Raw genomic sequence first — 144,179 nt, 5'->3', positions numbered from 1 at the left:
GGGGGAATTCTACCAAACATTTAAAGAAGAACTAATTCCTATTCTCCTGAAACTGTTCCAAAAAATAGAAATGGAAGGAAAACTTCCAAACTCATTTTATGAGGCCAGCATCACCTTGATCCCAAAACCAGACAAGGATCCCACCAAAAAAGAGAGCTATAGACCAATATCCTTGATGAACACAGATGCGAAAATACTCAACAAAATACTAGCCAATAGGATTCAACAGTACATTAAAAGGATTATTCCCCACGACCAAGTGGGATTTATTCCAGGGCTGCAAGGTTGGTTCAACATCCGCAAATCAGTCAATGTGATACAACACATCAATAAAAGAAAGAACAAGAACCATATGATACTCTCAATAGATGCTGAAAAAGCATTTGACAAAGTACAGCATCCCTTCCTGATCAAAACTCTTCAAAGTGTAGGGATAGAGGGCACATACCTCAATATTAATAAAGTGTCAAAATATTTTTAAAACTTGATATTGCCATTGAACATCCAGCTATTCTGATCTTTTTCATCCAAAACTTTGATATGCTTTTTACACTTTTTACCCCTTCAATAATAAAAATATTGACCAAATCAGGGTGAATTATAGAATCTTCTTAATATGATTATCATTAACAAATAGTTTGGGGGGACAAGTTATGACTCTATTTAAGGGGAAATGAACTCTCCCACATTTGTTTTAAGTAATTTCTACACCCAAGGTGGGGCTTGAACTCACAGCTCTGCTGGCTGAGCAAGCCAGGTACCCTCAGTTTTAAAATGTAGGTTTAATTATTTTTCAGACCAACAGGTCAGAAGATAAAACATTTATTTGTTATACACACAGTTCCTAAGAGAAGGGAGCAACCAGGGTCAGTCAGGTGGCACAGGTGTTGGGGGAAAATGTGGGCAAATGCGTTTATTATGGGTTTTGCTTCAAGGATTGAATAAAGCAAGGTAAGGGGCTCAGCAGGGTTAGGAGTGCACTGTTTGAATAATTTCAGCAGGTTCTGGGCTACAGATGGAGTGGTCCCTAAATCACCCGGCCTTCAGGTGATTTAGGGCAGGAGGATAGTGTCCAGTACCAGAGGGGTTTCATAAAAGGAAGTGGATAACTGTATAGATTCGGGATTGGTTGGTTTGGTTATCAAGTAGTTTGTTTGCTAGCTCTAGGAATTAGCTAGCCCTGGGAGGGGCAGTCTCTCTGTGCTGCCACTGAGAGACAGGCACCAAAACACCAAGAAAACAGAAAAAAAGGCATACAACACAGTTAATATAATGTCCCCAGCCATCTGTAAGGACAGTGCCCTGCTCTGATCTAACTACATCCTACCTCTGGCACTTAGCCATCCATCTGAGCCTTCTCTGCATATTGAAAATGCAGATTTCTAAGACAGATTTCTAAATGCAGATTTCTAGACCTTCTGAGGCTGAGAATTCACCGGGAAGCAGTGAAGGGACAGGGTGTGTGCAGGGGCAAGCTGCTCTCATGGAGGAACCCTTCACATGAAGAACAGCCAGCGAGGCCAAGGCAGGACAGGAGCCCCCTGCAGAAAGCCTCCTCCCTGGCACAGATTGTCTAGGCCTCTGGGGAAGAGAATTTGACTTTCAGTTCCCTAGATTTTCTTATCAAAATCTTTCCTGACAAGTCAGAATATTGCACTTTCAAGCCATAGCCCTGGCATCAGCTTTCTGGATTTCCAGAAGGGTGGACACTCTGAATATTGGTCTGTGCTCTCGGAGCACCGAAACTCTGCCACAGGGTTACCACTGGGACTATTTTGCCTTAAGAATAAGCCTGATGGGTTCACCTTGATGGCTTAGAGAGTCGAGTGTCTGCCTCTAGCTCAGGTCATGATCCCAGGGTCCTGGGATCGGGTCCCATGTCAGGGTCCATGCTCTGTGGGATTCTGCTTCTCCCTGCCTTCCTCCTACCATTCTCGCAACCTCTCTCTCAAATAAATAAATAAAATCTTTAAAAAAAGAAAAAAAGAAAAGAAAAGAAAGAAAAGAATAAGCCTGATGGAGTCTGAAAGGACTAGGGCTGTTTGGTACCCCTGAAGAGACTCTCGAATTTCTCTTCTCACTGACCCTCTCAACAATGCCCACATCTCTGCAAACACACACCCACAGGCAATAAAGGGGGGAGGGGAGAGATAATTCTCTCTTTCCCATCTCTTTCGAGTAACTTCCCTAAAAAATCTGAAAACAACAGCCAGCATAGACTCTGTGATCATCCTCACTTACTTTAGACCCGCCCCCCTGATTTACTGATCAGCATCAGACTGAAGGGAAGGTCTGGACCATATGCAAGTTGACACCCTTAGGCTCCCTTCCCGGGTAGTCTGCTTGGTGTTCCCTGCCTGATTCTGTCACCTCCCACCTAAAATCCTGGTGGTGTTGAGGATCTAGGGAATATGATGTCAAACTTTCTTTTCCTTCCTAAGTTCATAAACAGAGATCTGGAGTGACGAATTGGAAAGCCTTCATAAGATTTCCCTTTACTCTCCACTATCCCAAGCCCATAAGTCAAATGGGCAGCAGGATGCTCCCAATTGTAAGATACTGAAAAGCTGTCCAGTGGTTTCCCAGAGGGGCAGGGTGGAGAAGAAAAGGTGTAAAGCCATTTAGTAAGTTAGTGTCTTTGCCTTGCCAGAGCCCAGGTAGCTGTTACACCCAGAAATGACATTACATCTTTGCACAGCAGCCCAGCATAGAGCTTTGCCCTCACACAAGCTGGATTCAAATTCCATCCAATCCACTAGTTGTATGACCTCTGGCAAGTTATTCTTCTCGTGGTGTCCACATTTCCACATCTGAGGAGCTGGAACAAATAGAAAAACCACCTCAGAAGCTGAAGTGAGGGTCCCATGAAAGCAGGTATATTAAAGCACCTAGCAATGTGCCTGGCACACACACGATCCCCTGGCCTCAGATGGAGCAAAGACCCACATGGCCTGCCCTGCGTTGGGGGGTGGGGGGCAAGGCTACAGAGTGTCCTCTGCGCAGGTACACTGTGGGCCTGGAAACCACAAGGAAATAATATCACTTCTCTTTCACTCACTGATCCCCAAAAAACTCTTGTAAAGATTGTAGAGATTTTGAGATCTGTAGGAAAAGAATCGCAAGGGCTTGAGGTGCTCTGCCATCCCCACTTGACAAGAGCATGCATGGCTCTTGCCATGTGTGCTCAGCATTGTGGCCCAGTGTTTCAGTACAGGAGATGCCCACAATGTCATTAGTCAGTGAGCGTAACTTTGTAGTGGTGTATCAGCTGGGTCCTTTATTTTCTGTTTCTGAGGTTTGGGGCCTTTGCTGACCCTGGAGGGACTGTCCATCCCAAATCTACCCAGTTCCTAGTGATTCCTTGCCTTCCAGTGTACTTTTCAAATGCAAACCAGCCGATTCAGAACCCATACTTCAGCTGCCTCCTTTTTGGGGCTCTCAGACTCTGAACATTCTCCCTGTTCTCCAGTCTCCCAGGCCTAAGAACCAGGGGCAGCCCCTGTGCCCCAGAGCCCACTGAAAGGATTCAAATTAGCCAATCCTAAACCCACTTGCCCTGTCTGCCCCTTTCCTCCCCATAGAAACCACAATAAAGTCTCTTGCCTACAGGTGCCCCCCCCCCACTCCTCGCTTCCTGACCCATCACTGGTGCTTCTCCAGGTAGTCCTGCACAGAACAGTGTGCTTCCCTGTCTTGGGACTTGTGAGCCACAAACTGTCTTTCCAATGGACCATCCGATCTGTTGACCTCACCCTACCTAAATACAAAAGCCTATATTAAGACAGCTGGGCACTGAGGATTTGAATGAGAAAAAGATAGCTCCCTGGGACGTTTTAAATCACAGTCACATTAAGTTTCCCTGAGCTCATTTCTAGAGAGCACAACAACATCACTAGACTAACTCAGAACTGTAGTCTGAGTGATCTCGGGATCCCTAGATGGCAGAATAGAAACTTGCCCCACTTCCTGCAAGATAGACAGAGCCCTGGAGTAGAGCTGAGAGCCCTGGTCCATCCTCACTGAGGCTCACTGCCATGTGCATATATGCTCAACAATCAGGGCACCAACGTTGTGAGGAGCCCCTGAGGCCGACCAACTGGGAGAGGCCAAAAGTCAGCAAAGACCTCACCAATGCCGTCATCAGTCATGGTACTTCCAACAGGGACCAGTGATTTCTTTTCTATATAAATTTAAATCCTTTCACATGATGATTGAGAAGGCTTCTCATTCAAAAAGTCCAAAAAGGAGAGACAGGGAGAGGAGAAGAAGGAGGAGGAGGAAGAGCAACAGGAGGAGGAGGAGGAGAGAAAGGAGAAGAGAGCGAGGAAGGCAGGCAGGAGGGAGGGACAATAAATGATAAAGGAAATATGGAGGAAAGAACTTTAAAATTGCTTTGAGCAAGATGAATGTGTTAGCTTGGCAGTTCTTGCCATAACAAAACATGGTAGATGCAGTGGTTTAAACAACAGAATGTACTTTCCCGCATTCTAGAGGCTTCAGGTCCAAGATTAGGGTGCTGGCAGAGCTGGCATCTCTCGAGGCATCCCTCTCAGGCTTGTGGACGAACTCCTTCCTGTGTGTCCTCAGGCCATCTCTCTGTGTGGGCTCAGACTTGGTGTTCCTCATACCAGGACCCCGGGCACGTTGGGTTAGGACCCACTTGAATGGCCTCATCTTAACTCAGTCACCCCTTTAAAGGCCCTATCTCCAAATACAGTCACTTTCTGAGGTTCTGGGGGTTAGAGAGCAACACACGAATTTTGAGGAGACTCAATTTAGCCCATAACGGTTCATAATTTTAACCAATAGGCAGTTCAGTGTATTTGAGTCCAGTGCCAGCCATTTACGAGGCGACCTGAGGCCAATCTCCTACTTTCTCAGCGCCTCACTTCCTTATCCATTAAAATGAAGATAACAGTCTCTACCTGATTTCTGAGACTACAAAAAGACATATAGAGCAGTGACAGGCATCTTGAGCTCAGAAAATGTTACCAGCACTGTCAGTATCATAATTTGAGGAGTGGAACTTACTTCCACTTCCAGTGACTTGGGTCACTTGGGCTGTCCAGCTGTGAATGCAAGCAGCACAGTGGAATGAAAGAGAACTCCAAATAAGCTGAACTGTCAGCTTATATCAGAAATTCATTATCTTACTCTGGACATAAAAAGGACACAATTTGGGGCTCCTGGGTGGCTCAGTCGGTTAAGCGTCTGCCTTTGGTTCACGTCATGATCCCGGGGTCCTGAGGGAGTCCCTCTTCAGGCTTTTCCCTCTGCTTCTCCCTATACCCTCCCCCCACTAGTGATCTCTCTCTCTCTCTCTCACGCACGCGCACACACACACACACACACAACTTTTTCTCAAATAAATCAATAAAATCTTTAAATGAGAATAAAGGACACAATTTTAAGTAATAGAAAACCAGTTTCTCTTGCACCTTATGTTGGATAAGATGTGAAGAATAACAGCTTGAGGGGAACATCATTCTTACCTGCATAGGCAGAGCTCATGGTCTCAGCCCAGGGAATGTATGTGCCCCTTTTACCCAAGAGTCTTGGGTACATGCATTGATCCAACCAAGCAAGGTTTGGCATAATATCCAGGAGGTTGGAATAGGATATGAGTAGAACATATTAATTGTACTGATCATAATCAGGAAAGCAACAGGATATAAAAGAGGGACAGTGAGCATGGAGCTTTGGTAATGAGAATTTGAGAATGAGAATTTGTAGGTCTTTATCTAGGACCATCAAATATCCAGACATTGAATCTGTGGGAAAAAATAGCCTTATCACTAGAGCTATGTTTTTTCCTTCTAGGGCCAAGATGGTTCATCTGATCTCACCCCAACTGGAAAAGTGACTCCCATACTTCCTGAATTTGACCTTACAAACATTTAAATTCTCTCAGTTTTAGTGTCTTCAAAACTGAAAAATGGAAATTATAAAATCTTATTTGCAAGGTTGTAAAAATAACAAAAAAGAATCTAAAGCCCTCAGCATTGGCAGATGTTTTTGTTGTTACTGTAGTTTTTACTGACGTCTCTTTGCCTCGGCTGTAACAAGAAACAACCTGGTGGTTTATTCATTTACTTTAGAAAAACACCCACACCGTGAAGCAGAGCGCACCCCACATCGGACACAAGTGTTCTAGTCTCTGCCAGATTAGCAAGTTAGCTTTCTGGTGTGCATGCTAGGCTTCTGTGAGTTTGGTCAAATGAATCATTCTGATCGGTTCTGGAACACCAGGAAGACTAAACTTAAATGCATGTGAGGTTGAGGGTCAGACTCTGGCACACCATCGTACAATCCTGCCATCTGGGGAGGCCTGGCCTAAGTGGCTGACCACCAGATCTCCCTAATAGAACCACTCTATCCCACTCTGCTAATTGCAACATAAGAAGAATGGGAGGTAAGGGGTTTGAGCTAAAGCTGTAATGTCCTCATTCTCCGCCCTAAGCAATCACTATAATTGCTTTCATTCTAAAATACTTTTAAGTGTAGCATATCCCTTGATTATAATATCAGCTTTGCGGATAGAGAGAGAACAGTGAATCACAATCTTTCTTTGATAAAAAGAAAAACAAGCCTTGAGATGTTAAAAATCTTACTCCAACCTTGCAGTTGCTATCAGGTGGAATCAGAATCTGCATAGATCCATCATAAACTCCTGCAAAATAATATAGGATTGCTTTTATACAGGAGTTAGCCAACCTTTTCAGTACTCCCAGTTTAAAGGAAATATTTCCCTTGTAATCATTTCTGTGATTCAGTGAAACATTCAGTGGATGACAAGACTTCATACTGTGTTAAAAAAAAAAAAAAAAAAAAAAAAAAAAAAAACAAAGAGTAAGGAGAGCAACATATATTATGGTAGGAAATCTAGGCTGAACCCTTGACCTTAAAAAGATGTTCTGGCAATGGCTGGGTAGTTCTTGTTGGATCAATCTTCCCACAAACAGCAATTATAAACTCTGGATGAAATATTAAAACAACCACCTAAAGATACTAAAGAACAAACAAAAGCAGGAAGATATTAGAAGAAGATGGACATAAGGAACAAGAGAAGACATGGATGAGTTGTCCATTTTGGAGGGTGTTGTTGTTGTTGTTGTTTAACGTGAGGGGAGGTCCCAGTCTATACCATGTGGCTAAACCTGTTTTGTTTTTTTTTTTTTTTTTAAGTCTTACTGGCTTGAAGAATAAGAGAACTGAGATTACACAGAACTAGGAGTTAGAAAATAAGGAGAAGGGGGCGCCTGGGTGCCTCAGTCAGTTGGGTATCTGCCTTCAGCTCTGGTCATGATCTCAGGGTCTTGTGATAGGGCCCCGGGCTTTCTGCTCAAGAGGGAGCCTGCTTCTCTCTCTCTCTCTCCACCTGCTGCTCTGCTTGCTTGTGCTAACTCCCATCAGATAAACAGATAAATAAATGAATAAAATCTTTTAAAAAGAAAGAAAGAAGAGAGGAAGGAAGGAAGGAAGGAAGGAAGGAAGAAAGGAAGGAAGGAAGGAAGGAAGGAAAATAATCTCAGAAACGAGAGGGCCAGAGAGCCAAGCTCTGTGTATAAACACAGTCCAGACCCCTCACCAACCGCTGAATCACATGCACAGTTCAGCTCCATGCCAGAATGAAACAGGGAAAACAGAATTTGCAGTTTGAGTTCAGCAAGTTATCACCCTGCCCAAATAAAACATAAATTTTTTGTGTGATAGCAGAGTCCAGATTTATATAGCAGATCACTCACAATATCCAGGACACATTCCAAAATTATGTGACATACAAAGAAACAGGGAAACATGATCTATCTTTATTTTTGTATTTAAGTTCAATTAACCAAGGTATAGTACATCATTAGTTTTTGATATAATGTTCAAAGATTCCTTAGTTGTGTCTATCTCCCAGAGCTGATCACATCACATACTCTCTTTAATGCCCATCACCCAGCTACCTCATCCCCAGCTGAGTTACCACCCAGCTCCCTTTCTGCAACCTTCAGTTTGTTTCCTGGAGTCAAGAGTCACATATGATTTGTCTCCCTCTCTGATTTCTTCCCATTCAGTTTCCTCCCCACCCCTACTGTCCTTTCCCTATTCCTTATGTTCCACATATGAGTGGAAATATATGATAATTGTGTTTCTCTAATTGACTTTTTTCACTTAACATAATGCCCTCCAGTTCCATCCATGTAAATGTAAATGGTAGATATTCATCCTTTCTGGTGGCTGAGTAATATTCCATTGTGTCTATATGAACCACATCTTCTTTATCCATTCACCCACTGAAAAACATCTCAGATCCTTCCACAGTTTGGCTACTGTGGATATTGCTGCTATGAACATTGGGGTATGGCCCTTGATTTCACTACATCTGTATCTTTGGGGTAAATACTTGGTAGTGCAATTGCTGGGTGATAGAGTAGCTCTATATTTAAAGTCCTGAGGAACCTTTATACTGTTTTCCAGAGTGACTATACCAGCTTGCGTTCCCACCAACAGTGTAAGAGGGTTCCCCTTTCTCCACATCCTCTCCAATATCTGTCATTTCCTGACTGTTAATTTTAGCCATTCTGACTGATGTGAGGTGGTATCTCATTGTGGTTTTCATTTATATTTCTCGGATGGCAAGTGATATGGAGCATTTTTTCATGTGCCTATTAGCCTTTTGTATGTCTTTTTTGGATAAGAGTCTGTTCATGTCTTCTGCCCACTTCTTGATTGGATTATTTGTCTTTTGGGTGTTGAGTTTAATAAGTTCTTTATAGATCTTGGATACCAGCCCTTTATCTGATATGTCATTTGCAAATATTTTCCCCCATTCCGTGGGTTGCCTCTTTGTTTTGTTGACTGTTTCCTTTGCTGTACATAAGCTTTTGATCTTGATGAAGTCCCAAAAGTTCATTTTTGCTTTTGTTTCCTTTGCTTTTAGAAGCTTGCAAGAAGTTTGTTTCATCAGATGTCGAAGAGGTTGCTGCCTACGTTCTCCTCTAGGATTTTAATGTATTCCTGTCTCACATTTAGATCTTTCATCCATTTTGAGTTTACCTTTGTATGTGGTATAAGAGAATGGCCCAGTTTCATTCTTCTGAACTTGGTTGTCAGATTTTCCCAGCACCATTTATTGAAGAGACTGTCTTTTTCCTATTGGACATTCTTTCCTTCTTTGTTGAAGATTAGGTGACCATAGAGTTGAGAGACTATTTCTGGGTTCTCTATTCTGATGCATTGATCTATGTATCTGTTTTTGTGCCAGTACCATGCTGTCTTGATGATCACAGCTTTTTAATAGAGCTTGAAGTCAGATATTGTGATGCCCCCAGCTTTGTTTTTCTTTTTCAACATTACACTGGTGATTCAGGGTCTTTTCTGGTTCCAAACAAACTTTAGGATTATTTGTTCCAACTTTTGTGAAAAATATTGGTGGTATTTTGATAGGGATTGCATTGAATGTATAGATTGCTCTGGGCAACAAACATTTCAACAATGTTTATTCTTCCAATCCATGAGCATGGAATGTTTTTCCATCTCATTGTGTCTTCCTCAATTTCTCTCATAAATGTTCTGTGGCTTCTGAAGTACAGATCCTTTACCTTAGGTTTATTACTAGGCATCTTATGGGTTTGGGTGCAATTGTAAATGGGCTTGATTCCTTAATTTCTATTTCTTCAGTCATGAATGTAACTGATTCCTGTGCATTTATTTTGTATCCTGCCACGTTGCTGAATTGCTGTATGAGTTCTAGTAATTTGGGGGTGGAATCTTTGGGTTTACCTTATGAAGTATCGTGTCATCTGCAAGAAGAGAGAGTTTGACTTCTTTTTTGCCAATTTAAATGTCTTTTATTTCTTTTTGTTGTCTGATTGCTGAGGCTAGGATTTCTATTACTATGTTGAACATGAGTGGTAAGAGTGGGCATCCCTGTTGTGTGCCTGACTTTAAGGGAAAAGTTCTCAGTTTTTCCCCTTTGAGAATCATAACCTATCTTTAGAAGACAAACAGCAGATACTAACTCTGAGGTGATCTAGAGGCTGGAATTAGTAGACAAAGATTTTTAAGCAGCTACTATGACTATGCCTCTAGACATAAAAGAAAATATGCTCCCAATTAATGCAAAGAGAGAAAAATCTCAGCAGAGAAAGACACCATAAAAAAAGAACCAAATGGAAATTCTATGACTGAAAAGAATAATACTCAAAATTAAAAATTCACTGACTGAACTTAAGAGCAAATTGAGGACATCAGACTTTTTTAAAAGATAAGAATAGAAATTATCCAATATAAAAAACAAAGAGGAGAAAAGATATTTTAATAAGTGAATAGAATCTCAGAGAACTGTGAGATCCATCAGGTCATCAATACCAGTAGTTTTATGTAACTGTTCCCAGATGATCAATTAGCCAAATGTCCCAAAGATGAAATGATCCCTCATTCACCTGTAGACAAAAACTCTGAATGACCTTATTAAATATAATGCATACAACCCTTCAATTTCTAGCAATACTAATAAATCCAGCCTTAATGGCAAGATAAGCTTGGTAATTCAGACCATGTGAAAGTTAAAGAATGTATCATTTCCTAGAAATACACGAAACTTGAAAAACTAAAAGCCTCCTGAAAGACATGGGTTTAAAATTCTCACAGATGTTCAGGAGAAAGTGAAATGTAAAAAATGACTCAGTCTTTTTATAATGGCTCATGTTTAAAAGTCTTAAACAGCACAACGGATGCTGGATCTTGACCAGGAATCAGATGCTTGACAACCAGATCCTGCAACCTCAGCAAGTCTGGGAAGGTGTCCTTTTTCCTCTCAGCACTGATAAAACTCTCTGCAACTCTAGAAAGGCAGCACCAGAAAAAAGATATAAAAAATCAATTGGTCATCAATCAATCAATCCATGGCATTAGCATATTGTAACTTGTACTAGTAAGTGCAATTCATTTAGTAATGGTCACTATGTTTCTGTGCATTCTTTCCTGCTGGTTACCTGAAGCATTTGATAGAGGAGATTCATGATTTTATTTAATGTTGAGAAGAGTTTGATTAAGTAAGTTTACAATCAGTGCTTAAGCATTTGGGTAATTTAATTTGTTAAATGTGTAAATTTTGACATAGTCATCTTAGGTAGCATGTAAATACTTAGAGGAACATCAATCATTTATTTTTAATGTTTGAAGAAATGTTTAAATAAGTTATAATACTAGTAAAATGGACATTAAGTAAAATATGAATAGCTGCTAATGTTATCTACTGCTTGACATATCTTGGTCCATGGAGAAGAATCTGGTTAACAATTTTTTTTAAAGAAAGAAAGAGAAAGAGAGAGGGTACATACGTGTGTGCATACATGCAAGTAGAGGGGAGGGGTAGAGAGAAAGAGAGAATCTCAAGCAAGCTCCATGCCCAGTGAGGAGCCTGATGCTCTGAGATCATGACCTTAGCAGAAATCAAGAGTCAGTTGTTTAACCAACTGGGCACCTAGATGCCCCCTATTTAACATTTTTTATAAAGTTCTATAGCAAATGCAGACAAAACCTAGAAAGAAAAAGATATTTTATGCATGTCTTCATAATACTATATTGCACACTACTCAAATTCCAACTTAAGAGATTTCTAACTTCAGTGTCCTAACTGCCATTTTCAACAGATCAGATTTAATCCAGTTCTGATGGAGAATAATTTAATATTGCCTCCACAACTAGAGGTAGAGATAGTGGAAAAAAGGGCAATTTTGCATTTCTGACAGATACATGCCCCACAAGAAACACGTTTGATATTTGATCATTTTTCTTTTGAATGTCCATACCCAAACTCATCTTTCAAGGTGCAAGAGGTAATAACCAGTTTTAAGTGAACATAGATACCAACACAAGAGGGCCAAAAAGAAAGATCCTTCAAACTGGCTGTAAATGTTATTTCTCTCCACACATATCTTTTTTTTTTTTCAGAATTTTTTTTACCTTTATTTATTTACCAGTTTTCAGAGTAATGAGTTAATTGGTGCCCTAGCAGTATCCAAAAGGGGTTAAAAAAATTTTTTTTAGTATCAGAAAGGCACAGATTTTTAGATGACATATATATATTCATTTCCTGTAACCATTATTCTTTTTTAAAAAATTATTTATCTAGAGAGAGAGTGTGAGCATGTGCACACAAGGAGGGAAGAGACAGAGGGAAAAGGAGAGAGGAAATCTCAAGGAGACGCCATGCCACGCTGAGTATGGAGCCCAACACAGGACTTGATCTCTCAACTCTGAGATCATGATCTGAGCCAAAATCAAGAGTCGGACACTTAACCACCTGAGCCACCCAGGTGCCCCTCATTATTCTTTCTGATGATCAAATTGCCTTCTGTTGATGCCTCCTGTGTCCTTTGAAGATGACCCCAGTAATTTTTTTAATTGTAGTAAATTATATATAATTTTTGTCATTTTCACCATTTTATGTGTACAGTTCAGCATTAGTAAGAACATTCACACTGTTGTATAACCACCACCACCCTTCTCCAGAATTTCTCATTTTCCCAAATTGAAACCCTCTACCCATTAAACAATAACTCTCTACACTCTCCTCCCCACCAGCCCCTGACAGCCACCATTTTTTCTGTCTCTGAATTTGACTACTCACTCTAGGCACTTCCTATAAGTCAAATTACATGGTATTTGTCTGTGACTGACTTATTTTACTCAGCATGTCTTCAAGGTGCATTCATGTTGCATCGTGTGTCCAAATTTCATTGATTTTTTTTTAGGACTGAATAAGATACATTTTAGGTGTGTATCACATTTTGTTTGTCTGTGCATGGATGGTCCCTTGGGTTGCTTCTACCTTTTGGCAATTATGAATGATGAACATGGGCGTACAAGTATCTGTTCAAGTCCCTACCTCCAATTCTTTGAAGCTTATACCACACATGGAGTTGCTGGTTATGGTAATTCCGTGTTTAGTTTTTTTAAGGAACTACCCCCACTGTTTCCCAGAGCAGCCGCACCACTTTACATTCCTACCAGGAGTGCCCAAGCATTCTGATTTTTCCACATCTCCATCAGCACTTCTATTCTGTTTGTCTTTTTTTTTTTTTTAATGATATCCATCATAAGAGGTGATTTTTGTCTTCCTGGCTGTGATGTATGCCCCACAAGAAATGTGTTTGATGTTCGATCGTTTCTTTTGACTGTGTATACCTAAGTTCATTGGCCAGGGTGGCCAAAGAACCACACATATGAGAATGGGGAGTGATGAAATACGGGTATTCCTCTTGGAGTGATGAGTGGGTCTTGGAACTGACTAGATGGGATGGGTGAACACCACCATGAATGTACTGAAAGCCACTTAATTGTAAACTTTAAAATAGCTAAAGGTAAAATTTGTGGTATGTGAATATTACCTCAATTAAAACAAAATGAACAAACCAACAAAAAACAGTGGAATGAGGTGGGATAAAGGAATAAAACCACTGCTGGATAAGCAAGGGAACATTTCTGAGGAGCTCCTGAGTGGTTTGGTTGGTTAAGCGACTGTCTTCGGCTCAGGCCCTGATCCTAGGGTCCTGGGATCTAGCCCCAGGTAGGGCTCCCTGATCAGCAAGGGGTCTGCTTCTCCCTCTCCCGCTATCCCTACCCCCAACCCCTACTCATGCTCTCTCTCGCTCGCTCTCACTATCTCAAATAAACAAATAAAATCTTTTTTTAAAAAAAGTACGTTTTTGAGAAAAAAAAAATATTTGAAGCTGGAAGTGTGAGGACCAAAGTTAAGTGACACAGTGACATAGGAAACTGAAGAGACTATTTCAAACTGAAATGAGGGGAATGGGAGGGCAGTGAGGAAGTGCTTCAAGATTGTTCCAGATTCTTTGCAGGCTAATTCAGGTATTTGGGACCGAAAGGGAAACTGAAAATCAAAACAGCCAATAATTTCACTGTAGAGACCTCAAAAACAGACACCTAAAAAATAATAATAAGCGGGATGTCATCTTAAGCTTTGTCAGACTCTGTCACTTGTTATTTCCCCAATATGGGACTGAGCCCTAGTGGCTTCCATGGTCAAGGGAAGTTTCCTCTCTGAAAATTTGATCAGGGCTTTCCCTATCAAGTAATCTAAGTAATTAAATGATAAAAAGTATAATTTTTGCCTAACAGTTCAGCAAAATTTTAAGATTGGTAATGCTAGTATTGGTAATGTGTGGAACAGGGCACTCTCAGGCTCCGATGGCAGCAGTGGAAGATCAGCAGCTCTAGGGGGTAATTTGGTAATATGTAATCAGTTTTTTAATATGCATACCCTTTACCCAACAATCTTACTTCTGTAAATTTATCCTAAGGAAATAACTGGAAAGGCATATAAAGTTTAATGTACAAATATGTTCATCATGGCATTATTTATAATGAAGAAATTCTCAATTCTCAGCAGAGAATTCATTAAATATCTTATGGTAAAGCCATGCAGTGAAATGCTGCTATATGGATTTAAAAATAATCATGAAGATCCGTATTTGTTTTAAAGAAAAATGCCCATGATATTGTTACATTTGATAAAAAAAGATTACAAAATCATATGTGTATTATCACATTTTTTAATATATGCATAGAAAAAATGTGGAAGGGCACTCATCCAAATGTTAGTAGGTTTTCTCTCTGGACAGAGGTGATTTTCATTTTTGCTTTACACTGTTTATATTGCCTAGATTTATTTCTATTAATGCATTATTTTCGTTATAAGAAAAAAAATATATGAAGTGGTGTTTATTTTGAGAAACTCTCTAGTAAAGAAAAAATAAAAATGAAAAAAACTTAAGAACATAAAATACTTCCAAGACAAAGATACTGATGAGCTCAGCTTAGGTTGATGTCTCAGCTGGATCAATGGCGTCCGGCCGCTGGATTCCTCCACTGTGAATCAAGGTTCCTGGAGAAGAGGAATTCACCATGAGCCGAGCAGTCACTCCAGTTTTTGTATATTATGCCATTTCAGCGAATTTATGGACAAATATCCTGACGGCAAGTCTTAAACCTCTAGGTTTAGATCAGAAATTGTAATTGCAGCTATAAATAGGAAACTCTTAAAAGCTAAAAAAAAAAATAATCCTTATCTGCACTACCACACCTCTAACAAGATTCTGTTGTTGGTGAGTAAGGCCCACACATGTTATATTTTAAACACTCCAGGGGATTCTAATATACAACCTAGGTTGAGAAATAATGGTCTAGGCCAGACTGAGGATTTTTTGTTCTGGAATTAGCATCTATGTGATTTAGAACCAAGGTTCTCAAACATGGGGAACAAGTTAGAAATGCAGATTCCTTGGCTTCAACTCAGACATTCTAATTCAGTAGGTTTGGGTGGGGCCCAGGAATCTGAATTTTTTACAAGTACATCCCAGGTGATTCCAGCAAAAGTAATAGAAAAGCTTCTGGAAATAAATACATACATACGTACATACATACATACTAAACAAACAAAAAGAACATTTTACAAGATACGTAGAGTAAAAAGTTTAGCATGGTTCTAGTCAGACCTTAAAAGCAGATGGCCATCAGAAATATTTCTGCTGCTGGGGCGCCTGGGTGGCTCAGCGGGTTAAAGCCTCTGCCTTCAGCTCAGGTCATGATCCCAGGGCCCTGGGATCAAGCCCCACGTCAGGCTCTCTGCTCAGCAGGGAGCCTGCTTCCTCCTCTCTCTCTGCCTCCCTCTCTGTCTACTTGTGCTCTCTGTCTGTCAAATAAATAAAATCTTTAAAAACAAACAAACAAACAAAAGAAATATTTCTGCCAAGAAATCTAGTATCGAAAAGTATGTAGATTTCAAGGAGTTACTTCTATGGAGGTTAAACAACACTGACAGAGAGTGGCATAGGATGGAAAATTTTTACTATTTTTTTTTATTTTATTGTATTGTATTTACTATTCAAGTGCATCATTTAGGGCTACTAGAGCAAGTTGTCCCCAGAGCAGCAGTGTGACAAGGAAAGAGTCACTACTCGCCACAGTACTGTCCTCTGGCATGAAAAAGATGACTTCCTTCCTGCTGCTACTCAGGGGACACTGGGTTTTCCTTTTTCAGACTTTCTTCCCTCAACTTCAGAAATCTGAGGAGTAAGATAGAAAACAACATTCCTGTGATCGAATGGGACAATTTTTTAAAAAATGCTTTCAAATAGATGAGGAATAAGTTAGAAATACAATTCTTGGGAAAGTCTTCTTTCAGAATCTCTTAATGCTCTCCAAGTCCTTTCAAGGAAAAACAATTCAAAGAAAAATTATGAAATAATGGCTCCCAGGTGGCACAACCAGAGTGGTTTTTGTACAAAGAACACAATAGTTGTTCTCTCGGAGAACTTTCCTGATGTTTCTGGTATCACTCCATCCCTCAAAAAGAAAGCACTGCACTGAAGGGCCATGAAAGTTTTCCATGGCAGGTTGGAGCAGAGCTTAATCTAAAAGTCAGTCTCCAGTGGCATACAAGTCCTCCTTTCCTTGACAGAATGAGGAACAAGAAGGCTGTGTTTAGACTTATTGTCCACGTGTGGTCCTCCCCCTCATCCCTGCTCACTGCCACAAACGTTTTGCCCCCACTGCACTCCAGCTCTGCAAGATGACGCTGATGGAATAAGTTACAGCTCCAGAGCTGCTTGCTTGTCATAATTCATAAACCAAGGGATGCAAACACCAAATGTAAACCCTCAAAATAGTAACATCAGTTAGCCACTGTGAACCGTGTTGAACTTTTTCCTGGTCTCCTCTTTGCTTTTAGGAAGTCATGACAACACATCTGGACAGATTGCAAGGGAGTCCTTGTGGTTAGATGTCTAACTGGTGAGTCCCTTACAGTCTTGGGTTCAAATTCCAACCCTACTACTCTAATGTGTGATCTTGAGAAAGTCATCTATCCTCTGTCAACCTCATTTTCCCTATCTGTAAAACACACAGATCAATGGAACAGAATAGAGAGCCCAGAAATAGACCCTCAACTCTATGGTCAACTAATCTTCGACAAAGCAGGAAAGAATGTCCAATGGAAAAAAGACAGCCTCTTCAATAAATGGTGTTGGGAAAATTGGACAGCCACATGCAGAAAAATGATATTGGACTATTTCCTTACACCACACATGAAAATAGACTCAAAATGGATGAAGGACCTCAATGTGAGAAAGGCATCCATCAAAATCCTTGAGGAGAACACAGGCAGCAACCTCTTTGACCTCAGCCGCAGCAACATCTTCCTAGGTACATCACCGAAGGCAAGGGAAGCAAGGACAAAAATGAACTACTGGGATTTCATCAAGATCAAAAGCTTTTGCACAGCAAAGGAAACAGTTAACAAAACCAAAAGACAACTGACAGAATGGGAGAAGATATTTGCAAACGACATATCAGATAAAGGGCTAGTGTCCAAAATCTATAAAGAACTTAGCAAACTCAACACCCAAAGAACAAATAATCCAATCAACAAATGGGCAGAAGACATGAACAGACATTTCTGCAAAGAAGACATCCAGATAGCCAACAGACACATGAAAAAGTACTCCTTATCACTCGGCATCAGGGAAATACAAATCAAAACCACAATGAGATACCACCTCACACCAGTCAGAATGGCTAAAATTAACTAGTCAGGAAATGACAGATGCTGGCTAGGATGCGGAGAAAGGGGAACCCTCCTACACTGTTGGTGGGAATGCAAGCTGGTGCAACCACTCTGAAAAAAACATGGAGGTTCCTCAAAATGTTGAAAATAGAACTACCCTATGAGCCAGCAATAGCACTACTGGGTATTTACCCTAAAGATTCAAACGTAGTGATCCAAAGGGGCATGTGCACCTGAATGTTTATAGCAGCAATGTCCACAATAGCCAAACTATGGAAAGAACCTAGATGTCCATCAACAGACGAATGGATCAAGAAGATGTGGCATATATACACAATGGAATACTATGCAGCCATCAAAAGAAATGAAATCTTGCCATTTGTGATGACGTGGATGGAACTAGAGGGCATCAGGCTTAGCGAAATAAGTCAAGCGAAGAAAGACAACTATCATATGATCTCCCTGATATGAGGAAGTGGAGATGCAACATGGGGGGTTAAGGGGGTAGGAGAAGAATAAATGAAACAAGATGGGATTGGGAGGGAGACAAACCATAAGTGACTCTTAATCTCACAAAACAAACTGAGGGTTGCTGGAGGGGGGGTGTTGGGAGAAGGGGGGTGGGGTTATGGACATTGGGGAGGGTATGTGCTATGGCGAGTGCTGTGAAGTGTGTAAACCTGGCGATTCACAGACCTGTACCCCTGGGGATAAAAATATATTTTTATTAAAAAATAATAAAAAAATTTTTAAAAATGTAAATAATTATTGGCAAGGGTATAGAGAAATTGGAACCTTTGGATATTGCTGGGAGGAAAGTAAAATAGTACAGGCACCAAGAAAAAAATATGGTAGCTCCTCAAAAAATTAAACATTTATATCATATATATAATCCACCAATTACACTTCTAGGTATATACCCAAAAGTAGTGAAAGCAGGAACTTGAACAGGTAATTGTACATCAGTGTTCATAGCAGCTTTTCATAGCAGCTTCTCATAATAGCCAAAAGAAGGAAACAACCCAAATGTCCATAGCCTGATGAATGGATAAACAAAATGCGGTTTATACACATACAGTGGGATGTTATACAGTCTGTAAAAGGAATGAAGTTCTAATGGATAATGGATAAAATGCAACATGAATAAAATTTAAAGACATTATGTGAAATGAAATACACCAGATACAAAAGAATATTGTATGACTTCACTTACATGCAGTACTATGTAGTCAAACTCATAGAGACAGAAGGTGGAGCAGTGGTTACAAGGGGCTGGAGGAGGAGGGGGATGTAAGTTTTGTTTAGTGGGTACAGCGTTTCAGTTTGGGATGTCTAAGAAGTTATAGAAATGGGTAGTGGTGATGGTTGCCCAACAATCTGAATTATACCCTCAAGAAAGTTTCAAATGGTATGTTTTATGTATGTTTTACCACAATTTTCATTTAAAAACTTTAAAAGAATCTGAGGATACCCTATTTGGCAAGCATCACAGAAATAAATGGTTTAGGCATCAATGTATCCATTGATGATACTAGTGGGTGAAAGTATGAAGGAGAACAGGAAACTTACAGTATCAAGGAACTTCCCTTCTCTTAATTATAGAAGGAAAACCGTGACTTTTAGAGTGGAGAAACCAGGCAGACAAGACCTTAACCAAATGATCAAGTTCACTTCACCAGTATTAGGAGTAATGGACCCTCTGGGCCTCCTGACAACTGCACCAGGAAACACAACAGCACTTCCTTTCAGCCCTGCTCCTGCCAAAAATGTGTAGCCTAAATCTAATGATGAGGAAGTACCCAGGCAAAAGATACCACAATGAAAAAGGAAATTCTCAAATCACCTGGCTTACAACAAGGAAGACTTCTTCTTTCACCAAGAACGTGGAACTGCCCCAGCCTTAGCTAATCTAGCATTTTAGATTTGTTTTTGTCTCTTGACGGTTTTCATTCTGCTATCCTTAGCCTGTTCAGCTCCCCTGTAGTTGCAAGAGGGCTGTGGCTCCCATGTTATGTTCCAGACATAGCAATGGGCAAGGGAGACAAGGAGCTATCTCTTTTGATATTTCTCACTTTTAATCAATGAGGAAAAGGCTTCCTAGAAGACCCCAATACAAGTTACCCTCCTGGGTCTTTGGCCCCATATAGGTCACATATGAACCCCAGAACAAATCTCTGCTAAAGGGGAAAGGGATTCCTGGGCTATTCAGGGAACCTGTGGATGTCACATGGGGAAAGGTGGCCACCCAAACCGCAGTGGAGCTCTGTGGCAAGTTTGGCTTTCTGGCGGCGCACAAAAGAAGAATGAAGCACAAACAAGTCAGCTCAAGAGAAAGGGAGCAGGGGACAATGGTAGAAAAGACTGCCACCCCAAACAACTCCTCAGACCTATATTTATGAGATATAGACAGTAATCAACAAAGGAGCCAAAGAAGGCTACACATTAATCATATGCCTTGTAGATAAGAATGAAGGCAAAATATATTTGGTCAAGCAGTATAAAGTTTATAGTTGAGCAATCACATTCAAAGGGATCATCTAATTAGCCACAGGTGCTCTCCAGGGAAGGGGAGATAATGGAAAAATGAAGCAGGCGGCATTCCACCCTGAGCAGGCTAGGTATCCCCAGCTGCTCAGCTTCAAGGACATTTATCATTCTCTTCCCCAGAGGCCTATTGCCAGTATGTTTTTCTTAAGGCTATATCTAAACATGCTTGATAACTAGTATAATTTCTCATGGGTTATATATATATATTTTTTTTTAAGATTTTATTTATTTATTTGTAAGAGAGAGAGAGAGAGAGCGAGTACAGGCAGACAGAGTGGAAGGCAGAGTCAGAGGGAGAAGCAGGCTCCCTGCGGAGCAAGGAGCCCGATGTGGGACTCGATCCCGGGACGCTGGGATCATGACCTGAGCCGAAGGCAGCTGCTTAACCAACCGAGCCACCCAGGCGTCCCATCTCATGGGTTATATTTTAAGTAATACATTGTTCTGAGGCACAGTTACAGCAAGGAAGAAACATGAATGGCTATTTCAGGGTGAATGGTGGACCCTCCAGGGCCAAGGCCAGCTTCAACTTTGAATGTTAGATGATTCATCCATCAGGTAGGGGACCAAGGATCTCCAACGAGGGAGGTTTTGGGGGAGGAAATTGTAAATTACATCTGGAGGTCAGTAGACAACAGTAACAAAGACACATGAAGATGTTGTAAGCAGAAGATATAGACCTGAAAAGAGACTCTTTCTGTTTGGTTAAAATCGGCAACTAAGGGTATTGAAGTAGTAGCAGGCAGGTACGCATGAAGAATCCTGTAATCCACCTTTTTTTGTAAAAACTAACAACATCTTTAATGTTAGTGAGTAGGAAGGGGAAATAGAAAATACATGCTCAAATAATGGGACTTGGGTGGATGAGGAAAAATAAAGTTTTTCCAGGAGAAAATGGATGGACTATGTCTTTTATGCTTATCTTTTTAGTGCTTTAAAAAAACAAAAACAAAAACATTCTCTGGGATTCACAACATCCCTGTCTAGCCCAGTATAGTGCTTTATCACCCCGAGTCTCAAGAAACTTAATCAATACCATGGTTGCCTAAATGTAAGTCCAATTAGTCTTTTTCAGTCTTAAACACACATGAAATACAACTGTTTATTTCCCAAAGTTGCTACATAGAGATTTCACAAAATCTATTTAATTGTATCACCGAACACTTGAAAGATACCTTATTGTAACATCTCAGGCTGGCAGTGCCAATCAATAAAAATGAACAATTCCTAGATTCAATTTGCAGAAAACTCAATACAATATATTTTACAGGGGGGTTTCTTTGTTATGTCTACATTCTAGGTTTAGTGCTGTCCTGAAGGCTGATCTTTAGGGGAATCAAATTCTTTCCATTTGTCAATAGAGAAAAGCATTTTTGAGCAGATTCTAATTACCTAGCTAATAGGACTTGTTGCTTGGGATTTAAATACATTGGTGCATTTTTATAAATCAATTAAGCCATTTTTTATATGAAGCCAAACAATTTTATCACAAGAAAATATTTTAATCTTTTCATAGACTTTCCTCATGTATTCAGTAACTATGTATAACACAGAAAGAACCAAGGACACAACAGTCTGGAAGGAACCCAACAGTCAATGATACAAACCACTGTTGACTAATAATACATAACATGTGTCCAGTGCTATGTTTTATATGCCAGCACTGTGCCAAGGGATTTACATCTTGGTTTTTTTGTTTTGTTTTATTTTGTTTTCTGTTTGTTTGTTCTTCTCAAAGAGGTCATGTGAGTTGCCCAAGCTACTATAGCTAAGAAGTGGAAGAGGCAACATTCAAACCCAGTTTTGTTGTCTCCACAGCCCATGTCTTAACCACAATGCTATAATGCTTTTGGCAGATAACATACGTTAAGAAACTACAAATGTGGCAAATGAAATAGAAAGGAAATCTATGGCAGCCAACACTGTGGGAGGACAGAGAAGACCAAAGTGGGCCTGACATTTTAGCTGAACAAGAGTTTGTCAAGGAAAACAAGAGGAGGTGAGGGCAGTATGCAGCTAAGCAGAGCAGAGGGAAAGTGGGGGGTGGGGTGGGGTGGGGATGGGCAAGCTGCAAAGAAGCTGTAAAAGAAAAAACCCTGTGTGGCTACAATAGAGAAATGAGAGGAGGGAGAAAGGGAGAGGAGTAAGACTGCTTGTGAACCTTTTCAGCAAGGCAGGAGTTTATTTAAATGCACCTTAATGGGGCTTTCCTATATTCTTCTGTTTTCATGAATATTTTCCTTTAGTTTTAATAGAATGTTTCAACTTTTTAAGTTACCAATTGAATACAAATACATTTAGTTTTCTTCCATTTTTCATATAATAGAGATATTATATAGATATGACTTGGGTTTCTGGACTATTTTTTGAAGAAAGTGATTTTTAATGATGACAAATTCTACTTCTTGCTTAGAGTCCTTCTTTGTGAGGATGGGTTTTGACCAGTTTTAAGAAGATCCTAGGTTTTCAGCTATTTGAAAGGCACAGATCTTATGATAAGTGGGTACATTTTGCTTTATAAACACCTTGACAACTGGTTGGCAGGTTGGGACCCAGTTCCGAGTAGCAGCAACTGGAACAATAGTCCAGCCAAGAATCAGGCTTTGCAGCCCAGAGCCAAGGTTTGCACTTGCAAGAGGTTAAGTCCTTGCAGGCACTTGCTTCTAATAGATACTCGTTACATCAAAATTAAAATAATACAGATATGGGAAGCAATCTTCAGCAACAATGGGGGAAAAACCCACTTCCTACAAAACACTCACAGCTTCTTCCTCCGCACTTGCTGCCCCCTGCCCCCAGATCTCTTAACTTTGTGAAAAGAATGGTGCTTCTTGAATCCATAAGAACAGCCACATGCACTGAAGAAAGCACTACTGCAGAATTTAGGCCCTTTTAAGTTTTTTGTACATTGCTCAGGCTCTTTTGTTAACTCTTTTGTTAACTCATACAAAAGCTTGCCTTTGATCAACTTAGAATATTAGCAAAGAGGGGAGGAGCCACATATGAACCATGATGCTTTCATGTTACACTGACCCTGTCCCCCATTCGCCTACTTTACAAGGTTGTTAAAAGATTTTTAGAAGACACCTAAAGTGCTTTGAACAGCACCTGGCTAGTGATGAGTGTTCAGCGGCTGTTGGCTGTTACTATTAAATCGGGATCCTCTCTTATTTACAAAGTTTAAAATTAAGCCTTCCGAGCCTTGTCAGGTTATGAGAGAAGATTCCCCAGGCCTTGGAAGGGGGCCTGGCATTACAAGGGAAGGGCTAGCTGCTGGTAATGCAGTGAGGGAAGACTGAACTGAAGGGAGACTTTTATGGATGGGTCTCATTAGGGTAGCCTGACGCAGGCCAAGCTGTGGGGGAGCCTGGACGAAGAGCCTGGTGCCGTGACAGCAGTTGTCATGTCTCGTTAGTTAGTTACAGATTATAGCACTAGCAATTATTAATGCAACTGCTTAATCTCTATCCTAGAGGTATCACTTCTAGATGATTTTTCTCCTCTTGACTGATACGAAGAGTTCCACGCAGACCCCAAACACACAATTGTCAACTTAATTAACATAAAGCTGGATTCCCTGGGAAGATGGCCGCTTACTCCAGCAACCCATTTGTCCTCTTCGGCATTTTGTTGAAGTTCTTATGGTTCAAAATTTGTAAATAGTCATACACTGTTGTATCACATACTTACCCTTTGAAGACTTGACGGGAATTTATCTTCTCAGGCCCTCCATGGAATATTGGATCCCGTTGTGACCCGCAAGGAAAGAGAAGTGAAAAATGTTGATGTTTCCCAGATTCAGCCACACTAACTTAGTACTTGGAGTTTATATGCGAGTCTTCCACAGAAATGAGATTTTCTAACATAGATGATTATCAAATGGGTTCCTGAATATCCACCAGGAAAAAGATGGTTTAACAAAGTAAAGGGTGTGTTTGTTGTAAAATATTAAGCGTCTATCAGAAAGGATGAGTTAGGTCTATATCTATTCATTTGGAGGTATCTTCAAGTTATGTTTTCTTCTCTTAAAGAAGGTTTCAAGACAATATTTATAATTAGATCTTATGTTTGCAAAAACAGCACACACACACACACACACACACACACCCCACATACACCGCAGAGTATAGTATTTCCATCTAGTGTGTATCCATTTGAATATGTCTTGCATGCGTGAGGAAGGACGGAAAGGTGTGAGGAGGCTGGCAACACACCAGGACGCTGACAATACACACCTCAGAGGCTCATGGCGGGGAGGCATGAGGGGTTCGTTTTATTTTCTTTATATGCCTTTGGACAAAGTCACTCATTACAAAGAACATGCTTTACTATCGTATTTTAGAAATCTATTAAAGAGGATTTAAACAGGAAAAGTTGTCCCAACCAAAAATTTTTAAGAAGTTTCCCTAGGGATTTCTATTTTGCCTTTATACCTCCACTATAACATTAAAATCCAACCTGGAAAGGTGGGGCTGGACTCTAAATTGTCTATTGTTGTGTGTGTATTTCCCAATTCTTAAAAATGGCCTAACTTGGCCTGGCCTCCTGCCAAGTGCCTCAGCTCCCAGGGTAGTCCCTCCTTTCCAGGGCCTGCTTTCCCTGGCTCCCCTGAGGGCACCCTCTTCACTCACCCCATACCTCTCACTGGCCTCTTAATAGTTAATGCTGACTACCTCCAAACTTCGGGTCCTGAATTGAGAACCAGACATGATTTCCCCCCTTGTTCGGTTGAAACCAGGTCAGAGTTGCACAAGATTGTGTGCCTCAGTTTACATTCTTCCCCAGAGCAAGGAAAATCTCTCATTTCCGAGGATTCTTTTCCTCGTGGTATCCAAATTGCAGCCCCCTCTTCCTTGAGTCCAAAGTTCTGCCAGAAGAAGTGGACCAAGGCTGCAAGTCCACAGTCAAATGAGATGCTTTCCCACCTCATGATTTCAACAAAGTAGCTGTAGCAAGTGTGCTTTTTGTTTTCTGGTGTCCTTTCTTCTTCTTCAGGAATAGGAATCTCAGTTCATAGCTGGGCACTATGCCATCATCCACCCTTGTGGTTAGTTGTAGTTGTCTAGCAGTTCCTCCAAAAATTGAAAATAGAAGCACCCTACAACCTAGTAATTGCACTACTGGGTAATTACCCCAAAGATACAAACATAGTGATGACTTTCTGAGGAGTCAAGATGGCGGAGAAGTAGCAGGCTGAGACTACTTCAGCTGGCCGGAGATCAGCTAGATAGCTTATCTAAAGATTGCAAACACCTGAAAATCCATCGGCAGATCAAAGAGAAGAAGAACAGCAATTCTGGAAACAGAAAAACAACCACTTTCTGAAAGGTAGGACCGGCGGAGAAGTGAATCCAAAGCGATGGGAAGATAGACCCCGGGGGAAGAGGCCGGCTCCCGGCAAGCGGCGGACCAACCGCGCACAAAATCAGGACTTTTAAAAGTCTGTTCCGCTGAGGGACATCGCTCCAGAGGCTACCTGGGGCAAAGCCCACACGGGGTCAGCGTGGCCTCAGGTCCCGCAGGGTCACAGAAGGATCGGGGGTGTCTGAGTGTCGCAGAGCTTGTGGGTATTGGAACGGGAAAGCCGGCTACAGAGACAGAGCCAACAGCAAGCTCGCAGCTCGGGGTGACCTTGAACCGGTCGCAGGCTCGGTGAGCTCGGGGCAAGGCCGGAGGTTAGGCAGACGGGAGTAACTGGGCGCGGTTCTCTGAGCGCGCACTGAGGAGTGCGGCCCTGGGCTCTCGGCTCCTCCAGGCCGGAGACCAGGAGGCCACCATTTGTATTCCCGTCCTCCAGAACTCTACGGAAAGCGCTCAGGGAACAAAAGCTCCTGAAAGCAAACCCGAGCGGATTACTCACCCCGGCCCCGGGTAAGGGCGGTGTAATTCCGCCTGGGGCAAAGACACTTGAGAATCACTACAACAGACCCCTACCCCAGAAGATCAACAAGAAATCCAGCCGAAACCAAGTTCACCTACCAAGGAGTGCGGTTTCAATACCAAGGAGAGCAGCAGAATTCCAGAGCAGGAGAAAGCAAAGCACGGAACTCATGGCTTTTTTCCTGTGATTTTTTTTAGTCTTGCAGTTAATTTAATTTTTTTCTTTTTCATTTTTTGTTTTTTTTCTCGCCTTCGAGTAAAATTATTTTTTTAACTGTTACCTTTTTCTTTTTTAACGATTTTTTTACTAGTTTATCTAATATATATATTTTTTCTTTTTATATTGTTCTTAGGTGTTTTCTTTTTTTTTTAATTCTTTTCTTTTTTTTTTCTCTTTTTTCTCTTTTTTTCTTTCTTCCTTTTTGAACCTCTTTTTATCCCCTTTCTCCCCCCTCACGATTTTGGATCTCTTCTAATTTGGTTAAAGCATATTTTCCTGGGGTGGTTGCCACCCTTTTAGTATTTTACTCGCCCCTTCATATACTCTTATCTGGACAAAATGACAGGACGGAAAAATTCAACACACAAAAAAGAACAAGAGGCAGTACCGAAGGCTAGGGACCTAATCAATACAGACATTGGTAATATGTCAGATCTAGAGTTCAGAATGACAATTCTCAAGGTTCTAGCCGGGCTTGAAAAAGGCATGGAAGATATTAGAGAAACCCTCTCGAGAGATATAAAAGCCCTTTCTGGGAGAAATAAAAGAACTAAAATCTAACCAAGTTGAAATCAAAAAAGCTATTAATGAGGTGCAATCAAAAATGGAGGCTCTCACTGCTAGGATAAATGAGGCAGAAGAAAGAATTAGTGATATAGAAGACCAAATGACAGAGAATAAAGAAGCTGAGCAAAAGAGGGACAAACAGCTACTGGACCATGAGGGGAGAATTCGAGAGATAAGTGACACCATAAGACGAAACAACATTAGAATAATTGGGATTCCAGAAGAAGAAGAAAGAGAGAGGGGAGCAGAAGGTATACTAGAGAGAATTATTGGGGAGAATTTCCCCAATATGGCAAAGGGAACGAGCATCAAAATTCAGGAGGTTCAGAGAACGCCCCTCAAATCAATAAGAATAGGCCCACACCCCGTCACCTAATAGTAAAATTTACAAGTCTCAGTGACAAAGAGAAAATCCTGAAAGCAGCCCGGGAAAAGAAGTCTGTAACATACAATGGTAAAAATATTAGGTTGGCAGCTGACTTATCCACAGAGACCTGGCAGGCCAGAAAGAGCTGGCATGATATTTTCAGAGCACTAAATGAGAAAAACATGCAGCCCAGAATACTATATCCAGCTAGGCTATCATTGAAAATAGAAGGAGAGATTAAAAGCTTCCAGGACAAACAACAACTGAAAGAATTTGCAAACACCAAACCAGCTCTACAGGAAATATTGAAAGGGGTCCTCTAAGCAAAGAGAGAGCCTACAAGTGGTAGATCAGAAAGGAACAGAGACCATATACAGTAACAGTCACCTTACAGGCAATACAATGGCCCTAAATTCATATCTCTCAATAGTTACCCTGAATGTTAATGGGCTAAATGCCCCTGTCAAAAGACACAGGGTATCAGAATGGATAAAAAAACAAAACCCATTTATATGTTGCCTCCAAGAAACTCATTTTAAGCCCGAAGACACCTCCAGATTTAAGGTGAGGGGGTGGAAAAGAATTTACCATGCTAATGGACATCAGAAGAAAGCAGGAGTGGCAATCCTTATATCAGATCAATTCGATTTTAAGCCAAAGACTATAATAAGAGATGAGAAAGGACACTATATCATACTAAGGGTCTGTCCAACAAGAAGATTTAACAATTTTAAATATCTATGCCCCCAACGTGGGAGCACCCAACTATATAAACCAATTAATAACAAAATCAAAGAAACACATCAACAATAATACAATAATAGTAGGGGACTTTAACAATCCCCTCACTGTAATGGACAGATCATCCAAGCAAAAGATCAGCAAGGAAATAAAGGCCTTAAATGACACACTGGACCAGATGGACATCACAGATATATTCAGAACATTTCATCCCAAAGCAACAGAATACACATTCTTCTCTAGTGCACATGGAACATTCTCCAGAATAGATCACATCCTCGGTCCTAAATCAGGACTCAACTGGTATCAAAAGATTGGGATAATTCCCTGCATATTTTCAGACCACAATGCTCTAAAGCTAGAACTCAACCACAAAAGGAAGGTTGGAAAGAACCCAAATACATGGAGACTAAACAGCATCCTTCTAAAGAATGAATGGGTCAACCGGGAAATTAAAGAAGAATTGAAAAAAATCATAGAAACAAATGATAATGAAAATACAACGGTTCAAAATCTGTGGGACACAACAAAGGCAGTCCTGAGAGGAAAATATATAGCGGTACAAGCCTTTCTCAAGAAACAAGAAAGGTCTCATGTACACAACCCAACCCTACACCTAAAGGAGCTGGAGAAAGAACAAGAAAGAAACCCTAAGCCCAGCAGGAAAGAGAAATCATAAAGATCAGAGCAGAAATCAATGAAATAGAAACCAAAAAGACAATAGAACAAATCAATGAAAGTAGGAGCTGGTTCTTAGAAAGAATTAATAAAATTGATAAACCCCTGGCCCGACTTATCAAAAAGAAAAGAGAAATGACCCAAATAAATAAAATCATGAATGAAAGAGGAGAGATCACAACTAACACCAAAGAAATACAAACTATTATAAGAACATACTATGAGCAACTCTACGGCAATAAATTTGACAATCTGGAAGAAATGGATGCATTCCTAGAAACATATAAACTACCACAACTGAACCAGGAAGAAATAGAAAGCCTGAACAGACCCATAACCAGTAAGGAGATTGAAACAGTCATTAAAAATCTCCAAACAAACAAAAGCCCAGGGCCAGACAGCTTCCTGGGGGAATTCTACCAAACATTTAAAGAAGAACTAATTCCTATTCTCCTAAAACTGTTCCAAAAAATAGAAATGGAAGGAAAACTTCCAAACTCATTTTATGAGGCCAGCATCACCTTGATCCCAAAACCAGACAAGGATCCCACCAAAAAAGAGAGCTATAGACCAATATCCTTGATGAACACAGATGCGAAAATACTCAACAAAATACTAGCCAATAGGATTCAACAGTACATTAAAAAGATTATTCACCACGACCAAGTGGGATTTATTCCAGGGCTGCAAGGTTGGTTCAACATCCGCAAATCAGTCAATGTGATACAACACATCAATAAAAGAAAGAACAAGAACCATATGATACTCTCAATAGATGCTGAAAAAGCATTTGACAAAGTACAACATCCCTTCCTGATCAAAACTCTTCAAAGTGTAGGGATAGAGGGCACATACCTCAATATCCTCAAAGCCATCTATGAAAAACCCACCACAAATATCATTCTCAATGGAGAAAAACTGAAAGCTTTTCCGCTAAGGTCAGGAACACGGCAGGGATGTCCATTATCACCACTGCTATTCAACATCGTACTAGAGGTCCTAGCCTCAGCAATCAGACAACAAAAGGAAATTAAAGGCATCCAAATCGGCAAAGAAGAAGTCAAATTATCATTCTTTGCAGATGATATGATACTATATGTGGAAAACCCAAAAGACTCCACTCCAAAACTGCTAGAACTTATACAGGAATTCAGTAAAGTGTCAGGATATAAAATCAATGCACAGAAATCAGTTGCATTTCTCTACACCAACAGCAAGACAGAAGAAAGGGAAATTAAGGAGTCAATCCCATTTACAATTGCACCCAAAACCATAAGATACCTAGGAATAAACCTAACCAAAGAGACACAGAATCTATACTCAGAAAACTATAAAGTACTCATGAAAGAAATTGAGGAAGACACAAAGAAATGGAAAAATGTTCCATGCTCCTGGATTGGAAGAATAAATATTGTGAAAATGTCTATGCTACCTAAAGCAATCTACACATTTAATGCAATTCCTATCAAAGTACCATCCATCTTTTTCAAAGAAATGGAACATATAATGCTAAAATTTATATGGAACCAGAAAAGACCTCGAATAGCCAAAGGGATATTGAAAAAGAAAGCCAACGTTGGTGGCATCACAATCCCGGACTTCAAGCTCTATTACAAAGCTGTCATCATCAAGACAGCATGGTACTGGCACAAAAACAGACCCATAGATCAATGGAACAGAATAGAGAGCCCAGAAATAGACCCTCAACTCTATGGTCAACTCTTCTTCGACAAAGCAGGAAAGAATGTCCAATGGAAAAAAGACAGCCTCTTCAATAAATGGTGCTGGGAAAATTGGACAGCCACATGCAGAAAAATGAAATTGGACCATTTCCTTACACCACACACAAAAATAGACTCAAAATGGATGAAGGACCTCAATGTGAGAAAGGAATCCATCAAAATCCTTGAGGAGAACACGGGCAGCAACCTCTTCGACCTCAGCCGCAGCAACATCTTCCTAGGAACAATGCCAAAGGCAAGGGAAGCAAGGGCAAAAATGAACTATTGGGATTTCATCAAGATCAAAAGCTTTTGCACAGCAAATGAAACAGTTAACAAAATCAAAAGACAACTGACAGAATGGGAGAAGATATTTGCAAACGACATATCAGATAAAGGACTAGTGTCCAGAATCTATAAAGAACTTAGCAAACTCAACACCCAAAGAACAAATAATCCAATCAACAAATGGGCAGAAGACATGAACAGACATTTTTACAAAGAAGACATCCAGATGGCCAACAGACACATGAAAAAGTGCTCCATATTACTCGGCATCAGGGAAATACAAATCAAAACCACAATGAGATACCACCTCACACCAGTCAGAATGGCTAAAATCAACAAGTCGGGAAATGACAGATGTTGGCGAGGATGCGGAGAAAGGGGAACCCTCCTACACTGTTGGTGGGAATGCAAGCTGGTGCAACCTCTCTGGAAAACAGCATGGAGGTTCCTCAAAATGTTGAAAATAGAACTGCCCTATGACCCAGCAATTGCACTATTGGGTATTTACCCTAAAGATACAAACGTAGTGATCCAAAGGGGCACGTGCACCCGAATGTTTATAGCAGCAATGTCCACAATAGCCAAACTATGGAAAGAACCTAGATGTCCATCAACAGATGAATGGATCAAGAAGAAGTGGTATATATACACAATGGAATACTATGCAGCCATCAAAAGAAATGAAATCTTGCCATTTGCGACAACATGGATGGAACTAGAGCATATCATGCTTAGCGAAATAAATCAAGCAGAGAAAGACAACTATCATATGATCTCCCTGATATGAGGAAGTGGTGATGCAACATGGGGGCTTAAGTGGGTACGAGAAGAATAAATGAAAGAAAATGGGATTGGGAGGGAGACAAACCATAAGTGACTCTTAATCTCACAAAACAAACTGAGGGTTGCTGGGGGGAGGGGGTTTGGGAGAAGGGGGTGGGATTATGGACATTGGGGAGGGTATGTGCTTTGGTGAGTGCTGTGAAGTGTGTAAACCTGGTGATTCACAGACCTGTACCCCTGGGGATAAAAATATATGTTTATAAAAAATAAAAAAAATTATAAAAAAAAAACATAGTGATGATATGAAGGGGTACCTGTACACCAATATTTACAGTAGTAATGTGCACAATAGCTAAATTGTGGAAAGAGCCCAGATATCCATCGACAGATGAACGGGAAAAGATGAGATATATATACAGAAGGAATATTACTCAGCCATCAAAAAAATGAAATCTTGCCATTTGCAACAATGTGGAGGAAACTACATGTTATACTAAGCTAAATAAGTCAATCAGAGAAAGACAATTATCACATGATCTCACTGATATGAGGAATTTAAGACACCAAACAGAGGATCATAGAGGAAGAGAGGAAGAAATAAAACAAGAAGAAGTCAGAGAGGGAGACAAATCATAAGAGATTTTCAATCATAGGAAACAAACTAAGGGCTGCTGAGGGGGGGGTGGATGGTAGGGGGATGGGGTAATTGGACGATGGACATTAGAGAGGACACATGATATAACGAGCACTGGGTGTTATATAGGACTGATGAAACCTCTGAAGCTAATAGTACATTTTATGCCAATTAATTGAACTAAAAAATAAATGAATAATTACCACTTCCCCCAAAAATTATAAAACAAAATAAAAACCAAAAAAAAAGAAAAAGAAGAGGCAAAGCAGGCAGGGACAAGGGGCCCCCCCACCTTAGAGGAAACCACCCTTAAAAGGATTTTACACCAACATGGAAGGAGCTGTCCACCCTTTCCCATGTGATAGGCAAATGACAAAAACCTGATCGGATGATGGGCACATGGAGGATTAATCAGATTAAAACAGCCCACCAACAAGCCCAGAAAATCCCCTAGACTTAGGTAGTAGAGTCTACTAATGTGTTTCAGTTTCCCAGTGGCAGTGTGATGAGGACTGGGAAAGAACAAGTTGTCTTGGACTTCCTACTGCCGGTGCCCTCACTAGACTGCCTACCCCTATTCAGCCAGTTCATAAGTCATTTATATTATTATTTTATTTTATTTTATTTTATTTTATTTTATTTTATTTTTTCAGTGTCCCAAGATTCCTTGTTTATGCACCACACCCAGTGCTCCATGCAATATGTGCCCTCCTTAATATCCACCACCAGGTTCACCGAACCCCCCAACCCCCTCTCCTCCAAAACCCTCAGTTTGTTTCTCAGAGTCCACAGTCTCTCATGGTCCCTCTCCCCCTCCAGTTTCCCCCAGCTCAGTTCTCTCCTTCCAATGTCCCCCATGTTATTCCTTATGCTCCACAAATAAGTGAAACCATATGGTAATTGACTCTCTCTGCTTGACTTATTTCACTCAGCATAATCTCCTCCAGTCCCACCCATGTTGGTACAAAAGCTGGGTATTCATCCTTTCTGATGGAGACATAATACTCCATTGTATATATGGACCATATCTTCTTTATCCATTCGTCAGTTGAAGGGCATCTTAGCTCTTTCTATAGTTTGGCAACTGTGGACATTGCTGCTATGAACACTGAAGCACAGATGGCCCTTCTTTTCACCACATCTTTATCTTTGGGATGAATACCCATAGTGCAATTGCAGGGTCATAGGGAAGCTCTATTTTTAATTTCTTAAGGAATCTTCACACTGTTTTCCAAAGTGGCTGCACCAACTTGCATTCCTACCAACAGTGTAAGAGGGTTCCCCTTTCTCCACGTCCTCTCCAACACTACTGTTTACTGTCTTGTTAATTTTGGCCATTCTAACTGGTGTAAGGTGGTACCTCAATGTGGTTTTTTATTTGAATCTCCCTGATGGCTAGTGATGATGAACATTTTTTCATGTGTCTGTTAGCCATTCATATGTCATCTCTGGAGAAGTGTCTATTCATGTCTTCTGCACATTTTTTGACGTGATTATCTGTTTTTTTTGAGTGTTGAGTTTGCGTTCTTTCTAGATCTTGGATATCAGACCTTTGTCTGTAATATCATTTGCAAATATCTTCTTCCATCCCATGGGTTGCCTCTGTTTTGCTGACCGTTTCCTTTGCTGGGCAGAAGATTTTGTTCTTGATGAAGATCCTAGCTAATAGGATCCAACAGTAATTAAAAAGATTATCCACTATGACCAGGTGGGGTTCAATCCCTGGGAGGCAAGGGTGGTTCAACATTTGCAAATCAATGAATGTGTCAGAACAAATCAATAAGAGAAGAAAGAAGAACCACATGGTCCTCTCAACAGATGCAGAAAAAGCATTTGACAAGATACAGAATCCATTCCTGATTAAAACACTTCAAAGTATATGGACAGAGGGAACATTCCTCAACTTAATAAAATCTCTGTTAGGAATCTCTGTTAGGAGTAAGAGACAAACTCCCTACCTCTTCCCTAGATTTTCAGAATGGGATGGATATGGAAATGAGCCTTCCACCCACCACATTCAGTAGTTGTGGACAGAGTAAATCCACTGAGAGTTGTTTTCTTAGAATCCATGTCTTGCTGTTAGCACAGATCCTCTAGAAAGCAGAGCCAGAAGCAAGGATTAAGATGCTAATACTTTATTTAGGCAATGCAAGCTGAGGGCAGTGACAGTAAAGTAAAAAAAGAGGCAGGCAGAACTATGACACAGCATAACGGGATGTGTTAGCATGACTGCTAAAGCTGTTTTTCATTCAGGGACAATAAAAAACAGCAGGTTGCTCTGCAGTGTGTTTATTCACCACATATCATCATCCAGAAGGGTTGTTAAGAGGGACTGCATTTCAGAGTAAGTCTACAGTAGAGAGAAAAGAAGGGAATACACAAGCCTAACTTCCACTCATCACCTGGTTCCCCCTCGCTGGTATGCAATTCAAGGGGAGCTAATTCCCTCACATGCCCAGGTTGCATTATCCATTGGTAGTATCATACCAATTGGTAGCTACTCAGAAAGGCAAATATCAGAGTCTTCTGTGTAAAGTGTTAACAAAGTCCAAAAGTGGAAGGCCAATGTGGTCCAGGCAGTGGGCCAACCAAGGAAGCGAGAAAGAGGAGGAAGAGGGTCTGAGAAGGAAGGCAAGGTTTCAAATCCATTATATAGTCACAAGCCAACTGGGTATGCTTCCAAAATTCCTTTACTTTTGACCACCTTTTTTGGTTTGTCTTTAAAAATTATGAAGAAATTTGGTTATGACATTTTTGATACAGTAAACAAGGGAACAACTGTTCACCAACTGATAGTCATTAGCTAACATATTTGGGCAGTGTGAGAAGTTCTGGTCAAGAACATGCTGTGAAGTCAAGCTTTATGTTTCCTCCTTCATTCCAAAACAAAGCAGTAACAGAGGTTAAAAGTAAGAAAAATTCATCCCCTGTGGGACTAGAAGAAATACAGTCATCCCTACTGAACATTAGGAAAAAAAATTACTGGGGCACCTGGGTGACTCAGTCCATTAAGCATCTGCCTTCAGCTCAGGTCATGATCTCAGGGTCCTGGGATCAAGCCCTGCATCAGGCTCTCTGCTCAGCAGGGAGTCTGCTTCTCACTCTGCCTCTCCCATCTGCTCATGCCTGTTCACAAATTCTCTTTCTCAAATAAATAAATAAAATCTTCAACAAAAAAAAAAAAAGAAAAAAGAAAAAATTACTAAAGGAATTCTATAGGGTTTTTTTGTTTGTTTTTTTGTTTTGTTTTGTTTTTTAGAGAGAGACAGAAAGAGTGCACAAGTGGGGATGGTGGGTGGGGGTGGGGCAGAGAGAGAATTCCAAGCAGGCTCCACACCCAGCATGGAGTCTGACATGGTGCTCAATCCCATGACCCATGAAATCATGAGCTAAAACCAAGAGTTGGATGCTTAATGCACTGAGGCACCCACATACCCCAGGAACTGTAGTATTTGTAGCAAACATTTGTAATTTTTGTTTTCTTTTGGCCATCTAGAAGCTAAACACATTTCCTACTTTGGAGAAAACCAAATTTGTGGAAATAGGATGCTTCCAGTAGGACAGCTAATGTGAAGGGGCAGTTATAGTTTCTCTTCAATGCGCCCACAACTAAGCCATGGTTGCATATCCTGATTTAGCCAATTAGATGCTTCTGCCTAGAGCTTTGACACTTGAGAGAAAATGTAAAATTGATGAGGCAGAGATTATTCCTTAACGAGTGGTAGAGACAAGAACCCTGAGACACAGAGCAGGAGCTCAAGAGCGAAAGTGTCTCAAGTTTGTTCCACTGGTGATTGTGCATCTTTGAAGCCCAAAAATGTAGACTTTCCATTGATCACGCAAGCCATCCAATACCCTTAAAAAAGGGTTCTTCTGCTTATGTTAACCAGAATTAGTTTCTGTTATTTGCAACCAAGAACCCTGACAGAGTCGAGATTGAGAGCGAGAACCTGGAAGAAAGTAGCATGACTCAAGAAACTCTCATAAAAATAAATATGCCTGGAGTGACACCTGGCTTCCCCATACATTCTCAATTCCATCAATAAGCCTATAAGAGGGGAGATGTGTATACTCAGACTTAATGTTTTTCTTTGTCACCTGGAGTTAAAGGCCAACAGTCTGGAATATGATCATGCAAAGAAGACAGAGATGAAGACTGGAGCCACATGGACACAAGCCAAGGAAGGTGGCAACCACGAAAAACTAAAAGAGGCAAGGAACTGATTCTTCCCATGTGTGGCCTTGCTGACACCTTGATTTTGGACTTCCGGCCTTTAGAACTGTGAGAGAATCAATTTCCATTGTTTTAAACCACCAAGTTTGTGGTAATTTGTTACAGAAATCCTATGAAACAAATACACACAACAATTTCACTCCAAGGTATTTATCTAAGTGAAATGAGAACCTATGTTCACCTAAGACTTGTACAAAAATATTTATAGCAGCTTTATTTGCAATAGCCAGAAACCAAAAGAAAACACAATATCCCTCTGCTGGGGAATGATTAAACAAACTACACTCTGTCCATATCATGTAATAATGCTCAGCAGGAAAAGGAAAACAACCAGCAATACATGTAATGACATGGATGAATTCCAAAGGTATTATGGTAAGTGAAAGAGGCCAAACCCCAAATGCCATCAAGTGTCTGATTCCACTGAGTTCACATTTTGGAAAAGGCAAATCTTTAGGGATAGAAAGCAGAATCCTAGTTACCATGGGATGGAGTTGGAGAAGGGTTGACTACAAAAGTGGCACATGGCGAAATTTTGAGGTTGGATGACACAACAGTTCTGGTATCTTGGTTGTGATTGTGAGTACACAGTGATGTCTTCAAAGCCCACAGAACTACACATCAGAAAGGGTGAACTGTAGATCAATCTTAAAATTAAAAAAGTAAAAATACTCTGATAAATCATCATTCTAGAACTGGACACCAGGGGACATGGTAATCAGGAAAGTCACTCAAACACTCATCAAGATGGATCTTGTTTTGCCTAAGAAAGATCACCGAGGAAAAGGATACATTTCATTTTAATTTAATGCCACAAACCAAAAATACTTTTTTGAAGGATAAAGTTTGTATGAGATATGCTAATAGGGGATAAGTTTCTTAAAAGAAATAGTACTTGCCCTTAGGATTAAAGACCTGGAGAAAACTAATATGAAGTAGAATACAAACATCATTTTGACAACTTGAAGGAAATGTGGTATCAAAATTTGTTCCTGGTTTATTTTTCACTTCTCCCGTGCACTTAGGGCTCTTTTGGTTTTTTAGACAAAAAAGTACACTTTGCAGTATTTAAAAAAAAAGAAAACCCAAGAGCTCTAAAGTAATAGAAAATGAAAGAGGAGATTTTAGAAAGCAGGAAGATTCGAGTAAAGGAGGAAAACAACAACAGCAACAAACACAACGCTCTTCCAAAATGGCTAAGAGTCAGTGAAATATGAAAACTGCTGCTGAGGATCTCCCTGGACCAAGAAAAAAATATATATGGTTTGTAAATCTTGACTTGCCTTGCAGTTAATTACATCCCACATTCAGTAGAGAGAAAAATATGAAAAATTATTATTCCATCTCAATTGTGAACAATAGTTGAAAATGTAGTTTTCAAAATAATTGAAAAGGTAAAAATCCATGATATCTTAAAAGCTAGCAAAGGAATTCTGAACACAGACACTTCTGAGTTCAGATAAAAATAGCCATATTTCTGTATCTGGAGATTCTACAAAAGGAAGATGACTCAAGAGGAAGAAGAAGCCCAACACGGATGACCAAAGGTTGAAGAAATGGAAGGTACACATCAAAACCCTTGTAGTTATGCAAATTGATCTCAAGTTTTAATAGGTCATTATGAAAGATGGAAGAAATAATAAATGTCCGAGAACAAGTTCCAAAATAGCATGGCATGAAACTCTAGATCAGCACCCGAGGCTGAAGCAGCAAATGAGAACAATATACCAGGGTTCTCCATAGAAACAGAACCAATAAGAGATATAGACAAACATAAGGATGTTTATTATTAGAAATCAGTTCCTATGATTATGAAGGGCAAGAAGTCACATGATCTGCCAGCTGCCAGCTGCAGAACCTGGAAAGCCACCAGTAAAGTGCCAGCCCTATTGTAGGAGACTTTTGTTGTGGCACAAAAACGGGCAAAGAGAGCAAATTCTGCCTTACCCTACCAGGCCCAATAACACTGGGCTCCCAGCTTCATAGAAAAGTGACCATTTCTTTTTTTTTTCTCTAAGATTTTATTTATTTATTCTTTATTTCTTTCTTTCTCTTTCTTTATTTATCTGACACAGAGAGGGCGAGAGAACAAGCAGAGGGAGGGGCAGAGGGAGAGAGAAGCAGACACCCAACTGAGCCACCCAGATGCCCACAATGTGGCCATTTCATTTATTTTGTAATAGAGATCATAATTTCTACCTTCAAGGACTGGTAGAACTAAGTCATATCTGTATGTGATTTAGCACATGGCAGGTAACTATGATTTGAGTACTGAACTATTTCCTATCAAAATAGTAAATAACAAAAATATTTAATAACAAAGCTAAACACTTAATAGCACAGCAAAAGCACTCACTTTCAATTTAGATTTGGCCTTCTTCGTTAGAAAATATCTTAAAACTAGAAAAGTATAAATAATCCTTCTTCAAAAGACTTGATGCTTAAAATATGTTGGTCAAAACATGGCGATTATTCATTGTTTTTGATTTTTCACATCTCCAGGTCCAGATGAATTAGAATTTGTAATTATTGGTATCCAAGGAATTTTGGACAGCGGTATAGAGACCAAAATTTTCAGGGGGAGCTTGAATAAATGTCTTAGTTTTCAAGAGGAGGCAGAGGTGGCTTCTGAGAAAACCAAACCCATAAAGAAAGAAAGTGTAGAATTTGAAAGCCAGGTGAATTGTTTTAACTCATAGACACGCTGCTTAAGACAACTCTAGCTCTATTGATCAAGCAGATATTTTGTTATCACTCAGAAAAGAAGCCATATATTAAATCCAGGAGCCTAGAAGCAGGCAATATTCATGGCTCCAGTAGGTGGGTGGAAAGAAGATTCACAGTTGAAGAGAAATGACAATAAATTCAGAATTGAGAACTCCATGATCAGAACTAGGGTCTGAGTATCCTGGTCAGAGCTAGAAATAGAGCACAAGAGCACATGCACAAAGGTGGCCAAGCAGGGCAGTTGGTTTCTGAGAAGGATATTAGCATGCGAAGGGCTATGGTCTCTGGACCATGAGGTCCATTAAGAGCAGGAGAAGAAGGTGAACTACAGTGATATTGCAAGAGTGCTGCCAACTCCATGGGGAGGGCTGGAGCTGGGGTGGCCCTTAAAGACATCTTGAATTGAGACACAGAGCAGGGCTATCTTCTTCCTGCAATGGACTAGTCACAGAGGTGAGCTAGTGCCTGGGGAGTGGCTGCAGCCCTTTCAGCAGAGGGCAATGACAGGAGAGACGCTCAGCTATCTTCAGCAGCTGGGGGATAAGCACCTCTGTCCAAAGGAGGATGGTACCTGCTACACCTGGCCTGATGCCAGATCTCCATAACACCAAGGAGGATCACCTACAGCCCTCCTGGGTCATGAGCAGGGCTGAGACTGGAGGCAGGGGTGGTAGTTGTGGAAAAGTCAAGGACTTTTGCTAACAGATCAGCAATTTGCTAGCAAGTTAAAAGTTATTTCACTTCTTTGAGCTCCTGGTTTCATCCATATTTATAGAACACTTAGGGGCAGAATTAAAAGGCATAGCATATAAAAGAAAGAAAGACATATCAGTATGTTGATGATAGAGTCAGAGAGATCATTACAACTTGGAATGATACAGTGAAAGAGAATATAAGATTTAAGAGGGATTAAATACATAAGAAGTATGTATTTATTAAATACATAAGAAATATTTAATAAAGGTCCCACAGTTAAATTGCTCATACACACACATACACACCAGGAAAGTAAATAACAATAGTAGACATTTACTGAGTACCAAGTACCTATCATGAGCCCGGCCTTACCCTCTATGCTTTCAATACTATGCAACTAGATGCCATAAAGTACTAAACCCCTTACAGGGATGTTTTCCATTAATCCTCTCAGCAAACCTGCAAGACAGGAGCTTTTATTACCCTTCCTCTTCATAGAGGTGAACTTGGTTTGGGAGGGTAAGTAATTCTACTCAAGGTCAGTTAACTGGGAAAAGGTAGACCCAGGACACCAAGAACCTTGAAACAAACATAAAGCTCTTACATGTGACCATCACACCATGTTAGAGAGAAAAGAAACTAGTATATAACAAATCACATGTTACATCATTTGATCCACACATCAGTCAGGATATATAAATTGCAAGTAACAATAATTTTAATTTTAACAGATTTAAGCCCAACAGAAAACAACTGGTTCATGTAACTGGAAGTCCAGAGGTAGAATAGCTTTGAGGGTTGACTTCTTCTAATGGCTCCATCTCTATTTTCTTGCAAATCTTTCTACTGGGCCTCCAGTGAGGTTGGCTTCTTCCCAGACTGGAAGCAATAACCTCACAGCAGATTCAGGGCTCACTGGATCCAAAAATTAATCCAGACAAAGAAAGAAAGGGTCATTTCCAGGAGCTCACCCAGAAAAACGAGGAGAAATTTTCCCAAAGTCTCTGGCTCACTTCTACTTACATCTCCCTGTCAAAATTATGAACAGATCAAGGACATGCGATCATTCTTAGACAAACTGGGCCATCCCTGGAATTGCAAGAGGGGTCAGCATACCCTGAGATTCACAGAGTTCCTGGAGAAGGGGTGGGTACCTAAATAAAGTTAGGGATCTCTTTGGAAGAAGAAAGGAGGGAAAGAATGGGTCTTGGGTAGAGAGTCAACAACGTCTGTTTCAGAGAAATGAATTCTCCTCCCACCTTCCTTTTGTGATCTGTGGCTTTAAAATAGTTCTTGTGAAAAAGAGCTGTGGTTTTTGTACTAATAATAAATTTCATATGAGCTAAATGGATCAGAGGGTTAATGTAAATGTATCAGATGGTTAATCTTGAGCTCACTGATAAGAGTGGCCAGGATAGAAGAAGGAATAGCTTTATCATACTCAATTCTGGTCATACTGGGACATGGTATCAACTCCAGATATTGCATGTAAAGAGGAATAGTAAAGATCATGGAGGAGGTGGAAGCATAGCAATAGTCCCCGAAAGAGTGGAAACTTGGCAAGTTCAAATCCCAATTCTGCCATATTCCTTCCGTGTGAACTTCCACAAGTTGTATAAACTCTAAACCTGTTTACTCATCTTTGAAATAAGGATACTGACACAGACCTGTACCCCTGGGGCTAATAATACATTGAATTTTAATAAAAAATTTAAAAATCACAAAACTAAAATAAAATAGGGATATTGATTAAATACTTACCTTGCAGAGTTGCTGAGAAAAACAAGAAAGACCAAATTCTGTAAGTTCACAGGAGCATAAAGTTTATTTGAATATCATGATTTCTAGATCCTAGCTTCTGCTGGATTTGTCCAGCTCAAGAATTGTGTAGAAGACCCCAGTGAGCTCACTTGGCACTCCTCCTAACCCACCTAGACATAAATCTTGGTCCCTTTCTTTGATTTCCACAGAAAAACAAACAACTCCCTCAGTCTCTTGAATAAGAATCAATGGGAACACTAGACAGACACATGCAAAAGAATGAAACTGGACCACTGTTTTATGCCATGCACAAAAATTATCTCAAAATTATTAAAAGACTTGAATTTAAGATCTGAAACCACTAAACTCCTGGAAGAAAACAGTAAGCTTAGTGATAATTTTTCAGATCTGACTCAAAAGCAAGGACAACGCAACCAAAAATAAACATGCAGAGCTCGTCAAATTAGACAGCTCTGCACACCAAAGGAACCATCAACAAAATAAAAAGACAACCTACTGAGTGGGAGAAAATATCTGCAAATCACATATCTGATAAGGGGTTAATATCCAAAACATATAAGAATTCAATAGCAAAAAATTTAAAAATAGTCTGATTGAAAACTGAGATTTTTTTTTAAGATTTTATTTATTTATTTGACAGAGAGAGTTCACAAGCAGGCAGAGAGGCAGGCAGAGAGAGAGGGGGAAGCAGGCTCCCTACTGAGCAGAGAGCCTGGTGCAGGGCTTGATCCCAAGATCCTGAGATCATGACCTGAGTCAAAGGCAGTGGCTTAACCCACTGAGCCACCCAAGCGCTCCCGGAGCAGAAGATTTTAATAGTTATTTTCTTCAAAGATTACACACAGATGGCCAACACATAGATATAAAATGATGCTCAACAAAAACCACAATGAAATATCACCTCACACGTGACAGAATGGCTATTATAAAAAAAAAAAATAAGAGGTAACAAATCCTGGCAAGGATGTGGAGAAAAAGGAACTGTTGTGCACCATTGGTGGGGCTGTGAATTGATGCAGCCCTATTGAAAACACTACGGGCATTCCTTCAAAAATTAAAAATTGAACTACCATACGATCCACAACTCCACTTCTGGATATCTATCTGAATAAGACAAAAACACTAACTCAGAAAGATATCTGTACCCTGATGTGCATTGCAGCATTACTTATAACAACCAAAATATGTAAACAACATAACTGTCCACTGACAGATGAATGGATAAAGAAGACATGGTGTGTGTGTGTGTGTGTGTGTGTGTGTTCGTATAATATTATTCAGTCATCAAAAAGAATAAAATCTTGCCATTTGTGACAACATGGAAGGACCCTGAAGGCATAATGCAAAGTGAAATTAGTCAGAGAAAGAGAAATACCCTAAGACTTCACTTTTATGTGTAATTTATAAAATAAAAAACAAACAGAACCAAGTTCATATAGAGAACAAACTGGTGGTTTCCAGAAGCAGGGGTTAGGGGGAGACAAAACAGGTAAAGGGAGTCAAAGGGTACAAACTTACGATTATACAATAAATAATGTGCAGCATGTAACGTGCAGCATGTTGACTAGAACTAACAGTACTGTACCGCATATCTGAAAGTTCCGAAGAGGGTAAATCTTTTAAGTTCTCGTAAAAGAAAGAAAGAGAAAGAGAGGAAGGAAGGATGGATGGAAGGAAGGGAGGGAAGAAGGGAGAAAAAGAGAGAGAGACGGAGGGGAAGAAAGAGAGAGGGAGGGAGGGAGGAGGAAAGAAAGAGATGGAAAGAAAGAGGGAGGGAAAGAAAGAGGGGAAGGAAGAAAGGAAGGGTGGGAGGAAGGAGGAGGAGGAATTCATCAAATATCCAACTCAAAGAATAAAGAGCTAAACAAGTAAAAATTGCAGGAGACTTGGGATAAAATGAATCTATCAGGGGCACCTGGGTGACTCAGTGGGTTAAAGCTTTAACCCCTCTGCCTTCGGCTCAGGTCATGATTCCAGAGTCCTGGGAATCTCTGCTCAGCAGGGAGCCTGCTTCCTCCTCTCTCTAGATCTCTCTCTGCCCTCCTCTCTGCCTACTTGTGATCTCTGTCTGTCAAATAAATACACAATTTTTTTTAAAGTGAATCTATCAGAAAGAAAAACAGGTCCCACAGAAAACACTTAAAACCAACATGCCATAGAATATAATAGGAAATGACTCAAAAATTCTGAGAATGGAGGCGCCTGGGTGGCCCAGTAAATAAAGCGTCCTACTCTTGATCTCAGCTCAGGTCTTGATCTCAGGGTTGTGTGTTTAGAAATCAACAAGCAACATGGAAGAGATATAAGTCAAATCTATTCTTTCACCTTTGAACATGAAACATAATCATATAAAGACAAAAACGCACTTTTACCACATGTATTCAGCATACTGTCAGAGGTTCTAATTAGAGTAATTAGATAAGAAAAAGAAATAAAAGATACCCAAATTGAAAAGGCGGATGTAATCTATTTGCAGATGACATGAATTTACATACAGTTTACTGTTAAGATTAACCAAAAAAGGGGATGCCTGGGTGGCTCAATTGGTCAAGCGTCTGCCTTTGGCTCAGGTCACTATCGAAAATCATGGGATAGAGTCCTGCATTGGGCTCCCTGCTCAGCAGGAAGCCTGCTTCTCCCTCTGCTTGCCACTCCCCCTGCTTGTGCATGCTCTCTCTCTCTCACAAAAAATGAAATCTTAAAAAAAGATTCCACCAAAAAAACCTGTTAAATAGATGAAATCAGTAAAGTTGATGAAACAAAATTAACACACAGAAAGCACTTCTATTTCTATACATAAACAGTGAACAACTGAAAAGTAAATTAAGAAAGCAATTATTTAATAGAATAAAAGAGAATAAAATGTTAAGACTTGAACACTCAAAACTATAAAACATTGCTGAAAGAAATCTAAGATGATACAAATAAATGGAAAGTATCCTGTTCTTTAAATACTTAATATGAAGATGACACCACCACCCAAAACAATGTATGGATTAAATATAAATCAAATACAAAATCAAATACAAAAATCAAATACAAAAACCCAATGGTATTTTTTTTTTCATAAACAGGAATACCCATCCTAAAATTCATATGGAATCTCAAGGGACTCCAAATAACTGAAACAAAACAATCTTTAAAAAGAACAAAAAGGGCTCATACTTCTAGATTTCAAAACTTACTACGAAGTTACAGTAACCAAAACAGAGGTAATGGCATATGGACAGACATATATAGGTCAATGTAACAGAATACAGTCCAGAAATAAAGATTTGCATTTAGGATCATCTGATTTATGAGAAGGGTGCCAAGACCACACATGGAAAGGACAGTCTTTTCAACAAATGGTTCTAGAAAACTGGACAGCCGCATGCAAATGTATAAATTTTATACCAAACACAAAAATTAACTTAAAATGGATCAAAGATCTAAACTTAAGAACTAAAATCATAAAACTCTCAGAAGAAAAAATAGGGGGAAAGCTTCATATTGGATTTGGCAATGATTTCTTGGATATGACACCAAAAGTAAATATGGCAAAAGAAAAAGTAGATAAATTAGATCTCAACAAAATAAATTTTAAAGATTTATTAGTCATTCTAGAGAGTGGGGGAGGGGCAGGGGGAGGAGAAGGAGAATCCCAACAGAGTCCCTGCTGAGAGTGAGCCCAACATGGGGCCTGATCCCATGACCCCAAGGACCATGACCTGAGCCAAAATCAAGAGCTGGAGGCCCAAATGACTGAACAACCCAGGCACCCCTAGGTCTTAACAGAATTAAAAACTTTTGTTCAACAAAGGATGCTATCAAAAGAGTAAAAACACAACCCACAGAATAGGGATCAAATATTTGCAAATTATATAACCGATAAGGGATTACTATCCAGAATATATAAAGAACTCTAAAAACAAAAATAGGACTTCAACAGGACATTTCTCCAAAGATGATATGCAAATGGCCAACAAGCACATGAAAAGATATTAAATCATGTCATTAGGGAGATGCAAATCAAAGCCACAGTAAGATACCACTTCATACCCATTAGGATAGTTACCATCAAAAAAATTGAAAATAACAAGTGTTGGTGAGGATATGGAGAAAACGGAATCCTGGTACATTGCTATCAGGAATGTAAAATGGTAGTCTATGGAGATTAGTTTGGTGGTTCCTCAAAAAGTTAGACATGGTGTTATGATGATCCAGCAATTCCTCTCCTAGGTATACATCAAAAAGAATTGAAAGCAGGAACTCAAACAGATACTTCTATACCAATCTCCACAGCAACATTATTTACAATAGCCAAAGGGTAGAAACACCACTTTGGATAAACAAAATGTGCTATATATATACAATGGAATATTTTGAAGCCATAAGAAGATATGAAATTCTGATATATGCTACACAAATGATCCTTGAAAATATTGTAGTGGTCTAATAAAATATATATGTATTTTGTCTTTAGTCCTAGCTTCTGGCACTGAGCTCCTAAAATCCTGGTAAATTCCTGAGTGATAGGAATACCTGTTTTATGCTAATGACTCCTAGTTGGGTATGATGGGGAAAGGCTAGATAGCTTTAGGATGAGGCTAGTTATCAGGAAAACTATGCAACTAGAGAGTTAGAACTTTGAGCTCCATCCCCAGTTTCCAAGGAGGAGAGAGGACAACCAATGATGCCAAGATGAGGTTTGGGGGAAACTTCTGGGTTGGTGAACACATCATATGCTGGGAAGGTGGTACACCCAGAGAGAACATGGAAGCTTTGACACACCTACTACTCCCATACCTTGCCCTCTTCCATTTGGCTGTTCCTGAGTTGTATCCTTTATAATAAAACTCTAAGTATGGTATTTTCCTGAGTTCTGTGAGTTGTTCTACTAATTATCCAACCTGAGCAGGGCAGGATGGGAGAAGGTCATGGAAACTTCCAAATTCGTCATAGGGCAGGCAGAGCAGATAGGGCTTAGAGGCTCTATTTGCAACTGGTACATGAAGTGGGGACAGCCTTATGGGACTAGGCCTTACCTTGTAGAGTCTGTGTTAACTCATTCCAATAGTTAGGGTCAGAATTAAATGGAATTGTAGGAAACCCAGTTGATGTCGGAGATTGAAGAATTGGCAATGCAACTATGTTATCTAGTGTAAGAGAAGATACCAAATAATTTTGCTAAGTGAAATAAACCAGACACAAAAGAATAAATATTATGATTCCACTTATATAAAATACAGAGATCGGGCAAATTCATAGAAAAAGAAAGTGGAAAAGAGGTTATCAAGGGCTGGGGAAAGCAGGGAATGTAGAGTTATTATTTAAAGGACATAGAATTGCTGTTTGGGATAATGAAATAGTTCCCGGAAATGAGTAGTAGTGATGGTTCTACAATACTGTAAATGTATTTAATACCAATGAATTGTATGCCTTAAAAAGGGCTAAAATGATAAATTCCTTATACACATTTTATAATAAAAAAGTAACAAAAATATATTTTTAAAATAGTAATCATATACAAATACAAAAACATCCCACTTACCCTTGTAAATATCTATTATTCCAAAGTTTCGTAAATGCTATAAACTTGAGGGTCTCATATTTAAATTACTTAAAAGTAGAAGAATACTCCTTTGAACAAAATATGAATCTCAGTGTCCATAACGATAACATCAAGTGTGTGGGAAGAGCAGAAATTGGAAAATTCTTTATTATAGTGGAATGCCAACGAATAAATGTAGAATAATAGTTAGAAAATCACACTTTTGAAAACCTCAAAGTAGTAATTATTTCAGAAAATAGCCAACTTAAGGAAGGTAAACTAGAGGGTGAAAGTGTGATGAGAAACATTTACATAGTCTCTAAGTATCTCTCCATAAGCTCAATACAAAGGAAAAATTTACAGGGAAAAAACCTAGCGGGTGCCATTTTAACCAGGTGATCAAAGTTACTACCATTGTTAATGACACAAACCAACATTATGTGCCTCCTGACGTGAAACACTTGAAAGAGCACAACACCATTATGTGGTATTTCTGGAATAATGCATAACCTGGATCAAATCATGAAAAAACAGAGGGAAATAAAACAGTCTTCTCTAAAAATGTCAGTATCATTAAAGACAAAGAAGGGCTAGGCAATCATTCCAGATTAAAGGTTACTAAAGATATGTAAACTAAATGCAGTATGTGATTCTGCTGTGAACCATGAATCAAGAAGAGAAACTGATATAAAGGATATTGAGACAACAGGTAAAACTGAAATCTGGCCTTAAGATCAGATACTAGGTATCAATGATAAATGTCCTGATTTTGATCATTGCTCTGTGGTGCTATGAATGGATGGCCTTATAATCAAGGGTAAAGGTAAAGGGCCTGGCATCTGCAATTTACTATCAGTTGATTCAGAAGAAAAAAATATTTATAAATTTAGAGAGAGAGAGAAAGAGGAGGAGGGGTGGGTAAACAAATGTGACATAACAATTTAGTCAGTCTGGGTGAAGAGTACATGGGAGTACTGTGTACTGCTATTGCAACTTTTCTGTAAATCTGATGTTGTTTCAAAGTTAAAGTTTTTTTTTTTAAGGATATGAAAGATTTCCCAGAGAGGTATGCCATGCTCATGCTTCTGGAAAGTCCCTAGCTTCCATCAGACTTCCATCAGAACACTCCCTCAAAAAGAGTTAAGAATATCCCCTTTTACTTTTTTTCTCTATTTGATCGTATTCCCTCATTCTTCTTTTTTCTTTTATTCATTTATTTATTTTCAGCATAACAGTATCATTATTTTTTCACCAAACCCAGTGCTACATGCAATCTGTGCCCTCTATTATAAGCACCACCTGGTACCCCAACCTCCCACCCCCCACCCCTTCACACCCCTCAGATTGTTTTTCAGAGTCCATAGTCTCTCATGGTTCACCTCCCCTTCCAATTTCCCCCAACTCCCTTCTCCTCTCTAACTCCCCTTGTCCTCCATGCTATTTGTTATGCTCCACAAATAAGTGAAACCATATGATAATCGACTCTCTCTGCTTGACTTATTTCACTCAGCATCATCTCTTCCAGTCCCGTCCATGTTGCTACAAAAGTTGGGTATTCATCCTTTCTGATGGAGGCATAATACTCCATAGTGTATATGGACCACATCTTCGCTCTTTGGAGAACAGTGTGGAGATTCCCTCATTCTTCTAAACAACACTTAAATTCGAAAAGCAAAGATAAAGATCTTGCACTGAGTGAGACAGGATGGCTTCCAGTTACTCTATCAGAGAACGAAGCAAGGTTTTATCTAAAGCAGTAAAACTTAAATACTGTAAAAAATTATAGCTTCTGCTATATGAACAATGAATATCACTCTTTCTTCCATTTTTAAAAACCAATAGTTGCCCCAAACATTATTCTCATTTGTTTTATAATCATTTATTCATTCATTCTGGAAATATTTATTGATTTCAAACAAACACAGCTTACTGCTAGAGGGCGAAAAAAGCTTCAAGTAATCATTGACTCTTTTCATTGAAATTGAAATTAAAATATATTAATTACATTAGAAAGTAAGGTTTACTCTTTGTGGCTGAGATAGATGAATATGATTACAGGTGAAAAATGAATAAAGAGTAAAACAAAGTTAGTTTGAAGTAAAAAAAAGTCACATATGCAATTTCACAAGAAAATGAATTGCAATTCAGCTTTACTTTTATTTTATGTTGCTTAATTCTATATACATTACAGATATCATACATATATACTTGTTATACAAAAATCAATACAAAAATCCAAGTAAGTTAATATCTAAAAAAGGAAGAGGAAGATACTGCATTTGATTTCTGGTACTCTTCCATTTAAATACTTTAAAAATTCAGATTTCAAGGAGACAACAAATCAAAAGCCATTAATTTTTCAGAAAGTTTTGTGTTCACATAAGTTTATCATTCAAGTATATTTTTATTGAAACAATAAACCATTTGACTGGTTGCAAAGTCAAACTGAATAAGCCATGGTATTCAGCAAAGGCAGAGCTTTCTTAGTTCTGCTTTTATCAGCCTAGAATCAACTTCTAACATACAAAATGCAAAGCACAACAGTGATTTTTAACCTTATACTATTAAATGTCATGTTACATAGCTGACAATGCACAGCATACCCTATATGGTACGTCTACAGATTTTCGTTAAAAAATAAAATACTAAAAATAATAATAATTATTAGAAATTCTACTTTTCCTAATTTCCCTTTTATTCAATTTGAAAAACAGTGTATCTTTCCCATTGTGCTTGGCAACTTGACATCATATCTAAAGAAATAATTTAAACATCATGTGGACCAAATATATACATAAATGTCTAAAAATTCTTGGTATTGTTTAATTCAATTATAATTTCAGTTCTACAGTTATCAGTCACAGCAAATACAAAGAATTTAAAATTTTAAAAAAGAATTTAAAATAATATTCCTCAACAAATTATTAGCATGTTTTTAAAAAGTGAATTGTTGAGGCACAAAAACATTAGATGATTCGCCCAAGATCATGAAAGGAATGAGGAGCAGATAAAAGAGTATTTTTTCTTCTAACTTCAGTGTCTGTACTGAATTATGCCATCTTGCAAAATCAGTTCAGTGCAACAGATACAGAAATTAGATGCATTATCTTAGGAATGTTTGTTTAACCTAAATTGCTGTTATTAATAAACTTAACTTTTAAAATCTATATGTTTATCATACATTATCAGGAATTTATAAAAAGAAACATCATTTTCTGAATTATTAGGCATGTAATGAATTTAAATTTGACACAATTGATTGCAAAAACAAAATCAACAATACAATTTTAAACAAACGAGTTCAGTCTAGGATGCTTATTAACATTTAAAAAAAATACTAATTATAGAACCTACAAAATTTAGAGGACAGTACCACAGACACAAACATATAAATATAAATGTATTAAATCATTTTCTAGTCGTTCTTCTGTTTTTTATGAAAACGTTCTAACAAAGCGCTCATAATGTTTCCTGGTATTCTTTGGTGCTTATCAATCAAAGCTTGAAGAGCATTCTTTGTCTATTAAGAAAACAAAAGAAAAGCCATTATTCTCTTAGTTCCCAAAATAGATCATTTATGTTGTAAAGAACCTAATACACTATTTTCAAAAACGTCCTCCTTAATTTAGCACCCATCTCTCAAAATTAGTGACTTCTTTCTCAGCACACAGACGGCACTGATTGTATTATGCTGGAAGCCCAGTTAACGTTATGTGGCTATTTTCTACACCAGACTGTAAGTTCCTTAAGACATAGCTTTGTATTTCTCCAGCAATGAGCACAGCAATGCTTTGTATACAGTAAACACTACAAGGAACTGAAGGAGAAAATTTGGAAGGAAAAAAGTAGTAGGAAATTTTCTAGGAGAAGTTTTACTCCTTTCCATTCAAGAATAAACTTGTATGCATTTTTCATTCATCACTACACACCCAAACAACTACAGGAGGCAGTGCAAGAGGAGACAGTGAGGAAAACTATGACTGAGTTTTTAGTCACTTTTTAGTGACTTTTACACTTTTTAGTTCATTAGGTCAACAGTTTAACAGAAATTTAAGTTAGATCACAGCAATGGGTCAAGTAAGATATAACAAGAAATCTCCTAAAACTATTTGTTTCCCCTTAAATTCATGACAAATTTCAATAACTTTTACTTTTAGATCAGTTTGTGGCTATCTAAAAAAATTTTTGTGCACGCACATAATGCACATATATTCACACATACACACTAGCCTTTCAACAGCCTTCTTCTTATAAATCTTGGACCTTCATCTTTTCTCTAAGTTTTTATTTAAATTCCAGTTAGTTAACATACAGTGTAATATTAACTTCAGGTGTACAATTTAGTGATTCACCACTTCCATACATCACCTGGTGCTCATCACAAGTACCTTCCTTAATCCCCATCAACTATCTCACCCATTCCCCCACCCACCTCCCCTCCAGTAATGATCCATTACTTCTCTATTGTTAAGAGTCTGAGTTGCACCTCTTTTAAAATATAATAAACCCTAGCCTAAAGATGTATTTTAAAAATAAGCCTCTCTAAAACACAAGTTTTTGCATCTCTGAAAGGAGAACTACTTCATACACTTATTCTAAGTATTAAATGAAATTACAACCATCTCTTCAGGTTCATGGCACAATGTGAAGTATATTCTTTAAATTTTATTCACTTATTTAGAAAACGGATGCTTTGGAAGCTATAACATCAGTGAAATGAGGCTCTAATCCCAGGCTCTTAACTTAATAAATGGATCAAGTACAAAATAATAAAATATGTAAGATCATTTGTAAGATGTATCTATAATCTGAGATGTGTAAAGAAAGCATCTGGAAGTTTAGACCTGAGAGCCCATTTGGTGAGCAGGGAAGGACACATGAATGAGAATGAGATACTGTTTGGTCTGGGTCTCCAAGGACCAGTAAGATTTCACTGACAGCGAAGGCAAAAGCAGGAGGAAAAAGACCACAGGAAAACAACAGCCTAAGGAATGGTGAGTTAGCAAATTTGGTTGGAGTTTCAGGTAGGTGTTTAGAAGCTGATGAACAAGGCTCTAAAATTAGAATTCAATTAAATCATCAAAGGCATTAAACACCAAGTGAAAAGATAGACTTAATTTAATATGAATTGAGTTGTCAAGGAAGGGTCCTGGGTGAAGAAATATTAGGGCAATGCATTAAGAAAATACAACTCTTGCAAAATCACCAGTGACATCCCTCTGTCACCAAACCTAGTAACATTCTTTTAATCTTACTTGACCTCTCCATCACCATTGATCTTGCTTCTGAAATTCTCACACTGGAGGAAAAGCTGATTTTCTCCTAGCTTTCAGGCTGCTCCTTTTCAATCTTCTTTGCAGATTTATAATCCCCAAATCAGGCACTTACTTATTCTTCAAAGGTTCAGACAACTTTAATTACCTTTCATTTACTGATGACTCCTAAATCTGTATTTCTGGCCTGCTCGGCTTCATATAGGAATATGCAATATGACTTCCCTTGAATGTTTTAAAGGCACCTCAAATTCAATATGCCTAAGACAAACCCAGCATTCTTTCACTCATACCGTGTCCTCTTCTTAGTTCCTTCCTTATTTCAGCAAATGACACTACCATAAACCTAGCCTAGTAACCCAAAACCTAGGAGTCATCCTTAACAACTTCTGCTTCTCACTCAACAATGGTTAATCCGGGGCACCTGGGGTGGCTCAGTGGGTTAAGCTGCTGCCTTCGACTCAGGTCATGATCTCAGGGTCCTGGGATCGAGCCCCGCATGGGGCTCTCTGCTCAGCTGGCAGCCTGCTTCCCTCTCTCTCTCTGCCTGCCTCTCTGCCTACTTGTGATCTATCTCTGTAAAATAAATAAATAAAATCTTAAAAAAAAAAAAACTGCAGAAAGGCAGAGAACTATAAGACTTCTTCTTCTAAAAAAAAAAAAATGGTTAATCCATTGGCAAAATCCATTCATTTCACTTCCCAAAGACCACTAACATCTATCCACTTCTCTCCATTTCCTTCCCACCTTAACAATACAGGAATATGACATATGCATGTATGTATGAACAGACCTGTATTTATATATATGTGTATGGGTGTGTGGATGAGACTGTAGAGAAAGTTAAAGAGACAGACAGAAACAGACACAGTAAATGCAGAGATGAAATGACAGATTAAGACTGAGAGAACTTTCAGGATATGTCCCAAGTGCCCTGTTCAGCACTGGCACCCTGTATTTTACTTTAGATTTAGACAGTGCTTACAAAATGGTTTCCACAATCAAATGCCTAAACAATCTATCACCCATTTTTTAAATGAGATTTCATTTCTACATTAATTTGGATGCTAATAATTTTGAATTTGTGATAATCTGGGGATCATTATCTTACAGTTATGCTTGTATTACTGACAAGAAGATTGGAAAATCATGACAATATATTCACAAAAGGAAAATTCCAAGTATTCTTTATTTCAAGTATACTTCAGTTCAATAATGACAATTTACAGTAAAAAATATGAATACGGCACTATGTCCTTAAATAAATTCTCCCACTATGTGGGGGAATATAAGTCTACTATGCTTTGGTAGACTACTTATTACTTTAGCTACTGATAATAATGTACATAAAGTAACCGGAAAGGGTAACTGAGGTATTTCAAGGATTCAGAAAAGCCTTCTTTCTTACTTAGTTTAAATAAGTAAGATTGTACTATGTTTATATATTTTAATATATAAAATATCTAATTCCAGCAGTGACCTGAATGTGAGTAAATTTTCCTCTCATGTGAAAAACCCTCATATGAAAAATCAAGGCACTAGAATTTAACTATCAGTAATATATTTTCCTTAACTAAGGAAAATAAGGGAACAGGGTTCATTTAAGAAACCTGGAAGAAATGTTTGAGATCATCTAGTTCAATTTCTCTGCTCTACAAATAAGCAAACTGGGACCTAGAAATAACATATTTATCCAAAGTGACACTGCTGCCTAGTGGTAGTGCGAGGATTATAGCCCAGATCCTTAAATTTCCACATCAGGATTTTCCCCTTCCTTCTCTATCTATTATCTTCTATTTTGCCCATAAAAAATATGGTATTTGTAAAAAGTATTCCTAAGTAGCTCTGGCCCACTTAAATCCTAATAGTGAGGAAAAAATTTAAAAGAGCAAATCAGAATTTGGTTATATCCTCCAGGCAAATGCACTATTCGGGGGCAGCAAAGACATCTGTTATATTAATAGTAAAGTGTGTGTGAGCAAAAGCAACATCATGGGGTAAGGTCCCTGGTGTTGAGGCTCCCGGAGCCCTATCAGTAAGGCATCATCTCGGGATGAGAAAAGAATCATGCTATGCAGAGAGCATGTCCTGACCCTAAAAACCAGCGTTCACAGAGTTTTTTTTCAGGATGCAGGAAGGCAATAAACTATGAGTATATTTAATGGACCAGCAGCATACGTGGAGGTAAGTTTTCTAAGAATGAAGTTCGTTGACAAGGCACACAATGTTTCTTCACTGTTCCCTTTGTGAAACTTCTTACCTATCCGCTGCCTGATTTGAATAGTCCCATCTAATATAATATTATAGCTGTTTCAGCTGCATATCCTTTTTTTTTTTTAAAAAGATTTTATTTATTTGACAGAGATCACAAGCAGGCAGAGAGGCAGACAGAGAGAGAGGAGCAAGCAGGCTCCCTGCTGAGCAGAGAGCCCAATGTGGGGCTCAATCCGAGGACCCTGAGATCATGACCTGAGCCGAAGGCAGAGGCTTTAACCCACTGAGACACCCAGGTGCCCCTGCATATCCTTGTCTAAGGGTCCGGTCTTGCTGAGTCCAAGTATGGTATAGTAGATTACAGTGATTCATTCCCTCTGCCTACCAGTGCCTCTCTTCTGAGCCATCCTATGGGAAGACTACAGATCCTGTCCCAATAAAATCCAGTGTGGCTGTGTGACCGCTTTCACCAGTAAAATGTCCATGGGAGTAAGTGAGCCACTTCCAAATAGAAGCTTTAAAAGGTTCCATTCCTGACATTTTCTTTTTACCATGGCAACATCCCCCATGAATTAGTCATGAACCCAGGAAAAAGAAGACATGGACCTCAGGGGAAATATAACATGAACAAGTAAGCTTTACTGTCCTAAGCCTCTGAGATTGTTTGGTTGTTATGGCAGCAAACCCTAGCAAAACTGACTAAAATCATCCAGTTTTCTCATATATAAAATAGCAACAATAAGCTCTACCCTACAGGATTAAATCAGACTTATACATAGAAGGAAAAAGTGAAATTCCCTCTGTTCACAGATGACGTGATTTTATACATAGAAAACCCTAAAGATTCCATAAAAGAACAGTTAGAACTAATAAACAAATTCAGTTAAGTTGAATATAAAATCTACACACAAAACTCAGTTGTGTTTGGGTACACTAACAATGAACAGTTTGAAAACAAAACAAAAACCAAGAAACAATCCTATTTACAATAGCATTCAAAAAAATAAAATAACTTAGGAAAAACTGTAACCAAGGAGGAAAAAGACTTTCACACTGAAAATGATAAAACACTGCTGAAAGAAACTAAAGACACAAATAAATAGACATCTGTGTTCATGGATTAAAAGATTTAATATTGTTAAGCTGTCCATTCTATCCAAGGTGATCTACAGATTCAAAACAATCCCTACTAAAATCCTTACAGCATTTTTTTCAGAACTAGGGAAAAAAAAAAAGCCTAAAATTCATTTGCAATTTCAAAGGACTCTAAATAGACAAAAGAAGAAAAAAGCTGCAGGCCAAAGCTGCAGAAATCAAAACAGTGATACTATCATAAAGACAAACATATAGACCAATGGAATGGAAAAGACAACCCAGAAATAAACATTTGCATGTATAGCAAATGATCTTTGACAAGGGTGCCAAGACCATACAATGATGGTGGGAAAACGAGATATCCACATTAAAAAAGAATGAAGTTGAACCTTATCTTACATTACACACAAAAAATTATCTCAAATCGGATTAAAGAGCTAAACCTAAGACCTAAAAATATAAACACTCCTAGAAAAAAATGTAGGTGAAAAGCTTCATGACACTGGATTTGGCAATAATTTCTTGACTACGACACCAAAAGCACAGGCAACAAAGCAAAAATAGACAAAGAGGAATACATCAAACTCAAAAAGTTCTACACATCAAAAGAAACAAGCAGCAGGGTGAAAAGGAACCTACAGGAGAAAAAAAAATTTGTAGATCATATATCTAATAAGGAATTAATATCCACAATAAAGACCTTCTACAATTCAAATCAACCCAAATGTAATTATTTGTATTTGTATACAAATACTATGATTATATTGTAATGATTATATTTTCCAAATAATATGATTAAAAACGTGAGCCAACACCTTGAACACACATTTCTCCAAGGAAGATATACAAACGGCCAACAAGCGTATGAAATGATGCTTAACATCAGTAATCATTAGAGAAATGCAAATCAAAACTACAATGAGATACTACTACTTCACACCCATTAGTAAGATGACTAACATCAACAAAACAGAAAATAACAAGTGCTGGCAAAGATGCAGAGAAATTGGAACCCTTATGCACTGCTGGTACGGATATAAAATGGCATGGCCAACTACAGAAAACTGTATGGAAGACACTCCTTGAAAAATTAAAGACAGAATTATCATAGTGTGAGATAACAGAAAATACTTATTGGTCTCTGCCCCTGGATCCTGGTACAGAGGCCCTGAAACTTTTATAATTTCATCAGTGATAAGGGCACTAGAAACATGTTTTGTTCTATTGTTCTAATATTTGGTTTCTGACTCCAGTTCCTCATGCAGTGCTCCTAAAACCCTTATAATTTTCTCAGTGATAAAAATTTCTTTCGCTCTACTGGACTCGTGGATGGCTTCTGGTTAAGGGCTGGTCACCAGAAAGACCAAACTATGATTAGAAGCTTGGAATCTTTAGCTCAATTCCATCATCCCCCATAAAATTCCAATAGTACAGACTTCAGGGAGTTCAGGGAGCTTCCAGGTGGGTGAATACACCCACACCAGGAGGGTGGTACACCCTAAGGTCATGGGGGCTCTGCACCTGGGGCCCTCTCATTCTTCATTCCTCCGTTATCTCTTAATCTGACTGTTCATCTGTATCCTCTATTGTATCATTTAATAAACTAATAAAAGTAAGTGTACCCGTGAGTGCTGTGAGCCACGCTAGCAAATTAATTGAACCTGGGGAGGGGTCATGGGAACCTCCAATTTGTAGCCAACTCAGCAGAAGTTGTGAGTTACCTGAGGACCTACTACATGCGATTAGCATCTAGAATGGGGTGGGAATAGCCTTGTGGGACTGAGCTCTTAACCTGTGGGATCTACACTATCTCTAGGTAGATTGTGTCCAAATTGAGTTATATTATCGGACATCCAGCTGGTGTCAGAGAATTGCTTGGTGGGAGGAAAAACCTCCATATATTTGGTGATCAGAAGTGTCAGAAGTCACGTGGCATGTAAAAGTAAAGAAGATTCACAAGTAAAAGAAAGACATAGTACGGAAGAACTGGGCTTTTCCCTAGAGGAGGGAAAAGCTGGAATTTTTCTTTCCACATACAATCCAGCAATCACACGTCTGGATATATATCCAGAAGAATTCAAAACACGATCTTGAAAACATATTTGTGCATCAATTTTCACTACAGCATTATTCACCACAGCCAAGAAAATGGAAGCAATTCAAATGTCCAACAATGAATGAATGGATAAACAAAATGTGGCATATACATACAATGGAATATTACCAGCTTTAAAAAAAAGAAAGAAATCCTGCCAGATGCTATAATACAAATGGACCTGAAAGGCATGCTAAGAATCACTATCATAGTGGAATTACTATGATTCCACTTTTCTATAGCAGTCAAACTCCTAGTACTAGAAAAGTAGAATGGGGGTTTCCAGGGGCTGCAGGGAAAAAGTGGTAAGCTGGTATGATTCTGCTCACATGCGAAATCCAAAAAAAAAAGAATTTGTGGAAACACAGAGTAGAATGGGAGCTGCCAGGGTGTGGGGGAATAGGGAGATTTTGATAAAGGATACAAACTTACAGGTCTCAGATGAGTAAATTCTAATGTGCAGCATGGTTGACTTACAGTTAATAATACTATATTATATATTAGAAAGTAGCTAACAGAAAAGGTCATAAATATTCCCACCACATATGCAAAATAGTAATTACGGGTGGTGGAAGTGTTGTCTAATCTTATTGTGATGATCATTTCACAATACACAATTTGATATTTACAATATCAAATCTTCACCTTGCACATTAAACTTTTAGTGTTATATGTCAATTATATCTCGATAAAGCTTGGGGAGAAAAAGAATCTTGTGTCACCCATAAAGAAATCAGAGTAAATTGGTGGATATATATGAAAAATATATTTGATATTTGATTTCTGATATATGTATATCATATATATATTTGATATATTGATATTTGATGGATATATATTAAAAAGAGAGAGAGAAGGAATGGTTAGTTGGTGTTCAATGGACACAGAGATTCAATGTAGCAAGATGAAAAGAAGGTTCTAAAGATTGGATTCACAACAATGAATAAATATATTTAGCACGAATAAAACATATACTTAAAAATGGTTATGTAATAAATTTTATATTTTTAACCACAATTTTTAAATTTAAAAAAAATCACAGTATACATACAAAAGGCTGGTATAAAGTTATAATCAACACATTCATCCCATTTTCCAGGTGATTCAGTAATTTGACATTTATGGCTTTTATCTAATTTTATACTTTCTGAAGTTGTAACTACAAGCTGAGTGGTCTTTTTTCCCTTGATCTTTTTTTCCTTGTCTTTGCTGGAATGAATATTACTGATCACTTCTGTTTTTTAAACATCCTCACCTGCTGACTTTACTCACACTAATTTACTTGTTCCCCACCTCTCTGCCACTTCCCTTTCTGTCAGCTTTGGGTGTTTTCCTTGGCACACCCCTTACATGTTACTTGTCCTCCCATCTGTCCTAAGTTGTCTTCTTTCTCTCTCTAGCTGCTTTGTAAAACTCATGACATCAGTAACTATCTCATGCAGATAACTTCTAAATCTTCATCAATTCTGACCTCTCTCCCAAACTCCAGAGCAATATTTTTTAATTTTACTTTTACTTATGAAGGGGTGCCTGGGTGGCTCAGTTGGTTAAGCATCTGCCTTCAGCTCAGGCCATGATCTCAGGGTCGTGGCATGGATTGAGCCCTGAGCCCTGTGCCCTGTGCCAGGCTCTCTGTTCAGTGGGAAGTCCACTTCTCCTTCTCTCTCACATGTGCTCCCTCTCAAATAAATAAAATCTTAAAAAAAAAAAACTATGCATATAAATCTATACATACATATCCTGCAGGTAGCTATAGAATTAGGTTTCAAGTCTGGTATTTTCTCTCTGTAAAATCTCTCAAATTTGCACCTTCCTCTCCCTTTCAAGTACATAAAAAGATCACTATGCAATTCATTCATTCATCAAACATTTATTGTGATCTAATTAAATACGAATGCTCTGCTGGGAACTGGAGACACAAGAATTCATAGCCTAACCTCTGCTCTTAAAAAGCGCACTTATATTTATTTATATGTATCTAAGTGATCACAATTACTAGAGTCATCTTCACAAATCATTGTAGAGGAACAGATTATACATCTGCTTGCTTCTGCCAAATAACTCTGAATGAAACTGGTATGAGCCAATCCCAAACAGAGGCCTATCCTAATTGAAATGTACTGGTAGACAAATTCCCTAGTGTGAGAGTTAAGGGCCTAAAAATATAGCCCCTACTTACTTTTCCGGTTTCATCTCAACTAAACCCTACTCACTAAGCTAGTGATTCCCCAAGTTTATTTTTCCACAGTTGTTATTAAATGCTATTCAACAAAAAACAAGGAGAGGGTTTTGGTCAGGTGAGAACAGGAAAATGTGCTTTGAAACAAAGTTAAAGAGACCTCTTTGTTGCGGGATTCTTAGAACTTTCAACATGTTAATGTGTTTTGCAAAATTCCTGGAGAATTTATCAGGCAGTCTTTCCCAACCTTGCTGTTCTAACACCCTCAGACTACTGGTATATGGTCAACTTTCCTATCACTATTTCTTTATTCATACTCTTCCTCCAACCCCAAGTCCACATGTCCAAATCACATCCCTCTTTCAAGACCCACCACAAACGCCCTCATTCCAGAAAGCTTTTCCTATTTTTTCCTTCACAAAGTGGTCTTTTTCCCCCTTTGAGTTTCTACTGTCTCACTCAAATTAGCCTCCATATTGCTTCCAGTGACCTTTGCAAATGCAGTCTTATCACAGTGTTCACCTATTTTCAAGACCACGACACCCCGCCCCTGACCCAGCTTTTAGGAAACAAAATCAACTGTAGGCCATGATTGTCCAGACCTGTCCTGTGTTTCTAGCTTCATCTCCCATAATATTTTCCCTTCTGGCTATACAAAACTACCCGCAATTCTCCAAAGATTTTACGCTGTCATATTGCCATCCATTTATACATTTAGTTTCCTCCACCTCATTCCTTGTATTTCCAAACTGAATTCAGCTATCACCTCTCCCAAGGAGGTACCCCTGATCTAATTTGGGTATCCTTCCTTTGTGCTTCCATAATACCCAAAGATAGCAGTTCTCAGGCTGGATCTTGCCCCACTGGGTGTTACATGAAAAGACCTAGAGGCATTTCTTCATTATCACAATGATAATGGGGTGAGGATGGGAGTGCTACTGGCATCTAGTGAGGAGAGGCAACAGAGGGTGGTAAGCCCCATATGGCACACAGCACAGGCCTCCACAACATGTTAGTAACACCCGGAGTAAGAAATCTTCTGCAAGCACACCACTGTGGTTAGTGCATCACCATATAAACGCTGATTTAATTATTCCGTTCCCCTGCTGGACTGCAAGTTCCTAGAGTAATGGTATTCACTTTTGTTAATAATGTTAACACCCAGCATTCCCAGAGCACTTACTATATACCCCTCCCTCTTCCAAACAATGAACATGTATAATCTCATGTAATCCTCAGAGACAACTGTGAGTGGTTATGATTCAGGGTCATGAGACTGAGTCCTGTGTCAGGCTCCATCCATGTTGGGCATGGAGCCTGCTTAGGATTTTCTCTCTCCCTCTACCCCTCCCACAGCCCCTCCCACCGTTTATTGCACACGCTCGCTCTCTCTCTTTTTTATTTTCTAAAAAAAAAAAAATAAACAAATATTCTCTTCCATGTTCTGCAGACTAACAGAGTAAGCTGTGGACTCCCTGAGGTCACACAGCACACACGTGGTGGAGCTAAGAACAATCTGACTTCATAACCCACACTCTTAAAAACTACTCTACTTTCCTGCCAGGATATTTCATTTTTTTTTTTTTTTAAGATTTTTTATTTATTTGAGAGAGAGACAGTGAGAGAGAACATGAGCGAGGAGAAGGTCAGAGGGAGAGGCAGACTCTCCTAAGAGACTCAAGCCTAAGGCAGTCGTCCAACCAACTGAGCCACCCAGGCGCCCCCTGCCAGGATATTTCTATCAAACAAGAACAACACTTTCCTTTCAAGGAGGTCAATTCTTTCTTCTGGACATCACTTATGAAACTTTTTCATTACCAGTACCAAGAGCCCCAACCTCTTAGCACTTGTGACATTTTAAAATGAGTGGTTCTTTGTTGTGGGGAGCCGTCCTGTGCATGGTAAGAAGTAGCATCCCTGTCCTCTACTCACTGCAAGCCCATGGCCCCACCATCTCCCAGGACCTGTCTATCATGACAATAACTTAACATCCTGAGACACTGCCAAATGTCCCTTGGGGAAAAAAGCACCACTGATCGAAACATATCTGTAGAATGAATGAATTCATTTTTAATACAATAGTTGAAAGTAAAAATCTGTTCAAAGATTAAGAAAAAAAAGAATAATTTACCTTCTCAGCTAATTCTTCTGCTGTTATCTTTGGATCATAGGGAATAGGATCACCTAAATAGGTACGTAATTTCACTGGAAAACCGCCATACATTGGAGCAAATGGATAACGGAATTTTTCATAAAGCCACCTAAATAGCCCTGTTTTAAAGTAAGCAAAATTATTTTAATTGGTTAAATATTCTGAGCAACTGTAAATTTTCAAATTAATAATTAATAATGTGGGACTTAGAAGAAGGTAGCCAACAGTATCACCTCCCAGTAATTAATACAATATGTATATATTTTAAAGATGAGCTTTTCATCAATTCTAACAAATGTAGCATATTAATGTAAGATGTTAATAAAAGGAGAAACCAGAAGGTGGTGAGAAGCTTTATGGGTACTCTCTGTACTTCCACTCAATTATTCTGTGAACCTAAAAATGCCTCCCAAAATAAGGTTTATTTTTTAAAAAGTGAACTTTTAAAAATATGAGAATTTTAAAAGGCAAACCAATTACTATTATTACAAAACTGAGGGTAAAGATTGCAACCAAAAGCTAGAAGCTAAAAAGTCTAGAGACCCACAAATATAGGCTTCTATGAATATAAAAGAAAAGAAAAGAAAAGTCATAAGTTAAATTCACATAAACATGGAACTAAAATGCACAATAAATAGGTAAAAAAAAATTATTGTAAATTAAGAAAAATGCAAAAAGTAGCAAAGAATTACTAATGCTAATGACCAAGTATGAAACCTAGCAAAATCAAAGGTGGCAATAATGTAAAATAAACTGCGGGATTAAGTAAAAAAGAAAGTCAAAAAGCAGTCACAAGTAATTTTTAAACTACTTTATAACTAAAGAAACAAAATTGGGAATAATTCTGTTATGCAACTTAAATTCTGAAGAAATAACCTGAGAGAAAATTAGAAGAACAATTCTACAGCAAGAGCTAAACATCACATCAATCCGCCTTTCCAGCTTAAATTTGGGGGAAAAAAAGGGGGGGGAATGTTAAAAAACGTAATAGAATATCAACAACATACCAACATTACACATAAAAGAAACAATAAAAGTTTAAAGTTTTTTAAGAGGAGATTTGTATGTGGATAGGAATAATATAGTTATGGGGATATACTTTTATAACCAACCACAGGGTATAAAAACAAACTGAAAATTTCAAAATAAAAAAAAAACAACAGAGATACTGCAAAGAAAAAGCACTTCTAATTGTTATCATTCCAGTAACTATACTCAAAGCTTATTTTGTTACCCACAAATTAAAGTTAGACAAAAAGAACTTTACAATATAAATGTATCATGGTTCAAAATATTATAAAAAGCAAAAAATAAGAAGTAACACAAATGAACCAAAGCAGATGATATATCCCTTAGGTCATTAATCTTAATTCAATATCATACTGTCATCCATTTTTAAAGCTGTAACTTCTTCAGCGGTGAGTTAGGAAGATAGTCTGGGTAATGGGTACATTTGTTCGAAACCTCAACAGCATGCTCAACCAAGGAAATTAGATAATTCTGTAATTTTAAGAAGCCCACAAAACAAATAAGCTTCAGTATGTATACAAGACTCTTAACAAAAATATAACATCTAAGAACTGCCACTACTTAGAATCAGTTATCATTTAGACTGTAAATAATAAAACATCTAATAATATATCCATTATCTAAATAATTCAAAAGAATTTCTTATGCGGTTCAAAAGCCCAAGTTTCGAAGATTATATTCTAAATATTACATTATAATTAGAAAAACCGTATGAATCAGAACTTACTTGTTCCTCCAAGTGATCTAAATCCTTCTCGAATATTTTGTGTAAACATAGGAATAATGGGCTGAAGAGAGAATTTGAATTAAAAAAGTAAATATATTGATCCATTCAATATCTCCATTGAGTCAATAATGCAAACTTTTGAGGGCTTGTTCAAGATTATGAAAATAAGGTATTTTTAAAATAAATGTATACTTTTATCACCAGTGTGATTTATTATACTAAATTTAACTAGATCATTTGTAAAAACAAAAATTGGAAACACTACCCTCTAGTGGCAATATATAATATTTCACTTACAAACTTTCCTATCCTTTCCACATAAACTCTTGAAATTCAAAATAAAGATTACAGTAATCATTAATTTCATTAAATAAAATTAATGTGGTAAATTAATTTGATTTTAGTGGTCCACTGAATAGTATGCTCACTGGAGAAAAAGTTACAAGGCAGATATTCCTTCTTGGGAAATTTATAAAAATTCAAATGACAGGTTTTGGAAAGATGCTGTCATGCAACCACCAAAACACTATTTTTTTCATGAGATTATTAAATCTAAAAATGTTGAATATCAATGAAAAGTATAAGACTCACTGCAAAAAATAAAGGACAATTAATATATATATAAACAATTCTTTTTATCATTAATATTAAAGGATTTCTGCTCATAAGTTCATGGTTTTTATTATTCCATGAACATCTGTGATTAAGTATGATTTTTTAAATGGAGACCTTAATCAAATGTCCTAAAACAATGAAGTTGCAAAGGATCATATAAGGAGATAGAAGGACAGTGAAACTGAAGTAGATAAAAAATTGAATAAGAACACTTTAAAATGCTCACAAAATACACTGAATTAAATGGCATTTTAGAATTTAAAAAACTGAGAATCACTTTACTTACATTCTACCATCAGTATTTGCCTAATACAGAGTTAGTTACTTGTCCTGGTGAGCAGGGTTTGAGATATTTAAATAAGCTGACATTTAAAAAGCCATTCTTATTCAGTTGTGGAAAACATTAAATATGGTGGACTAAAGGAAAGGGACTCAGGTATAGCTTTCTCCATTAAACTTATTAACTCACATAGAACTACTGGTCATTTATTTAGTGTATTTCTTCCCTCACCAGAAGGACACACTGTTTTGTTTACAGCTATATCCCCAGCACCTGAAATAGTGCCTGGAACAGACTGTGCTAAAACAAAGTGTGATGGATGAATTAATTAACGAAAGAATGAAGATACAGGACAGAGAGACATCGCACATAATGAAGTAGTTTGTATTCTCTGAATACAAAATGTTGGAAATAGGCAGCAATCTTAAAACAGTTTGGAAAAAAGAAGTCAGGTAAAGAAAGGCACTCTGACGGAAGAATTTAAAAGTCTCATGGTGTTAATTCACAAAACTAAAATGAAAAACAAAGTATACTGACTCTTTTGTACAAAATTCAGATTATGATCTAGGAAACCAGCACTAGTTTTGTGAAATAGTGACTGCTGACATTCTAACTTTTTTATAAGAGTTATAAAATGTCTTTAGAGTTGAGAATATAAAATGCCCAAGAAGAAACAGAAATCTTATGGCTTATATATACATCCTTTGTCTTCTCTGACCAATACTGCTGGGTTTGTGTCTACTGACTAGCATGAATCCCTAGATTCATACTGAAGCATGCACTTTATGAAAACTCTTCAGGGTACATACCACCCTTTAAATAGCTTACTCTCCAGAAGCTCGATATATCTAGAACCTATTAAGAAGGAAAATGCTTACCCTAGCAGACTCAGTATTCCAGGCTCTAGTCTGGCCATATAGTTTCTATATTTGCATTCAAGCTAACAGCCTTAAAGTTATAAGCATTACTTTATAACAACTTGATACTGTAGTACAATTATTCGTTCCTTTTCTTATATACCTAATGCATGCATACAAGGTATTGGCATAAGTAACCTGGAATTAAATTGTTTGCATGCATACATGTGTCTCCTTATATATGTGAGTATACAGGTATGAAAGAGAAAGAGAATGTGTATTTTGTTAAAACTATTCTTGGGGCTTTAGTTTAAAATGGTCTCAGAGTCTAAACTTTGCCCCTAAAAATAAGTGAGCACCACTGGACAAGTTATTTACCACGTTTATTCTTCAGGTTCTTCATATATAAAGTGGGAATAATAAGAATTATACTATCTCAAAGTTATTTTTTAGATTGATATAATACATATAAACAATTTTATTAAGACAAATGTTATTTTATTTTACAACACTTGTTTTTCCAAACTGAGTAAATGGGCTAATATTTTTCCAACTTATTTAGATATGAAGTTACCTAAAAATTCTCAGGAATTTCATAAAGTAAGAGTGACTTAAATTATATTAAAAAGCCTGTAACTTTCAGAAAAACTTAAACATATTTTTTACCAATATTGTGTGAACTTGCGTTGAAAAATCTAGATTTTTTCACTTTAATTTGTTACCATGTTACAATTTAAATGTAGTTATTCCTCCAACAGTCTTAAATTTTTACTTTATGATAATTTTGTGTTTATGTTAGTTTATGATAATTTTGTGAGGACCATGAAGGGGTTTTCCAGATCGGACACTTGTACCATTTACGACTATCTCTATATGGTTAAAAATGCTCCCTCATGGATCTGGAAGGTGCCTCTAACCTCAGGTCAGCAGACTCACTGTGAAATGCAGTCAGGGATGGCAACAGCCGCGGTTGCCTGCGGTCCTGAACTGTGTGCTCTGCTCTGCTTCTGCCTTGCTGTATGACCCGATCCCTCCATCCCTTCATCTCTCTGTGCCTGAGTTTCCTCATCTGTAACATCGGAATAATTATATATGTCACCTACTTAATGCACAGGAGGACCGACATAAAGCCTTTTAAAAGCACTACAAAAGGTTGGGGTGGTACAATAGTTATCAAATGTACAATGCTGCCTGTAAATCAACAATGGTAAAGATTTCTGACTTTAAACTTACAAAAGTTGTTTATAAAATGTTCTCAAGTTTCATACAAAAACTTTAAATTATCTAGATTATCTTAATTATCTAGAAACTCTATCAAAGATTGAAAAGAATAGTTCCTTTCTCTCTATAATTTCTTTCTTTCCAGCCTTCTTCCAAGCAATGTTCCTTAAATCTGTGAAGTTAAGGATGAGAAATTAGAATCTCACGATCAATTTATGTAATTCCAAACCTACTTCTGTGATTTTTCACCTTAAAACTTTAGGAGAAATAATCCTTTCAAATATAAACCTGAAAATTAAACTATCTTTGATTAGGGTTTTAGCTTTTATCACAGTTTTAACAGACAATTACTTTCATTACCCTTAATTTTTGTACAATAGTGCATATATCCTTTGGTACTTTCTCATATATTCTAAAATTTTTATAACCAGTGCTTAAGACTCTAAGAAATAAAATGTGCTATGAGTTAATTGTCTGTATCACTAATACTATTAATGTAAGTTAAATTCCAAATGTCCCTTTCTAGTAGTGTTTAATATTGTGTTAAAAAAATCAATTCAATTTAATTCAAATAGCCTACTAAGTGCTAGTCACTGTACTAAGGACTCAAAATATAAAAAGATGATCTTGTCCTTAGGGAGCTTATAATTTACTGTAGGACAATAATGTTTAAATTTTTACGTTGTCTATAATTAAACACTTGGACAAGTACATTAACTCTTACTCTGGGATCACGTTACTAAAGCACTACAGCAATTACTTTTAGTAGTTACATGTACATGTGTACAGAAGAGAAAAAAGTTCAACACATTTTATTTTAACTCTGCAGTTGTAAAAAAAAAAAAAGTTAAAATTCCATTTTTTTTTTCCAAAAAGAAAATTTCCATTTTTTCCCAAATACTGGTCTTGGGTTAGAATGAGTCATCCATAAACTCTTCCTTTTTAATCCTATATTTGTAAGATGAACAGGTAAGCTAAAGGTGCATAACGGTCTCTATATAGCAGTAAAGGGTACACAAAAAACTGAAACATGAAAGTATTGGCAACAGTCTCTAACTAATTGGCCTGGAAAAAGAACACCATCCTGTCAAAGGTACTACCATTTCTTTTTCCAACAGACAATCTAAAATGAAAACAGAAAACAAAGAAGAAATATTCCATAAGTAATAAATAAATGCTTCATAGGATAAATTATAATATGGAGACCAAAAAGTTGAGAATTACTTTCCAATGCAAAGAAAAGGACAAAATAGCATTCGTATTCTCCAGTCTACCAAGTAGAACAGTCACCGTGGATCCCTGAGGAACACTTAATCTTATTGACTAATTTTTTTATAAAATCTTTTTAAAAGATCTTAAATTACACTAATAACTATTTCTTATCTTTATTCATACTATCAGATAGCTGATCACATTTGCTGAAAAAAAATAACAGGAGTTACGCATTCAAGTCCCATTATTATACAGATTGGTCACATAAAAGAACTGCAATGAAACCAACCAACAACCATCACTGAAATATGCCAACTCAGTCATACCAAAAGCTTAAAACTGAAAATACTTTTGAAAAAGATGTAATTGAAGGAATACAAAAAATTTTACAGATATATATAAAAGCAGCTAGATTTTGAAATGTAAAATAAAACTTGGATGGATATTTTCCAAATTTTCAGATTAATTTTTTTAAGATGGCATCCCAAGCGCAAGGAAAATTTCTCTATCATTAACCTTACAAAGAGTTATGTACACTGATCTTTCAGTAGTGCAATTAAAGTATCTAAATTCTTATATATTCTGGCCCACTACATAAGCATTGATTTTAAATTCAACCTAGCTTTACTTTAATAATTAGTTTTATATAACTTACCACTTTTGCATCAATTGCAACCTGAGCGAAGCCTTTACGATTACCCCAAATGATGTTGTAGGTTTCATCACTAATTAGGGCTTCTCGAACTCCACCTGGTGAAATAGCTAACAAGTGACCACTCCTCAGAATTTCAACACATTTTTCTCTTGGTCCATGTAGAGCACAAAATACATCAAGTAATAAACTAAACCCTGTAAAAAACATTAGCATGAAGATTTATCTTAAGTACTTCTTGTCCAATTCTTCAAGACAAAAATCTTTACAACCTACATAAATTATCTATACTTCAATCAGTAAACTCCTTTTTTTACTTTTTTTTAAGTCAACAAGAACTCTTAAGGTTTGGATAAGATTAATGTTGCTGGTAAAGTAATAGCTAAGCCTTATCGATCACCTCCTACTGATAATTTCCTCAGTGATCACCTACTACTCAGGTTACAGTGCATATTCAAACTCTGAATTAAAACTCACAAAATCCTTGGAAAACAGGGATTCTGATCCCCATTTTACAGGCAAAGAAGTTGGTTCAGAGGGTAAGTATCTTGCTCAAAGTCACACACCTAGCAAATGGCAGGGCAGAGATTCCAGGCCGGGTATGTCTAGTCCAAAGCTCCTTCCACTGCATCTCAGAGCCAAACACTGTCTATAGTATTTATTACAGCAATCAGAAATGATATCCCATCAGCAATCACAAATCTAATCTTCCTTCAACCCTATAAGAAAAAGAATCACTCAAGAGAATGTAAATCTGACTATACTTAGCCCTACCAAAATTGGCAAGCCATAACACATCTATTGAAATTAAAAGTCAGATGATGTTAATCCCATAATTAATTTGTTAAATCAATAATAACAGCAAAATCATTAAGAGTTTTTAATGAAGTGAGTATTTAATTCAGTTACAGCTAATTCCAAGTCTTAATATTATACAGTTTTTCAAAGCACAACTATTTATGGATGAAAGAAATAATCCTATCAGTAATTAACTATTTTAACCAAATATTAAACTGCAACTTCTGAGGACTGATGTTAGTATAATACATTACTTTTGATAATGGGAAATATGAGTAGTGAAATTGTACAGACTAACCAAACTTCTCACAGGTTTAAGGATCTGAAGCAAGATTATAAAAATTATTAAGATTCAAATAATATTCACCACATATTATATTAAAAGCTCACTGACTTAACTGGATACATTTTCATAATAGGTTTCATAAATTACGAGTTCATAAAGGAGAAATCTCTTTAAAAAACCAAATGTTAAATAAAAATATTCACATTGTATTATGTTAAAAAAAAAGAAAAAAATGGAAGCAACCTGTAAGAGAAAACTAGTCAATAAACATTTTAGTCATACATTAAAACTATTCTTTATAAAGCAAGGTAAAATGTTAATGCTAATATTATATATTTTTTTAAAAAACACAAAAGAGTTTACATAACATGTAAAAATATACAAATTAAAAATAATGTATAATAAAAAAAATGTAACTGGTTATGTTAGTGTAGTAAGATTATAATGATGTTTTCCTTTTCTCTAGTTTGCAAATTTATTATAAAGTGATCATATTGCTTTCTAAAGAGAAATCTTTTTTAGCCAATTTAGTTTAATCAGACACAAGGATACCCAAAACATTAACCATGTCTATGAAAAGCACTGAATAGATTGTTATTTAATTCACTGTTTGGTATTTGTCTCTCTGGTTGATGGGTGGGTGGCTTTGGCTTTTATTATTTTAAAGGACATGCTATCAGCTTTGTTGTAGAATGGCTTTTAAAAACTGTCTGAAACCACTTGGTTAACTAATCTTTTTTAAAAGGTATAAAGCATTTATGAACAGATTAAGGAGAATATAGTCCTTAATTTTAAGAGTTATAAGTCTAGCAGGCAAGTCAAGTATGATAAAGACATACAGATTCTTTAGGATAGGATTTCTGAAGCAATATTATTATATGATGACAAAATATATCCTGGTTGATTTTTTTAAATAATTTTGATTTGCTATAATACAGACAGTAATCAAACTTTAATTACTTTGAAGTTAAACTCCAAAAATCAGTATCTCATTGAGAAATTCATCATATGAAAAATCAACTACCCTCTATACAATATAAATTAATTACATGGCAAAAGTTACAATTTATTTTTTTAAATTGGAAGTTTAGCATTTAACTTAGAAAAATAATGACTAAATACCTATTAATAAAGAAAAAAGTTAGATAACATTTTTGACCATAATGTTTTTATATTTAGATATATTACCTAAAGAGCACTATTAGATATTAGAGCTAAGTGTGTTACCCTAAAAAGGCAAAAAGCTTTTCCAAATGGTACTAGAGAGCTCAAAGATACAAAATTTAATATAATTTGATCATGTTAATTAAACATTCTTATATCACTATCTACAGTCAAAGTTTACCTGGGATTTTAAAGACAAAGTGATCAGCTACTACACGGCAAGTTCTGCCTTTGTGGATAAAAATTTTAGCCATGAAGTAGTAAAAATCTATAGGAATAGCTCCATGATAAAAAATGATAAGTGCTGGTCCTTCTTCTGGTATTTTTTCCATCCCATGAACTTCATAACCTGTTGGAAAGACAAAATACAATGCTTAAAATATATTTATTAGTTTATTTACACTAAAGGATGTTTATTAACCCAGAAACTCAGTCTTTTCTTATAATGTACTATACTTTTTTCTTATACTGTATTATAAGTACTTATACTGTATGTAAGTATTATACTATACTACAAGTCTTTTCTTATACTGTACTACAAATGAACTTAAAGTGCATAAGCCTTCCTCCTTCTCCTTCCCTTCTTGCACAAATCAGTCCTACAGCCATTAGATGTGCCAGAGTGAAGTCTGGGGTGGGATGGCCTGGAGTACATGCTGGAGCCCAATCAGGGTGAGGAGGGCATCCACATGAGGCGGCCCAGAGTGGGGAGTCAAAACCCAAGCAGAGTTTTGAGTGCACCCCCACAGGAGAGTCTAGAACAGGGTGCTGGGGCCTAAATGGGAAAGGGAGGGGATCCAACGGTGGGACTAAGCACAGGATTAGAAGATAGCATCCAGACACTTCAGTGGCCTAGTATGGGGTAAGATGGTATCTGCAAGTGGCAGTGATAAGAGGTTGGTTTCATATGGGGGGTTGGTCAAATGAGTGTACACATTAAGAATGTGAGCCTGGTTCCTCACTACTGGAGAAGGTAGCTACAAAAACAGAAAAGGAGAAAAATAGAATAAACTCAAACCATAAGAGAACCTCGCTCATACCCTAAAAGTAAGAAAAAGCAGTATGTCAGAAAGCTGAGGTCGCTCTCTCAAACAGATGAACTGACAGCTCCAATGGGTGATAAGCTCCTCTAATGAGAAACAAACCGAGGATGGGAAGAAGACATAGGTACCCTAAAAATCGGCAAAAAGAAAATAACTGAAATGTTAACAAATTCAAAGACCAAGTGAGGAGACCATAGTGTAGAATCCCTGGGAATCCCAGATACAAACAAGAGTCCACACTCACCAACATTCCTCCATGGGACTCAGTGGGTGCTTACAAGAAAAAGCAGGGGCATGGCAGGGAAGAGACCCAAAAGAGCCCTTTGCAAATGGTATAGAGAACAAAATCCTACTTGCTTCTCAGAAGCTTCTCTTGGAAAAGCAAAACCTGACACTGGGAGAGGTGCAGGAAACTCTTCCATACCTTCTAAGAAAACAGCATCTGTAAAAAGCAACTGATGCTGGAAAGGACAGAACTCATTCCCCCCTCCTCTCACCCTTGCCTCACCCTACTATCCCACTCTCAGGCAGAAGTCCACTTCTGGGTAGAAGGGTAGAAGTCAAAGCATCTGCCTCCGGGAGACAGAGAGTAGGTCCAGGTTCTGAAATGACATCAGAGATCTGCTACTATTCAGAGGAAGAGCAAGAAACTTTGTGCCAACCCCAGACTCCCAGCTACACAAGGGAGAGTTCGCCTTCCTTGGGGAAGCAGCAAAGGGACATTGAGAAAGCCTCACACCTGAGCCTCAGGCATACAGGGCCTGCGCACAATTCTGGCTAAACCAAGAAAATTGAAGAGTTGCCCCGGTCATCCCCATCCCACCACAAGCCTCACATGGAATTACAAGCAAAGGCAAAGAAAGGCCCCCGTCTGTGGTACAGGCATACTGGGTTAAGGAGAGAGGAGGAAGATGGAGAAAAACCCTCTGGCACTGTTATATACAAAACATCATTTAAAGTGTTATATACAAATAAAACATCATTTAAAGTGTTATATAAAAGTGTTATATACTAATGTTGCAAACTTTTGTTTTACTCCCAAACATATAAATTATACTTTAGAAATTACCCCCATTTTATTAATCAAAAACAAAAATGATTTTATAAAATCTAACTACCACATGCAGGGAAAAAACTGTGATGACAAATTTGAATTACAGATCAAGAAAACATCACTCCTATACTAGAAGTGAACTTAAAGACTAGTGCCACCTCTTACCTCTCCTTCCTGCCACATTGTTAACCCTGTTCCAAGTCACTGTAAGGAGAACAAAAGTTTCACCAAGGGAAGCAAATGACAGGATGAAAGACTGGTGGAGATGGGGGTGGGGATGATCTATGGAGGCTTCCTTCTAATAAGAACCAGTTTACGTTGGCTTCCTGTCCATACTTTTTTTTTCCCTCTTCTGCCAGCTAATGAGATTAACCTGCCTACTGCCCTTTACACTGCTATACCAACACATTTTTTATGGCAATCCATAAAAAATTGCTATTGGTGTTTGTGGGGAATATCAAAGATTTACGTAAACTCCACCAATGCTTCAGAGGAAAACACCCTGCATATTTTATCACTAGAGTTTGAACTTATACTCTGAGGAGGAGATGAAATGTGATCATGGTTCTAGTCATAAGATCTATTTTTCCTTCCCATCTTACTGCTGCCAGGTGCCATACAGACCTCAGCCTCAGCAGGTCCCAGCAAAAAGAAAAAAGCAAACTGAACCACCAATGAGTCAATGAAGAAATCAAAGTACCCTGAGACAAATGAAAATGGAAATACATTGGAAATGGAAATATACTGAAATAAACTTGTGGAACACAGCAAAAGTTTTAAAAGGGAAGTTTACAGTGATAAATGCCTATCTCAAGAAAAATTTCAAATAAACAACCTAACTACACCTCGAGAAACTATAAAAAGAACAAAGTTAGTAGAAGGAAGGAAATAACAAAGATTAGAGGGGAAATGAGTGAAATAAAGGCTAAAATGTCAACACAAAATATCAATGAAACCAAGTGGTTTCAGTTGACTAAGTGGTGGTTCAGTTGACTAAGCTTTTGCCTTTGATTCAAGTCATGTTCCAGAGTTCCAGGATTGAGCCCCACATCGGGATTCCTGTTCAGCGGGGAGTATGCTTTTCCTTCTGATCATGTTTACTCTCTCTCACTCTCTATCTCCCTTTCAAATAATAAATAAAATCTTAAAAAAAAAAAAAAAGCAGAGATGACTCTTTTCAAAGATAAGGAAACTGACAAACCTTTAGCTAGATTCACAAGAAGAAGAGAGTACTTGAAAAATTAACTCAAAGAGGGGACCTTACAACTGATACCACAGAAGCACAAAGAATACGAAACTACCATGAAAAATATATGCCAAGAAACTGGACAACCTACAAGAAATGGATAAATTCAAACCTCTAAGACTGAATCATGAAGAAACAGAAAATCTGAACAGACCAACTACTAGTAAGGAGATTGAATTAGTAATCAAAAACCTCCCAACAAACAAAACTCCAGGACTAGATGGCTTCACCAGTGAATTCTACCAAACATTCGAAGAGGAATTAATACCAATTCTCAAACTCTTCCAAACAAGAGAAGAGGAGAGTACTCTTCCAAACTCCTTTTACATTACCCTGATACCAAAACCAGACAAGGTCATTACAAGAAAAGAAAATTACAGGCTAATATCCCTGATGAACATAGATGTAAAAATCCTCAACAAAGTATTAGCAAACCAAACTCAGCAATGCATTAAAAAATCATATACCATGATCAAATGGAACTTATAAGAATGTAAAAATGGTTCAACATTTGCAAATCAATTAATGCAATACACCACATAAACAAAATGAAAAGTAAAAATTATATGATCATCTCAACAGATGCAAAAAAAGCATCTGATAGAGTTCAATATCCATTTATGATAAAAACTCTCAACAAAGTGAGTATAGAGACAATATATGTTAACATAATAAAGGCCATATATGAGAAGCCCATAGCTAACATCATACTAAATGGTGGAAAAATCTAAAGTTTTCCTCTATGATCAGAAATAAGACAAGGATGCACACTCTCACCACTTTTATTCAACCTAATACTTAAAGTCCTAGCCAGAGCAGTTGGGCAAGAAAAAGAAATAAAAGGCAACCAAATTGGAGAGGAAGGAATAAAACTGTCAGTATTTAAAGACGACATGAGGAGGAGGAGTCAAGATGGCGGAGAAGTAGCAGGCTGAGACTGCTTCAGCTAGCCGGAGATCAGCTAGATAGCTTATCTAAAGATTGCAAACACCTGAAAATCCATCGGCAGATGGAAGAGAAGAAGAACAGCAATTCTGGAAACAGAAAAACAACCACTTTCTGAAAGGTAGGACCGGCGGAGAAGTGAATCCAAAGCAACGGGAAGATAGACCCCTGGGGGAGGGGCCGGCTCCCGGCAAGCGGCGGAGCAACGGCGCACAAAATCAGGACTTTTAAAAGTCTGTTCCGCTGAGGGACATCGCTCCAGAGGCTAAACCGGGGTGAAGCCCACGCAGGGTCAGCGTGGCCTCAGGTCCTGCAGGGTCACAGAAGGATCGGGGGTGTCTGAGTGTCGCAGAGCTTGCGGGTATAGGAACGGGAAAGCCGGCTACAGAGACAGAGCCGACAGTAAGCTCACAGCTCGGGGTGACCTTGAACCGGTCGCAGGCTCGGTGAGCTCGGAGCGCGGCCCGAGGTCAGGCAGACGGGAGTAACTGGGCGCGGTTCTCTGAGCGCGCACTGAGGAGTGCGGCCCTGGGCTCTCGGCTCCTCCGGGCCGGAGACCAGGAGGCCGCCATTTGTATTCCCGTCCTCTGGAACTCTACGGAAAGCGCTCAGGGAACAAAAGCTCCTGAAAGCAAACCCGAGCGGATTACTCACCCCGGCCCCGGGTAAGGGCGGTGTAATTCCGCCTGGGGCAAAGACACTTGAGAATCACTACAACAGACCCCTACCCCAGAAGATCAACAAGAAATCCAGCCGAAACCAAGTTCACCTACCAAGGAGTGCGGTTTCAATACCAAGGAGAGCAGCAGAATTCCAGAGGAGGAGAAAGCCAAGCACGGAACTCATGGCTTTTTTCCTGTGATTTTTTTTAGTCTTGCAGTTAATTTAATTTTTTCTTTTTCATTTTTTTTTTTCTTTTTCTTGCCTTCGGGTAAAATTTTTTTTTAACTGTTACCTTTTTCTTTTTTAACGATTTTTTACTAGTTTACCTAATATATATATTTTTTCTTTTTTACATTTTTCTTAGGTGTTTTCTTTTTTTAAAAATTCTTTTCTTTTCTTTTCTTTTTGTTTTTTTTTTCTTTCTTCCTTTTTAAACCTCTTTTTATCCCCTTTCTCCCCCCTCACGATTTTGGATCTCTTCTAATTTGGTTAAAGCATATTTTCCTGGGGTTGTTGCCACCCTTTTAGTATTTTACTTGCCCCTTCATTTACTCTTATCTGGACAAAATGACAAGACATAAAAACTCAACACAAAAAAAAGAACAAGAGGCAGTACCGAAGGCTAGGAACCTAATCAATACAGACATTGGTAATATGTCAGATCTAGAGTTCAGAATGACAATTCTCAAGGTTCTAGCCGGGCTTGAAAAAGGCATGGAAGATATTAGAGAAACCCTCTCGAGAGATATAAAAGCCCTTTCTGGAGAAATAAAAGAACTAAAATCTAACCAAGGTGAAATCAAAAAAGCTATTAATGAGGTGCAATCAAAAATGGAGGCTCTCACTGCTAGGATAAATGAGGCAGAAGAAAGAATTAGTGATATAGAAGACCAAATGACAGAGAATAAAGAAGCTGAGCAAAAGAGGGACAAACAGCTACTGGACCACGAGGGGAGAATTCGAGAGATAAGTGACACCATAAGACGAAACAACATTAGAATAATTGGGATTCCAGAAGAAGAAAGTGAGAGGGGAGCAGAAGGTATACTGGAGAGAATTATTGGGGAGAATTTCCCCAATATGGCAAAGGGAACGAGCATCAAAATTCAGGAGGTTCAGAGAACGCCCCTCAAATCAATAAGAATAGGCCCACACCCCGTCACCTAATAGTAAAATTTACAAGTCTCAATGACAAAGAGAAAATCCTGAAAGCAGCCCGGGAAAAGAAGTCTGTAACATACAATGGTAAAAATATTAGATTGGCAGCTGACTTATCCACAGAGACCTGGCAGGCCAGAAAGAGCTGGCATGATATTTTCAGAGCACTAAACGAGAAAAACATGCAGCCAAGAATACTATATCCAGCTAGGCTATCATTGAAAATAGAAGGAGAGATTAAAAGCTTCCAGGACAAACAACAACTGAAAGAATTTGCAAATACCAAACCAGCTCTACAGGAAATCTTGAAAGGGGTCCTCTAAGCAAAGAGAGAGCCTACAAGTGGTAGATCAGAAGGAACAGAGACCATATACAGTAACAGTCACCTTACAGGCAATACAATGGCACTAAATTCATATCTCTCAATAGTTACCCTGAATGTGAATGGGCTAAATGCCCCTGTCAAAAGACACAGGGTATCAGAATGGATAAAAAAAACAAAACCCATCTATATGTTGCCTCCAAGAAACACATTTTAAGCCCGAAGACACCTCCAGATTTAAAGTGAGGGGGTGGAAAAGAATTTACCATGCTAATGGACATCAGAAGAAAGCAGGAGTGGCAATCCTTATATCAGATCAATTAGATTTTAAGCCAAAGACTATAATAAGAGATGAGGAAGGACACTATATCATACTCAAAGGGTCTGTCCAACAAGAAGATTTAACAATTTTAAATATCTATGCCCCCAATGTGGGAGCAGCCAACTATATAAACCAATTAATAACAAAATCAAAGAAACACATCAACAATAATACAATAATAATAGGGGACTTTAACACTCCCCTCACTGAAATGGACAGGTCATCCAAGCAAAAGATCAGCAAGGAAATAAAGGCCTTAAACGACACACTGGACGAGATGGACATCACAGATATATTCAGAATATTTCATCCCAAAGCAACAGAATACACATTCTTCTCTAGTGCACATGGAACATTCTCCAGAATAGATCACATCCTCGGTCCTAAATCAGGACTCAACCGGTATCAAAAGATTGGGATCATTCCCTGCATATTTTCAGACCACAATGCTCTAAAGCTAGAACTCAACCACAAAAGGAAGTTTGGAAAGAACCCAAATACATGGAGACTAAACAGTATCCTTCTAAAGAATGAATGGGTCAACCGGGAAATTAAAGAAGAATTGAAAAAAATCATAGAAACAAATGATAATGAAAATACAACGGTTCAAAATCTGTGGGACACAACAAAGGCAGTCCTGAGAGGAAAATATATAGCGGTACAAGCCTTTCTCAAGAAACAAGAAATGTCTCAGGTACACAACCTAACCCTACACCTAAAGGAGCTGGAGAAAGAACAAGAAAGAAACCCTAAGCCCAGCAGGAGAAGAGAAATCATAAAGATCAGAGCAGAAATCAATGAAATAGAAACCAGAAAAACAATAGAACAAATCAACAAAACTAGGAGCTGGTTCTTTGAAAGAATTAATAAAATTGATAAACCCCTGGCCCGATTTATCAAAAAGAAAAGAGAAAGGACCCAAATAAATAAAATCATGAATGAAAGAGGAGAGATCACAACTAACACCAAAGAAATACAAACTATTATAAGAACATACTATGAGCAACTCTACGGCAATAAATTTGACAATCTGGAAGAAATGGATGCATTCCTAGAAACATATAAACTACCACAAATGAACCAGGAAGAAATAGAAAGCCTGAACTTACCCATAACCAGTAAGGAGATTGAAACAGTCATTAAAAATCTCCAAACAAACAAAAGCCCAGGGCCAGACGGCTTCCCGGGGGAATTCTACCAAACATTTAAAGAAGAACTAATTCCTATTCTCCTGAAACTGTTCCAAAAAATAGAAATGGAAGGAAAACTTCCAAACTCATTTTATGAGGCCAGCATCACCTTGATCCCAAAACCAGACAAGGATCCCACCAAAAAAGAGAGCTATAGACCAATATCCTTGATGAACACAGATGCGAAAATACTCAACAAAATACTAGCCAATAGGATTCAACAGTACATTAAAAAGATTATTCACCACGACCAAGTGGGATTTATTCCAGGGCTGCAAGGTTGGTTCAACATCCGCAAATCAGTCAATGTGATACAACACATCAATAAAAGAAAGAACAAGAACCATATGATACTCTCAATAGATGCTGAAAAAGCATTTGACAAAGTACAACATCCCTTCCTGATCAAAACTCTTCAAAGTGTAGGGATAGAGGGCACATACCTCAATATCCTCAAAGCCATCTATGAAAAACCCACCACAAATATCATTCTCAATGGAGAAAAACTGAAAGCTTTTCCGCTAAGGTCAGGAACACGGCAGGGATGTCCATTATCACCACTGCTATTCAACATCGTACTAGAGGTCCTAGCCTCAGCAATCAGACAACAAAAGGAAATTAAAGGCATCCAAATCGGCAAAGAAGAAGTCAAATTATCACTCTTCGCAGATGATATGATACTCTATGTGGAAAACCCAAAAGACTCCACTCCAAAACTGCTAGAACTTATACAGGAATTCAGTAAAGTGTCAGGATATAAAATCAATGCACAGAAATCAGTTGCATTTCTCTACACCAACAGCAAGACAGAAGAAAGAGATATTAAGGAGTCAATCCCATTTACAATTGCATCCAAAACCATAAGATACCTAGGAATAAACCTAACCAAAGAGACACAGAATCTATACTCAGAAAACTATAAAGTACTCATGAAAGAAAGTGAGGAAGACACAAAGAAATGGAAAAATGTTCCATGCTCCTGGATTGGAAGAATAAATATTGTGAAAATGTCTATGCTACCTAAAGCAATCTACACATTTAATGCAATTCCTATCAAAGTACCATCCATCTTTTTCAAAGAAATGGAACATATAATGCTAAAATTTATATGGAACCAGAAAAGACCTCGAATAGCCAAAGGGATATTGAAAAAGAAAGCCAACGTTGGTGGCATCACAATTCCGGACTTCAGGCTTTATTACAAAGCTGTCATCATCAAGACAGCATGGTACTGGTACAAAAACAGACACATAGATCAATGGAACAGAATAGAGAGCCCAGAAATAGACCCTCAACTCTATGGTCAACTCATCTTCGACAAAGCAGGAAAGAATGTCCAATGGAAAAAAGACAGCCTCTTCAATAAATTGTGCTGGGAAAATTGGACAGCCACATGCAGAAAAATGAAATTGGACCATTTCCTTACACCACACACAAAAATAGACTCAAAATGGATGAAGGACCTCAATGTGCGAAAGAAATCCATCAAAATCCTTGAGGAGAACACGGGCAGCAACCTCTTCGACCTCAGCCGCAGCAACATCTTCCTAGGAACAACGCAAAAGGCAAAGGAAGCAAGGGAAAAAATGAACTACTGGGATTTCATCAAGATCAAAAGCTTTTGCACAGCAAAGGAAACAGTTCACAAAATCAAAAGACAACTGACAGAATGGGAGAAGATATTTGCAAACGACATATCAGATAAAGGACTAGTGTCCAGAATCTATAAAGAACTTAGCAAACTCAACACCCAAAGAACAAATAATCCAATCAACAAATGGGCAGAGGACATGAACAGACATTTTTACAAAGAAGACATCCAGATGGCGAACAGACACATGAAAAAGTGCTCCATATCACTCGGCATCAGGGAAATACAAATCAAAACCACAATGAGATATCACCTCACACCAGTCAGAATGGCTAAAATCAACAAGTCAGGAAATGACAGATGCTGGCGAGGATGCGGAGAAAGGGGAACCCTCCTACACTGTTGGTGGGAATGCAAGCTGGTGCAGCCAGTCTGGAAAACAGCATGGAGGTTCCTCAAAATGTTGAAAATAGAACTGCCCTATGACCCAGCAATTGCACTATTGTGTATTTACCCTAAAGATACAAACGTAGTGATCCAAAGGGGCACATGCACCCGAATGTTTATAGCAGCAATGTCCACAATAGCCAAACTATGGAAAGAACCTAGATGTCCATCAACAGATGAATGGATCAAGAAGATGTGGTATATATACACAATGGAATACTATGCAGCCATCAAAAGAAATGAAATCTTGCCATTTGCAACAACATGGATGGAACTAGAGCGTATCATGCTTAGCGAAATAAGTCAAGCAGAGAAAGACAACTATCATATGATCTCCCTGATATGAGGAAGTGGTGATGCAACATGGAGGCTTAAGTGGGTAGAAGAAGAATAAATGAAACAAGATGGGATTGGGAGGGAGACAAACCATAAGTGACTCTTAATCTCACAAAACAAACTGAGGGTTGCCGGGGGGAGGGGGTTTGGGAGAAGGGGGTGGGATTATGGATATTGGGGAGGGTATGTGATTTGGTGAGTGCTGTGAAGTGTGTAAACCTGGTGATTCACAGACCTGTACCCCTGGGGATAAAAATATATGTTTATAAAAAATAAAAAATTAAAAAAAAAATTTCAGTAAAGTTGCAGGACACAAAATAAATGTACAGTAATCTGTTGTGTTTCTGTACACTAATAACAAACTATCGAAAAGAGATATTAAGAAAACAATCTCATTTAAGATTACATGCAGAAGAATAAAATATCTAGAATAAATTTAACCAAGGAGGTAAAAGACCTATACTGAAAATAATAAGATATTAATGAAAGAAACTGAACTAGATACAAATAAATGGAATGATAGTCCATGCTCATGGACTGGAAGAACTAATATTGTTAAAATGTCCATAACAGCTAAAGCAATCTACAGATTCAATACAATCCTTATCAAAATTTCAATGGCATTTTTCACAGAAATGGAACAAGCAAACCTAAATATTTGAATGAAACCATGAAAGATCCCAAAGAGTCAAAGCAATCACGAGAAAGAGCAAAGCTACAGGCAACATTTCCTTGATCTCAAACTGTATTGCAAACCTATAGTTATCAAAACAGTATGGTATCGAAATAAAAACAGACACACAGACCAACAGAACAGAATAGAGAGCCTAGAAATAAATCCACACACACATGGTCAATTAATTTTTGACAAAAGAGGCAAGAATATGCAATGGGGAAAGAATAGTCTCTTCAATGGTCACATTGGGGTCACAATGGGGCAATGGTCACATTCAAAAGAATGAAACTAGACTACTATCTTCCTCATACACAAAAATTAACTCAAAACGGATTCAAGATTTGAATGTTAAGACCTGAAACCACAGAACTCCTAGAAGACATAGGCAGTAAACTTCCTGACATCAGAGTTGGCAATGACTTTTTAAATCTGATTCCAAAATCAAAGGCAACAAAAACAAAAATACACAAATGGGACTGTATCAAACTAAAAGGTTCTGCACAGCCAAGGAAACCATCAATGAAATGAAAAGGCAACCTACTGAAAGGGAGAAATTTGCAAATGATAGATCTGATAAAGTTAATATGCAAAACACAATGAACTTCCACAACTCAAAAACAGTAAAAAAAAAAAAAAAAAAAAAAAAACAACTCCTACAACTCAAAAACATCTAAAAAAAATGGACAGAGAATCTAAATAGACATTTTTGCAAAGATATACAGACGGCCAACCAGTATGTGAAAGATGTTCAACATCACTAACCATCAGGGAAATGCAAATCAAAACCACAATGATCTATCACCTCATATCTGTTACAATAGTTATCAAAAAGTCAAGAAATAAGTGTTGGTAAGGATATGGCGAAAGGGGAATCCTGCACAGCTGGTGCAAATGTAAATTAGTGCAACAACTATGGAAAACAGTATGCAGGATCCTCAGAAAGTTAAAAATAGAACTATCACACCATCCAGCAATTCCACTTCTGAATATTTATCCAAAGTAAACAAAAACACTAATTCAAAAAGAGATCTGCATCCCCATGTTCACTTTAAACCATTATTTCCAATAGCCAAGATATAAAAACAACCTAAGTGTCTATGAATGGATGAATGGATAAAGAAAATAGAGCATATATAGACACAATGGAATACTATCCACCTATAAAAAAAAAAAAAAAAAGAACAGTATCTTATACTATCTGTGACCTGGATGGACCTTGAGGGCATTATGCTAAGTAAAGTAAGTCAGAAAGTAAAAGATAAACACCATATGATCTCACTTATATGTGGACTTTAAAAAAAAAAAAAAGAGCTCACAGATATAGAGAACAGACTGAAGGTCTCCAGAGGCAGGAGATGGGGGTGGGCAAAATGGGATCAAAAGATATAAACTTTGGGGTGCCTGGGTAGCTCAGTGGGTTAAAGCCTCTGCCTTCGGCTCAGGTCATGATCCCAGGCTCCTCGGATCTAGCCCCACATGGGCTCTCTGCTCAGCGGGGAGTCCTCTCTCTCTGCCTGCCTCTCTGCCTACTTGTGATCTCTGTCAAAAAATAAACAAAATCTTAAAAAAAAAAGATATAAACTTTAGTTTTATTGTAAGTAAGCTGTGGTGATATAATGTACAGCATGACTACGATGAACTGTACATTTGAAAGCTGCTCAGAGAACAAATCTTAAAAGTTGTCATCACAAAATGAATTTTGCCACTGTGTATGACAATGTATTTACACCAAAGAACCAATTAAAATGGAAAAAAACATATGATGATGTATTTTAACTACTTAACTGTGGTGATCATTTCACATTTATACAAATATAAAACCACTATGTTGTACACCTGAAATATGATGTTAATTATATCTCAATTTTTAAAAAGGAAGAAAATTATAAAGTAATACAGAAATCGGGACGCCTGGGTAGCACATTTTGTTAAGCCACTGCCATCGCTGCCTTCGGCTCAGGTCATGATCCCAGGGACTAAGATCAAATCCCACATCGCGATCCTTGTTCAACAGGGAGCCTGCTTCTGTCTGCCTCTGCCTACCACTCTGCCTGCTTGTGTGCACTCTCTCTCTCTCTCTAAAACAAATAAATAAAAAGTTAAAAAAAAAGTAATACAGAAATTGTTTTTGCTATTACTGTTTTTCCATGTCATAAAAGAAACACCAACCTTGGTTTATACTCCATTCAGTTAAATAAAAATGTAGAAATCTTTCTCAAAAAAAAAAAACAAAAAAAAAACCCAAGACATGGGGGGAAAGACACGCATTCAGAGGCCAAGGGCAGAATTAGGGTCAAAGTAAAAGGAAGCTAAGAAGAAAGGAAATTTCAAGTGACTAGAGCAGAAAAGGAAAGGAAGCTCCTGAAGTCAGACTGCCGCACCCGGAACAGCCGTCCTAAGAAGCCCACCACTCGTGTAAGAGATAAAAGGGAAGTCCAGAATATGAGAATCTGCAATGATGTTTCTTTCCTTAAATCTATTCCCATTTGATTGCTAAGAAACAAATTTGAGTATCAAAGACTGTAGTGTAAATTTTAGATCAGGAAATTTTTTTAAGATTTTATTTATTTATTTGACAGACAGAGATCACAAGTAGGCACAGAGGCAGGCAGAGAGAGAGGGAAACAGGCTCCCTGCTAAGCAGAGAGCCTGATGCAGGGCTCGATCCCAGGACCCTGGGATCATGACCTGAGCTGAAGGCAGAGGCTTTAACTCTCTGAGCCACCCAGGCGCCCCAGGAAATTCATTTTTGAAGTAGTTTATAATGTCTTCACCGAATAGATGAAGGTAAGTGTGGCAACTATGATTCTAGTATGGAAAAAATAAAGTATTGGTAATACCTCAAATGAACTTAAAGAATGTTTTTAAAAATTGAATTTAGTGAGATTTTGAGATTATGTATACTTTTAACCTTTCTTTCCAATTACCTAGTTCAAATTCAAGCAAGTGGATTTACTTTTAGCTCTATAGAACAATCACTGAGGTCTCAAGTTACCAAAAGAATCAATTGTCTCACCTGGTAATTTTTTTGAGAAATAAAAAATACTCCTTTGAGGGAGTACTACACAGAATATTACACAGAATATTCCTGAGGTTTCTTCCTGCCTTCCAGAATATTTTTTAAAAATTAAATAATTGTACTTATATAACATCAAATCATTGGTTGAGACTAGTAACATTGTTATTTCAATTATTGACAGAAACTATGGTTTACCACTATGGTAAATAAACATGAAATCCAAACATTAAACTGTGTTGCTCTTAAAGCAAAGAAGTGATATACCTTACTACTCACTGCTCAGAAAGCACCAGTAAATTATACTCCAGTCCAACATTTTCGAGGCTTTTAGAGCCCAACTGCCCATCAATTATTAGTCAAATTCTTTCATGAATTATATGGACAAAAGGTGTCTCCCTAAAAATACTTCCTCATCTTTGTGCTTCTAGTCACGTGACTGCCTTTAAATGGAACGCATCCTGTCCAGTGTCTCCCTAACATAAGTAGAAACTATAGGGGCGCCTGGGTGGCCCAGTTGGTTGAGCGTCTGACTCTTGATTTCGGCTTGGGTCATGATTTCAGGGTCATAGGATGAAGCCCGGGGCTGGGCTCCATATTCAGCATGGAATCTGCTTGGGTTTCTCTGCCTCTGCTCCTATCCATTGCTCTCTACCTCTCTTCTCCCAAATCAATCCCAAGCAAATCTTTGGGGGAAAAAAAAAGGTAATAACTTTAGAGCACTTTAGCTCTTCCTCCCTCAAGACTCCATATGTACCTGGTCACCAAAACCTCTTAAATCTATCACTCCTTCTTCCCAATGTTAGTTTTAAAGTGCAGTCCTATCATCTCCTGCCTATAGTATATTAATCCTTAGGGAAGCTTATGAACAATACAAGCTTGGAGAAAGTAATCACAATGGCAATTAATTATCACGGTTCATCCAACCACTGTCCATGGAAGGGGAAGCATATTTTGACTAGTGTGGACCCTGGGCATAGGTCACACAGTGGTGGAGCCAAGGTGGGAACCCACATTTGTCTAACTCCAAAGTCTGTGCTTCTCACCCTATACTATAACCTGTACTACAGATATGTCCAAGCTAAGCTACATCTTGATTTGCAAATGCTGGTTGCAACCTATTAGTGAGTTATGAAATCACTTTAGTGAGTTATGAGCATTTTTCTTTTTAAAAAGGAAGTACAATAGAAAATAAAAGAGATCTTCATAGAAAGTACATATACTTTGCATGAGAGTGTGTGTGTGTGTGTGTGTGTGTGTGTGTGTGTGTGTACTGGGCAGCAAAATGCATTTCTTACTAGGAATAACTATAAAAAATTTGATGGTCTAAAAATATCTTGAAAACAGTAGGGACTCTGAATATAGTAGGTATGATAAGTTGAACTTAATTATGATCATGATATAGACAATATACTTTGGTGTCTTCCAAATTATTAGAAGGAAGATGTTCTTTGGGGTCCCGAGTGGCTCAGCCAGTTAAGTTTTCAAATCTTGATTTCAGCTCAGCTCATGATCTCAGGGTCATGAGTTGGAGCCCCAGCGGGAAGTTTGCTTGAGATTCTTTCCCTTTCTCTCTCCCATTGCCCCTCCCCATACTTGCATGTACTCTCACTCTCTAAAATAAATAAATAAATCTTTATTAAAAAGATGCTCTACAATTAAGATAGCTAACATTTATCAAACATTAAGTATGTAATAGAAATTATGCTAAATACTACTTTACATGAAATTTCACTGACTCCTTACAACAACCCATTTTCTAAAAGAGGAAAATGAGGTTTAAAATCATTAAGTATCTTGGTTGAGAAAGATTACTTACATAGTTTTAAGTGGTTCCCCCAAGATATTTTTCAATTACAAAGTAAAAAATAGCAACTTCACGGTAGAGAAACCTGGAAACAACTCCTTAGCCACAAAATCAAAGTCTTTACACCAGTAATAAGACAAAGCAACATTATGAACACCTGATACAATGCACTGAGATGGACACATCATCATTTTTGTGGTATTCTTGTCAAGTATGTGTAAATACACATAACTTCAGTCTCATTACAGAAAATATCAGATCTAAATTGAGAGTCTACAAAATAATTGAGCAGTCCTCTTCAAAACTGTGAAAGTCATGAAAGATGCATACAACAAAGCAAAACAAAACAAAACACCTAACTAAATAACCATCACAAATTGGAAGAGACATGGCAACTAAATGCAGCATGGAACTCTGGTACAAGGAAACTGATGAGAAAACTGGTAACATTTAAGTAAGACCTGTAGTTTACTTAATGGTATTATACCATTATTAAGTCAGTAACTGTAGAAATGGTTACATAAGATGTTAACATTAAGGGAAGTTGCGTGAAAATATGCAGGAAAAAATATTTTTGTAGCTTCCCTATAATTCTAAATATTTTTTAAAAACAAAGTTTAGAAAAATCATGATTGTTGCAAAGGGCAGGGGGCAGAAAGGAGGGGGGAAGTGGAAAAAGAAGTGAGGTAACTTGTCAAGGCCACCAGCCAGTAGTTGGGGAGAACCTGGTTTTAAGCTCAGGGAATCCCACACTCAATAAGAGAAGAGGTTAAAGGAAACGCTTTTCCAACTGAAGTAGAGAGGGAATGTCTCTTAATACCTCAATTTAATTTTCGCATAGGCTTTGCTACATCCCATTTAATTTATAGGGCCCTTTTAGTGAATAAATTGTATCCATTCTTTATGAAATAATAATAAAACATAAAGTAAAAGAAAGTTGAATTTAGGGATGCCTGGATGGCTCAGTCGGTTAAGCGTCTACCTTCAGCTGAGGTCATGCAAGACCCCAGGGTTCTGGGATCAAGCCCCACATCAGGCTCCCTGCTCAGTGGGGAGCCTGATGTGCAGCTCCCCACTGAGCTCCATTTTCCCCAACTCCCACCCCATGCATGCTCTCTGGCACACTCTCTATTAAATAAATAAAATCTTTAAAAAAATTTTTTTGAGTTTATGCTATTATGGCCCATTTTTAAAAAAACTCTAACTCATATAACATAATAAACCATATGATCAGCCTACTTATTCAAACCATATTTTTCAATAATTTTGTACTGCCAATGAATTTAACCAGTTATGATGGCATTAGGTAAACATACCTATTTTCAGATAATAAAGTAAATTTCCCTTGTAAAACAAACACAAAATAAAATAAGATAAAATAAACAACTAAGGGGCACCTGGATGGCTCAATCAGTTAGGTTCAGGTCATGATCTCAGTGTTCTGGGATCAATTCCTACGTCAGGCTCCCCGCTCAGTAGGGAGTCTTCTTCTCCCTCTCTGCCCCTCCCCTCTGCTCATGCTCTCTCTCACTTAAATAAATAAATAAAATCTTTAAAAAAAAAAAAAAACTAAAAGCCCCAAAAATGAAATATTCCTTACGTCCCTAAGATGAAAGTTACAGTCCTCATTACCTTTACAGTCGTGCGAAAATACATAGCTTTTACTTTTCTCAAAAACATCTAGCTATCTTATAGAGGACTTAATTTTCAAGGGAAATATTAAATGTTACAAGTCCACCTTTTAAAAATGTTCATATTTTCTAGGAATAATGTTTTTTGAAAAATAAGTCAAAAATTTTAACACTTTAAAAGCTAACTTGAGGGTAGGCATTTCATTGACCTACCACCAAGCAAACTGCCTAGAAATGTAGGTATTTAAGAAACATCAAATTAATATTTCTTTATTTACTATAGGCATTATGTTAAGCAGCAAGTAAGAATCAGAAATTTTTTGAAAAGTGACAGGGCACTTAAATTATGTACAGTATAACATAAAATACAACTTCAAAAGACAACACGCTGGATAAAGTCTCATACAGACATACTTACAGTGAAAAAATTATAAATAAATGATGGTTCAACAGATAACTGACTAAATTCATTGTAAGATTTACAGAGTTCCATATAGTCATTAGAAGTCACTAAGGCTTAGTGACATGAAAAATACTAGTTGGCAACACAGAAAAAATTATAAACACATCAGAATTTTAACAAAACACAACTGCAATAGTAAATTTAAGGTGATCGTCATTTGCCTTATTTTTTTTACCACATTTTTTTACAATCAACATTTTTATTAGTTAAAAAATTCCTCTGAAGATTCCTTAAAGAAGCATGAATTAAAACTGATTTGATACCAATACAAAATCCAAATATGCATACAAATGCATGCAAATAAAACCATCTTTTCCAGTTTTATTGAGAAACAATTGGTATGTATCACTGTATAAGCTGAAAGCATACAGAATGATGGTTTGAATTACATATATTGTGAAATGATTACCACAGTAGGTTTAGCTATCATTCATCATCTCATATCGATAAAAGAGTAAAGAAAAAAATATTTTACTCCTTGTATTAAGAACTCTTAGAATTTACTCTTTAAAACTTGACTGTATATTGTATAGCAGTGTTAGCTATAGTCATGTTGTACATTACATCCCTAGAACCAACTTATCTAGTAACTGGAAGTTAATACCTTTAACCATCCTCCTCCAATTCCTCTTCCCCATCCTCTGCCTCTGATAACCATTAAGTCTGACCTCTTTTTTCAATGATGGTGGGTTTTTCCTTTTTCTAGATGCCACATATAAGTGAAATGATATAGGATTTTTCTGTCTTATCTCACTTAGCACAATGCCTTCAAGGTACATCTATGTTGTTGTAAATGGCAGGATTTCATTTTTTAATGGCTGAATAAGGAAAAATCATAAGAGAGTATCATTTATCCCAATAAAATATAGTATCAAGTTACCATAAAAAAATTTAAAACAGGCTAAGAACTATATATTTTAGTTCTTCTGAGCCATAAATGCATATTTAAAAATATCTCAGAAAGATAAAAACACCTCAAAACTATATATTCTATTTCAAAATAAGCTTAGTGCTTGAAGTTACCTAAATTAAATCATGTTTCCTGAAATATAAATAAACTCAAAATTCCTTATGATATACATAATCCTGAAATATAGGGGATTATCTATTTGGGATAATAAAGCAGCCTACAAAGATGCAATCTCTGCAGATGGACACGGGTGATATGCTGAAGGACCATCTTGTCTCACGTAAAACAACCATAAAAGGGAATGAGTTGTAATGACTAGCAAGAGCATTAGTATTGAGTAATGTTCAAAATTCAGTACATCAAAGGCAAACCTGCTGAATACCACTACTATGACCCTGAATTCTCTGAATAAACTGACCACACAGCACAGATCATAACAGCACAGGCTCTAGAGCTTGATATCTGAGATTGTATCCTGACTTTTCTTCCTAGCTTTCTAGTGTGCCTTGGGCAAATAACAATCTCTCTTTTCCTCAACTTCCTCACAGGAAAACTGTAAATGGAGATAATACACGGAATCTATCCTAAGTTTTAAGACTGTATGTCAAACATTCAACAATGGTGGCATAAGAAGTACTAAAAAAAGACTTCTAAGACTGCATGTAGTATTAAAATGATGACACAGTGGCCTAATAAGCAGGTCACTGGTGATCTTTGCTAATAGCAGCCTTGTATTGCTGTGGTATATATCCTCTGGTATCTATTTCAAAATCTATGCTTCTGTGCCTTTCTGGGAAACCACTTTGATGCCCAAAATGAAATAGAAAGTACATCTCTGTTACACACCTACTGAATTCTCTGTATTTTTTTATAAGTCCTAGTGCAAAAATGGCTAACAAATAAGATAAAAATTGGTAGAGATAATAGGCCACAAGAGGGCAATTTTCACGGTAGCCACAGAACCAATCATTAAATATAGAACAATACAATTTCTCAAATGATAAAGAATGAATATCCTAGAGAGAAACTTGTTGCTATCTCATTTATTCAAGAGACATGTGACCTCTGAAATTAATCAAACAGAAAATGGGTAAACCATGGTATACAAATTATATTTAATATTATTAGTTAATATTCATTTTTTAAATATCTACACTAGGAAATTCACTTATTTTGAACAAAATGGAATTAAATACTAAATAATTAAAGCAGGTTTCTATAGGTTTCTATACAGTTTTAATTAGTTTCTTACTCTTTTAGATGTCTTACACATAAATTTGAGTATTTTAAAATAGGTTTCTATACAGTTTCAATTAGTTTCTTGGTCTTTTAGTTATCTTACATATAAACTTTAATATTTTAGGTTACAGTAAGAGCCTACATTGTTGTATGGTTCTTTGTTTAATGGGAACTAATGTGTTTGGGAACACTAATTTTAAGAAAGACATGTAGATACACAATGTATGCAAAGAGATAAAATGAAATAGTAAATATCCCTTATATTTTTTACTATTGATCAATAAAATGAGATGATGATATAGCTCCAGTGCCACACAGATGAAGAGCCACACAGAGACAGCGAAGTAATCTTGCTTACCGTGCCAAACCGCCGCATGTCCATCCCAGAGAGTTGCCACTGTCTTCCTTGCACCATCCCATAAATTATGAGAATAGGCTTCTTTTAATACATTCTTCCTCTTATAAATGTGTAAGAAAATAATAGTAAGATAGAGAAGAAAGATAGTAAAGTAAGGAAGTATTAAAAGTATTAGTGGTGTAAAAACCCACAAGAGATAGTTTGCAAAATTCAAATAGTCCTCCAACTGTTCCACACCAAACCATTCTTCAAGTATGTGAATCAGACAAGTCATATAGGGCATAGAATCTTGTCCTGTGCCACAGGTTTGATTTTTGTTTATCATTTTTCTTTAGGTGAAAATGACAAATGCAGTCTCTTTCTTCATTGTCATGGTAGGTCTTTAATTTGGCCACTAGAAGTGAAAAATAACCCAATGTTATTCCTTTCACAGTTGAAAAGTTAAATGTTTTAGTCTACATAAATACTACATAGAGTCATTTCTTAATACCAAAAATGAGTAGATTGCTATGGTTAACTTTGTTGCAAACTTCAATGTGAAAATAATGTTTCATTTGCATGTTCATGAAGCATGTCAGGTTTAGCTTTTGAAATAACTCACAAGCTTTAATTGAGAAAGAAAAATAAACCTGATGAAGAATGAAATTTCAGACTGATCTTAATAATCTGACTTACATCTTAAGTGGATCATACTGAATGTTTCTATCTTAAACCAGGTTATGTTGAGGTAACTGTTCTTCACAAAAGCAAGCATCAATATTTCACTCAATAAAAGTAACCCAATTGTTTAGGAAATGATGACATACATTTTTGGCTACTGTTTTTTAGAAGCAGGTTTACCAAAAAAAAAAAAAAAAAACAAAAAACTCTATTCTTTTAGCATTATGCAATAATAAAAAATTTATCACTGTCATTTCTATCTTATAGTCACTAAAATTTCTCTTAAGTGTTCAATGACTGAAACTATAGCCATACAATTATTTCATGTCACTTATCTCTAAACCAGTCACTTAACTTACCAGAAATTAAGTAAATTTCTTGTCCCAAGTTTCAGTGTATGTGCTCTGGAAAACAGCATACAAATGGAAAAACATATGATTAAAAAAAGATAATCATTAATATCTAGAGTTCCCATAAAATAAATATCAAGACACATTCACAAATGTGTGACATATATTATAGACCCACACTAGTGTATCACAGTTAAAAATTATACTCATGCAACCAAAGATTTAATGAGGACAGCTGTACACACCATTTATGTCCATTATATAAAAACCACTTGAGACTTCAATTAAAATTCAGAGCTATTAAAAAAAGAGAAAAAAGAAAAAAATTTTCAGAGCTATAAAAACCTTTGCTTCTTTGGAAAAAAAGTTTGAAGGTAAAATGTGTAACTGACCAGGTCTCTTCTTAGTAACTTTCCCAGATAATAAGCCGAAGTCAAATATGATATTCAATGGTATAATTATATTAGCTCTTAGGATCATGTCCTACACAAGATTTCCTTCTTTCATTCCTATCTTCCCTGGTTCTGATTATATTCTTGGAGATATTTTATCATTCCTCCATGCTACATAATCTTTAAGAAAATCATCTCAAACCCTTTATAGATGAGGCAGGAAATGAGTAAATAAATAAAGGGATGGAGGGAGAGGGAGAGACAGATATACAAGAGCAGTTATATGTTGTCTTTATCCCAAGATTGTCTTGCTGACTGACTTATTAACAGGGCATGGAAGATTTAGTCTTACTTAATTTCCTTGTAACCAAAAGCATTTACTTGTGAGAAATTGTACACCTGCTATGGTAACAGAAGGTAAACACAACACACATTAAGCTCACAATCTAGGCTTTTTTTCCCCCTGAAGTATAGTTGACACACAATGCCATTTTTGTTTCAGGCAATGAACTTAGTGATCTGACAACTCTAGACGTTATGCTGAGCTCACAATATGGCTACCATCTGTCACCGTACAACGATGTGGGCTTTAAGTACATCATATTCTCATCAATCCATCTAAAGTCTTGAACCCTTATAATGTATCAGGGTTTGAACATTTAGAAGGCAACAAAAACTTAGTGAAACTTACTACTTTTAAAATGAGAGCTTCCCCCACTGGGATGGCTGGAATCACAAAAATGGAAAGTAAGCGATATGGAGAAATTAGAACCTTATGTACAACCATGGTGAAAATCTGTTTCGCAGTTCCTCAAAAATCTAAACAAAGAGTTACCTAATGACCCAACAATTCTATTCTTAGGTATGTACCCCGGAAAACTGAAAGCATGCATTCACACAGAAATTCATGTATGAATGTTGATAGCAAAATTACTCCTAAGGGCCAAAAAAGTGAAATGCCCATCAACTGATGGATAGATCAATAAAATGTGCTCACCCCTACAGTAGAATATTATTCAGCCATAAAAAGAGATAATGGTTCATGCTACAATAGGCATGAACCTTGAAAACATACTAGATTAAAAAAATCAGACACTAAAGGCCACATTCTATATGAGTCCATTCATATGAAATAACCAGAATAGGCTAATCAATAGAGACAAGAGGGTAAGTCGTTGCCAGGGGCTGGGGGGAAGGGGCAATGAGAAGTGGCCACTAATGTTAACAAAGGTGTCTTTGGGAATAATGAAAAGGGCCCAGAATTAGATTGTAATGATGATTGTACAACCTGGGGAATACCCTAAAAACCGTGAAGTTGTACATTTTTAAATGGTCAATGTTATGCTAAATTATACCTCAAGAGAAAAAGAGATTTTAAATATTGTTAATAAATTAAAATACATGACAGTCTCTCAAATATGTTAAAAGGAGCTTTTCCTAGGCCTAAAAACCAATCATTTTGATGATCTGTCCCTTACTGCTTAATACAATGGCCCTAATAATCTAGTCTCATTTCTGACTTTAACAGGATCATAACATCTTGTGATTTTATTTTTCCTAAAGATTTTATTTATTTATTTGACAAAGAGAGAGAGATCACAAGTAGGCAGAGAGGCAGGCAAAAAGAGAGGGGGAAGCAGGCCACCTGCTGAGCAGAGAGCCTGATGTGGGGCTTGATCCCAGGACCCTGAGATCATGACCTGAGCCACAAAGGCTTAACCCACTGAGCCACCCAGGCACCCCCCCATATCTTATGATCTTAAAACCTTTAGTACTACCCCCCACTCAAACTGGTAATAGAACTGTACTTCTTATCCTCAATTACACTCTGACTTATCAAACAAGCACAGTACAGCAAAGAGGGACATCTTCATAAGTAGTCAATGAACAGTGGCCCGGTGCTGCACACAAGAAGCTCCTTCAAAATAGTCATCCTCGAATTCGATTTAAACTTTCCGGAACAGAAAACTCAAAAGGTGTCGATTCCATCTTCAAAATCATCCAGATCTTGCACATACTTATCTCACTGTAACTTTTCCCTACTGCACCCAGTTCTACACCATAGAACCTTTTTCATTACACAAACTCTCAAGTTTCAACAAAGCTATGATGAGCTGTGAAATCCCATTTTCTGGTCAGAATCCTTAATTCTTTCAATCACTCCTCAGACCCTAGTTTCATAACCTTTCAGCACTCACGTCACTCCCCATGACAGATTCTAGTTGTATGATATTGAGTAACCCACTTGTAACTCAACTTGCTAAGATCTATAAAATTAGGATATGGTGGTACATATACTACATTAGATGATGATAAGTGCTATGGAGAAATATACAGCAGGATAAGAGAAAAATAGAGGTCTATATCACTCAAGAGGGTAGGAGGGAGGGTTGCTGTGTTATATACAGTTGCCTGGGAAGGACTCTTTGAAAGGTACATTTGAGCAGAGACCTGAGGAAATGAGGAAGCAAACTATGTGGGTATTTGGAGGAGAAGTCCTGGCTAAAATAAAAGTAAATACAAAGGATGTCTACTGGTGTGGTCTGAGGAGCAACAAGGAAGAAGGCTGAAGAAGAGTGATAGGGAGAGCAGTCAGAAATGGAGAGAGGAGTAGCACTGTAGAACTCTGTAGGCTTAGTTTAACTTTAAGTGAGATGAAGAAGGCACCAGAAGAGTGAGACTGCCTAACTTGGGTTTTAAATGACTGCCGTATTGAGAATACACTGCATAGGAAGCAAATAGGAAGTTCAGGCAATAATTGAAATGAGAGATGAAAGTGGCTTGGACAACGTGACAGAGTGAAAGTCTGTAAGAGATGATAATTTCTGGATATACTGTGAAGATAAAGCCAAAGGAGTTGCTGATGAATGGATGTACAATATAAGTGAGAGAGAGAGAGAAGTCTGGGATGACTACAGTGTTTTGGCAATATGGGTCTGTACTCTAGGAGACTCTGTTACTTATTGTATGACCTAGGCAAGTTACTTATTAAGTCTGCCTCAGTCTCTCCATCTGTAAAGTGGGGATAATAGCAGTACCTGTCTAGTAAAACTGTTGTGAAGAATACACACACACACACACACACACACACACACATTTTAGATTTTATTTATTTATTTGACAGACAAAGATCACAAGTAGGCAGAGAGGCAGGCAGGGGTGGGGAGAGTAGGATCCCCGCCATGCTGAGAGCCCCACATGGGGCCCGATCACAGGACTCCAAGACCATGACCAGAGCCAAAGCCAGAGGCCTCAATCACTGAGCCACCCAGGTGCCCCAAGAATATATGTTTTTAAAAAACGTTAGAAGAGTACCTTCCACTATGTAAGCCCTAAGTAAGCATTGATAGCATCGTCATCATATTAGCTTGCTTGTGAAAAGAGGGAGTTACAGGAAGAACAGGTCTGGGATTGGAAGAGAGATCAGAAATTCAGTTTTAAACATGTAAAGATTCTAGCAGACATCCAAGTGAAGACCTTAAATAGGCAGCTGGTCATAGAGATTAGCAGGAAGATCAAATTTGGAGAAATATATCTGGGAATTGGGAATATAAATATTGTATGAAAACCATGAAACTAAAAAAGATCCTTCTAGGGAGGAAATATAGAATTAAAAAGAGCCCCCAGAACTGAACACTGGGGCACTCAACGTTTTAGAAGTTGGGACAACAATGAGGAACCAGCATTCCCCTTCCAGGAGTGGCAACCTGCATGTCAAAGTAACAAAGTGTTCCCAAGAAGAAAGGAGTTATTCAGTGGTTTCAAATGATGCAGAGAGGTCTAAGAAATTATCATGGACCATTGGGTTTTACAACACAGAGACACTGACAAGTCCAGATAATTAAGAACTATTTTGTACAGTGGGGATGAAAGTCGGGTGGAGTAAATTCATGAAAAAGTGAGAGGAAATGAATTGGAAACAGCAAATATGGACAACTCTTTATAGGAATGCTGATGCAAAAAGGAAGAGAGGAATGTGGGCCAAGTTTGTTATTGTTTTGAGATGAAAGAAAACATGGTCTTTAATACCAATGCTAATGCCTCAGTGGGAGAGTAAGAAATAGATGAGGCAGGAGAGGAGTAATTGTTGGCAGCAGTCCTTGACTAGGCCAGAAGGGACAGAATACAGTGTATAAGAAAGGGCATGGCATGGCTCATATAAGACTTAAAACATTGGGTTATTAATTCATTTACTCAACATATGTTTACTAAGAAAATAACTTGTGCTTGACACTATTCTAAACACTTGGGGATACACTAGTAAACAAAATCATATGAGAAAACATATGTAAAGCACTTAGAACAATATGCCTGGCACATAGTAAGCACCTAACAAATACGAGCTAAATAAAGATAGACCTTAACTGTGTTCATTCAAATCTCTGACAAAAGATGTGGACCAAGACAGTGCCCTAAAGTTTGTCACTAAAGAACTACCAGAAGAATCTGAATAATAAGCTTTTAAGTTGAAAAAATACTTACTTTTGATGGTGTGAGAGCAGGGCTTTAGAACTCAATGAACACAATCTTTTAATTTTGCAGAAACCAGTTAAAAAGAGAAAGCCAAGCTGACTTGCCCAAAGTTACTAAATTAATTCAGTGAAGAAACAAGGGCCAAAATTAAAACCCGGTTCTCCTACTTCCTACTCTGGTTTTCATTACACTTTCTTTAATCTCTCTCTTCCCCTCTCTCTCTCGGTCTGTGTCTCTCTCACAGAAAGGCTGAAAATGTTAAAATTGCAATCTCTGTTCCCTCTACTTCCGCCTAGCCCTCCTCTCCCTCCAATTTGGCATAGACTATATTTGACTCCTTACCAATCTATTCTAATCCAATTAAAAACTATAATTGTAGGGCGCCTGGGTGGCTCAGTGGGGTAAGCCGCTGCCTTCGGCTCAGGTCATGATCTCAGGGTCCTGGGATCGAGTCCCACATCGGGCTCTCTGCTCAGCAGGGGGCCTGCTTCCCTTCCTCTCTCCTACTGTGATCTCTCTCTGTCAAATAAATAAATAAAATCTTTAAAAAAAAAAAAAACTATAATTGTAAAAGATGTTCTGGGGGAGATACAGTATTTTAATTACCAAAATTCCAGGTCATTTCCTATTTAAAAAAAAATCTACAGTTAAACATAGCCGTGTGCATCACATATAAAGAAAATATCACCATGCTGATATTGCTGGTGAGGAACATTTACTGTAAATGACCTTATACATTTTCAAAGTAAGAGTATTTTGAAAAATAATACATCAGAACAGAGGATTTTTTGTTTTCTAGAAAGCTTTACAAAAATTAAACAATTTTTAAACACCCATTATCAGGACTTTTAGCACCATGGATGCCAACAGATCCATTTCTTACTTTTAGTATATAAGCCACATTGAAGATACACTGAAAATGCCGATTAAATTAAATAGTCACTGAAATAAAATTAATTTCCCTTTTCTCTCCTGCATTGTTAATAGTTGTTTAACAGGGGTTTAGGATTCAGCCCTAGTGAGTAAGCATTCCACTTCAAACTAAAAGAAGTTCCTCTAATATAAATTAAATAAATATATCTGGGAAACCTAATCATTTTATCTTTAAAACAATGCCCTTCAGATTCAAGCTTCAAACTCTAGTTTCTATTATGAACGACCTTTCAAGGTTTTGTGTTTTGTTTCTGGGTTGTTGCTTTTTTTTTTTTTTAAACCCAGAATGTCCTTCAACTTCTAGCTAAAATCCTCCACTGTGATCATTACTATTCCAGCTTTTTTTCTTCACCTCTCCTCGTGCCCCAGATGCGGCCTGTCTACACCGGCGTGTCCGTAACTGTGCAGCACTCCTACTTTCTTGAGACACGCAAATGAGCATAGCCCGGATCCCAAAGTAAGACAGCAGCACGGATGTGGAAATAAGCAGTTCGTGTGGAAGTAAACATTTCACTTGGAAAATTAATTTTCTATTTCCATCCCATGGAAAACGCGACCAAAATACTAAACCTTAAATAGTAAGCCTTAAACACCCGGATTTTACCTCAGTCGTTACACACGCTAAAGAATGCTATTTTGGCATTAACAGCACAACCAAGTCCGGAAACGCTCCCGCCACCTTCGCGCTGGAACTCGCTTCTTGGAGGAAGCTGCCTGGACAGTCTCACCGACTACCACACGCCGAACGCCAACTGCCCTGTTCGGATCTAGCAGTGGCGTTCCGGTTTTCCGCATCCTTAAGCGCACACGCATTTTTCTTCCGCGTCCGCCGCCTGAGGACCTACAGAGACCTGTTCCACCCGCGGCAAACCCCAGGGACCGACGCGGCGTCCGCCGCGCGCACACCAGGTACCCACGGAAACTGTTAATAGCAATGAGAGGTCTGACAGGCACAGTTTCATTCAGCCCTTCCAGCAGCCCTAGGAAGCAGGGACTCTTCATCACTCCGATTCTACGGATGATCACAAGGAGGCTCAGAAGGGTTAAGTCGCTTGCCGGGTCACACAGGTAGCGAGGGAGCACCAGACCCGGATTCCGCGCCCGACCTGCGGGAAGCCTTCTTAACCACTTCATTCCTGCGGCCCCGCGAGCCCAGGAGGCTCGATTCGCATCCTGGAAACAGAGGTCACGGGGCAAGCCCAGAGGCCTCTGCCCAGGTTCGGACACCTCGCCCCGCCGCCCAAGTTGAGACAAAACGAGGTTTTTGAGCGCGAGGGGGGATGCGCGGCGGAGAGAATAGGCTCGTTGTGACCCAGGCAGGATCACGCGCCCCCGCCACTCCGTGCCCGAGCTTACACCGAGTGCCGCGGGAAGCCCAGCCCGCCCGCCCCCGCCGGGGACTCCCGGGCGGTCCCACCGAGACTAGACGTGCGGCCTTGGCCGCTCCGAGCCCCGCGCGACTGACGCGGAGCTGTGCGCCCGGAGGGGAGGAGCACTAGGAAGCCAAGATGAGGACCGACACACCTCGGGCGGGAGGGGCAGAAGCGGCTCGCCCTCACCCTCGAACAGCGGCGGGAGCTCTTCGGTGGCTCGGCGACCGAGGGAAAAGGAGAAATTTCAGCGGCGGGTCTCTCCCCGGAGCAACCTGGTAAGAAAAAGACAAACTGCCGCTGCAGCACGGACCGCGTTGAGTGTGACACCCCCATCGCCCCGCCCCTTCCCGTGAGCGCCTGGAGCCACTTCCGGTGGCGGCTCCTTTGCCCGCTCCAGGTTCGAGGGGCCCCGGGCCCATTCCTGTTCCCTGACGTACCCCTGGGCGCGCCGGCGAGACCTCCCTTCGGTCTCCGGGAACCGAGCAGAGGCCGGAAAGGCCTGTCCCGTGCCGCTTCCCGCAGAACGTCCTGCGCTGAGGTGGTAAAATGTGCTGCGAGAAGTGGAGCCGCGTGGCCGAAATGTTTCTCTTCATTGAAGACCTGGAAGAGGATCATAAAATCCTTTGCCTCTGCTCCAGGGCATTTGTAGAGTAAGTAAAAAATCGTGTTCCTCTTCATCTCTAACATGGTTATTTCCCAGAAATGTAGGCCTTGCAAACTACATGGAATTGGGATCCACGGCCGGAGTATAAGACCCTTGGGCAGGGTGATATTTCAGGAAAAAAAAAAAAAATCTTGGGCTTCACGGAGAGGTCGCCGGTTGCCATTAAGTCAAAGAGTAAAATCTACTTTGTAGGCTTTTGTGGGGAAAAAAAAAATGGCAGCTGATTTATTTCGTTTTAATGAGCGGACATTTAAAAATCGGGAGAAGGGAAATGTAAAATGAAATCTCCTTAGTGGCTGTGACGTCACAAGTTGAAGGCTGAGTAACTCTTGGGGGTTAACATTTTTAAAACCTTAAGTTTTATTAAAGCGCAAATGCGCTGAAATAGAGTTTCTAATTACCCGAGAAAAAAAGATTTAGCTCTTTGGAGTTTTGAAATGCATTTTTGGAAAATATATGTTTGGGGTAAACATCGCCCTGCATGGAAGATAGCCGGCGGGTAGGAAAAAACTTGACTGAAGAATTGTACTCTGGGTGAGGCTTTCTTTATATTAGGTGAGTTTAGCCACTTGAATCTTTTCTTCATCCCTAAAACAGGTATATCTGCCCTGGTTATCTCACAGGCTGATTGTTAGATTCAACTTGAGGAAGCAAATTTTATGTGCTAGAGTTTTAATATAGTTTATTGGAGTAAAGTTTAAGTTTGAAGCAGTTCTCACTGTTTGCCATTGTGTGTTTGTGGAGTAATTGGAAAATTAATCCAAAAGGAAATCACTTTAATTTTAAAAGTATTGTCCTTGTACACATGCATGCATGTATTCATTCAATAAATGCTTTTTGTGCTTCCTTGTATTAGCTACGCTGATGGGCACCGGGGTACAAGAACTGCCTGTCCCACACCCTTTGAGTTTACTTTCTAGCAAAGGAGATGAATATTAGGACAATTGTTACATATATATTTAGCAAAGTACTCTTGTAAGTACTGTAAGAGAAAAGTACAGATATATATGATAGCAGAAACCTAACCTTTCTCCACAGATCACAAGAGATTGTTGAAGGAAGTAGTATTTGAAAAGAAGTCTAAAGAGCAGAGATAAACTGGGGTATATTTGAGCGGGAAGGAGCAACAATCAGAACTCTGAGTAAAAAACAAAAGAAAGCCAAGACTGCATACTTAGTTCTTAGCCTAAAGCTGGATTTGAGTCTTGGGGTTGTACTCCTTTCCAGAAAGAACAGAAAGACAATGTAAGTTATAAATGTAAAGGGTTGAGAAAAATTGTCATGCCGTACCCCTACAAAACTATGCTTCTAGATTTCAATTAAAGTAACTTTATTTTAAACACAATGTAATTGGTGTATATATCAATTAGTTTGAATTTAGTCTCATTTGAATTAAAACATTCCTCCTCTATAGTTCAGGTAATTTCATACATATTCTTAAAACTTAGAACCTCTATTTACTTAGTTCAAGTAAAATTGAGTTCAAAATAAGGAGAGAAAAGAATGGCTTTTTCCTTTAGATCATTTAATGCCCAGATAAATTATAACCCTTTAGAATGAAAAGAACATTTTGAAATTATTTCCAGTAGCCACTTGAGAAGTCTTTGGGATCACTTCTAGGCCTTTGGGCTAACATCAAGTGGAGGAATCTTTGGGACTTTGGAGACATGCTGGAATTTCAGAGGCTTATTAGTTTAACCCTGCTTTCCAGATAGGGAAAAGGTTTGTTTCACAGTCTTTGTTTGTTTCAGTCTTAAAACAACACATTGATTCTAGAATAAGTTATTAAACTGAGAAAATAGTCCATGTAGCAGAAAACAGAAAATGAGCATTAGCATAGGTGCCTAATACCTATGATTCTCATACTGAGTAAGGTTATTGTACACCTCTCCTCAAAGGCAGGAAATAGAACCTAACATCGTTAACTAATGTTTATCATCTGAGGACATTATATTAACATACTGTCTTATGAGCTCTAGAATAATAATTCTATTTCAACTATGCATTCAGGTTTCCATTAGTTATATATGTATGATATAATGGAGCTCTTAAAAATAATCTTTATAGAGCCACCTGGGTGGCTCAGTCCCATTAAACAACTGCTTTCAGCTCAGGTCATGATCCCAGGGTCCTGGGACCAAGCACTGCATCAGGCTCTCTGCTCAGAGGGGAGCCTGCTTCTCCCTCTGCCTCCACTGCTCCTTTTTCTTCTGCTCTCTCACTCACACTCTCTCTCCCTCAAATAAATAAAATCTTTAAAAAAAAAAATAATCTTTATAACGGCTCAGTAGTAAAATGAAAAAATACTTTGTATTAACATATCTGAATATAAAATATCTACACTATGATTACAGTTATGTAAAATTGTGTCTTTTATTATATACAAAGCCTAGAATTGAACATAGGGAAATGATGGAGTAGTAAATTCTTGTTATAAAATTGTTTATACTATAAATAACAGGCTTTTCTTAATTTTCTTAAATCATTTTAAAATAATTTCCAACTTGCAAAAATAGGTCAGTACAGGAGTAAAGAATGGGTTCAAACTTAAACAAAAAAACAAAAATAGGTCAAAGAACTCTGATATTCCCCTCCTAGACTCACCTAGTATTAACAGTTAACTGCATTTGCTCTATCTCTCCCTCTGAATACACACAGACACACGCGTGTGCCCCCCTCCTCCCCTGCACACAGTTTTTAGTCTTTTTCTGAACCACTTGAGAGCAAGCTGCACATATGATTCCCCATTACTCCTAAATACTCCATTGTGTATTTCCCTAAAACAAATGTGTTCTCTTTCATAACCACTGTAGTGGGTTCATATTTCCCCAACTTTCCCAGCAGTGTCTCTTTTCTTTCTGATCCAGAGTTCCACATAGTTCCTTTTATGACTTGTCAATCTCCTCTTTTGGAAAAATTCTTCACCTTTTCCCTCCCTATCATGGCCTCAAAATTTTAAAAAATGCAGACCTTATCTTGTGTGCTGGTCTTCCTTAACCTGGGTCTATCTGACATTTCAGCACAAACAGAGCTGGGCCATGCCGTCTTGGCAGGAATGCCACAGAAATAATCCTGTGTTTGGCTCTGCATCATTTCAGTCACTTGCTGTGGACCCATTCCACCCCTGATGACATTGACCTCCATTACCTAATTATGTTGCAGTCTCATAACTATCTCTGCTGTAAAGTCAAACTGGTTCCATTTGTATGTATTAGTATTTGGAGGGAAAGTACTCCAGTATTAGTACCCTGTTCCTGTGCCTGAATCAGCTGCCTCAGAAGGTTTCCAAAGAGCAATTCTCTATCATTCTGCTTTTATTAGTTGGCATTCTGCAGGGAGAATGCCTTCTCTCCTCATGTATTTGTTTACTCCTTTATTTACATTAACATGAATTCTGGATTATTCATTTTTTTAGTACATTCTATTTTATTACTCATTTATTTTGATGTTCACATAGTTTTAGCTGTTATGGGCCCCTCGAGGTGGCTTGTATATCATTTTGATGTGTCCCTGGCATTCTCTGACCTCCTCCTAACCCTCTAGCACAGAAGGTGACCCAGGCTTATCTTTTCTAGTCCGTGCTTCAACCTGGAGCTTCCGCTTCTCCAAGGTACCTTGGCTCCTTCTAGCAGAGTAGTGTTCAGAAACCAAGACTTGCGTGGTCATTGTGTTCTTTGCTCCTGGGTTTTCATTGCCTCTATGCTCTCTCAGCAGACACAGTTAGTCAGGATATATCTGTGCTTTACATGCATACATAAATACCTGTATGTGTATAGAAAATCTTGGCTGTCATTATCCTAAATATACTTACTTGCTCAATGTAACCAATCTTGCCACCATATTAGTCTCCTCCTCCACCTGACACCTAGTGCCCCATATCTGTGGGTACTGGGGGGACACCATTGATGTCCTCTGTACAGCTGCTGATCTCCCCCACCACCCTAACCACTTCTCCATTGTCCAGTGTTCTTGGGGACTAGTGGGCATGCTGCCAAAGCACTTTTGCACTTTAGCCTCTGGCCTGTTTGCTGTCCTGCTATGGGTGATCACCTACTTTATGTTTTATAAAGTATCAAAAAATAAACAGGAGGACAATAAAATATATCAAATATACAGGAATTTTATTTTGTTGACTTTATTGTTGCCCCATTAGAAAAATAGTATTCGCTAATACTTGAAGATTGCCTTATTATGGCACTTCTGGTGGTGTTTTTTACAGCTGAATTTAATGGTAGGAAGATAATATAGAAATTTTAATTTTTAATTGTTCGTTAAACTCATTTGGGTTAGGTAGTTTCCAGTCTTAGCAGATAGAGAAAAAATTTAGAAGTAGATAATGTAAAGAAAAGTTTAATCATTCACTGTTTTTTAAAAATTGTTGAGACTAGGATGGCTGTCTGGCTCAGTTGGTGGAACATGAGTTCAAGGGCCAGGTTGAGCTTGGGGCTTACCTAGATAGGTAGGTAGGTAGGTAGATAAAATTTTAAAATTGAGGGTGAATTGTTTTGATTTATGTTTCAGTTTGATTAAATATTTAAATAAGAACTTTGGGGGTTAATCCCCACAACAGCCTTTGCTCAGACCATTAATATCTTGTCTACTAGGCATGATAACTTGGCCTATTTGCAAATGGAGTAGGATCTGCATGTGGATTTATATATGTGTGTAAGATAGATCTTTCCACTTTTATGCTCATTTCTTTGAGCAAATTTAAAGAACACTTCATTGTTCATGTATTGTAAGATTGATTCTTCCTCCAAACCAGAACTACCATTTAATTTTAATAATCAGTAATTAACAATTAAAGATGCTTCCCATGTGCTATCTATTAAATATTTTACAATATACTATTCTTATAATAACTTCACAGGTTATGTATTATTACCTGTACGTTACAGATGAGGAAAATATATTAGCAGATTGCTTTTCTGTTCCTTAACCTTGTTAATTAATCTGTGCTGCCTCAAACTTGTTTTTTTCTCAAGTTTATAATTTATTTCAATATTGACTATTTAATTTGCTTTGTAGAGATCGAAAATTGTGCAATCTGGGTTTAAAAGGCTACTATGTCAAAGGCAGTGGCGACAATGCAGGTAATACAGTGTAAAACATTATGGCCCTTTTCTTGCGCAAAGTAACTAATAGTGTATTTATTTTAAATATAATTTGTTATACTACATTAATTTGTTGGCATTAAATATTATAAATGACAACCAGTAATCACAGGTTACTTTCCTTATTTTTTATTATAACGTGGTTCTAGAATCCCTGTCAAAGCACATCTTTTTTTTTTCTGTAGCTAGCTCCTGTGTGGACTTGAGGTAGCCTCTTTTGCTCTATGTAGTTGTTGCCATTAGATAAGAGCAAGATGAAATTTGAAGCTTTGAAAAGTAGAGAACATATTTTTTTTTCAGCAAAATTTTATTGTGCGGGAAGATAAACAGAGGCACATTAAAATTTTCAGGAGTTTATTTGAACTTATATCTATGCAACTCAGGCAGTTGCCAGCTTCCTAGATAGGAGCACCACTATAGGACAGGAGTTAGGGGAGAGTTTTTTAGTAAAGAGGATATAGAAGCAAAGCAAGGAAATTATTGATTGGCTCTATCTTAAGGAATGACCTCATTTGGGGAAGCCTAGTTAGCTCTTTGTGATTAGTTGTTCTTCAGTGTTCTTTTCTTAGATTTGAGTGCTTTGATTGTGGCTTATGTCTTTGGTTTCCTTACAGAGACAACGAAGGCCTTCAAGCCACCTCAGTTTAATGACCTTCTTGTTTAATACTTTAACAACTGTATAGATAAATTATTCAGGATAAATGCAAAGTGAACATCCTTAGTCTTCTGTTTGAGTTAAAGAGGCCACAATCTGGGTTAACTTTCACAGATAACAAATAGAATTTATTATGTATTTTGAGTCTTACCTAGTTAACCTGAAAACTATCTTGGTCTCTCTCAGACTTCCCTCAGTGACCTCATTTGTTCTTTCCACACAGGTCTTTTTTGTTTCTCTAGATAGAAAACTAGCGTGAGTTCTAGGCTAAATTCAGCACAAATTAAGTGCATCATGTTACCCTTAAAAATCCTTTAACTCTCACAGTGGTGGAACAAATCACTGTTTCTTTAGTTGATCACTGAATGAAGTGTTTGGCTTACATTTCAATGTAATGTACAAATAAGGTTTCTTTAGACACCAGGCTCCTAGTGAACATAAAATATGCATACCATGAAAGGATCATAAAACTTAGCACATTTGTTTTTCCTATTTGCTGTCTCCTGATCTTTCATAAGTTCATTGAATAGAATGGTGAGTAGAATCTTCTTTAAGTAGGTATCTTTTTTCCCTCTTTGTTTTAGTAGAATTTATACACAGAAGATTCCTCTTATTTACAGTCCCCATTTTTGGTTTGTAAGATTCACTCTTTTATTGTCTATGATCATTTAGCTGGAGTGCAGCTCAGCCCTAATTGAGTATGTCAGTGAATAAAGTGATACTTCTTTCACATTTTAAATGGTTAATGGAGCTTTTGAATGGCATTTGTCCAATTAATGGTGTGGTAAACTTTTATATAACCATGCTAGTATAAAGCTAAACTTGTTTCGTTATAATAAAACAGGTTTTCTGGGAGAATCAGGGCATTTGAAAGGAACTTCCAGTTTAGGGGATTTCAGACTTTTATAGCTTTCATTAAATCATGACTCCCACGGAGTCACAGAATATAAATCCCAGTTGTGATTGAAAAAACCATGAGGCACCTAAAGACATAACCTTTTGCCACTCTTCTTACTAGATCCTAAAGTAAACTCCACAAATCATCATTTTAAATTCACTGATCTAATTGAGGAATATTGCTCATTGATAATGATATTCCTTATTGAGTATGATATATCCTTATTGATTATGATATATCCAATAATAATATTACTTATTGAGTAATAAGGAATGTGAAAATGTGTTTTCCCTGTAGTTATTCTGCCACATTCCCTCTTATATCCTCAGTACTTTGCACAGTACACAGCACAGAGGACATGCTCAGCAAGTGTAAGTTGATTAGGCAGCTGGTGGTGGGCAGAGCCATATTAGAAGTTGTCTCCTGATTCTTAATTGGCTATTTCTTACTTGTCTGTGTTACCCCTAAAAAATCGTAACCTTTGCATAACTCTTGGTCTCAGGTTTCTCTTTAAAATGAGGATGAGGGGCCCCTGGGTGACTGTTAGTTGAGTGTCCAGCTCTTGATTTTGGCTAGAGTCATGATCTCAGGGTCCTGGGATCAACCCCAATATTGGGCTCCCTACTCAGAGGGGAGTCTGCCTGTCTGTCCTCTTCCTCTGCCCCTCCCCCTGCTTGTGTGGGCTTGTCCATGGGCTTGTGATGTGTGTTCATGTTCTCTTTCTCTCAAACAAATAAATTTTTAAAAAATAAAATGATGAAAAAATGTGCATCTGCATTTTCTATAAAATGAAGCTAACAGATGCTGTCTGTAGGAGACCAAGCTACAGAAGAGGAAGAAGGGGAGGAAGGTGGCACTGCAGAGTCACATGACAGTAAAGGCTTAGGCCTTGATGAAAGTGAACTTGATTCTGAGGCTGAACTCATGAGAAGTATGGGACTACCACTTCAGTTTGGTGGGATATCTGCACATAAGAATTTTGAGGTAAGTTACTTATGTTTCTCTTTCTTAGTTTTCTCTGTAAGATATCACAAAGAATTTTTTTATCCCAAATCTAACATATTCATAAGTTAGAGCATTCTACCTCTTTTTAAACATACATATTTATAAATTAATTAAAACTGCAAGTTTTGATATATATCCTTTTTCCCTCCTCCTGGAAACATAAATAGTAAGATTAACTTGTTTGTATAACTAAAAACCCAGGATGTGGATTTGACAGTAAATAATTTAGTGTTTAAAATAGACCTGGATTCTCTTTATTTTATAGTTTATTTGTGAGCTGCATTTTATATTCAAGTTATTTATCTTATGTAGGTTTCTATGAACACTAGAAATAAAGTTAAAATAAAAAGGAAAAAGAAAAAACATCAAAAGAAGTACTTAGATGAAATTATAAGAGAATCTTGGAGACAAGAATGTGAAGATGACATTTTGGCTTCAGATGATCCATCTTCAGTTGAACAGTATGAGAGCACCAAAACAAGTAAACGTCAAACAAAAAAAGATACTGAAACTGAAAATCTTCCTGTTGAAAATACATTAACTCCAAAGCTGGAAATCACAGAAAAATGGGAAAAATATTGGAACGAATATGGTGGAGGAATATTATGGCAAAGCTGGCAAGAAAAACATTCAGATCAGACACTATGTTCTGAACCTTGGAACATTCCTGATACAAAGGAGGAATGGGAACAACACTATAGTCAACTTTATTGGTATTATTTGGAACAGTTTCAGTATTGGGAAGCTCAGGGTTGGACTTTTGATACCTCACAAACCTGTGAAACAGATACCTGTGGGTCTAAAATAGAAGTTGACAATGAGAAAGAAGAAAATTGCATGAAAGTAGACTTAATGTCTTTTCCATCTCCATCTATTACAATTGATAGTGAAAGCTCTAGTTCAAGTGATAAAGAGCATATTGAAATTCTTGATGGAATTAGTAATATAAGTTTGAATTCAGAGGAAGTGGAACAAAGCCAGTTAGATTCTTCAGTAAGTTGTGATGGGCATCAGTGGCTAAGTGAAGTCAACAGCAGCAGAGAATGTCCTGCTTCTGGCCAGAGTAAACCATGTAATGGAGGAACCAAGGATAGCAGCTTGTCTGGGAACAGAAGCACAAACCAACCAGATCAGGGTAAGATTGGCCAAGATTTATCCTACTAAGTAACAGGAAAATTAACCTATTGAGCAAAATAATTAACACCTATCCTTTATGATAGGGTTATACAATGTCAACTACATTTTATAATGTCACATAATTTAATTTATGTATTATAAGTTTATTACCTTTCACGTAAATAAAAAGAATATTTGTCTGGAGTTCTCAAAACTACCATTCCTTCCACTTGGACCTTGGTGGCCAGTGAATTAAAACTTGGAACTCCCTTGAGAAATTTTATAATAGAGTGGATGGGGAACTTCCAGGTTTCTATGGAGCAAATGAATTTATAGGAGGCCTATTTGAGAATAGTTCAGAGTACACAGTAGACATCAGGCAAATCTGATTGTAAGTCATACTGGAATTTATTTCCAAGCAATTGAAGTCTTGCTCTGTAGGGAATCTCAACAGGGCATGATATTAATTTATAATTGGAAGGGTTGACTTTAGGATTCTCATAAAATATCCAGGATAAGGAATTTGATTGACTCCCGCCTAAGTGATTTGAAACGAAACAAAAAATCTGGTTTAAAGAAAGGACTAAGGAAAGCCATTGAGAGGTATATTAAGAAAAGTCAGAGGTTGGTAAGAATGTTCTTGCTCAGAAGGAGAATTCTAACTGATGGCACCAGGAAAATGAGAGAGAAAATTTTTATGACTTCTGAACTTCCAGAAGATGGATGTTTAGTGCTAGAAAAGTCTGGTTTATAAGACTTTCTTCTCAGTCTCATCCCTATATGAAGCAAAAGTTTTTGGCCTTTTATTTAACAATTGGATTTGCTTTGCTCCTCAGATTGCTGATCTTCATCTACCTGAGAGTTTCCTTTAGAGAGTTACTGAAGTGGCTCTACCTACCTCTTAATCTCTTTTTTCTCTGTGCTCTTCCAATGGAAGTTACTTACTCTCATTCCTTGTTATTTTCATATTTTTTTAAATAATGTGATTATTTTATATTGGTCTTTTGATACTCTTCTATACTTTCCTGATTTCTTTCTGTGCTAATTTTGACCATAAAATTTGAAATATGTATACTGGCCAATGAATTTTCCCCTCTCTTATTCCTTCTTGTTATTCCTTTGATCATCCTCACTTATCTTCCTATTTTTCTCTTTGTCAAATATACTAAACCTTATAGTCCATGCCTTCCGTTGCCTTTTTCCTAACTATATATATAGATTATCCATTTCTTTACTTAGTCCCAGGGTGAGTCCCATCAGGATAAATCGGAGAATTCTAGGTTTTAATTTATTTTAGATCTTGCCTTGAGATCAAAACACAAGGTATAGGGGCGCCTAAGTGGCTCAGTTGGTTAAGTGTCTGTCTTCAGCTCCGGTCATGATCCCAGGGTGGTGGGATCAAGCCCCACATTGGGCTCTCTGCTCAGCAGGGAGTCTCCTCCCTCTTCTGCTGCTCTTTCCCCACTCATGCTCTCTTGCTTCCAAAGAAATAAGTAAAATCTTTAAAAAACACATACAAAGTATATATTGCATTTCTATATAAATGTGTTTTCTGTTGTTTGTGGTTGGGTGTTCTCTTAAAATAATCTGTGCCTACAGATTGCCTACAATCAGACTCTCTTTGTCTACACTGCAGATCTCCATTTCCAGTCCCACCCACTCACTTTGTGCCAATCTGAAGAAAGACATGTCCCTCAGGTGGAGCTACCACAAGTTAAAATTTTTTTTCTAAATGGTGGTGCTTACCTTGCTGTTACTTTTAATTTAAGTTATATTAGAGATAATTAACTGTGTTTGCTTCTTAATAAACAGAAGTCATTTTATTTTAAAGATTTTATTTATTTATTTGACAGAGATCACAAGTAGGCAGAGAGGCAGGCAGAGAAAAGGAAGCAAGCTCCCTGCCGAGCAGAGATACCAGTGCGGGGCTCGATCCCAGGACCCTGGGACCACTACCTGATCTGAAGGCAGAGGCCTCAACCCACTAAGCCACCCAGGCACCCCCGAGAAATCATTTTTAATCAATGTATTATGCTGTCTTCAGAGTGATTTAAGTTAAAATTCCATCAAAATATGGGGAACCTTAGTGGCTCACTCAGTTAAGCATTTGACTCTTGATTTCTGTTCAGATCATGATCTCAGGGTCATGAGATCAAGTCCCAAGTCAGGCTTTATGCTTAGCAGAGTGTGCTTGAGATTCTCTCTCTCCCTTTAATATTAACTAATTAAAGTTCTATCAAATGTGATAACTGCTTAGCTATCACAAAGGTAACTGTGGATTACTTTCTGTAGATATGGACAGCTATGAGGAAAAAGTTTTAGTCTGTTTCTTTAAGTAGTTAAACCATGGAAACTTTTAAACTTTAATAATTACACATAGCTATAGTTTTTTTATGCCCAGATTCTGGGTGTAGAAATACAAAATAGGTAGTTGTGGTCTGGCACTGTGCCTGATATGCATGTACAGTTCATTGCAGGAAGGTAGCAAAAATATTTCGATAGCATTTGCAAAAGGCAGATGAGTTGTCACACTAAAGGGAAAATCCACTGCAATATGTCTGCCTCTTTAGATTCACAGGACTCTTCAGAAGCAAACACAATCAAAGAAAGACCACATCCCAACAATATTGATGGAGATGAGAGTGAAGAAGATCCACCTGAACGTAAACCAAGCAAACTCAAGAGAAGGCAAGTTGCATATTACCTCTCTCTCCACAGTGTGGTAGCATAAGCACTTGTGTCCTTGAGGGAGTGCCTACAAAGGGCTTGTTATATTGTAGTGCTGTCAGTCCTGTGAGGAAATGAGATGAGACATACTAGCAAGACGCTACACCCTAGAACACTTGGCAGATCCCAAGTCTGACTCTGCCACGGTTTCTTGCTTCTAAAGTGGAACTAATGGTTTATGAGCTCGTTGGGAAGACAAAAAACTAGCCTGTAATAAATCTGACAGTAGCTATCCATGGATGACAGCTTTTAATTCGTATATAAGTTGATAAGGTTTCTCTCAAGGAAGTTCTGTTTTTTTCCCCAAATGTCTGAGTATTTTTAGCAATTTTATTGCTAAAATAGATCTCAGAAATATGTAATCTAATGTTCTTAATCTGTAGGTGGGAATATTAAAACAAAATGAGGATAAATGCCTTTCCCAGAGTTACATAGCAAAACAATGGCAGCTCTAAGTCTAACACCCAGACCAACTCTTCAGGAAGCAGTGCTAGTATACTATTGATATGTAAAATTAAACAAGTAGCAAATAATATAAGTAGAATATGGTCAAATGCTAATTCCGTAAAATACAAGGAAAGAGAAGACATTGCAAAACTTAGGTGTTAGCTAATAACATTTTAATTCTTTGACAGGATATGTAGTATTCCATCTTCTGAAAAAATAATAGGCAAGCTTTGGAGGCTAAGTAGCTTAGTATATACATAAAAGCATGCTTCCATTGTGTTTTTTCTACATGCTATACAATGCTCCATAATTCCTCCTTTAGTTCCTGGAGGCAGAGACTATGTGTGGCATACTTATTTTCTGGAACCTAGTAGGTTCACCATAAATGTTCAATGACTAACTTAATTTGTAAGAATTATTTCTCACCATTTTCTCTTACTTGGTACTGTCATTAGGTAGTAGGGATCACTAGAAGGCATCCGCAATAAATTGATGATCATGGGTTACTTATTATTTGTATCACTACCTTATTCTTAATATATATACAGAGAGAGAGAGTAAATTTTTTGGTTGCATTGATACTTACCAAATGTTTCCATCTTCATTTTTAAGGAAAACTAAAAATAGCACTCTAGGAGATTAAAGCTGCAGCTTTTACAGGTGTCTTTCCAGAGGCAGATGGAGAGATAGGTATTAGTGCCATGTTCAAGTATAAAGATAATTAGGATTTGAGTACTTATTGCTGTGTTCCAAACACTGCTGTGTAGTTTAGCATATTTGGAAAATCTGATTAAACTGCTCTTTCCTGTCTTCATGGGTTTGTGAGCTGGTGGTTGGTTGTGCAATAGGAAGGTGTGTGTGTAGGTTGATTATGATATCTTTTGATATTTGCCTGAACTGGTGGGCTCTGGATGTAATGGCTTATTGCTGTTTACCTTTTGTTTATTTGTTTAGCCACGAACTGGACGTTGATGAAAACCCAGATTCAGACTTTGATGACAGTGGTTCCCTTCTAGGATTCAAGCATGGCTCAGGACAAAAGTAATTATACATAAATATTACATAAATACTGTGTCTTCTTAAAGTTGTAACACTTCAGCTATCTTCAATTTCTCTGATATTCAGATAGCTTATGATGGTTATAGATTTGATAGAATTTGAGATATTACATTAAAACACTAACTTCTCATAGATTACTACGTTTGATATATTCACTTGTGTTATTAACTCAGTTGTACTTCAAAGCAACCTAATATTAGAGTTTCATGGGTAAGGCAGCTGCAGCCCACAGAGGTGTGATTTGGTCATGATCACATTAAGGATTTAGTCCACGCTTTTGAGACTTCTAAGCATGGTTCCCTTTTTTACCTTGCATCTCACATGTCTGCCTTTGTGTACATCTGAGATCTCTTGCAAGCATGTCATGACGAGTTCAAGTCTGCAGTAGCCTTTTTTCTTTTTTATAATGAAAACATTAAAACTCAAAACAGAAGTAAGAGAGTAAAAATCTTTCAAATCATTCCTCAGAGGTAGGCAGTATTTGGCATATATCCTTCCTAATTTAATTGTGTGTTTTTATGCTTATATACATATAACAGGCTACTCATTTTTTATACAACACAAAAATAGAATTATAGTATACATGTTCTGCAGCTTGCTTTTTTCTCCTCAACAATGTACCATGAACATCCTGACTTATCAGTATGTGCATATTTATCTAGTATTTGTATGTTTAACTGACCACCCTGTATGTCCTTCTAGGTTGTTCCTAAGATCTAGGCATATGCCCTTGAGGTTCCTCACAAGTTATGTGTTTACCAATAGTTCATTCCTACTTACTGCTGAATAGTATTCACTGTATGGATATATCAGTTTTAATCATTCATCTGTGCAAGAATATTTGGATTATGTGTGGTATTTTGCTATTACAAATAAAGCTGCTATGAACATTTGTATACAGAAAGTATAAGTTTTCTCTGGGATTAAATGCCCAAGCATCTAAATCTAAGATTTATAAGAAATCTGAACCTGAAGAAAATGAAAGAAAACTGAATTAGATATAAGAAAACTGAGGGGTCTGTTGTATATACCTTGAAGACTGAACTGAGTAGTTAAGGCGCACTAAAGACATTTATGTCAGCTTGCACCAGTGATTTAAACCAAGATTAAGGTCTTTGATGTTTCAAGGGGTGAGATTTGTTTTCTTAGTTGTGAAATTTTAACTGATATCTACATATTATGAAGTCAGAAAGAAGAGGACATAGATCTCAAAATTGACTTATAAAATGAATCCAAATTAGCTCAGAAATATATGCTCATAATTATAATACTATGAATATATTTAAACTATCTGTTATCTCTCCTTATGGTACTTGAAGGCAGTTGTAGTTCATAGCATTTAAAGCTAAAGATCATAAAGATTAGTAACATAAAATATTTTCCTGATATTGCCATGTTTAAGATTCTGGCAGAATTTATTTCTACCCACATATAATTTTATTGAGAAATTACTTGGGTGGCTCTTGCTAGTATACATTTGTGGAGATTTATTCTGTTACCTGGAATTTAACTTTTCTTCTATTTAGTATTCCTAGTTCTACTTTAAAGGATAAAATTGGGGCACCTGGGTGGCAAAGTTGATTGAACTTTCTGCTCAAGTTGTGATCTCAGGGTCGTGGAGCAGGGCCCACTAAAGTTTCTCCCTCTCCCTCTGCCCCTCCTCATTGTGTGCACATGCTGTGTCTATAAAATAAATAAATCTTTAAAAAAAAAAAAAAGCATAAAATAGACTTTATAAAGAAGTTTACAGCACGACTAGATGAAAGCACCTGACATTTAACACTAAACTCTTTAGTTCATAAATGCTAATTGTATATTACACTTTAAATTTCTAAGAGTCTGTGGCACTGTGAAAGATGTACTTAAACGAGGCTTGATACAGTCAAAGAAGTCTTTGTACTAGTTCTGTATGATTTAGGACTAAAAAATTCAGATGATTAGATCAACTGGTATTCTCTAAATATTTTGATAATAGGGGTTTGCTTCTTTGGTAAGCTCAGATCAATTTAAGTTAAAAAATCAGTGACCACTTTTAAAATAATTTGTAGAGAGATGCCTAGGTGGCTCGTATAGGAATACCTAGGTAGTTAAGCATCTACCTTAGGCTCAGGTAATGATCCCAGGGTCCTGGGATTGAGCCGTACATCAGGCTCCTTGCTCAGCGTCTCCTCCCTCTGCCTGCTGCTCCCCCTGTTTGTGCTTGCTCTCTCTCTCACACAAATAAAATCTTCAAAATAAATGAAAATAATTCATATCAACAATAGCCAAATTATGGAGAGAGCGCAAATGTCCATCAAATGATGAATGGGTAAAGAAGATGTGGTACATATATACAATGGGATATTACTCAGCCATCCACAAGAATGAAATCTTGCCAATTGGAATGACATGAATGGAGCTAAGAGTATGTTATGCTAAGCAAAATAAGTCAATTCAGAAAAACAAATACCAAATGACTTGACTTACGGAATTTAAGAAACAAAACATGAACATATGGGAAGGTGGAGGGAAAAAAAGAAACCATAAGAGACTCATAATGACGGAGAACAAACTGAGGGTTGATGGAGAAAGGTGGGTGGGGAATGGACTAGATGGGTGACAGGAATTTAAAAGGGAACCTGGGATAAGCATTGGGGTTTGTATGTAAGTGATGAATCACTGAATTCTGCTCCTGAAACCAATATTGCACTGTATGTTAACTAACTAGAATTCAAATAAAAATTTAAAAGATAAAATAGTTCCGATGTACCCAAATATGTATTAAAGTGCTTTGGTATCCTCTCACCATGAGAAAAGATTATATTTTCCTAATATGCAGTGGGGTTATATTTTTCTAATATTTCCTTTTTATATTTGACTATGTAATATCTGCTTTCTGTTATATGTAAGGTATGTTGATCTCCCCAACTGGTGTTTCACATTAACTTGGAAGTTAACATATAACCAAGACCCTAAATTCCTCTACATTCGAACTTTATTTCATAATCTTTATAATTTAGAAAAATAAGATGGTGGCTAGTAGAAAATAAAATAAAAATTAAATGGTGGTAGTAGAAAAATAGTGAAAATCGTCAGTTTTATTCTCTTTTCATATAAGAAAAGAAACTCAGAACTTAAGGTTTGAGTCAACTTCCTTTGGTTTGATCACAGATATGGTGGAATTTCAAACTTCAGTCATCGGCGGGTCAGATACCTACAGAAGAATGTGAAGTATAAGTCAAAGTTCCTGGACATGAGAAGACAAATAAATATGAAAAACAAACACATTTTCTTTACTGAAGAGTCAGAAAAAGCATTCAAAAAAAGCAAAACTTTGACTAAGGTACATATAAATTTTATTCTCTATTTACAGATAAAATTTCATTTTGTGAGCTTGACTCTTTAAAATTTTTTTCAGGTGGAAATCTTGTTTCTATCAGATATAAAGGTACCTGAAATTCTCTTCCCCTTCCTTCCCAAAGGCATATACCAAGTGAACCAAATTTGAAATAGAATAAGTTGAGAGTAATATGAAAAAGTGATATTTTGAAAGCTAGTATCACTGGAAAGATAAATAGATGAAATTGCTTCATATATATAGTAACAGTGAGAATTTCTTATCTGCCTCAGGCTAAGTAGGATCCTGGAAATTAGTATCTGGTCCTGCATTTATTGTAAGCTTTAATTTTGAGCTCATCTAGAGGTGATTAGTCAAACGTTGCACTAATCAGTTCATCCTAATAGTTTGATGCTAATTCAGTGATTTACATTGCTAACTGGAATATTCACATCCCCTCTCTTTCACTCTGCTATACCTGCTGTCCAAGCACCTGAAAAACAAATGTAATTAGAATTATTTTTGCTTGGCTTGATGAGTGATGCATATCCATTATAGAGGGGAAAAAATAAAACACCTTCTAGTGAGCAAAACCTTTGCGTCGGTTACCTCTCCAGCAGCTCCTTCAGGTAACAAAACAAAATCTCAGACCCTGTGATGACTTTGTTTTACCCTTAGGATACATTATCCTTCCCAACTTAAGCATTCTTCCAAAACATGCTACAGATTTATAGCTAGCTTTATTTTTGTTATATTTCAGATTGGTTGCTGGTGATATTTTAATATTTTAGTGGTCCTGGTTATATCTGGAACACATTTCCTAATATCAGCAGTCAGTCTTACAGAATTTTTTACATGTTGGATGTGATAGTCCCCATACATCCAGCTATAGACAAAGAGCAAAAACATAACTGCTAAGTATTGCCAAGAAGAAAAGAAATATGACTGTTGTGTCCTTAGATATCTGACTGCTCTATAGACACAGTCCCTTTAAAGACTCTGGGTTATTTATGCTCTTCGTCCAATTTCTATGCTAACTCATAGGAAGGTCACCAGGATCTGTTACAAAGAATGTTCTTGTTACAGAAGTGTGCAAGGATATACATATCATCTGTTAACACCTTGTTAACATTTCTAAGAAACTCAGTTTTTAGGAATCATTTTACTGGCTTTACTGCTCCATTAAAGGACAGCTTGCTTTCTAAGATAGCACTCCTATTTTCCTTACAGATAGATGGACACTAGATCTTTTTAGTTTATCTTTGGTGCTGAGTACAGTTTAACGTAATCTGAGCCATTGAAGAAAGGTCTGTATAATTTGAAAAGCTAATAATAATGACTCAACAATAAGTAGGTACATTTGTAATGGTAATACCACATAGTATGGTTATATTATTAGAAGCCTTTTATGCAAAGCTACTAGAACAGTTCAGCTTTGTCTTAGTGTTAATTGATTACAGGAAGGTCATTGTCATGTGTTTAATCTGATATTTTCTTCCTTTTAAAGAAATCTTTAATAAGGTCATGGTATGTCCAGATATAAAAGTATAGTTAGCTCAGAATTACTTATATATAATTAGCTTGTATGATACAGTATACGTATTAGAGATAATTACAACAGCTTCAGTGAAGTCCAAATGGTAAAACAGATGGGAATATTCTGTGTAATTTGGAATTCATTCATGCTTGTAATGACTTAAAATTTCAGGTAGAAAAATTCCTAAAATGGATTAATGAGCCAATGGATGAGGAAGCATCACAGGAATCAGTTTCTCATGACAATGTGCAAGACACCTGCACGAGCAGTGACTCAGAGGAACAAGAAATGCCTGTTGAAAAAGGTGATGACCCACTGGAGACAAGTAATCCAGAGCCTGAAAAGTGTCATGCCATGTCTTCAGCTGGTGAACTTGAAACAGAAAAAAAGGAGGGAGACAACACAGTAGTAGCTATTATGGATAAGGAAGATGGTGTTACTCAGATTACCCCAGATTCTCTTCAGGTAGAAACTGAAGGTAAGATTAAGAATGCCTTCAGCTTGCTGATGAATTTCGGTAATATGCTTCCCTAGTTTTCACTTCTAAATCATCTGTACCTAAGGATTCAGTACTATTTATTTTTAATTGGAGAGAAGGCACACAGCAAGTGAAAATGCCAGTGGCAAAGATTAGGCGCCAAAACACTACATTCTTGGCTGAGCAAGCATGAGAAAAGAAAAGGCCAAGCACGTGGGAAAACTGAGTCCCTCTGTCTGTGCCATTAAGATTGGTCTCTGCCACTACCCTCTTCCCTAGGCTAAAAGTGACTGGCTTAAAATTTGGTATTGCCCTCGTTTTCCTTTTGATGATTCTTTGGGGGCAGGGGTGCTTTTGTGGTAATGGTTGTTGATAGTGGTAGTTTGTTGTTTGGGTGGTACACTAACATAAGGTATTTATAGCAGTTGTCTGTAATGAATGCAGAATGGAGTCACATTTTTCAGTTTATGTCCTTTTGTACTATTTGAATGTATTCTACAGTAAATGTTCTTTTATAATTTATAATTGTATTCAGTGGAATATTGAGCCTTTTATGAGGTAGAAATTTTCATTTGACATGTATTCATTTTTATCGATGAATGATTTCAGACTTGCCCTAATGAAACAATTATATTGTGATGGTCTCTTTCTTAATTTAGAATTTTGGAAAATACCTCGTTTGAATCTTAATATTTTGTGTGTATGTGTGTGTGTGTGTGTGTATAGAGCTGTATTCTTTGTATCACATACTTCTTTGCCTTTCTAAAATGTATACTTAAAGTAGTTTAAATTTTTGTATTGTCATGTACAACTGATGTTTATGTGGTACTTGTAGATTTCCAAAATGCCTTTATGTGCCTCATTTTTATTTAATCTATAAAATAACCCAGTGAAGTAGGCAGGATTATCCTCATTCTAAAAATACAGAAAGTTAAGCTCAGAGAAACTAAGAAATTTGCCTGAGGTCACAGAACCAGTTGGCAGCATAGAAGGACGCAGTACCAGGTTGTCTGATTCCTCAATCCCATTTTCTGGCCCTCCCCTACTTCCCTAATTACCTTGCCTCATATTGCTGGTAGTTCTCACCTGGGGTGATACCACCACCTCAAGGGCATACCTGGGATACCTGGGGATACCAACATTTAGTATTTTGGGTTGCTTAATGTTACATCATGTACAGGATGGTCTTGCACAGTAAGTAATTATTCACTCAAAATGTTAGTGTCCCCTCTCCTAAAACACTCTTACTACACTTTGCTGTTGATAACACCTTGAGTGTTACAATGCTCAGATGACCATATTAAGACATAGTCCTATCCTTAAGGATCATTTAAATGTAGTCATTTTTATTTGTCAACATCAATTCTTGTCATTATACTTAGCTCTGATAGCACTCTTTCTAAGTTGCTGTTTCTAACCTTGGAACTTAAACCAAATAACCAAATTAATAAAAATTGTTTATCTAAGCAAAAGTCAATCTCGGAATGAATGAGATCCCTTTCTATTAACATTAAAGCAGTGACCTGTTTTAATTTCCCAGAGGCCACATGACCCTTCAGGTCATGTCTGGATTCAGAGGATTGACCAAGTTGGAAGTTAGGGGCTTAATCAGTCCTTGGGAGATTTTGGGTTTTTTTTGTTTTTTTTGTTTTTTTTTTAAGATTTTATTTATTTATTCAACAGGTAGAGATCACAAGTAGGCAGAGAGGCAGGCAGAGAGAGAGAGAGAGGAGGAAACAGGCTCCCTGCTGAGCAGAGAGCCTGATGTGGGGCTTGATCCCAGGACCCTGGGAACATGACCTGAGCCGAAGGCAGAGGCTTTAACCCACTGAGCCACCCAGGAGCCCTGGAGATTTTGTTTTATTTTATTTTTTTTTTTAATTTTATTTTATTTTATTTTATTTTTAAATTTTTAATTTTTGATAAACATATATTTTTATCCCCAGGGGTACAGGTCTGTGAATCACCAGGTTTACACACTTCACAGCACTCACCAAATCACATACCCTCCCCAATGTCCATAATCCCACCCCCTTCTCCCAAACCCCCTCCCCCCGGCAACCCTCAGTTTGTTTTGTGAGATTAAGAGTCACTTATGGTTTGTCTCCCTCCCAATCCCATCTTGTTTCATTTATTCTTCTTCTACCCACTTAAGCCTCCATGTTGTATCACCACTTCCTCATATCAGGGAGATCATATGATAGTTGTCTTTCTCTGCTTGAGAGATTTTGTTTTAAAGAAGGGAAGAGAAATGTTTGGATTTCTATAATTGACCAATTAAAGCAGTGTCTTCTCTAACAGAAATCATAACTTTTATACCTATATAGTATCTCTACATATGTCCTAACAATCCTGTGAAGTACGTAGGTGAAATATTATTCATTCATTCCTTTCAAGGAATTAAAAAATTGGATCTTACAGAGCCTGGGTTACTGTTCCAAGCTCAGGGAGCTCATAAATAGCAAAATAGGGCTATAATCTAAAGTCAGTGCTGTTTGCAGTATGCCCTCCCGCTTCTTCTGGAGGGCTGTTGCCTGTATAGTCTGCGGTGCATTCCCACATTGTAATTACTGAATGTGGCTACACTTACTTCTTAGATAAATTCATCTATGATTTCCTTTTTTCATAGTGAATATCTGTATTTACACTATTTTATTTTAGTGGAAAGTAAAAAGAAGAAGAAGAAAAAGAAAAACAAGAACAGAAAGGTAATTGGTCTGCCTCCTGAGATCGCTGCTGTTCCTGAGCTGGCAAAATACTGGGCACAGAGATACAGGCTCTTCTCCCGTTTTGATGATGGGATTAAATTGGACAGAGGTAAAATATGTATATAATGTTTAACACTATTTTGAAATAATTTCAGACTTACAAAAAAGTGGCAGGAATAGTAAAAAATTGTTTATAATGCCCTTTACCCAGATTTGGCTATTTTTAACATTTGCCACATTTGCTTTACCATTCTGTGTGTGTTTCTGATCCAGTTGCTCCTACCCCTTAACACTGTGTGTGTGTGTGTGTGTGTGTGTGTGTGTGTGTATTTTCTGAGAATAAGGATACTTTATGTAACAATGATAAAATTGCAAATTTAACATGACTACAGTTATTATCATCTGTAGTCCAGACTCTTATGTAATCTGTTATCCTGGTCATGTCTTTTATGGCATTTTTTTTTCCTTCCAGTATAGGATCATGTATTGCATTTAGTTTTCATGTTTCTTTAGTTTCCTTTCATTTGGAATAGTTCCTCGGCCTTTTTGTTTTTTATGACTTTGACATTTTTCCAAAGAAAGGTGACCCATTTATTTTCTATAGTCTCTCAATTTGGATATACATGTGTTTTTAAAACTTCACATTCAGGTTTAATCTATACTTAATCTATATTTTAGGATAAATAATAAAAGGAATCAATCGATTATTAAGCAGAACATCTGATGACAAAATACCTAGTTCAGAAAGACGCCACTTAATGAATTAACACTGGAACTAGAAAGAGTGTTCCTGCTATATCTTGAACACCTTCCTTAATGCAGTTCTACAAAGTGATGCTTGGTTTCATATTGGGGCTACTTAAACACTGGTCTTAATAACTCAAAATTAGGAGGCTTGATCTGGGGTTAGAATTTTGGGTTCTGTCAGCTTTTTATAGTAATTTACAAAATGTTGTGTATTGAAGAAAGTGCATAGGTGTTTGGAGAAATAAGACTGGATAAAAGCTTTTTAATTCCTATAAAGGGAGTTTATATGTTTATTCTTCCAGCAATGAGGAGCCATTTAAAGTTTTGGTAAGGAAAGGGAACAGAAAAACTGGTGTATCATTTTTGTTCAGAGAAATAGCTTTCCGAAAAAAATGTTAATTCTATTGGGAAAGGAGGTCAGTTTGCTTCCCCATTAGAAATGAAGTAATCAGGAAACTCAGTGGAGTTTGGGAAGTGAGCCAGTTGGATAGCTAACTTTCCATTTTCCATAATAGTCAGTAGTTAATACTTCAAACAAAAACTAAAAATTGCATTCAATTATTAGAAGTATATTACAAAAGAATCAGGCAAGAATTGAGGCAGTTGCTTTGGTGGAAATTGGGAATGGAAATGGTACTGGTCCTTTGTATAACAAGCTTGGCAGAACTTTAAAACTAAGTAACTTATAATTTCTGGAAAAGAGAAACTAAGTTTTGCTCAAGTACATATAATATATATGTTATATATATATATATATATATATATATATATATATATATATATATATATATTGTGTGTGTGTGTGTGTGTGTGTGTGTGTGTGTATGTGTGTGTATGTTTGCTATGTTTATGCTTGGGTTGGCCTCTTGAAACTAAACATCTTAACAGAAATACTCTTCGCTTCACAGAGGGCTGGTTTTCAGTTACTCCTGAGAAGATTGCTGAACACATTGCTGGCCGGGTCAGCCAGTCCTTCAAGTGTGACATTGTAGTAGATGCATTTTGTGGAGTTGGAGGAAATACTATTCAGTTTGCGTTAACAGGAAAAAGAGGTAATTAGCCATCAAAGGAAGATCAGTAATTTCTTTTTAATTTATTCAGTAAATGTTTCATTTTGCTTTAGCCTGTCTTTGCTAAGATTTATTATATAATTAGTAATTTAATGCCAAATATTTAAAATAATAATAGTTAGCATATAGTAAGCATACAGTTTGTATCTCATATTAGTATAAGTGCTTAATATGTATTTATTAGTCAGCGGTCTTGTAAAGTGTATCTTTTACTATCTGCGTTTCACAGATAAACTGGGAAATAAAGAGATGAAATAACTTGCTCAGGATTACACAGACACAGTTTGGTGAAGCCAAAATTATAGTATTATAAAAAACTAAAAATATTAAAATGGGAAACCATTCTTTAGAAGATGAGTGGTTAAGGAGTTCCAGTTTTGCCACCTTTGTGACTTTGGACATCGTTTAACAATTAAGATAACCTCTGTAATACCTTTCAGTTTGTGCATTGTAAAATTGAAAATTTTTAAAGTATTAGGTCATTCTCGTGGTCGTTTGACTTCGGAATCATGAAAAAGAAACCTTGTGTCACTATATATGTGCCAGGAACTATGTCAAGTAGGTTATATGTCTGCTATTTCCCAAAGCAAAAAAAAAAAAAAAAAACTTTGTAAAATTGGAAGGTCTGCCCAAATGGACATAGCTGAGTCATGAAGGCAGGATTTTTACTCTGTTTTTTTTTCTGATATCCCTGTTCTTTCTAAATTATTTTTAAAGTGTAGTATAATGTGACATTTTAAAGATACCAATTGTTCTCTGAAGATGCTCTTCCCCCCAGCATCTTTGTATTATACATGCAGCATCTGTTTCAGTGAATTAACAGTTAAGTCTCTTAAATTTATTTCAAGTTTTTAATGTTAACTAGGAAAGTATGAGTCTGGAAGTATAATATAGAAGCTAAAAACTGGTGAAGGAAAACTTAACCTTGAAGACCCAGACCCATGCTGCTGAACTGTGACCCTTATTAAATCATGCTCCAGGGCATGACAGTTCTCACCCTACATGGTCTTCTAATAGCCTGAATGAAAGTTGTCTTCACATTTACTGGAATAGGAGTTATTTTCTTGTGTTCCTTGAATTCATTATTTACTCTTAAAGTTCTCTGCACTTGCCAGCTCTGTTAGACCAGTGTTTATTGCATAAAAATAATTTTTCCTCAAAAATTTTCAAATTTGTCTTCATTTTGACATTGTATCACAGCATGACAATTAAAATATCTGCCTTCTAGTAAAGCGGCAAACGGATATGGAAATTTTTTCAAAATATTATGGAAACTATCCGTATTGTAGATTTGTATTTCTATGAATATAGGTCTCTTGCCAAAGCTTTCTGTAGCTTAGTACACATTTGTTAAAGAAAAATATCTGATGTGGGTCCCAAGCTAAAGGAAGGCTACTTCTGCTACACCCAGACCCAATGGTTGTCTAGGCATGTACTCAACTAAATGGTTAGAGAATCCACAAAGTTTTGCATTTTGATGTTAAAGATTTTTTCCCTTTCTCTATACTTCAGTATTACTGCTATCCAATAGAATTTTCTGTGATAATGGAAATGTTGTGTATCTGCACTGTCTAGTATCATAGGCCACTAGCCACATGTGGCTGTTGGTCATTTGAAATGTGACAGTGTGGGGGTGTCTGGGTAGCTCAGTGGGTTAAGCAGCTGACTCATGATTTCAGCTCAGGCTATGATCTCAAGGTCCTGGGATGGAGCCCTGTGTCAGGCTCAGCACTCAGTGGAGAATCTCCTTGATAATTTTCTCTCCTTCTCCCCACTGCCCCTCCCCCAGCTTCCGAATGCATGCACGTATTCTCTCTCTCTCAAATAAATAAATAAATCTTAAAAGAATGTGGCAGTGTGACTGAGGATCTAAATTCTTTGTCATTTTAATCAGTTTAAAGGTAATAACCACATATGGCTAGTGACTACCATTTCATGGACAGTGCAGTTCTGTATGATGTCATTCAACATTTGCCAGCATTTCCTTTACATGATAGAATGAGTGCTTCCATTCTGTTAGGCCTAAAACCAAAGCAGCCTCTAGGACAAATGTAGATGAAAACATGAGGATTGACTGAATATATTTGATGTTGAAAATCATTTTTCCCATTGAGTTTTTGGTGTTGTCAGCATATCTTCCCATCTGTCTCTGTACTACAAATGGAGCAGATTTAACAGCTGAAAAGAATATTTTCGTCTTTTCTCTTAGGAATGGTAGTTTATTTAGAACAGAAAATATAGCATTGTAAATGCATGATTTCAGCATGTAATTGGAGCTTGTATTCATTGTTCAAGTGATTTATTTAGTGCATTACTTCTCAAAAGTGTTAACAAATTTTGAAACCGGCATTTTCTAGAAAACTATGTTTCCATGACAACCATGTTGTATGCATCAGGGTTCCACTTAGCCTTTCCAAATATGAAATATTGCCACCAGCATACTGGTGCACATACAGGTGCACTTGAGTTACTGACTGCCAGATAGGAGTGAGCTAAAAATAACTTATGTTTGCATTGCTAATTATGAAATTGCAATAAATTAAATGAAAGCCCATCCAATGAAAACAGTGTTGTCGGTTCCCTCCTCCTAAGATGTCTCATTAAACATTATCAGCAGACGCTTTTACGTTTCTTCTTCATAAACTATCTCTATGGGTTTGTCAAAATGTGTTTTAATTTGCTTTTCTGTAAAAGTTGTCAAATTTGTTCTTCTTTGGAAGCTTTGTTTCATTTTAGGAAATTGGTTGTTTCTGAAATCCTAGTGTTAGAGGCTTGACATGTAGTCAGTGATCTTTCCAAGTGTTTGCCACTCAGGCTGTTCAGAGCACAGAGCTAAGCACGTGTTTACCTCTCAGAAGATACGGTGTGGCAGCTGTCACTACTTGCTTTGGAAAACCTGGCTGAGTGACAACTTTGAAAGCCAAGTCCTTCGGTCAAATTTTCTTAGTGCTACTCAAGTGAATCTTTCTAACTTAGATTAAAATTTTTAATTAAGTTCTTTATCTCTGATACATGTGCCATATTCTCTTAGTCTTTAAAAAAAGTTCTTACACTGAGAAAAAATCAGACTGCTCAGAAGATGAACTGTTCTATAGATCAGTGTCATTTGACTCTTCTTTTCCCGCTTTTAGTGATTGCCATTGATATTGATCCTGTGAAGATTGATCTTGCTCGCAATAATGCAGAAGTTTATGGAATAGCAGACAAGATAGAGTTCATCTGTGGAGATTTCCTCTTGCTGGCTTCACATTTAAAGGCTGATGTTGTGTTTCTTAGCCCTCCTTGGGGAGGACCAGATTACGCTACTGCGGAGACCTTTGACCTCAGGACCATGATGTCTCCTGATGGATATCCTTTGGAAGGCTGAGCGTTTACTCAGACAGTGGTTGTGGAGAGAAAGGTGTGCATATGAGTGAGTGTGTGTATGTGTGTTTCAGAAAGAGACATGAGTGAAGTGGGGAAATATTAATGGCACTTGATAGATTCCAGTTTATTTTGCATAAAAAGCCAGTATGTAAAAATTAAGTGGTGGTTTACTTCCAAGAGGAATGGCAGGTGTGAAGACATATTTCCTTCGGGCACTATCCAGTTTTTTCATTATAAAACAACTGGGAAATACTAATTGCTTGAAATTATTGCCTTGGAAATTGGGAGTTTCCTCAAGACCTGTCTGTCCATAGACTCTGGGTGACCATCTCTTAACTTTTCTTCAACTTATATTGGCTTGTGCCTATTCTCTTTGCATCTTCAGATGTTCCCTGTCAGTCTTCCAAGATACTGAAGGAAACCCTTATTTCATAAAGAACAACATTTATTTGTCCTTTTCTTTATCTCTCCTACCCAGAGGAATCCCCCGAACAGGAAGCATGTTTCTAAAATGCTATTTAAAATTTAGAATGTAAGCCACAATGACCAGATTTACTTGTCTTTATTCTTTACTGGAAAGTGGTTGTATTGTGCTTTCCTATTATATTTTCATAATAATTAGGAAACGGCAGAAAGAGAAAGTGTATTTCTGACTCTTGGCTGCCTTCCACATGGGTAATCGAATGAATGGGCTTAACTTCTAATCTCTGACCCATCTGAATTACAAATCTGCTACTTAATTCTCTTAGGTTCCATTAGAGAATATAAATGTGTGTCTCATAGTTACATACCAAAATACATTTGAGTTATGGTATAACATATCTGTGATTAGAAATTAACTGCTGTTTTTGTTACCATTCCTTAACTATTATTCACCTTCGAAATCTTCAGGCTTTCCCAGAAGATAACTAATAATATTGTTTATTTTCTTCCAAGAAATGCTGATATTGACCAGGTAAGCCACTACTAAGCAATTTCTATGAGCCTCTGGCATAACTTACAAAAAAATGGGCAGGAAAAAGATAACAAGGACCTTCCTTTGAGAACATATTTATGAGAAGTCTCTGGGTTTTTTACTATTATTAGAAAACTGGAGGTGTTTGGCAGTTAAATCCATGCCCGTTTCATCCACTTCATCTCCACAGCTGCAGGAGGATATATATATATATATGTATGTATGTATATATAAACCCTCTGGGCTTTTAATTATGTGTTCTGAAAGGATAACTGAATGTGTTGTGTTTCAAATGCACATACCCAAACTAGCCAAGATCTGTCTTTATTGAGACCTACCTTGAGAGTAGAGGTTTTAGGTATTCCTCAAAAGAGGATCCTAAATAGAAATATACAGACAGATGAAACCTTAATTTGGCCAGAAGCAAGTTTAACTGTAGTCTTGGAATATAGGACACTTGGCTAGTAGTTGAAGAGCTTAATGTCCCTATTCCATTCTTCCTGTAAACACTTACTTAATAATGGAATTTTTTCTCTTACAGAATTGGACTTGACCTAACAGCCTCATAAACATTTGATGATGTCTTTACTTCATGTTTTTGTTGATTTGCTTTCTGTAAACAGTTACTGCTATCATATCTATGATAACACATATTATCATATGTATGATAAGCATTCTGTTGAAAATGTTGGTCTTTTTATATTTTAAATTTTACTGTAGTGTTACTAGCTCTGAGGTTTTCCTTTCTCTCCTATTTGATACTGAGAGCCGACCCTGTCCTTCTGACCTTTTTCATCTTATTCTGAAGAAATTATCTCCCATTATTTATTCAACGAAATTTTTTACTACCGTTGTTCCTTTTTCTGGAACATCACTTATGTGGACATTAGTCTTTCAAATTTATATTTCCTGGTGTTTTTTCTCTTCCTTTTTCTTCTGAAAGATCTGGTCTTCCAATTAGCTCATTCCTCAGGTATATGTGTTCTTTTATCTATCTCACCTATTGTTTTTTAGTTCAACTATTACATCCTTTATACTTAATATTTCTGCACTGTTTTTTGTTTTCTTCTTTTATACTCTAATAATAATATCTCTTACTGTTATTTTAAGAAGTTTAAATTCCTAATCTGGTCTACCCTTTCTGTATTTCATATAATTTAGAATCCATTTTGTTTTTCTTCCATGAAATACTTGTGGTCCTCAATATCTTGTCTTACTATGTATTGGCTGTTCTCAAGTAATGCAGGAGACAGGCTGTGCTTTAGGGTCCCTGGGGACCTTTGGAAAAACTGTATCTGTCTAAGTGCCAGATCATTTTAATGTGTAGCCTGGGTTGACAACCACTGCTGAGGTTTGTGTTAGCCCCAGTGATAACCTCAAGGGATGAAAGTGGATAGGCTATGGGGTTGCCAACTCAGGCACCACAAGACTGCAGTTATCACCAAACACCATCTCAGGACACAGCTCCTCCCCTTTGAGGAGGATCTGGACAGAAATTGATTTAAAGATTGTATTCTTCAATCTTTTACTGTCATTTCTCACCTCACTGGTACGGAAAAGGAAGAGTGAGACAATCGGATTAGTTCCCACCTGTTCTCAGCTCTTCAGAGCAAGATTTCTTTTCAGACTGTCCTGACTTGACTCCTGAACATAGACCAGAGTTCCCAGTTTCTCTAAGTGATATACCAAATGCAGGGTGATTGTGAGGGAGCAGCAAGAGCAGAATTTCTTTCTTTCTTTCTTTCTTTTTTTTAATTTATTTTAGAGAGAGAGGAAAAAAAACACAAGGGGGGTGCAGAGGGAGAGGGAGAGAGAGAGAGAGAGAGAAAGAATCTCAAGCAGCCTCCTCTCTGAGTGCAGAGCCCGATGTGGGGCTCAATCTCACAACCCTGAGCTGAAATCAAGAGTTAGCTGCTTGACTAGCTGAGACACTCAGGTGCCCTGAGAGCAGAATGTCTAAGTTCCTGTTTTCTTTCTTCCCATCTTAGCTTCTCAAAAGCACAAGCACTTCCCTCCTGCCATAAGCCAGAGGTACTCCCCTCCATCCTATACACATATTCAGACAGTCTTGGGTCTCCAGAAGATTCTTTAGGGCTTGCAGTAGCCAGTATTCATGCTAGTTCAGCATCTTAGGGCTTTGGTCATGGGGACATAAATAATGCAACCTTCTCATTAAAAAGGTGGAAATTAAATGCTCTGGCTATCTTGTTAGATGACTTCAAGAAAGGTTCTGATGATCTAGGATATAAACTGGACTTCAAAAAAGCTTTGATTGTAGGAGTTGAGGAGAAAGTGGCAAGAGCACCAGTGACATGGAAGTGAGCATATGTGGATAATGTTCAGTTAATGGGCTCAAAACCAGACAGAGAAAGAGAGATTAAGAGTCAAACAGACCTAGTTTAGTCTTAGCCCTGCCACTTACTAGCTGCCTGGTGACGATTGTGAGGCATAAATGAGTATGTGGGTATTTCACTTATCACCAGTACTTCTAGCCTATAAACTCTCAATAAAGTCCTATGTATGTGACTTTGAAGATGCTATTACAAAGTTTTTGTGAGAAGAATGTAAATGCTGCTAACACTTTGAAGAGGGCCAGTATGGAAAGATGACATTTTTCTCTAGAGGATAGAATATAAGGTTTTATATTTGTGTAATGATGAAATTTAATTTATAAACACACTTTCCAGATGATATATTTTTCTCTTTCTCTTATCAGAAACATATACTCGCTTGAAAGGACATATTCTTATGTCAGGTTGTTCCCCTCTCCCAGTCTTGGCTTATTTCCTTGGTCTTTGGAGCACTGGCTCTCAGCTCTGGCTGCTAATTGGAATTGCCTGAATGGCTTTTTTTTAATTGTGGTAAGATACACATAACAAAACTTAAACCATAAACTATTTATAAACGTACAGTTTAGTGGCATTATATACATTCACATTGTTGTGCAGCCATCCCCACCATCCATCTCAAAACTTCATCTTCCCAACTGAAACTCTACTTTTAAACACTGACTCCCCATTACCTGGAAACCGCCATTCTACTGTCTCTATGAATTTGATGATTCTAGGAACCTCGAATAAGTAGAATCACACAGTATTTGCCCTTTTGTACCTAGCTCTTTTCCCTGAGCATAATATCCTAAAAGTTCATCCGTGTTTCAACATGTGTCAGAATTTCCTTCCTTTTTAAAACTATTTGAATGATACTGCATTGTATGTATATGCTACATTTTGGGTTATTTTCACCTCTGGCTGATGTGAATAATGCTGCTATGAGTGCATAGTATCTATTCCTGCTTTCAGTTCTTTCGGGTATATAGCCAGAAGCGAAACTGCTGAATCAGAGTAATGCTGCTTAGTTTCTTGAGGATCCACTATACAGTTCTCCATGGCGGCTGAACCATTTTACATTTCTCCCAACGGTTCTTTTTCTTTTTTTTAAAGATTTTACTTATTTGACAGAGATCGGAAATAGAGAGGGGGTTGGGGGGAAGCAGGCGCCCCAACGAGCAGAGAGCCTGATTCAGGATTTGATCCCAGAACCCTGGGATCATGACCTGAGCCGAAGGCAGGGACTTAACCCACTGAGCCACCCAGGTGCCCCATCTATCAGCAGTTCTTTAAGAGTTGCAGTTTCTCCACATTCTCGATAACATTTGTTTTTTTCTGTTTGTTGTTTGTAATAATACCTAATGGGTATGAAATGGTATCTCATTGTAGTTTTGATTTGTATTTCCCTCATGACTAATGATGTTGACCATCTATTCACATACGTATATTCTGGCTATTAATCCCTTATCCGTATGTGCTTTGCCCATATTTTTCTGCATTCCATGAGTTTGCCTTTTTACTATCTTGACAGTGTTCTTTGCTACACAAAGTTTTTAATTTTGATGGAGTTCAACTTAGCTGTTTTTCTGGATATTCCTGGTACTTTGGTGTCGTATTCAAAAAATTTTGCCAAATCCAATGTCATGAAATTCCTCCCTGTTTTCTTCTGAGAGTTTTATCATTTTAGCTGAGTAGCTCTTTAAAACTACCAGTACCCTGGTCCACTAGGAAAGATTCTCTCTGATTTATTTTCTGGATGAGGCCCATGCATGAATTTTTTAAAAGTCCCTAAATGATTGTAATGTGCTTCTAGATTTGGGATTCTCTGGGTTAAGAGAAGGGTAAATAAAATGAGCGAGTCTGAGCTCTTATTCGGGGTTAGAAGGAGATGAAATTAGATCTTATTACCTGTCATTTGTTTATGAGCCACTGTGTCTAAACATTAGACCTCCCAAATACTATATGTTGTACCAGTTACAAGAAAAAGTACTGTCCTCTTACTCCCTGCATTTTTATATCAAATTTGATATTAAACCATACCTGCTACTCATGTGACTCTGATCTTCATTGTAGACTGCCAGATAAGGGTTGAGCCTGTTGATTCCTAATTTTTATTTGCCCATGTAAATTGCAAATCTCAAAGTTTCAAAGAGGTTATATGATCCTTATATTAAAAATTAGATGGGCTTACTTGGATACCTGAATGACAATAGGAAATTTACTACTTGGTTATAAAAGTTACAATGAGTATATTTTTTCTAGTTGAATTAACACCAGCCCAAGGAGAAAGTTAACTTTTTTCTTTTAATAAAACTTGTGTTTTTGGTTTCCTTCAACAAACTGTTAGAATCACAGTTGGTGACTACATTTTCTACCTGTAGAGGGAGTAATGACACTGAAGAATGATAAAAGTCAAAAAAGAAATGAGATTTCAAGTATATTGTTTGGTATTAAATTTGGGTCAAATTACAGAAGGAGGTCAGCTTTTTTTAAAAAATGAAGAAAATCTATCCATATGTAGGATTTTTTTAAATGAGAGAAAATGCAATACTGCAAGAATGAGAGAAGTCAGCTTTTTTTGTTAAGGAATGTTTAGAATGTCACAGCGACCAGAACTTACAAATGGGCTGGTTTATGAGCTCCCCAAGTTTGAAACTCAGGCTGGATTTTTCCCATAGAAATGTCTGTAGAGAACAGTTCATTTCCCATCCAGGGAGATTTTACTCTGGACTGTGTTTATATTTATTGTAACTAAACTAAGTATGGGCCCAACCCAGATAAAGGTTGTTGTGTAGTCCCTCCATATGGGAGAAGAGGCCAGTTATTTTCCGTATCTAGTAAAATATTTTTCTAGTTCTCCTATTATCTCAGTCTTTTATTCCCTTTTTTCCATATGGGGGTTACTGTGGCACACATATTACCTTGCTACCTCAACTCTCACTACCCAGCTCAAGAACTAATTCACAAAGTATTTTTGTGCTAGGCTCTTTGGAAGGAAATCACAAGTGAAACTTTGGAACTGATTAGCTTCAGTTCATAGGGCCCAGGGTAAATGTATTTATCTATTGGATGCCTGTTCCTTGCTGTGGGTTTTTTTTGTTTGTTTTTGTTTTGTTTTGTTTTGTTTCTTTTTTTTTTCCTCATTTGTTTCCTTTGACAGTCATAAAATTGCAGTCATTACCAGCTTTGGATCCCCCAGGCATTCCAAATATGGAAAACTTCTGTTTTAAAAAGTAAACATACACAGTATGGATAGGTCTCTGAGCAGAGTGGAATGTTTGTATGAAATCCCTGTGGGCGGAGGCTCCAACCAGAAGGAGCCCTGTCTCCTAGGCAGACATTGGAATGCTGGGAGGAGTGGCTGCTGGTTGGTGTGGTATAGCACCTCCTTATTCTTCCCTGTTAAAATGCCTGGCCTCAGGAAAGTGATAGCATTTATGCTTTTCAAATTTAACGCTCTTTCCTTTATGATTTGTTTAAACCAGTATAGAGAGCAGGGCCCCACTGAGCAGCATCCTTAAGAACAGTGTTGAAAAGTGGACTGGGAGGTGGGCCTATATCATGTAACCCTGGCATTTGTATGGTAGACATGCTGCACCCTACCATGACTTCCCCCAGACAGACGTCATGACAACAGCTATATCTGTATTGGGCCCACACTCAGTTTAGCTACCCTAAATATAAATACTGTCCAGAGTATAAATCTCCCTGGATGGGAAATTAACTGTTCTTTATAGACATTTCTATAAAATTAGTTTTGTTTATCTGCACATGGTAAACAAATGAGATTTTTATGCTAAAGTGAATGAATCTTAATTTTTTACTAATTGTTTTTCAGATAACTTGCATGCTACCTCAGGCTCTCACATATTATTTCCTGTTTCTTTCTTTTTTCAAATGTTTACTTGTTGATTAAAACAAATACGATTTTTAAAAGCCACCATAGTCAACAGGAGGGCATTGGGGATATGCCAATAATTATCCTGGGCATTAAAAATTTACCTGCAATAGTCTCTTAGGAGAAGGCTACCAAAAATCAGTTCACTAAGCTTTACTTCTTACCTGTTCTCAGAGCTAGAATCTGGAAACATGAAGACTTCTTAAATTTAACTAGTTACATGAAGCACAACAGACCAGAGAATCAGGAAATCCCCAGCTGTTAGCACAGGACTTGTTTGTAGCAGTCTGTGTGGTATCCTTCTATTTATCTACATCATTTACTAAAAAAAATTTACCCAAAGGGGTGAAGGAAATATAAACTTCTCCACTGTAGTAATAAGACTGTTTTTCAGTGCTCTAATTTTTCTGTATCTTTCTTAAACTGTTCCTGTCCTTGATATTGATTATGTTTTTCCATTAGGATCCAGTTTGGTGGTTACTGTCTCTCATTTGTTGAGCTCTCATACACTTTCACTTCAAATCAGTTTGCTTTAAAAAAAAAAAAAAAATGCAGGGGTTCCTGGCTTCCTTAGTCAGTAGAACATGCGACTCTTGGGGTCGGTCGTGAGTTCAAGCCTCACATTGGGCGTAGAGTTTACTTTTTAAAAGAAAGAAGAAAATGCACTTTTAAATGTTTAGTTGGCTCTTAATCTTCAGTCTTAAATCTTTCATTTTTACTAAAATTATCACCTTTAATGTTTACCCATTTCTCCTTTCCCAATCCCCAAGGAACAACTATTATAAAATCTAGTTGATGGGAGTTCCGGCCTTAGTTCTAATTCCAATCCAAAATAATTGGGACTTCTTTTGGTAAATCTAGTTAGTATACTTGGGTGATATGCCAAAAACATGACATATAATCTAGAGCCGTTGTTAACCTTTGACTGTTTACCTACCTATGTTTTTCTCTCCCTCCGTTTCACTCCCTCCTTTCCTCCTCCTCTCTCTCAATTTATTAAATTTTAAGAAAGGGGAAGGAATCAAATAATATTTTGCCAGTTAAACCTGCTAGTGAAAAATACAGCTGGAAGTTAATGGCATTAAATTTGATTGAAGCAAAACAATACTGATTTGAACTACATAATTTTTGTAGTCTTTTAACTCCAGAATGGTAACCTTTAGAGTTAGAAATTGTTTTTAGAAATTGTTTTTAATTAGAAAATGTGAAAGTGACATGTTAAGGGTTTTTTTTTTAATTTTCTCTCTAAACACTGAATAGAAACAATTTTTCTCATTGTATTTCGACATACAGTCACCTTTTCCTCCAATATCATGAATGGTGCACACTTGTTTTGTCTGTCACCTGACTCTCCCAGCCTTCAGGAAGGCAGAGATTATTTTGTTTTTGTTGCACTCCACTGCCTGGGACAAAAACCTCTAAGTGTTCAGTAAATAGTTGTTGAATAAAATAATAAATAATTTATTAACTTTTGCAGCAGACCTGGGAAAACCCCCTCATGTTGAGGGCATCTCCACTCCTTTCTCTGTCCAAAGCACCCAAGTCCAGGTAGCCCTCTAAAAAGTGGGGAGAAAAGAAAAAGAAAGTACCCCACCTCAGATATTCGTTTTAATGTAATTCTATTTATGGCTGAAAAATACCTATCTCTTAAGGAGATAGGTAGTATTCCTATTTTTCAGGAACCAATTTCTATATTGACGGTCGAACTGGTATTGAAATTTGCCCCTGACTTTGCTTTTAGTTCTGTCTGCTAGATCTGTTCTAGCATATGTGTGCTATGGTTCAGCTCTGCTCTGGTTCTCTTCACCTGTGCTCTTCTCTCCGCCCCTCTCCTCCTTTCTCCTCCCCAACCAATACTGCTCCCCCAGAGAAAATTTCAGCTTTTGCTGCCAGTGTCACTTCCTCAAAGTAAATCACTATTTAAAGAAACAGGAGAAATACTACACCTGAGTTATATCTAATTCCTAGAAAAATTACTGTGAAGTAACTATATTTTAGATGTACCACTTAGAATGCCTTCTGTTGGTTAAAGACAAAGTTTTTCATTTTACCCTTCCTTATGAAAAACCAGAGTGGCAGAGGCACCTGGCTGGCTCAGGCAGTGGAGCGTGTGACTCTTGGTCTCAGGGTCATGAGTTCAAGCCCCACACTGGGTGTGGAGCCTACTTAAAAAAGAAAAAAAAAAAAATCAGAGACTAGTTGGATACTTTTAATATGTAAAGTTTTACTTCAGTTTATTCCTTAATATTGAATAGTAGATACACGTGTCCTTTTTATCATTATGACAGATACTGTGTTTGACTCCAGTTGTCAGCTATTCCTGTTGCTAAAAACACAGCCATCTCTTTGTGTCCCTTTTACAGATAGGGGTTGATATTGACATTGCTACTAGTTTAGTGGGACAGCTTCTTTTAGAATGACCTGTGGTTTCTTCCCTATTTCTGTATCTGTGACTTTCTTCTAAGAGGAAGTTGAAATGCTTTAAAATACATACTCATTGGTGATGCACAGTAAATCTTCCCTTCAGCCAGATGCTGGTGTAGCATGTGTAATACCACTGAGATTAGATCACTCGACCTCTAAAATTACACCAACAGCACCTCTCTTTGCAAAATACACGTTTTGCCAATTATGATCACAAAATGAATTACAGAAACTGTGTCTTGGGCTCCTGGGTGGTTCAGTTGGAAAAGCATCCTACTCTTGATTTCATCTCAAGTCATGATCTCAGGGTCATGAGATCAAGCCCTATGGAGCCTGTTTAAGATTCTTTTTTTCCTTCTCCCCCTCCCCTGAGCTCCTGCTAGCTCACTCTCTCTCTCAAAAAGAAAAAAGAAACTACATGTTCCTTTTGTTGAAACCTACCTCTGACATTTTGGGTATCCCTTTTCCATCACTGTGTGCCTTTGGTTATCAGACTCAATGGGGCTTTCCTGATGCAATGCCCTTCTCCATAATCATTCTCACTGCTACCATGATGAAGCTCATCTCTGGTTATATAATCATGGGTTTAGAAGGGAACATTATTTCTTAGTTAATAGGCCTGAGACTGCATGAAAACTGTTGGACAAAAACAAAACTTTTTCTGCATAAGAACTTTGGGTAAAGCATTGCTAGTTTGAAGCATCTCTTTTTTTTTTTTTTTTAAGGTTTTATTTATTTATTTGTTTGACAGAGAGAGCACACAAGCAGGGGGAGCAGAAGGCAGAGCCTTGTTTAAGGCTCCTTAAACAAGGAGCCTGCCTGATGTGGGGCTGGATCCCAGGACCTTGTGATCATGACCTGAGCTGAAAGCAGATAGATGGTTAACCAACTAACCCACCCAGGAAGCAAAGCATCCTTGAAGCATCCTTTTGATGTTAACTCTGTGAAGGTGGAAAGGAGGTGATGCTTTTAGCTTCCTAATAAAAAGGTTGGTTGAGGTGTGTGGGTGGTGCAGTTGGTTAAGCTTCTGATTCTGCTCAGGTCATGATCTCAGGGTCAAGTGATGGGACCCTGCGTTGGGCTCTCTGCTAAGCCCTCTGGCCCTCCCCCCAAAACAACAAATAAACAAATCTTTAAAAAAAAAAGAGAGAAAAGAAAAGTTTGGTCACTCTATTCTAGTAGACCTCGAAAAGTAGGGGGACTAAAAAATACACAAGAGCAGCCGATGGAGAAAGTGGTTCTGGTTGGGACAGCAATACAAGACACCAATTAGAGAAGGAAAAAGTACAAGATCAAGGGATCATGTCTGTCTTGCTCTTTGATGTACCTTACTGGAGCAGGTACTCAGTAAATAATATTGAATGAGTAAGATGGTAAGGTGAAGAGGACAAAAGTTTTCAGGGAAGAGAGTTATTCTTTAAGTTTTTATCTTAATAAATAAAACTGATATTTGGGAAGACTATATTCATTTTCTCTTCCTCTGAGTTCTTTAGCTTCTGGCATTGGAGAGATTAGGTCCTGTACAATAACAGCACGATGGCCTTGCCCGTATTATCAAAAGTGCTTGAAACAAGTTATTTCTGCCACCAAATATTGGATTAATGCTTGCCTGGAAAGTAGCAGTGAACATTTGAGATGCCTCATTACTTGAGAAACTTAAATGAAAGGCCAGGGTCTTGTTATTTGATAAAGCACATAAATAAAATACTTATTTTGTGATTGTGGTTATGTTATGTGTGACTTTCTTCCATTCCTTTTTTTAGGTGGCATCCTTAGCCGGGCCTGGAGGGCAAGTGGAAATAGAACAAAACTTTCTTAACAATAAGTTGAAGACAATCACTGCTTATTTTGGAGACCTGATTCGAAGATCAGCCTCTGAGTCGTAACTGAGGGGTACAAGGACAGAAAGTTCATGTGGGGTCCGAACGTTACTCAGACGAGACCCTTGGGATTTCTTTCTATATTCACTAATATTTTGTACCCGTGATCTTATATCACCATATGAAATGGAAACTTACAGTAGATTAAGGAATATTAATGAAGTACTTTGACATCTTTGGATAATTTTAACTCTGTACATTATACATAAGGATAATAAGTATCTGACATGGAAAAGGTGGGTTTTCCCTGTGCTTACTGTCAGTGTGTATATATGTATGTGTATGTGTCTGGGGTTTTTGTTTTTGTTTTTGTTTTTTTCAGAATTGCATGTGTTTTGGTTTAACGTCTTTGTAAGTATGTGTAAAAAACAACTCTCTTTTTTCTAACATAGAGATATAAGAAAACAATGAACGAGCCATAGCCTATCTGCCCGTTTGATCCCTGCTAAAATAATGTTAAACCCTTAAGTGTAGAAACAGAAACAATACAGAAAGGTACAAAATAAAAAATAAAACTCTCCCACCCCCTGGTCCTACCCTTTATTCATTTATCTAAAGATAACTATAGCCAGCAGTATTTTATAATTCCTTTGGAAGACAGAAAAGGAATTGCAGTATACTTTAATATATTTTTCCCCTTCTTGTTGATACGCTATTCAATACTCCTTCCTTTTTTTTTTTTACTTGGTCTTTTTTTTAAACTATGTACTTTTTTAAAAATATGATACTCTTTTACGAATATATATCTTGAAGACCTTTCCATGTCCTTATATACATAGAGATCTACCTCATACCTTCTCATGGAAGATGGAATACACTATAGTTAATTTAACCAGTCCCCTGCTGATGGACACTTGGGCTGTTTTCAGTTTTTTACAACTCTCAACTATTGTGGGCATCATCAGGCATTTTAATTTTGTTATCTCATATGTCAGAAAAGTGTTATCTTATTGTTTGTATGTATTCCTTAATTATGAATGAGATTTGAGCTTTTTTTCCATATATTTTGGTCTTATAATAGTTTTCTCCTTTTAAACTGACTGTTCCTATCGTTTATTTTTCTTTTGGATTATTATCTTTTTATTAATATGCATGAATCTTCATAAATTAAAGAGCCCTTTGTCTTCAGTAGGTGTTGCAAATATGTTTTTCCAGTTTGTTATTGGCTTTTGCTTGTTTTATGACTTTTTTTTTATTTTGCCATACATAATTTTTTATATAGTCAGACTTACCAATCAGTCTTTTTCTCTGTCTCTTCTGGGTTTATGGTTTATGGTTTTTTCCATTCCCAGAATACAAATACATTTGTCTAAGCTTTTTTCTAGAATTTTACTGTTTTTGTATTTGCTCCATCTGGAATTTGCTTTTTAGCATCCTGTTATTTTATAAAGTTAGTGGTTTTTTTTAATTTCCATTACAAAAACAATATGAAATATATTTTGTAACATGGGATTTATATTCTTTTTCTATTAAAATGGCAATGAAAGGAAGAATGTGTGTTGCCTAATTATTCATCTGAAAAAGTGCGTTCAGTTAATTTTACAAGTAGGTAAAAAGACAGGGACATCGGACTCTGGCTATCAGGGATCTGGGAGCTTTATATTTTATATGCGAGCATGTTAAATATTAAAACATAGTTTGGCCTGGGATGAAGCTGGGGGAATTGAAATAAATTGGGGGAAATCTCAGTAAGTACTAGAAAGAATAACTTAAAACAACTTCGTTGGAGAATAGAGAAGCAATGCTAACTTCTGTCTCTTGAAACTTTACAACGTATGCCCAAGTGTCCTGCCCATTGGAAGTAATAGAGCCAGTCATGAAGGGTTAATATTTTTATTGATTTGCATCATCAAAATCTGTCAGTGTCCTTTGTCTTTATACTTTGTCATCATGGAACATTAGTGTATGTATCATAAATTTATCATCATTTTTAAATTAATGGTAGCATGGGTCATAAACACATGGCCTTTGGAACTAGAACATGACTTGACAGCCACTGAGGTAGGAGGTGAAGGAGTAAAAGCAGACTTCCAAAATCACCACTTGTTTTTTAGTTTGTGTCCATTAACCTTTCATGCATACCTTTTCTCCACAATACCTTTTCTTATTTATATATTGTTATATTAAAACTAGTTTATCTTTCTGAACATACATAACTTTATATGAGTAGAAAAGGAAGCCTAACCAAGATTAAAACATTTCTCTCCACTAATCATGCACAGATAAAACATTTATAGACTTGTTCACAGATTATTAGTGCCCCAAGAACTTGATTGTGCAGCTGCTTGTTCAAATAAAATCTTACCAAAATCCAAATATGTAAAAGGAATAAAAAGTGAAGCTGCTGGAGCTGCTTCAGTAAGAAAAATGAGGAAGCTAGCAGCTCTTACTCTAATCCAGCTCTCTTTTTTCTTTTGTTAAATTGCAAAAATTCTTAAAAGACATTTTGTAAAACATGAGTGTTGTCAATTTCAACACAAAGTTAAAAACTCTGATAGTGACACCCCCACCCTCACCTTCTGTCTGGAGCACTTCCTCTCCACCCTCCCTCCCACATTTCCACTCCACTTCCCAAAGGTAACCATCATCAGCACCTTGATATGTGTGCTTCAAGACATTTTCCTATCTAATAAATGCTTGCACACACACAGTGTGGTGGGATGGTTATATTATTTTGACACCTGCCTTTGTCATTTAATATGCCTTAGAAATTTTTCCACATAAACACATAAACATTTGCACTTATCATTTTCAATCATCACGTAGTTCAGATCTGAGAGTTTCTTTAACCATTATGCTACTATGAACATTGAAATTGATTCCAAGTTTTTTGCAACTGCAAAGGGTACTGCCGGGTATATTTCTAAGTAGGATAGGATCCTAGAAGTGGAATTTTAAGGTTAAAGTTATGCTTATTTTTATATTTGGTCAAGTTGTCAAGTTACCCTAGAAAACTATATTCTCACCAACTGTGCATTGAAAGGGGCTACTTTTCCTCAGACTCCAAAACATGGCAAGTTTTCACTTCTGCAAACAATAAGGTTATCTTAATTGGCATGTCCTGGTTACTCGTGGGGGATGAACAGTTTTGAATATATATTTATTACTCAAGTTCATGTGTTTTTAGACATCTAATTTTTTTTACCATTTTCTAGTAAATGAACTAAATTTTCTCCATTAATTTGAAATCTAACCTCTATGTGTGTGTATGTGTGTGTATAATTCTGTGTCTGAAATTCTTTTTTTCCATCAATCATTTGTCTATTTCTGTGCCGTATGTTTTGAATACTGTAGTTTTCATTGTACATGTTAATAGTTGCAAATACCCCATCATTAGTCTCAGATATTTCTTGGCTCTTCCTGAGCATTTTTTACTTTTTCAGATGAGCTTGAATTGGTTAGTTCTATATTTTAAATCTTTAGGATTTTCACTTGAGGAAGAATGAAGTCATCACAGTATTGAATCTTTCTATCCAAAGACTTAAAATGTATGTCCCTTTCTGATACTCTGTGTCTTTCTGTAAAGCCTTCATTTTAGTTGTATAAATCTTGCATATTTTTGTCAAGTCTACTGCTTGGTATTTCACACTTCCTATTTGATTTTTCTTTTTTAAGATTTTATTTATTTGACAGAGATCACAAGTAGGCAGAGAGGCAGGCAGAGAGGGAGGAGGAAGCAGGCTCTCTGCTAAGCTGAGAGGCCGAAGTGGGGCTCGATCCCAGGACTCTGGGATCATGACCTGAGCCTAAGGCAGAGGCTTTAACCCACTGAGCCACCCAGGTACCCCTTACTGTTTGATTTTGAATGGGAATCTTTTTTTTTTTTAATTTTTTATTTTTTATAAACATGTATTTTTATCCCCAGGGGTACAGGTCTGTGAATCGCCAGGTTTACACACTTCACAGCACTCACCAAAGCACATACCCTCCCCAATGTCCATAACCCCACCCCCCCTTCTCCCAACCCCCCTCCCCCCAGAAACCCTCAGTTTGTTTTGTAGGATTAAGAGTCACTTACGGTTTGTCTCCCTCCCAATCCCATCTTGTTTCATTGATTCTTCTCCTACCCACTTAAGCCCCCATGTTGCATCACCACTTCCTCATATCAGGGAAATCATATGATAGTTGTCTTTCTCTGCTTGACTTATTTCGCTAAGCATGATACGCTCTAGTTCCATCCATGTTGTTGCAAGATTTCATTTCTTTTGATGGCTGCATAGTATCCCATTGTGTATATATACCACATCTTCTTGATCCATTCATCTGTTGATGGACATCTAGGTTCTTTCCATAGTTTGGCTATTGTGGACATTGCTGCTATAAACATTGAATGCGAATCTTTTTGTTGTTACTTTCCCTAGGGGGCTATTGTTTGCATGTAAGAATTCTTTTACTTTCTTACATCCAGTCACCTCACTGAACTCTTTTTAATAGTCCTATTATTAACTGATTCACTTAGTTTTTCTAAATGGGCAGTCATGACATCCATGGAAGTTTTTCTCTTTGCCAGTATGTGTGACTTTTAATTCTTATTCTTTTCCTATTATATTGGTTAGAGCTGCCAGGAATGTTATGCTAATGGCACTTATTCCTTGCTTTTTATTTTGCAATGATAAGATAGAAGCATTTCTATTAAATATTAGAGCTTGCCGTTAAAATTAGAGATGTACTTTATCCTAGAGGTTTTTTTGTCCTTATTTAATAAAGGTACTAAATTACTTTTAAAATTTCAAATTATTCAGGGCGCCTAGGTGGCTCAATGGATTAAAGCCTCTGCCTTCGGCTCAGGTCATGATCCCAGGGTTCTGGGATCAAGCCCTGCATCAGGCTCTCTGCTTAGCAGGGAGCCTGCTTCCCTTCCTCTCTCTCTCTCTCTCTGACTGCCTCTCTGCCTACTTGTGGTCTCTGTCTGTTAAATAAATAAAAAAAATTTTTTTTTTTAATTTGAAATTATTCAACCATATGGGAATTTATCATTAAATCCTACTTTATTACAATGTATGATTTTAGTCCACTATTGGATTTCACTTGGCAGGTTTACTCTATTTATGTTTGGGTTTTGTGTGCTCTACCTGGTTTTGGTATCAGAGTTAGACTATTCTGGCAGAATACTTTGGAAATGCTTCCATTTTTTTCTGAATCCTAAATAATACTAGCATTATTGGCTCATTGAACCCTTGGCTAGAACTCCAGGAAAACTGGGCCTGATACTTTTTCAAGAAAGATATTTTTAATGTAGAATTTTTTAAAATACTCTTCAGCTTCATTCTTTCATAAGTTTTTGTTTAATAATTTCCTAGAAAATATCCATTCACTTAGATTTTGGTTTATTGATACACAGTTAGTACATTATCTTATGATATCTACTTGATTATTTCACTTTTTTATAATTTTTGTCATAAAAAGATTTAAAAACTGGCATAAAAAATTTTTGTGTGTGGGCTGCCTGGGTGGCTCAGTTGGTTAACTCTCTGCCTTCAGCTCAACTCATGATTCCAGGGTCTTGGAATCAAGCCTCACATCAGACTCCTTGATCAGCGGGGAGCCTGCTTCTGTCTGCTTGCATATCCCCCTCTCCTCACCCCGCTTGTGCGCTCTCTCTCTCTCTGTCAATTAAATAAAATCTTTTTTTTTTAAAGATTTTATTTATTTGTCAGAGAGCGAGAGTACACACAAGCAGGCAGAGAGGCAGGCAGAGAGAGAGGAGGAAGCAGGCTCCCTGCTGAGCAGAGAGTCCAATGTGGGACTCGATCCCAAGACCCCAGGATCATGACCTGAGCTGAAGGCAGCGGCTTAACCCACTGAGCCACCCAGGCATCCCCTAAATAAAATCTTTTTTAAAAAATTTTTGCTTGTATGTATATAGTTCACTCATTTTCCAGATGTTAATGTCTTATCTCAAGCTACTACTCGGGAGTAGATCTGGGCAAATCCTGGAGACAATAGCAGATGGTCTAAGATAAAACAAATGCTCTGAAGCCCTCATCCACCCAGATGACAGCCTAACCAGACAGAAGCAAGACTTGAGCCCGGCCAGGGCTGCAAAGACTTCAGGTAGTTGTCTGCTACCATTGTAACATCGCCATGTCTGTGTCAATGTGTAGGGTTAGTTTTTTTCACCTCAGCTAATTTTTTTAAACTTTATATGAAAAACAATTTCAGATACCACCATAAATGAAAAATCACTCTCCCTTTTAATATTTGTATACTAAGATTTAAGAAAATGTTCATCCATTTACTACCGAAAGCAATGCTATATACCACGCTTAGGAACAGGGGGATGGATGGCGAATGATAACGACCCACACTGTCCACTCAAGGCGGTGAGAATTGCAACATGGTGCCCTTTGTACCAAGAAAAG

General features: G+C 37.6%; 2 protein-coding genes across 11 annotated transcripts; one reads left to right on the top strand and one right to left on the bottom strand.

Moving 5' to 3' along the window:
• Positions 1–49,109: 49,109 nt before the first annotated feature.
• On the bottom strand, positions 49,110–99,729 carry TMEM68 (transmembrane protein 68). 7 transcript variants are annotated; one of them, XR_006605493.1, is made up of 9 exons: positions 99,575–99,727; positions 92,262–92,306; positions 91,243–91,636; positions 71,007–71,174; positions 68,581–68,774; positions 66,410–66,561; positions 63,741–63,801; positions 61,964–62,103; positions 49,110–50,496 (listed from the first exon to the last, which is right to left on the bottom strand). XR_006605493.1 is itself a non-coding variant. In XM_045075779.1 (8 exons), the coding sequence occupies exons 3-8, from the start codon at positions 91,565–91,567 to the stop codon at positions 50,392–50,394; spliced, it is 1,005 nt and encodes a 334-aa protein (XP_044931714.1). In that variant the 5' UTR covers positions 91,568–91,636; positions 92,262–92,306; positions 99,575–99,729; the 3' UTR covers positions 49,110–50,391. The 7 variants fall into 7 exon arrangements, 5 of the variants coding, with proteins under 5 accessions (XP_044931714.1, XP_044931716.1, XP_004768864.1 ...); XR_006605494.1 differs by having other exon boundaries at positions 50,416–50,496; positions 66,429–66,561; positions 99,575–99,728; XM_045075779.1 differs by lacking the exon at positions 61,964–62,103 and having other exon boundaries at positions 99,575–99,729.
• A 53-nt stretch (positions 99,730–99,782) lies between these two features.
• On the top strand, positions 99,783–139,307 carry TGS1 (trimethylguanosine synthase 1). 4 transcript variants are annotated; one of them, XM_045075776.1, is made up of 14 exons: positions 99,784–100,073; positions 105,116–105,180; positions 107,569–107,738; positions 108,072–108,894; positions 111,446–111,563; positions 113,004–113,090; positions 116,259–116,430; positions 116,506–116,535; positions 118,133–118,439; positions 121,101–121,256; positions 122,803–122,946; positions 126,096–126,312; positions 127,207–127,285; positions 137,701–139,307. In XM_045075776.1, exons 1-14 carry the CDS (start codon positions 99,970–99,972, stop codon positions 137,821–137,823), a joined length of 2,595 nt encoding a protein of 864 aa, XP_044931711.1. In that variant the 5' UTR covers positions 99,784–99,969; the 3' UTR covers positions 137,824–139,307. The 4 variants fall into 4 exon arrangements, with proteins under 4 accessions (XP_044931713.1, XP_044931711.1, XP_004768867.1 ...); XM_004768810.3 differs by lacking the exon at positions 116,506–116,535; XM_045075777.1 differs by lacking the exon at positions 105,116–105,180 and having other exon boundaries at positions 99,969–100,073.
• The last annotated feature ends 4,872 nt before the right edge of the window (positions 139,308–144,179 follow it).

The sequence above is a fragment of the Mustela putorius genome, unplaced genomic scaffold (assembly GCF_011764305.1).
Source record: "Mustela putorius furo isolate JIRA1106 unplaced genomic scaffold, ASM1176430v1.1 tig00000151_pilon_pilon_pilon, whole genome shotgun sequence".
NCBI lineage: Eukaryota > Metazoa > Chordata > Mammalia > Carnivora > Mustelidae > Mustela > Mustela putorius.
Note: the sequence above shows the minus strand (reverse complement) of the source record. Positions and strands in the feature narration are given on the sequence as shown.

Bases quoted from the DNA above. Each gene is read 5' to 3' on its own strand.
- TMEM68 (XM_045075779.1), bottom strand. From the start codon at position 91,567: ATGATAAACAAAAATCAAACCTGTGGCACAGGACAAGATTCTATGCCC. The intron at 71,175-91,242 runs GTAAGCAAGATT...TCTTTCCAACAG, and splicing joins ACATGCGGCGGTTTGGCACG to GTTATGAAGTTCATGGGATG. The intron at 63,802-66,409 runs GTTAGAGGCACC...TTCTCTCTTCAG, and splicing joins AGTGAGTCTGCTGACCTGAG to CCCATTATTCCTATGTTTAC.
- TGS1 (XM_045075776.1), top strand. From the start codon at position 99,970: ATGTGCTGCGAGAAGTGGAGCCGCGTGGCCGAAATGTTTCTCTTCATT. The intron at 100,074-105,115 runs GTAAGTAAAAAA...TTTGCTTTGTAG, and splicing joins TGCTCCAGGGCATTTGTAGA to AGATCGAAAATTGTGCAATC. The intron at 122,947-126,095 runs GTAATTAGCCAT...TCCCGCTTTTAG, and splicing joins TGCGTTAACAGGAAAAAGAG to TGATTGCCATTGATATTGAT.